The following is a 140874-nucleotide window of genomic DNA, read 5'->3' as shown; positions in this document are numbered from 1 at the left end:
TGGCATATGCTCTCTCTTCGAACGCCCCCTCGGCCCTCCTCTATCAAGTTCTTATTTATCAGTTTCTTTCTTTTGCCTACTTTTATCCTTCTTGCATGATTGTTTGTATGTTCTTTTTGTTCACTTTTTGAGGGTTTGTGTCTTTGGTTGGGTGGATTAGTGCTGTTGCTAAGTGGTGCTTCCAGTAATCTCTCATGAATTAAGATTAACTGTATATGGTGATTGCATCATCACATTGATTTTTTTGTAAATTTTTTCACCTGTTTGCGCTGAATATCTTTAATTACTAAGTTAAACAGATGATCCTTTTGTCCTCAGTGCTATATGGATTTATGTGAACTATGTGGTCATCTATTCCAAGGAAGTACTTTTCACGGATAATTGGCCTTGCTGTATGATTTTCTATGATCTATGTCTTCTTCTAATCTGGGAAACTGCTGTTTAGTACGAAATGTTAAAATGATTGATCTTATGGTTTTTCTTATTTACTTTCTAATGGTTGCTTTTATAAAATATATGCTCCACATCGCATTTCCAAACCCTTTGTAATCTGAGATCCGTGATCTTATGCTTCGTCCTGCGTGGTTTTATCTTTTACTAAAGACTTCAATTCCATGGGTATTTGTGGTTTGCTTTTTATGTCAAGGTCTTGAATGTTTATGTTTTAAGCAAAATGATTAATTTTATTTACTTCTTGTGCTCATTAAGGATGCTGCGAATTTTGTGGTTAAGAAACCCAACTTGAAGCTTCGGGATCGTGAGCTTAGGCTAAGTCATGCCAAACCAAATGACACTTCTTCAAAGAGGAAGAACTCTTTACAACCAGACACTAATAGCTTATCCGCTAAGAAATCTGCTGTTGGTTCCAGAACTCCGGATGATGCTAATAAGGTGAAAGCCAAGGCAAACTTGTCATACCAGGGCTTGCGAGCTAGCAAGTCTGGTACCCAGAAGAAGGTTCATACAAGGATTACGTTGCCTGCAAAATCAAAATCTCAACCTGCCATGGAGCAGAAGTCTGGGCACAAGAAAAGGCCAGCAGTAGCTGCTAGAAAGGAAAAAGCCCTTCAGGCTGCTAATGCTTCAAAACTAGCTGGAACAAAGCGAAAGCTTGGTAATCGAACCCCTGATAATGCTGGACAAAAGAAGAAAGCAAGAAAATCCAGGTAGGATCTGGATGGTATAAGGTGTTCTGCTTGGGCCATAGTTGAGGAGAAAATGGTTTAATTCCACATGAAGTTGGAGCTGCATTTCATTTGCCTACTCATCCTCCATATCTCACGCAGTGTAAGGAACTGTGAATTTGGATTTAGTTAAGGATTTAAACTGAATGGATTCCTAAATTCCTTTGATTTCCAATTCACATTTTCAAATCTCTTGTTTGGTGATATAACATTGTGTTTGGTTTGATGCATTTGAATATAGGAATTTCAAATCTTTAATAGTATTTTTTTTAATATGTTTGGATAATTTCATATTAGAAAGGATTTTAAATCCTTAAATTTTATATTGAAATATGGTTTGTTGAATATTGATGAATTTTAATTTCTTTTTATATGTACTTGTTTGAAATTATTTCTTGGAATTCTTCTCCCAAATCTGAAGGCTTTTTATCCAAAAGGTAGCTGAAGGAATTTGTCCCAAGGATTTCAGACTAGCAGACTTTGAGTTGATTTTGAGTCTTCGAATAGTGATTCTTACTACATTTAATCTTCTTTTACCTATTTAGTCTATACAAAGTGATATCAAGAAATAACATTCTCATTGCCTATGCAGTATGTGAAAATATTAATACCTTTATAAATGTTTTTAATTTTTCATTTTGACAATATTAATTTTATAATATATTAAAGCTTAAGAGCAATGTACCGTTTGCGCCCTTTTTTTCTTAGTTTTAGGAAAGTGATCAACCTTCATGCGCTACAAGGACGTTATCCAAAATCAACCATCCACCTCCCCCTGCAAAGCTGTATAAAGAGATATCTACTAATTCTAAGGGTATCTTCTAGATGCATTTGATTGTAGGCTTCTTCAAACAAAATATTGTCTAAGCTATCAGAATCTATAAAGATCCAACTTACTTCATAATTGACTAGGGTGGCCAAAGAATTACTGTGAGGTACTGTCAATTCGATTTTTTGGGTGGATCCAAACTGGATGATTCGGGCATCTCCACATCTAATATTTCGTTTGACACGGCTTTCTGTATGTCCCATACTTGAGGCTTTCTTGCCCTATGCGAGCCTCCTCCCATAGGTCCCTTAGCGACCAGGCGAATCATCCATTTTTGAGGAGGATTGTGTGTATCCTTCCTAAGATTGTATGGACTCCTCCCGGGCCTTTTCCTTGCTCTACTCACGGTTTTCATAAGGGCCAGTGCCGTTTGCCCGCCAAGTATGGAGTTGTTCGCATCTTCGTTGGGCGCTTATGTTTGAATTCTCATTCGATTCGTGTGGCTGGCTTGAGCACTTAGCGAAGAGCTTCTCCAAAGAGGACTTTGAGAGTATCATCACCATCTGTTGGCCTATTTGTTGGAATAGAAACCGCAGTCTCATGGAACGAATCTTTCTTCCGGCAGGTGAGTTTTCTTTCCTTCGTGCTTAATTACCTCCTCACGTTCCGTTTGGTCTTTGCGACATCAACCAAGATTGCACCAAAGGTTTCCCCTGTTCGCTGCTCTCCGCCTGGGGACGGCGAAATTAAGTTAATTACGATGGTGCCATGTTCACCACTTCCTCAGAGATTGGGGGTCGCATTATTGCACGACTCAGTTGGAGCGTGCATGTGGTGGAAATCTATTCGCAAGAGATGGGTGCCTGAGCCAGAAATGGTAGAGGCTTTTGCTGCTAGGGAGACTGTTCTCCTTGCTCAACGGTTCGGGTGGATGAGGATAGTCCTCAAAGGGGATTGTGCCAATATCCATCTCAAATTGTCTTCGCCCCAGACTGATTGTTCTACTACTGGCGCTGTCACGCGTGATATCAAATGTTTAGTTTTCTGATTTCGACTGTTGCACCTTTTCGCTTGTTCCCAGAACTGCTAACAAAGTTGCCCACTGTTTGGCCAGGAAAGCAACTAGTTCTGTGTTAGAGGGTCCTTGTTTTCCCCCTCTATTGGCGGACACTTGTTTCTGGTTTTGATCAATGAAATAGTTCAACTTTCCTCTCAAATAAAAAATAAAAAATAACAATAATAATATTTTATTGTCTATTAAATTTTGTAAACAATGGCTCAAAAATAATTTTCCTACCAAAGACATGCGGATATATGAAAGTAAACACTTGATAGAACATATAAGACTAATCATACAAGATTCTTTTATTATTCATTTAATAAAATACAATTCTACTATTTATTTAATACGATTCTCAAAGTAAACGAGACCTAAATTTACAAAAATTAGATATCGGGTATTATTGGATTCTATTGAATTTGTACCCGGCCCAGGCTCCAATATTTTTATTTCAATGACTCTCTGAATATTACTCACCCACTTACCAAAAACCTACGACGATATTTGTCACGCCTTACCCTTGAAGGGAGTGAATACGATCAACTTCACACATGAAGTATGCAAAATGTCAATTGAAGCAGGCGGCGACGTGTCGAGAACACGTGCCTTCAATGATTAGTCATTGCATATGGGGTCACGTGCAACTCGTGGTTCCGCCAATGGCGGGGAATTTTTGTGGTACCTAATTCACTCCTTTCCACCTCTTCTTTTCATTCTTCAATTTCTTCAAACTCTTCTGATTTCGAAACCCCTTTACTTTGATATATAAGTTTATATAAAAATATTAATATAAAATATTTATTTTATTGTATGGGCATCAGTATAGAATTAAAATTCTGTATTAATTACTGTTATACCTGAATAACTAATATCACTGTGGAAGGTGGTATAAAATTAGTCTCAATGATGCACCAAATGTAAATTACCATTGTACCCTCAAATTTGACTGAAAAATAATAATATAATGATAATAACAAGAATAAGAATAAAAAAATAAAAATATTTTGTTGTCTATTAAATTTTATAAACAAGGGCTCAAAGGTAATTATTCTACTAAAAGCATGTGGATACATCAAAGTAAACACTTGATAGAATTTATCATGTCTCGATAATACATATAAGTAAACATCTGACTAATTATACATGGCTTTCTTATAATTCATTTATTAAAGGATAATCTTATCATTCATTTAGTATGATCCTCGAAGTAAAGGGGGCTGAAATGTATGTAGAAAATTGTGTAATCCTATACAACGTTTTATATTTAATTTCTGTTAATTTATTCATTAATCGTGCAATTATCAATCATAGAGTTTCTCTCCAAAATTATTAATAATTTTTAGGGTAAATTATACTAACACCCCTAGAGATTAAATTTAATTATACAAACACCCGGATTCCATTTGAAAAATATCGAGTATATTCATTGAGGTCATAGCTGTAATTACAGGTGCATCATCTATTCAATGGCGAAACTCTACATGAACACCCCCTGAGTACATTGCACTAACACCTGTCGGAGGTGTACCTATAATTTTACAAAAAATATGGGGTGTTTGTGTTATTATGCTTAATCTCAGGAGTGTTCATGTAATTTACCTTAATTTTTAAATAAATGAATCTTTTTAAAAAAAATTCAAAAAATAATTGCATCTCTTCACTTATTAATTAAAATTTAGGTACAAAACATTTAAAATAATTAATTATTAATATTTCATCATAACCATATGGTCTCTACTCTTAACACATTTTGTCAGTTAGTTGTATGATTGTGGATGAGTAGCTGTTTTTGTCCCACATTATGGTATATAATATTTGTAGTTCAAAAGTTGCTTTTGGGGATCTTTTTATTAGTGGGTAAGGCATTGCTTCTCTTTTTCTCACAAGAAATCAACAAAACTTCTCTCACTTCTACCTTCAAAATGAGATTAAAAAACATTTAAAAATTTATACAATTGTGCCCAACACTTTATAATAATTTTAAGTCATAATTATACTCTTTAATTTAGTGTAATTATACGTAAATTCTCTATAATTTAGGGAATTATATCTAGTATTCCTGAATTATGAGGTTTGCTTTTATTTAATAAATAAGTTTCGCATTGGTCAAAATTTACTTAGTTTGCTGATATTAACAAAAAAAAATATGAATGAAAATTGATATTTGCCCTCAATTGACTTATTGCTGACTTATGGCGGGTCAAACAATTTTTTTGGACTAAACTATCTTTATAACAATGAAGATAAACCTCCTCACAAGCATTAACGTGTGAGGGTAATTTGGTTACAAAACTATTTATTTAACATGCAATAAGTCAATCGCGGGTAAATATAGATTTTTTTTTTGTTGTTAATATCAGAAAATTTGGTGAATTTTAATTAACGGAGAGACTTATTTGTTAGCCAGAAGCAAACCTCAGAGTACTAGGTGTAATTTTTCAAACAACATAGAGTCTATATGTAATTACACCAAATCTTATGAGATGAGAGTGTAATTATCCCTAATTTTAAAATAGGCCAAAATCTGCAAATTATTTTATTCAGGCCATATATCGATTTGGCCCCGATCAGACTCAAATTTAGAGGTATGTATGGACTCAAGAGAACTACCTGATTGTCCTCAAAACGATAATTCATGTTAGAATCATACAACCCGATATATCTATATATACTGCCCATACGTTCGAAGTACAAATTTTGACACTCCATACTTCCGTACGCCCTCTAGCTCTTTTTTTCCTAGTATCTTGCTAATTTAAGTATTTGAATACTATAATCGAAGTATGCTCGATATTCGAATGATTTCTTATTTTGTAAGACACATTACAAGATTACCGACCTCGTTAAGCATGTGTATTCAGACCTTTTCATATTCAACTTAGACTCGAAATAAATTGTCTAAATTCGAACACGCATCATATCTTATAAAAAATTTTACTTAAACAAGAAAAACATTGTAGTTCAGTCTCATAATATCTTATAACAACTTATCAAATTAATTTGTTATTGAATGTTTTTTACACCCCACATGCTCTATAAATTCATGAATATTTAACTATTACTATTAGTTAGTGCAATGAGTTATTTCATAAAATAAATTACAAAATTATAGCAGATGCTAATAGAAATAAATAAATTTAGGCCCTATTTTAAATAAAAACTACAAATTTCCCCCCATAATAATTATTATTATGGGAAAAGATTTCTCTAGAAAATAAAATAAATAAAATAAAGGGCATGCAGTATAATTCATTCAATTTTTAATTAAAAAAATAAAAAAAAGAAGACTGTGATTTTCTAATCCTGTTAGCAGTCAGCTTCTTTTTTAAAAAATTATATATAACGTTTAAGGCTTGTGTTGTTTATTTTTTTCATATAGATAATTTTTTTGTTTATTAATATTCTTAAAGGAATAAAATACAATTAAAATATTAAATAAAGTTTAATTGAAATAAATAAATTAAACAAAGGAATAATTACACCGACCTTCCCTAAAATTTGATGTAATTACATATAGACCCCATGTGATTTGAAAAATGACATCTACTATTTGCGACGGTTGTTTCCGTGCAACAAATAGATTAATTAGTTAGTCGAAATTCACGGGACTTATTCATATTAGCAAAAAAATATTTATTTTCGATTGACTTACTACCGACTTATTGCAAGACAGACAAATATTTTTTGTGAAAAACTTTCTCACATATGTTAGTACGTGTCAAGACGTATAATAATAATTTATTTGAAAAAAATTTATTTGACATACAATAAATTAATAATAATAAAAAAATTAATTTATTTTAATTTTATAATATCAGTAAATAAAAATATTTATTTATTAAATAAAAATAAATATAAAAAATACTAAACGTAATTTTTTAAATTGTATAAAATTTATATAATTAGATTGATGGGAAGAGTCCCATAATAAGTCCAAAAATGAAAGGAGACGTGATTATTTACTGTCCTCAACTTGTTTGGATTTTATGAGGGAATGAAGGAATATTCTGAACGTCTTCCTTATAAAGACAATCGACCTCACATTTACCCTAATCTGAAAATTGAAGACAGGGAGAGAGAGAGAGAGAGAGGAGTGCCCCCAAAGCAAAGGAGGAGCAGAAATCTTCTCAACTCTCGTTCCTCTGACTCTGATTCTGATTCTAGTATTCTTTTGGAAGACTGCATTGAATTGATATTCACAGGATTTGATATTTTGTATGATTTATACGTATTGTTTTTATGAATTGGCTGCAACCCTGATCAGGAAGGGAGGCCAACGATTTGGGATAACCCAGATAAGAAAAATTGGAGACTCGTAATTTTGTTTTGATTGATTGTTGAGAGGATGGACGCGGACGCCGGGAATGGGAGTGTAGTACATGGAGGATTGGAGAATAAGGTGAAACCAGGGAAGTTTCCGTTGACCGTGTGGGAGGTGACGGTGGCGAGCGGCGTCGTATTGGGGTTTGTGTTGGGGTTGGTGGGGCTGTACCTGACGATGCCTGCATCTGATTACAGCTTCCTCAAGCTTCCCCGTTCGCTACAAGATCTTCAAATCCTCAGGTGCTTTATTATTCTTCTAATTGTTACTGCTGCTAACATTACTACTTTTTGTTTGAATTAATTCTCATGGTATTCTTTTGATCATCATTGTTAAAAGTTATTCTCTTCTCATCATTATGCGCCTATGAGGTATTTGTATCTGGTTGTTATTGTGGTAAGACCGGATGTTGAGATCTGGGACAACGCTAGAAATCTAGGACAATACTGTATTTGTGGAATCGGATTTTTTCTGCTGGAAGAAAGTATAATTTTAAGGATGCTGATAGCATTGGTTCTGGGAATGCTGAACATTTTACCCTAAGTTTGGGTAGAAAGAGATGGATGTGAAAGAAGGATTTGAGGAAGAGTTTCAAATGTCTCAATATTAACAGTATTGAAAATTCATCATAGTACTTAGAAGGCAGCTCAAACTAGATGTTCATTACTTTGAATTGAAAAATGAACTTACCAAATAATCTTCATAGATTTGTTATTATGTGTTTGAAATTTTAAGCCTATAATCAATCAATTCACACACAATCAAGTGCTTGTTTTAATCTATATTTTGAACAATGGTTGATCTTGGACTCCACATGATACATTCATAAGAGGGCAGGTTATGGGAGATGTGATAATTATTGCCATTTGAATCATGAAAATGAGGAGAGCAGGGCTTCATCTATTTCTTTCTGTGATTACGAGTACTTCTGGCAAATAGCAGAGATAGGATCGAAAGGAACTAAGAAATCTGTTTTCAGTGGGTGTTAAGATGCTCCTTTCCCCATCTCATGAGCAACTTCGTGACTCAACCTGAAGGCTTGAGCTTGGATTGGGTCGGTAGAGCTAGTGAACAAGTTGGAAAATTTTAATTTGATATTTATTTCTTGGTATGAGGCAGGTGACATGTATCTTTGATGAAAAGTTAAGATCTTAATTGCCTGGATTTGCAATAACTTGGGCCAGTAAATTAATGTACATTTTAGGTGAATCTAGTAAATGCACCTTGATGTATGTCAGGTGTAGGCAATCAACTATATATTTACTGAAGACTACCTGTTTTTGGATTGAAAAAAGTGGGAAGCTGTGCTGAAGATATACTGGCTTCCTCATAACTGTTGGGATTGCAGTGATCAAATTCTTAAGCTATTGTTGGCTTTTCACCTTGAGAAATTTACATGGTTTCCTCAGGTTTATAATACCGATGAGTGGAAACAAATAAAACTTTCAACAAAATTGAACAATTTGTCTTCAAACTAAATGGAGAAGAGCTTAAAACTTATGCCAGACCAATTTTATTTCTGAAAGGAATAATGAAAATAATGGAATTTAATGTATACTAAAATGATTGAGGCCTAGTCTAGGTCAAAGGGATCCTAAACTCAGCTTTCTTATATTAACTCAAAAAGTATGAAACTTGGCGCAAAAAACACTCGTAACATATGAGCATGGACAGTTTCATCAAGGAGAATTTCTTCTTTAAGCGAGGGATTTTCATACTTGTGATCATGTATCTTATGGTATAACTCTTAGCTTGTTTTGCATGCCAGAAACTTCGTTCTTTGGCATACTTCTCTGGCATTTTTCACATTAATGCGGTCTCGAGTATAATGTCAATCATTTAGTTGTTTCTGATTTGGGCATTGGGTTTATGAAAAACTCAACAATCTTTTGCTTTGTTTCTGAAGTCCTGAAGCAGGAGAGCTTTGAGTAAAATCTAAAGATTGTCTGGAAAATAAAATAAGGCCAGAAATGTTTAAGGAAGATGAATATCAATATTTGGGGAAAGGATACAGCTTCCAAATCTTGCGAAATCTGAAGTAAAACATAGTCTCTCTAAGGTCTTCCAACTCTTGTAGAAGTGGATGTAGTCACACCATTGAAGTATTCCAAACCTACAAAATAACTGAATTTATTGACTTATTTAGATTGAAAGAGATTACAGAATTAAATAAACCCATCCTTACTGGGAAAGTAACTAGGAAATGTTGGGATTTCTACAGCCAACATTTGACTTATGTAATTAATTCAGTACCAGTTCCTCACAAGAAAAGGACTCTAAGATAATCCAACTCTCTAACGCAAGTACACATTATTTTGCAATTATAAAATTTCCTCAATACCCTTCGACCGAAGTTTTAAAACAAAACAGACGTAAAAGCTAAACCATTTATCTAGTCAGGAAGATCATCATGAAACATGTATTTTCCCCAGTATAATTCCATTATATGATTAACTTTGATCTTGTATTCCCCATTTCACATCCCTTCTAGATGTTGTTCTTTGTTTCCCTGCGCACGACCTTCTAGTCTTTTGACCTGTTTTGTCTATATCCGGCGACCATGTTTTCTTTGTTTTTCGTTTAAGGTTAAATTCAGTTTGTCCCCTTGTACTATAAGGGTGGTATAAAAAACACCCCTTATATTTTAAACAACATTTATTATTTTATTAATTAATGAGGATATTTGTTCAATTTTGGTTGAATTTTCAAAACTAGGGGTGTCTTTGAAGGTTTTAAAAGTAGAAAGAGGTTTTTGATACCACCTCTATAGTACAAGGGGGCAAAACGAATTTAACCTTTCATTTATTTGTGTTGACTTTCTAATTGACTGCTAGTATTTGTTATTCTGCATAAATCATATAGATTAAGATTGATATTACCACTTGTCTGCATCATACTTAATCAATTTTGCTTGTGTTTTAAAGGGATAACCTGGAGAGCTATACAAGTGACTACACTGTACAGGTTCTTGTCGGATACTGTCTGGTCTACATTTTTATGCAGACTTTTATGATTCCTGGAACGGTTTTTATGTCCTTGCTCGCTGGAGCCCTTTTCGGGGTCTTCAAAGGTGTAGCTCTTGTTGTATTTACAGCTACTGCAGGTGCATCTTCCTGTTTTTTCTTATCCAAAGTAATTGGTCGACCACTTGTCTTCTCTCTGTGGCCTGACAAGTTGGTTTTCTTCCAGGCCCAGGTGATTATCATCTCTTATGAGTTCTGTTGTTTTTTCACCTTCTTATTGTTAAAATAGTTTTTCCCTTTTGCAGGTAGCCAAAAGACGTGAACGTCTGCTAAACTACATGCTTTTCTTGAGGGTGACTCCAACACTGCCAAATACATTTATAAATGTTGCATCACCAATTGTTGATGTTCCATACCATACTTTCTTCCTGGCAACCTTCATTGGCCTCATTCCTGCTGCTTTTGTTACTGTCAGGGTATCAATTCTCTAACTCTACTTTTTTTTCTCCACGTACTTAGTTAATGTCTATTGTTACATGTAAAAGAGCTGTAACTTGAATGTCCGAGACATTCTGGTGCCAGGACTTTTCTTTCTTTGGATGGTGGTGTAAAATGATTGGTTTGTCTCAAAAGGAATGGAGATTTTGGAGTGTTCTTGACAATATCTTGGGGCATCTTCAATCAAAATGTTTGACCTTGAGATTCTTGATCTGAAACAACCACAGGATACATAATTATTCCTCCCTTTGGCATATTGGGATCAAGTTCAAAGACCAAATTTGGACATTTTGTTGGTGATTGATATTTGAAAATAGCTTAAAAGTGTAATGTAAGAAGAGATACCTTATTGATAGTAACTGTAATAATGAGCAAATACTCAAAAAGCAGAAATGATCATCCGACATTATTTTCTAAGAGATGAATCCAGATCTAGTGGCAGTGCCTATCCTACTAACTCTGTGGTCTTTTGTAGGCTGGAATAGCTCTTGGTGAGTTGCAGTCAGTTGGTGATCTCTATGACTTCCAGTCTATAGCAACTATGTTTCTCATAGGTGTTGTATCTGTTACTCCCACGTTGATGAGCAGCAAGAGCAAATCGTGATACTCAAATCGGCTCCAATGCACTGTAATATACCATCTCTCTCCTTCCAGTCAATTCGTTGGTTCTCATCTCAGTATAGATTAGCATCTCTTGATGCCTATTACAGCGTAGTTGAAAGCTTTGGATGCTTTAGCATGAGAGATGTCTGAGCATCTGCATTATTGTGTATAGTATCTACTGCGGTGTGATTTAAATTGTTAATACAGTCTATTATTGTTTAAATATGGTATAATTTAGGATAGGATTAATTCAAACTCGTATTTGAATCTATATTCCAGAATGCAATCAGCAAAATTACTTTGTTTGTTACATGATTCATGTTAGTGGCATGTGAACATTTTCTAAAGCCAACTCTAAAAAGTTATGCTAAGAACCAAGGAGAAGAGCAGTTGTATCAGTCTGAGTACTTGAATTCTTGGACGAAGATTTTTAAAGTTGGTGAACAAAGTATATTGTTCTAGGTAGGGTGTGAAGAGAAGGGGTTAAGGCGAGATTCAGAAGAGAGTGTTGGCAAATTGGCAAAGCATTTCTACGAAGATTGCTCAGTGATTGTTGTTCTTTTTGAAATGTGGGTTCCTGTGACAGGATTAAGTAGTTTGAGAGGCCCGGACAGAAGTATGTAAGATTGAGTAAACACATGAAGTGGGAGTAATTTTGACATTAAACTCTTGGTCCTATTTGTTTGCTTGGGAATGGTATTTGTTTTGGGAGTGTAATTATCAGGTATCATATATGTTCGTCTGGTTATATAGTTTCAAAAAGGGGAAAGGAAACAAAAATCCTAAAAATTGGGAATATGCATACAAGATTGATATTATGATGGGATTTTATTTTCATTTCCTTCAGAATATGCCAATAGCACTATTTTTCGAAATTATTATAAATATATATTTGTTAACAAAATACATATAAATACTTGTTACCAATATATATTTCCATAAATTAACAAAAATATATATTATTATAAATATATGTTATATTTGTATATAGATGTGTATTTAAATAAGAATGCCAATTTATGTAGATGGGATATTTTTATAATATATATATATATATATAAATGCAATTTACTCTCCCCTGTGATAAGGAAAATATGCACCCTGTGAAGGAATTATTTAACAAATATCCCTTTATGTTTTTGGAGATGAACCAAAACACCCTCATGGCCAGCTTCGCGGTACGCACATTCTTTTTGTATTTGAGCATGATTTTTAACTAATAAAAATTATATGTTAAATATATTAAGATATATATATATATATATAAATATGTGATTCAATAATATTGTTCTTTTTCATCTTTTTCTCCGCCTTTGCTAGACTGCCAAGGCCCCCCTCTCCCTAACCTAGTGTCGCAAGGTTCGCAGCCACCTTGTTCCCGTCCCTCCTACGCCCATTTCCCTACCCTTTCCTCTCTCTATCACGCCCCCACCTTGACCCCCTTCAAAGCTGTTGCCCTCTCTCCCTCCCATATCTGTCCCCGTCCCCATATTGCCGCCCTTCCCCTTTCCCTTCCCCTCAGCCATGTCGTCGCGGCATCGCCCCTTTCCCTTCCGCCCCAGTCGTACCCACCTCCCTCCCTCTCTCTCTCTCTATATATATATATATATATACACACACACATACACTAGTTGGTTGTGGTATGTACACAAAAAAATTATAATAGTTAAATATCATTTACTAAAAATTTTTATTGTAGGAAAATGATAATATGAAAATGATTATGATAAAAAAATAAATAATTTTGAAAAAAAATATTTGAAGTAGGAGAAAGAGAAAAAAAATACTAAAAATAAACAACTACTTTAAAAAATAATTTTTACTACTTGTAGGAAGCAGAGGAAATATGGAAGTTAGTGGGTAGAGGGGAAAAAAAAGCAGATTCAAAATAAGAGACACCAAAAGCTACCATTTCTTAATATATAGTAATTATATTATAAATATATGTATATATATGTTCTCGTATATATAATATTTATAATTGCAATTGTGTATTTATGAAAATCTAAACCATTTGATTCGAATTAAATAAAATCTATACCGTCGATTTATTAGTTAAATTTGAATTTTAGATTGAGATCAAGATCCAAGGAAATAAATTCAAATAAGACCCTAATTGTTATTTTAAATTTTAAATAAAAAATAAAAAAAAGTGCGTGTTATTTACCAAAGCGTCATGTTTTTTTTGCTTCATCTGTAAAAATATAGGGGTGTAATTTACTGGATTTTTTTTTTCTCATTTCTCTTATCATAATGGATAAATTACATTTAATCGTATAAATATATTTTTTCTATTCCTTTGTCATACGTAGTATATCAAACAATTTTTTTAAGGATTTTGATTAACTTTCCTATTAAATACCTTGTTCTATCGAACATCTGTAATGAAATAAGATTCAAGCAAACAAATTCATGGAATTTTATTACTAGTACCATATTTCATTCTCCGCAAACAAACATGGTCTTATTATGGTTTGAACTTTCTTTGGTTTACTAGCTGCAAGCAATTGAAAAACGTGTTTTGGAAGAACCCTTACAATGGTTGGTTTTATGTCTGGGCATTTCTTGAGATAAGATAAACATATCAAATATTTATTTTTGTATTTTTTATACTTTATCTGTGTGTTTTTTTATTTTTCAACTTTCTATATAAATTATATATATAAAATAAAAGAAACATAATTTGACAATGAACAATGCTTTTTGTCTCCCATAAATACAACACTATATATATACATATTTATGTATAACAATATATATAAAAAAAATATGATTTGATAATGAACAATGATTTTTGTTTCTCAAATTTCAGCATCAAACCTGCACCACTTATTTTAATATATTTTAAATTATTTCAAAACACAAATGCTAACATACCATCTATCTCCAATACACACGTATTCATTTTTATTTTTCTCTCTTTATCTCCAATACACACGTATCCATTTTTATTTTTCTCTCTTTATCTCCAAAACACCAAAACAAGACACTCAAAATACAAATTCAAACACTATGCTTACGTTTAGTTGGAGATTAATTAGATATTGAAAAATAAAGCAAATTACCCTATATCTATACCATTGAAAGAGGGTAATTTGTTTTATTTTTTAAAACACAGAAAACTAATTTGCTGATTTTTCTTAATAGAGGGGTATTTGCTCAATTTATATACTATAGGAGTAAATTGCATTTAACCCTTTTAAATTATACAAAACCTTCCAACAAACTAGAAGAGAGAGATTACTTCTTTTTATTCAAATTATTAAAATGTTAATTTTGATACAAACCACTTAATGTTTCTCACCATTTCTTTTAAAAGATAAATTACATATATATCTTAAGAGGTTAGTTTTAATTACACAAACACGCCAAGCACTTTAAAAATATGTAGTAATTACAAATTTAGTTTCGGATAAAATTTTATAGGTATACTTCTTAAGGTAAATTACATCGATACTATTTTAAAATTATAATTGCTATAATTATTACACCTCATACTTGGGACAAAATTTTAGAAGCATACTCCTTAAGGTAAATTACATTGACACTCCTCAAAGGGGTATACGAGTGATTTTAAAAAAGATAGGAATTGTTTGTGTAATTACACTTAGCCTAAAACATTGTGAGAGAATTGCATTCTTAGTACCATATTATATGACACTTTGAATGGTAGTACGACACTTTTTTAGTTGACAAAAAATGATATCATATAAATGGGGTTGTTTGCACATTAGATAATTTTGTTAATTTTTTACCGAAATATCAATGTGCACTGCACGTTGTCATCAAGGATGTTGTCTTGATTTTGTTGAGACAATAAATCGTTATTACCAACTACGCAGTAGAGATAGATTGAGTAGAAATGAAATTTTTTTAAAAAAAAAAGCTAAGTAGAAAAGACATATTTTTTAACTTTAACATAATTTTTTTTTATCCATATGAATTTTCGTTCAACTTTCATTTGATGATTCTCATTTGAAGTGCACGTGGTAATTCCATTAAAACCTTAATGGAGGTATCCACTATGGAAACGGCTCACTTATATAATATCATTTTTTGTTAACTAAAAAAGTACGGTACTAACCAAGCAAATAGTCCTATAGAATGGTATAAAAAAAAAATTCTCACATATTTTGTACTACTCGGCAGTTCAAAATTAACAACCATCTGCTCCTCACGTGTTCTTTCCGTTACGAAGTTAAAGGCAGTATATACTATGCAGTTGAACCCCTTTATATGATACTAAACTTGCAATACTCCTACATTGTGGTACCAAAAATGTTATTCCCTCACTTTAGTAGAATACTTGTTTGGTTTAAGTTCAAGCAAAGTAGATTTGCTTTTACAAAATGTTACTTGTTCATACTAGAGAAATTTGGCTACAAATTTATGTAGAGGTGTCAATGTAATTTAATCCAAGTGTATATTTGTAAAATTTTGCCTATAAATAGAGCGTGTGCATGTAATTGTAATTATAATATCAAAAGATGTACTTATAATTTTACGGGTTAATTACATTTTGCCATCTAGACTATGTATGACCTTTTTCACACCTTTGTATCTAAATTTTTTTTTGTGTCAACTTACCATCTCAACTTACGAAATTCTACACTTTGTCATTTATAACTATTTTCAATCAAGTTTTTTATTTAAAAAGCATCACATGTAGTGGACATGTGATTTTTAAGGGTTATGATGTGATACTTTTTACATTGCACAGCATGTGATGTTTTTCTTGTAGAAATCAAGAAAAAAGCGGTCATATATGACAAAGTGTAAATTTCATAAAGTTGAGATAGTAAGTTAATACAAAAAAAAAATTGATAGCAAAGTGTAAAATGGGCATAGTTCGAATGGCAAACGTAATTTACCCTATTTTTACAAAGGATGAGAATGTTTGCATAACTAAATTTGACTTCAAGAATGTTGATATAATTTACCTTATTTGTGTATATTAATGTTCTGAAACTCAAACCGTTCATCGAACCGAAAAATGAAGTGAGTTACGGGTCATTGGTTCGATTCAACCATTGGGTCAACTATGGTCGAACCAGTAACGTCATATTTATGTCATAAATAATTATTAATATTTTAAAAATAACTTTAAATAATAAATAATATTAATATACTTGACAACCTAGCCCCCTCTTCTTTTTTTTTTTTTTAATTTTATTCTTTTTCTTTGACATTACTAGTCCAGTAGAATATATAATATAATAAAATGAATTTGAAAAGAAACTAATAAATATCAAAATCAAATACAAGAAAAATTGACAACAAAATTTAAATATTAGAAGTCAAACTGAAAATTCTGCAAGGGAATTTTCAAATGCATTCCAATACTTCCTAAAAAATGAAATCAAATCATTCATGGGAAATTGGAAATAAAATACAAGAACTAAATGCAGACCCAATACAACAGAAATAGCAAAACTTAAATTCAATTTTCTACCTCTGTAAATTCATATATAAATGCTCCAACTTCCAATTTTCCAACCCTTCATACTATCTAGCATTTGCCCATCTTATATACAAAACATATTTTGAAGAAACTAAAGTAAATAAATCAAAATTAAAAAATGAGAGAGGTTGAATTGAATGCTTATATGAGAAGTGGAAAAGTTTGAGACTCGAGAGTTAGAGATGTGTTGGGTTTGTTGAAGAAAAATGTTTGAAAGATTTATAAATTTTTATTAAATTTGATATGATCTTAAGCAGACAACCAAGTTGCGGCCCACATGCGATCTCAAATGCCAAATTAAGGAGGCCCAATGGAGCAAGAGGCCCAGAGAAAGCACCAATAAGTCTTCCCTCAGCTAAAATTTAAGGAAGACAAAGTCCAGAAGGGGGAACGGTGACATGAGGGCTTGTGGGGCCTAATGCCACCCTTTCTTCCAAAAGGGCGTTTGCCAAATGGCAAAAACTACTCGAGCAAAAAGTGACGTGGATGACTACATGGCCAATCACCTAGAAAGAGCAAGTCCCCTACTTCGCTTGGATCCCTAACTAAGATTGGACTCCCACAAATCTTTCCAACTAATACCGAATTTCGAGGAGGCTTATCCACAATAACTGCCTCCCCGAACCCCTGGGGGACAAGACTCCTCACTCGTTAGGGGATTACAGCTATAAAAGCAGATTTAGTCCCCCACGTAAGTGATCTCTTTGACACACACACATATACACTAATTTTAATCACTCTCGTTATAGGTTATTATCTCAATCTTTGCATTTTTGTCTTTTAGCTTTATCATTTCAAAATTGTATTTGTCCGTCGGAGTGTTAAAATTTCTTTTGTAGGTCCCCATTTTCAGACTTATAAAAGAATTTAGCCCAAGAAAAGACTCAAGTCCATATATCATTTCATAACTTGCAGTTTTTGCACGCATCAAGTGGTGCCATACATGGGAACAAAGAAATAAGATGTGAGAATTAATGAAGGCTCCCAATAGCAACCTAAACAAACAAAAGGCTGTGGACATATTTGGGGATACTTAAGCCCTCACGTGGTGGTAGGCCCATCTCTGGCCCTTGTTGAAGAACTAGCGATTGCAGGGTCCTCTAGATCCTCCAAGCCCTTGGCAAATCCCCCGCGAAACAACACTTTGTAGAAGACCTCCTCAGCGAGTAGGGGTGCAAGATAAACAGAGTCGGCTTGCATTCAAGCTCGAGCTACCTTTTTTTTTTCATTTATAAATATTTTTATATATTTAAGTACATATTCAATATTATATCAAGTTTATATGCAAAATTTACTATATATTAGAATTATTAGTCAACATATCTCTTATTTTAATTATATATAATAATAAAATATGGTATTTTTATTAATATTGTCTAAAAACAAGCTTAAGCAACAATTTAGTAAGTTTTTATTTTTTTTGTATATAAATATTTAAATTCACCATAAATTAGAATTATTAGTTAATATCTATTTTAGTTTTAGATGATACTAAAATATGGTATTTTAGTCTATATTATCTGAAAACAAACTTAATCAATAATTTAGTATATTTTGATAATTTTTTTGTAAAATAAATATTTAATATAATGCATATGAACTTTATCGTTATAATTTTAATATCCACAACAAAAAAATGCTTTATTTAAAAATTTTCACCATATATTAGAACTGTTAGTCAATATATCATATTTTAGTTTTAGATGATTTTAGAATATGGTACTTTGGTTTATATATATTATCCAAAAACAAGCTTAATCAACAATTTAGTATGTTTTGATAATTTGTTTTGTAAATAAGTATTTAATATAATGCATATAAATTTTATCATTACAACTTCAAAACCATTACAACAAAATGCATTTATTCACTATAAATTAGAATTGTTAGTGAATGTATCATTTACAAGCTTAATGAACAATTCAATATATTTTGATAATTTTTTTGAAAATAAGTATTTAATATAATGCATATGAATTTTATCGGTATAATTTCATATCCACTACAACAAAATGCATTTATTTCAAAATTCACCATATATTAAAATTGTTAGTGAATATATCATACTTTAGTTTTTGATGATATTAAAATATGGTAGTTTGGTTTATACTATATAAAAATAAGTTTAATCAACAAATTAGTACGTTTTGATAATTTTTTTTGTAAATAAATATTTATTATAATGTATATCAATTTTACTATTATATTTAATATCCACTAACAAAATACATTTGTCATTAGTTATCTGAACGCTATGTTTAATAAGTATATTAGTTATCTCTATATTTATTAAATAAATTAATCAATCAAGTAACTTATTAAAATTAAAAAAAAATTTGTTGATATTAGCTTAAAAACTAAGCAGTGGTATGAAGCTTTGGTTATGTAACCATTATTCTCATCACTGGAGATCTATATTGCAAATTCAACAGGAGCACCAACTCTTTTGGTTTGATAATTTAAAGGTAAGAATTTTCGTAATTAAATTTTTAATTACGTTTTGAAATGTAAATATTGATTTTTATCTATTACTTATAATTTTTCTTTCTTTTTTTTTTTTTTATATATGTGAAATTTGTAGCTTACTTACTGGTGGGACTGCAATGACGAGTTATATGTCAAGGTCTTTAAGTAGCAGGTTGGTAGGTTCCTATGAAAGCGATTCGGGAACGTCCAAGCTCAATTGTCCCGACTACTATGGCTGGCAGCAGATTTGTCATCAGTTGCTAGAGTACTGGGCGAGACTAGACTTCAAGGCCTAATTAGCAAAGAATAAGGCTGACCGGACAGCCAATCCAGCCACAACAGTTATCGTTTATTGCGGGGTCGTCTTCCTTTGGAGCGCACAAGCGTAAGATGGTAAGTGATTTATATACGGTATTAATTTTATTTTATTTTTTCATTTACTAATCATTTTTTTAAGTTGGTCTTAGACAGGAGGGACAACTCGGTCGTCCTGTCAAGTAGATGGAGGTGTTTGAGAAGTGCCAGAAAAAGAAGGGGACGAGCAATGGCTCGACTCGATGGCAGTGGAGGTCGCGGTAAGTATATTAAATTTTTTTGTTGAATATAAATTAATTATTTTTATTTTACTAATCAACTAATATATTCGTCGGAGCTATTCCAAAGGATGATGGAGGAACAACAGACCCAACCACTGAATGATCAAGATCCTCCATCATCTTCTCAAGGCTCAGTGGTACCTGCAGAGCAACAATTGTGAATGTTGGGAGCGGGTGGTTGGGAGAGGGGTCGTGTATTCAGTCTCGACTCCAAGGCTCACTTACACAATTGTTGGGCCATCACAACCCAGCTCGTCCATTGCTCCATCACCCTCGCCACCACAATCACATGACCCCAACCTTGATGATTAGGTCACGATACTCGAGGTGATGATGGAGCATTGGGCAGCCACCTGGCCCAACCCTTCGCTTCCCCAATTGTCCGAGTCTCCAACTCAACCCCCAACACACGACGATGAGGCCAGAGGACGAGAAGGACGTTGCCGCGGGGAAACCGATTTAGATTAGCATTTCTTTTATATGTATGTATATTATAAATATAATTTTTAAATACTATTTTAATTTATTAATTATATTATTACTATTTTCTTGCTAAACTATATATTTTTTATATAGTATTTCACATTTAACAAATTCAACTAAATATTTATAATAAAAAATTCAATAAAATCTTATAAAAATGAATATTGTAATAAATTAAATGTAAATAAAAAATATTCTCAGTTTGTAACGACTTGTGTAGCGATTTTTGGAATAGATCTCACTAGCAAACAACAAAAAATCAATAACGAAGGCCATACCTAAATGAGTTACAAAACTTGTACGAAGCCGTTTAGATATGGTTACTAAACTAGAAACAAGAACTGGTACAGAGGCCATTACAAAAATAAAATCAATGTTCACAATCAACGTCACAAAGGCCGTTACACTATGTGTTAAAAATTCTATTATAAAAGGAGGTACAAATATCGTTGTAAACAAGGTCTAGCCATTACAAAGTAAGTTTAAAAGACCGTTCCATATTTAATATACTCTCTTAACTATATGTGTTACAATAACCTTTCCAACAATAAATCTACCAAAATCAAAGTAGGCCGTTCCAAACATAGTTCCAAGGTCATTTTCTGATTTCGGTCAATTATTATAACGATCTTCTGTGCCGTTACAAATTCCGGTACCAAGTTGGAATTACATAGGAAAGAACCGTTACAATTTTTTGTAACACCTGTTAAAGGAGCGAAAACCTGACCATTACAAAAGCCGTTCCAAATTTGGAAAAGCGGTTACAAAATTTAAGTTGGCTGTTACAAAAGGCGGTCCAATTAAATATTTTTTTCTTTGTAGTGATTTTAAAAAATATAGGAGGATAATTTATTATCTTTTTCTTCCATAGGTGGGTAACTTGCTTATTTAGGATATCACATGCAGGTAAATTGCATTTAACCCCTTGACAATATCGTGTAACTCACAATTATAATTTTAAGGGATGTAGTTCTAATTTAACAATCAGAAGAGAATATTTTTATAATTCGATCTAATCTCAAGGATGTCAGATAAATTTAGTCGTATTTTTTTTCTTAGTCTATTAAATTTAGAAAGTAATAAATTACAATAAAGTATTTATTTATTTTAGATGATTATAGGAAGGGGTACACTACAGCTTACGTTATTTGATCCATTGACCCATTTTCAAAAGTAGGAGATGGAATATTCCACTACCGCAATATCATTACCGTATTCCACGCTCCACGCGTGTCCGTGGATTCCACTCTCTCTCCCCAACTTTCCTCATTTCTGTCGCCTTTCGTTGTGATTTTCTTCTTTCGGCGTTCCCAAATTGGCTTTTGCTCTCTCCCAAACCAGAAACTGCTATCAGCAAAGCCAATTTATATATCTAGATCGGTTGTATACATACAATTGTTTATATGTATTGTCGCTGAAGAACCGAAATACATCGCCGTAGCTCTTGCTTATTGTCGATACAGGGGTGTGGCTTTTGTTACCGCTTCTTTTTGTTTTGGTTGGTGAGTGATCGATTTTCTTGTATTTATTCGTCCCACGTTGTTGAATCTCTGGACGGTTCAGGGTTTTGGTGGGATTCTCCGATCTTTGTGTTTGTAATTTTATTGTTAAATTTCCCATTTTTGCGGTGGATTTTATGACCATTTTGATGGCAAAGGTGGAATGAAGGAGGGTTCTATTTGTTTGTGGAATATGTTTTAGTGATTTGTTTTCTCTGTTCTTTTTTTGTTTTTTTTTTCTCTTTTGCCCGCGGCATCGGTTGCATGAATTTCTAGTAGTATTATATTGTTCTGTTCGTTGTTTTGCAATGTTTACCTTTAACATTAAAAACTTTTCCCTGTTCTAGATTACATCACTTATAAGATTGAGAAGATGATGAATATGGATTCCTTTCTCAAGGGGGTTCATTTTGATCTGTTACGTAAAAGATTTGTGGATGCTTTAGCGTGCATGCTTCCATCCTCCATTAATCTATGAAGTCGCTTTTCCCCCTGTTGTTGAGGTGTGGGGTTGGATTTAGTAAATGAACAGCTGCATTCTTGTGTTCTTATTATTTTCTAAATCCATGACATTATATGGTTGGGTACAACTTGCTAAACTAATTGACTGGAAGACATGGTTCTTGAATTTGACTTTCTAATTTGCAAGGTTAAGATGGTTTTGGTGATGTGTTGCAGAGAAGCCTAAGGGATACAATTATAGTGGGGAGGTTCTTCCCTCTATAAATGGGCTGTTTCCATTCTACTTCAAGAAGGAAGTTTCCTGGACATGAAGACCCCGTTCTACTTGCTTCACAAACTGCTTGTAAGTTGGTTCCCTTCCCCTTTTTGTAGATTAGTATACTTCTTTCTATTTATGTTCATGGATGTCTTTACCTTTTTAAAGTGGAAAGAAACTTTGTAGCTTAGGCATGTAGATGGCATAAATTACATTTTTATATCATTGTTGTTAAGGAAGTTGACAACTGTTGATAGAAAATGTGCAAGTGCAATTATGTTTAAGACTGGTAGGCATGACTAATAATGCTTAATCATTCAAGTCGAAACAACTTTTGGACACGTGTCTGCCGGAGCTTCTAAATTGTTTGGTTGGTCTATTATTCTAGCAGCCATGTATAGTTCTGCCGATAGAAATCTCATTTGGCATCTTATATTTTTTGGTTTATTTTGCTTCATCTATTCCTGCTCTAATATTGTATAGTTAATTTGTGTATTAAATACCTTGGTTCTTTAATTTCCTCCAGATAATCAGGTTTTCCGTTGTTTTTCCTTTTATTGGTCTGGACAAGCTGAAAAGTTATTGCTGTTCTTTTTTATTTTCTATCTCTTAAGTACTTGTGGTTCTGAATTACTGCATGTTCCCCACATGTTTTTTCTTTTCTATTATATTCTTACTGCATTTTCATTATACCTGCATCTCATTTGGAAAAGAATCTCCCTCACTATATTTTGCCTGAACTTCTGAGCACATCAATTTTTACCTTTTAGCATAAGATTTAGATTGACTCTTTAGGTTTGGCATCATTCTCTTGTGATCTGGGATTTCCGGATTTATTATTTTTCGAGGTGCTTATATTTTTCTTAACTACAACTAAAACTTTCATATGTCTGTCTTTTGCTTTTGCAGTTAGTGTGAGTGAGGTTGAAGCACTATTTGAGCTGTTTAAGAGCATTAGCAGTTCTGTCATTGATGATGGGCTTATTAACAAGGTAACTTCACCAGACTACTAACCAAGGGTATCTACATCCTCTTCATAACTCAATTCTCTCAATTTTCAGAATCAGATTATCTTGGATAGCTTTTCTACTGGTAACAAAACAATTGAATTAAATAACTCTAAAGTTATATACACAGAAAGTTTCTATCATACCAGTGAAAATGTATTTGTGCTGTAATCTTTATTAGCTATTCTTCATGACTAGTAATGTGTAAATTGTAACGATTCTGTTGAATACCAAGTAATCCTGTTTGTAATTGTTGTGGCATTATGATTTCTGCTTTGGGTTAAATGTTCCAAAACACTTTGCACCAAAACAATGATCTTGTGCCAAATTTCTTGTTTTGTTTTCTTTTATCAGCTTGGTTGGGATTTGCCAGCTATTAATGTGCAATATTTTTCTTCTAATCTCACGCTGTTACTTACAGTTGGAGAAATAATGCATAATTCATATAAACTATTCTGCCTAATGGATTTTTGTCCTGCAAAGACATGTAAATATCTACTATATAATTTTATTTTGTTTTTGAACTCTGTTCAATATGCAGGAAGAACTGCAATTGGCTTTGTTCAAGAACAGAAAGAAAGAGAACCTTTTCGCAAACCGGGTAGGTGGTGATCTTGGCTAATCATGCTATTTCAATATTAATTTGTTGGATTTATATGGAAACATGGATGCTCACCATTTTAGGCCCACGAGAGTCCCTTTAAAGAGGATGAGAAAAATGGAGTTTTATGGGTGCTTATGTTGGGAAGGAATGGACTTAAGAAAATAGCGTGATTATGATGATTAGTACTTAAAAAGCTGGAAAAGTTAGGAAAGAAGAAGAAAAGAGAAGCAGAGAAGAACAGAAATTACCAAATAACCCCTAGTTAATAAAATGGGTGAATTGCCCCTGGAATTGTTGAGAACACTAGATAGATCTCTAATTTATATTTTAGGTCTTCTTCCTTGCGTTTTTCTTGTAGCACTAAATTTTCAAGGCTGAAATCAACTGACTACAAACAATGAACTCTTTGAGAATTGTTTACTTCTCCATTTCACCAAGAATCTTGTGAAAGCTAGCAGATGAACTTGTTGGGTAAATCTAGTGGACAATCCTTTAAACTGAAATGTAAAAGACTGTCCAACAATTAAGGACGGCTTGAAAGAAGCTCCAAAAAAGAAAAGACGACGAATATTCTTATATGTGGAAAAAAGTTATGACATTGTAATTGCTGTAAAGCTGAAATACCTTAAAATCTCTATTGGCAGAAAGTTAATGGGGTCCCTCCATTTAGATTGCCAAAATAGCAATGTTAGCTCGAGAGAAGTTGCACCTTATATATAGAGTTGATGGAGGAACTAACCACAAAAAGTAGAATAAAGAAAAATCCTTCTTCCACTAGGACATTGATCTTTTCTTGATTTAGCACCTAATGTTAAAAAACTTTTGATTTTAGAAAAGAAATAAGATTATGAAGACTAACAGATTTATGGCAAATATATGTAACTTGCCCACTGCCAATTGATTGAGGTAGATCTCTAACAGATCTGTTCAGATCTTCTCCCATGTTTTTCTTTTTCTGGCTTAAAATTTTTAAAGGCTGATATCCATCATATTGCCTACTGTTGTCTTTTTATCTCAGTGTTCTCAGTGTAATATTATGAATCCTTACGTCGTGCAGATTTTTGATCTCTTTGATGTGAAGCAAAAAGGAGTAATTGATTTTGGTGATTTTGTTAGATCACTCACTGTTTTCCATCCAAATGCTCCACAAGAAGACAAAATCAATTGTACGATTAAGATATCTTGATATCTTCTACAAGTGCTTGTTCTATTATTTCTTTGTCTTTATTCATTCCAAAGCTACAATAGATAGATAGTACTAACCCTTGATTTTTGTGACTGAAGTTTCTTTTAAGCTATATGATTTGGACGGGACTGGATACATTGAAAGACACGAGGTAATTTATTCTTAATTTTTTATGTTTCTTTACATGCAATATTAAAACAATTTTAGGGATATTCGTGATGCTTTTCATTTAAGAGAATGCTAGCTGCATGGTAAAATGGGATCAAACAAGGAGATTAACTGGGGATATGAATCCATTTATCTCGTGTGATCCAGAGTCCTAGACTTTAGCTTGATTCTATCCTCCCTTATGTTCTCTTAATTTATCTGCTTTTCACTCGCTATGAGATGTTAGTTAAAGGGCCAAAATCTTTCACTAGGTGAAGTTAATTAATCTCAGATTTACATAATTGTTTATGTCTGATTTCCAAGAAACCCAGTGGTTCAGTATAGCAATCAGTTCTATTTTCTGGTCATGCATATATGCTCTTTACATTTCAAAGTATCTTTTGGACGCTGCCAAATTGATTATTGTTTTTTTCATGTTTCTGGTTATCTTAGATCACTCTCCTTATGCTATTTGTTTTACATAAATATCCTTTTCTGATAGACACATGTTCAATCTGGTTACCTTTGTTTCACCTAGTCCATTTGGAATGGAATGCTCCCAACAGACTTTGAGAAAATAAAATAAATTTGAAAAAATGGACTAGATTTCACTCTTTCCTATCTTGTTTAAAAATGTTGCTGGTAAATCATGGCTTTGTTGCATGAAATGCTATCTTACTCTCTCTCAACTTATCTCGCTTTGTTGAAACCCTTACACCAAGATTTAATCTGTGACACTGTGTTGCACTTCATGTCAGGAAAATGTATGAAGATACACTTCGATATCATAATTCATTCAATTAGTGAGATTTTTTATTAGATGGAGCATTTTTTATGTTGGACACTTTTACATGATATGGTTCGTCGTGGGTTAGTTAGAATTGATCGGACTACATTGCCCAGTAATTGAATAAAGAGGGGTTTCTATTTAATTAGGACATGCGTAAGGTGTTGTCTGTTTACCTCAGCCAACCCCTTTTTTACTATCTTCCGCTACATGTGTATTTTTGACCTTTTGTTCTCCTGTTCATAGTTCTTGTTAACAGGTGTTCATTTAAGAGGATTTGGAGAACTTCCTTTGAGGAACTTAATCCTTTTTATTGTGCTTGACAAGAAAGTTGCTTTGTAGTTAATGAGATCATGCTGATGAAAGTGGTGTTGATTTTATTATTTGGTTTTCATTGATACCAATTCGCAGATTCTTCATGATCTGTGATTTTCACAGGTAAAGCAAATGTTGATTGCACTTCTGTGTGAATCGGAGATGAAGCTGGCTGATGAAACGATTGAGATAATACTGGATAAGGTAAGTGAAAGTATATCTTTTAGGGTAAGTTCTGTGGGTGAGGTCCTTCATTCTGCTGAACTCTTTGTCTCGGCTTCATTGCTTAAATTTTATGGTAGAGGTAAGATATCATTAAAAATAACGGGTGATTTGTGAAGGAAATTTTTTACTGTAGGTCATCCTGAAGTTGTTATTTCACCTTTTAAACCTAGGTAGATGAGCTGCCCTATTTTCTTTTTTGCTCTTTTGCATTTGATGATTTTATCGCCTTGTGGCCTGATAAGGTTGGAAATCTGCTTCCAGAAATGATGGCTTCTTATTTTCTGGGTGTAGTTATTTTTGTCTTAACCGCAACTCATATTTCCCTATAATCTTTTTCTTTCATCTGGCGTTGCTAACTGTTGTGTTTGCTTCTACATTTTGTTGGTTCATTCTGGCAATATTTAGATTTGAAAACTCCATCTTTGACAGACATTCGTGGAAGCTGACATTAACCAGGATGGAAAAATAGACAAGTCTGAATGGCACAATTTTGTTACCCGAAATCCTTCATTGTTGAAGATAATGACACTACCATATTTGAGGTATTCAGGTGTTGCTGTCATGCAGAATATCTCTTTGCTATCTAGGCCAACAGTTGATGTGATTCTCGTGGTCATTGCAGGGATATAACTACAACATTTCCTAGCTTTGTTTTCAACTCAGAGGTTGATGAAATAGCTACATGAGCGAAAGATGTATCTTTACCTGTTTGTATTACATTGTAGTCTAGAGGAAGCTATGAGTTTACGTATTAGTGACAGCAAAATATTGGGACTCAAAAGAGAATTTTGCTCTCGATTGACATTCGAGGCAAAAATTACTGCATGGTGATTTTTGATGAGGCTGTAGCCGTGGCTGTGTGAAATTAGCACCTGCTCCGTGCGCCCTCCATTTGTAGCATATCTTCTAACAAGTGTATTTGGTAGTTGAGTCATTTGTTTGTCTTGATCTACCAAGAAGCACTCTTACATCAGTATTGCTAATTTTGTGATGGAGTGGTACAGATTTGAGAAGAAACTATTTTTGTAAAATGATATTAATGATGAATGGTATTGAATGGTCAGTTAAAAGGAAAGAAAGTTTGTTGAGGCTGTCAATTCATTTTATTGATTACAAAATACTACGTACAATTGTTTACACAGTTTCATTTATTTCAGTAAATTTGCAAGTGAGGATCAAAGTCTAAGAAAAGTTTATTATAATTCTGTGATTATTATTCATTAGCTTTTCTTTTGATAGTTTTATAGGATAATGTCTAGCACTTAGGGTGTGTTTTGATTGACGATTTTTAAATTTATAATAATAAATTATTTAAATCCAAAATTCTTCAATTATATTTATATTTTGCTGAATATCCATCGATCTAGATTTTTTGTTTCATATAGTGTTATATGGCATCCTTTGTCTAATCCTTCATTTATATCCAAAATCATCGATCAAAATGTAATAGATTTATGAGATATATGAGGTAAGAAAATTAAAATAATTATTTATATAATAGATACCGATTTATTTTATTTCTCTCATTTTTCTAAATAATATCTATACTTTATTATTAAAAGAGGCGAATTTTTTTGTATTCCACATTTTTTGATTTGTCATATTGTATTTTTAATATTTAATTTAATTCTTATATTTATTTATTTAACTTACTATTCTCCTACTATCAATTGATTGTTAATTCCTTTTATTCTTTTCATAGATATTTTTCCTTTTTATATTATTATTAATTTTTTATAAGTCTAATATTAATTTATATTTTGTATATTTTATTTAATAATAAATATATATAAAGTATTTTAGTTTAAATAATATTAGAAAATGACGCAAGTCGTCACAAATTACTTCTCTCAAGAAAAAATAAATGAAAAGAGAATCTGTATATTTCCAATCTATGTAAGAAAACTGTACATATTTCTCCCCGCCACTAAACCTTCCCGCCCATACGGCGCCGCCACCACCCCTCTCCTCCGCCGTCACTGACATTGATAATGGTACAGTTCCACGAGCACATAATTAGCGACCTCCTGGAGGACCCTAGCGGCGGCATCGTCGTCCTCTCTGCCGGCCTCGGCCTCCCCAAGCTCATATCCTCACTACTTCGCCTCCACGATCCTTCCCAGGGTTCAGTCCTCATCCTCAACGCCTCTCCTGCCCAGAAGAATTCCATCGACATCGATTCTCAGTTCTCTTCCATCACCGCGGACCTTCTTCTGCACAATCGCCTCTCCCTCTACACTTCCGGGGGAATATTTTTCATCACTGCTCGGATCCTGATAGTGGATTTGCTCACTCAACGCCTCCCCACGACCTCCGTCGCCGGAATTATCCTTCTTAATGCCCATTCTCTTTCGGATACTTCAACCGAGGCTTTTATTGTCCGGATTTTGCGGTCTTCAAACCGTTCTCTCTATGTTCGTGCCTTTTCTGACCGCCCCCACGCGATGGTATCTGGCTTTGCTAAAGCGGAACGGACCCTCAAGTGCCTTTTCCTCCGGAAACTCCATCTCTGGCCTAGATTTCAGGTAATAGCTATAGTTTAGCTTATTTCAAAAGTTTTTGGATAATTCAGTAACTGACATCATAAATCATACTTATTAACATTTTGAATATGCTTTTTTTGGTTTTGTGTGTGTGTGCGCGCGTGAATCAATTCTATTAACAAAGTATGGACATGAAGGTGGAATCGTCTACCACAATTTACCTAAGAAAATCCACAGGGAGCAAGTCTAGAAACTCCTTGAAACAGCCTACTAGGACTGGAAGATGAATATGGGTAGATTCCATGCTCTATCCAACCACCAATTAGTCGTGCTTTGTGGAATTTTCACCAATGACACAAATCTACATTTTACAGCACTGACAATGACATTTTATAAGAGATGCAAAATTGATATAGGAAGTGCAATTTAGGCACAACGTTCTTAAAGTCTTTGCCATTAGTTTGTACAATCAGCTGCAAATTTGCTTTTGGTCTCCTCCTTGCGAAGACATGTTGCGGTTGCTCAACAAAGAGGACCATTCTCTAGAGGTATGTGGGCAAGAAAGATGATTATGAGACTCACAGTAATCTCTAGAAAACACACAAGACATTTATGAGATAAGTTGAAATTCCACAAACTTGTCTGATTTTGTAAGTCTCTCTAAGATTGCGTTCGACAATATAAATGAGTGCCTTCTGATTGATTTTGGTAACAACACAACATCATGCCACTCACTAGGTTGGACCTCCAAAAAATTTTCTCATGCATATCTTGTATGGAGTTGTACATCCTCATGAACACGCCAAAGCATTCTGTCCTCTCTGAACTCTGAAGGCGAGTATTGTTGCCAGATGTTGACCATTGACAATTGAAGTGATAACGAGAGAAGCTCCATCTGTCCATTTACACGATTGCAATAAACTTCCCAACTTTGATGGATCTTAGAATGTAGAAGCCACATAGGGCTAAGTGGATGCCAAGTATCTCACCAAAAGAAAGTTGCTTACCTAAACCAACCACTATTTCGAAAAAATGATCTTCTCCCCCTTGAATGAGAAGTTTCAGCCATGTCAGCTAACATGTTGCAGATGGCTTGACAGTCTACAAGCTTCTACTTTAAGGAAGTTTGACTTAACACAACTACTCCGATAGATTTAGAATCTTGTGGCAGAATATGCAAGATATGCTTAGTGATGGCAGCTTTATTCCAATCATTAGTGAGCTCAACTCCTGTCCTCCTTTCTATTGGACAACAAACTTGCTCATATACAATTTTCTCAAATATTTTTCATCTTGGAACCATACCAAATGAAGATTCCAAGGAGTTAATCTATCTCCTGAGGGGATTTCATAGGAAAGAAAAATATGCTTGTCGAATAGACTTGAAGGGAGAAGAGAACAATTTCACTAACTGTGCTCTGCCTGTATACTACAAACAAATACTTGTTCAGGAGTTTACTCTGGATGTAAGCTTATCCACCGACGCCTTGCACTCGGATGCAGGTAAGGAGAGGAATTCCTATACATCTTACTACTGGTAACTTTGAATGCCAACTTTTAGAGAAATTTGCACCTCCACCTTAATACCTAAAAATAACACTTCAGATATCAGCATTTTTGTCCCAGGGCCAGATGAATCGGCAAAATGTTGGAGAAAACTTTAAGGTTTCCATAGATTTGCTCTGCAAAGCTGACATATTACATCTCCAATGCAAATCAACCTTGTGCTCTAAAAGACTTCCATGGCACATAGGGTTTCCTTGTGTCAAGCCCCTGTTGCTAGTGAAAGATTGCATTAAGCTCCCTATTAATAGAAACAGAAAACTTGTACATAAAGAAGCAGGCTTCGATAAATTCGGTAAATTTTAAGTTTCACTAGTGTATGTAAAAGAATTGTCTTATTAATTAATTCAAACGAAACATGTGCACATCATGTAATTTTCTTGACCAAAGTGTGGTGCATACTCTGGAGCATGATGTCCTTGAAATGCTTTCTCATTGCTCTGTGTTTTGCACTTGTCATATACTAATGTCTTAAGAACTTCAAAAGTTACTTTATTAATTGATTTATTTATTTATTTTTTTTTTTTTGGTGAATTTAGGTGTATGTGTCCCAGGATTTGGAAAGAGACCCCCCTGAGGTTATAGACATTAGGGTCCCGATGTCAACTTACATGATTGGGATTCAGAAAGCAGTGATCGAGGTGATGGATGCATGTCTGAAAGAGATGAGGAAGACCAACAAGGTAGATGTGGAGGATTTGACCGTGGAGAATGGTTTGTTCAAGTCATTTGATGAGATTGTGAGGAGGCAATTGGATCCCATATGGCATACATTAGGGAAGAGGACAAAGCAGCTTGTTTCAGATTTGAAGACATTGCGCAAGTTGTTGGATTATCTTGCCAGGTATTGTGGGACTATTCCCAATTTTTGAGATTTTAATCAGCATTTTAAGGTTCTAAGAAGTTTAAAAAAGTTTGAATAATATGGAATCAAGCTGTTTTAGAGGTCGCGAATCTTTGTAGCTTCATGACAGTATACATCTGTTTGTTGTTAAGTTGCACAATTAGTTAAATTGATTGTAAATAGTACTTTTGGTGGAATCTAAAGCATGCAGGTCAAAAATGGCTTTACAAGAATGTTTTGGCATAGTGTCGAGAGCTATTTCATATCCTTAATAATCAAGTGCTTCCAAGTTTTTTAGCAGAAGTTAAGAGGGTCAAAACAGCGAGATTTATGTCTATTAATTCTCCATTTGTAAATTTTGTAGGAAAGTGAAGTTCTATACATTCGAACATGATTAGTCAAACTGAGGGTCTTTTACTACTGATGAAGCTTTCTTAGGAAGGGATATGAACCTGGATGAAGAAATTACTACCTCACACACTGCACATGATGGGCAATGTTTTTCTCAACTTCACAAAGTGCATAAAAGCCTTGATTTCCCTTCTGAAATAACAGTTAGGAAAAACAATGGGGATTCTCTTGTCGTTCAATGTGCAATTGCTCTTACTGTAGTAATAGTCAGTAAAGGGGGTTGACCGGGATCAGTTTGTGAGACAACCTATATGTCAAGCACAAATTTATCTCAACTTTGATGGTTTTTGAAGCCAGTTATACCAAATTCTATCAGACTCTATCCTCCAGAACTACTGAATGCATGTTTAGAATGTTCTGGTTTCTAGGTTCCGTTTTTATTTTGATGCAATGTGATTTTCCATGATTGACATGGTTCTAAATAATTCTTGGATTGCTTATTGAACTTGTTATAGTGTGATCTTAGTAACTGATATACAAAAAGACACAAGCTTTGTTCACTCATAAATTCTAGGGCGAATGACATGTCCCCGGCCCAAATATTGGGCTCTTTGGCATAACACGAAAATTGTGGCTTATCCCCCCAAAATCTAATTAAGTGGAGCACATCAGCCGCTGGAATTTGCTTTTAGCAAGAAACAGTTCCCAGTGGCCATCAAACGTGTAGCATGTGCAATGTATGAGGTCATGTTTGTCATCCCCTCCTCATTTCCGCCTACTAATCCAGTTGGACTCGCGTGATGGAATAAAGAACCAAAAAAAAAAAACGGCAAAAGACGTCAACATAAAGGTCCACTAAACAAAACATATTTTCTTCTCTTTCCCCCAAATTAGGGTAAATCTGAGGCTTCTATTTTTCTCCACACTTCAAATTCACGATTCCCAACTTAACCCCATGGGCTGCAAATTAGGTCTGGAAATTAAGAGATGAGAATGTGTACTCTCTCCTGTTGCTTGAGCTCCAGCCTAGGGTAAGTCAAAATTATTAGCATTTTGCAATGAAATTTAGATTGCCTAGTTAATGTTTGTGGTTCCAAAATTTCTGTATTTGTATGCAGTCAAGTATCCCAAGTGTATATATATTTGTGTGCTAGTGTTTGTCAATGATACATGTGTTTATGGTCCTAAACTTTCATGTGTAACAAAGTTGGAATTTTGGATGAGAAGATGCATTTTGCTTTTATCCTCATATTATAGATGCAAGTGGTCCCATTTGTTGGTCTTTGTGACATCGAAGGCAAGGTCACACCCGATTGTGTAGATGATTTTGCTGCCATAAGCCACTTACTCCCGATTGCTACTAGAATAAGGTGTGATCACACCTTAATGTCACATAACAATCTGGGGTAACTAATGCTCACATATAGAATGCTACTTGCAAGGGGGACTTTTTATAGAATGCTACTTGCAAGGGGGACTTTTTATAGAATGCTACTTGCAAGGGGGACTTTTTATAGAATGCTACATCCAGTCGTACACATATATACACACGCTTGGGACTACTTGCATGCAAAATCCCCCACCCCGGAAAAGGGAGAATTTTATGGGACTGCAAGCATAAAGTAGATAATCTAAATGTAATTGAGGAATGATTACATTGAGTTACCCTATGCTGGAGCTCCTAGGAAAATTGACTTGGGATGACAAACCTGAAGATTTAACCAGTCTGACTTGGGAAAAAAGAAGAAGGTATGTTTTGTTTAGTGGACCCTTCTATTGACTTTCTTTTTCCTTTTTTCTCTTGTTGCCCCATCACATGATTTTTGGGGTGACATGCCATTTACCCTAAATTCTGAGATTAACGTCACATTCTCTTTTAGTGTGGTGTAGGTTTACTGTGTACATATAACATGCTGACAGTAAGATAACATGACATGCTTGTGTATTGCTATTCCCTGTTAGATGTTGTAAGTCCACGGTCTAGTCATTTGTTTTTCTATACCTGTACACATGCTTCTGAGTTTACAGATTTTTATGTTTTGATAGGTACGATGCAGTGACTTACCTGAAGTATCTGGACTCGCTTAGAGCCTCTGAGAGTTTTCGATCTGTTTGGATCTTTGCTGAGTCTAGTTACAAGATTTTTGAGTATGCAAAGAAGCGGGTTTATCATTTTAGTAGGTCGGATAGTGGGAAGTCAATTGGATTGTGTACGACTGCATCCATTAAGAAGAGAAAACTATGTGAAAGGAACAAAGATGAAGATGGTAAATTCTGTTTTTGTTTAGTATTTTTCTTTTTACAGTGAATGTCTTTGTTTTAGGTTCAATTCGTAGTTTTCAGATTATACTATTTAAAATTACTTGACATTTTGGATCAAAATGTTTAGGATGGTTTGTGCTGTCGTTCCTGCTTGTGTAAATAGGGGCTTGAAGTCTGCAGTGATTGATTCATTAATTATATGCTGCACACTGTTCTAGAACTGAATGAATATACAAGCAGCATTTCAAGCTGATTTTATCTGCTTGATTTTTCATTTTAAGCTTATTTTCTCTCAATGAAATCTGTAGATTCTTCAGAAAGGGCAAACAGTGGGGTAGTTCTGGAGGAAATCTTGGAGGAACCACCAAAGTGGAAGGTGTTGCGTGTGAGTGAGTGAGTTCTTTTCATCTTTTGAATCCCCAAATTCCTGTTGGTTGGTGAAAAGCTTTATGCAGAAATTTATTCTCAAGCCCGTGGCCATTCTTTATCATACTTGTTGAAATTAATTCTGTACGAAATTCTTAATATAGTTGTTAATGGTTGAAATTCAAATCAGACTCCTAATATATTTTACTGGAGAGGACTAAGTTTATGAGGTTTATTGAAGCATGCCATTCTATCACAATGTATCCACGTATCACTATAATTGGTTAATTCATTTCAGGAGATTCTTGTAGAGATAGAAGAGGAAAGACAGAAGCAAGCAATGGCTGGTGAAGAACTAGTAGTTGGAGATGAAGGGGATCAACATGGGATTATTCTTGTTGCATGTAAGGATGAACGATCTTGCATGCAGCTTCAAGATTGCATTACCAAAGGCCAGGATAAGGTTCTTAATACAGTTTATCATCATTTTCTCTCATCTCTTTCCCCATCCCCACTTCTTCCCTTCCGGCCTTACGGGCCATTATGTTATCTGGTAAATAATAGGGTCTGCTTGGAGTTATCCATTAAATTGGTGAATGTTAAGTCTACAAACTCCCATAAGGTCAAGTCTCTTGACAAAAGTTTCTCATATATATCCAAGATGTGTGTAGCTCAACTGCTCAACTTGGTTGCAAGTTTCAGTTTCTCTTCTCTGACGTGCCTTCTGTCAAAGTAACAGGGTCCAGAAGCTAGGGTAGAGAAAATTCCATCTCCACCAGTCCACCTGTTCTGTACGATTACTTGTGATTTTCTGTTCACTTCTTAGTCGCTTGTAGGGGTTATCTTGTCAGCTACACTTTTAGTTGTACTTTTGCATGCCCTAAGGATCTGAAACAACTAATGCCATGTTTTGTTCTGTTTTGGGCTGGTTTAATACCAACCCAAGCATGAACTGTTTGGGAGAAATCAGTCCAAACCACCCCCCACCCCCAAAAAAGGGGAAAATATAAGAAATTTCAGGCCTCTTAAAAGACAATACCAAACATTAATCACATTCTCCAATACAGATTTGGAAACCTTGCAAAACTCAGAACTCATTTTTCGAGACCTTACAAAACCTACCTAAAAACAATTCCATGCAAAGCATATATTATTATCCTTTGGGTTGGTTTCTTTCATATACATCAGTATTCAATTTTAATTATGTTGGTTTTTTTCTGTAACATGACATACCCTTATCTTTTGTTTTTTTGTGAAGGTCATGAGAGAGGAATGGGAAAAGTATTTGCTAAGTAAAGTGGAGCTGCAGGCTTTGCCAAAATATAAGAAAAAGAAACCAAAAGCAACTAAAGGTTTTGGAATTCTTGATGGAGTAATTCCCTCTGTTTCTGGACAAAAAGCTGAACTTAGTAGCATAAGCCAGCAAGAAAATGATGCACTGCTCGCTGCAGCATATGAAGTAAGTAAACAAGCAAAAAGGGATACTGATGTCAAAGATGGTGGGACCAGTGAAGATCATGGTAAAGTAAGGAAAAGTGAAAGAATGAAGAAAAAGACAATCATTGGTAAAATTGATCCCCAATCTGAAACTAGTATTCAATCTGAGGCTCTGTCTACAGAACATGAAGACAAAATACATGACCATAATGTGTCAAGTCCTGGTCATCTTCGTGGCAATGCACCTGAACTCCAAAAGCATGACCAAGGACCAGAAATTACCAGCCAGCTCCCGTCCGTGCATTTCCATGCCCTGGAGAGTAATCAGAGTATACTTGATGCTTTACAGCCATCTGTCATAATTGTTTACCACCCTGATGTGGCTTTTGTAAGAGAAATTGAAGTTTACAAATCTGAAAATCCCTCCAAGAGATTGAAAGTTTACTTTCTATTCTATGAAGATTCTACTGAGGTTCGGAAATTTGAGGCAAGTATACGTAGAGAAAATGGAGCATTTGAGTCCCTGATTAGGCAGAAATCCTTGATGATGATCCCAGTTAATCAGGTTTGCTATTATACACCTTAATTTGCTATCAGAATTTGGTTAATTTAGTGAATGTCGTATCATATTTCTTGCTTTGTGTCCTGTTGCAAAGCGTTTGCTCTACTGTCAGGTTCCAAGCATTGTTCCTTATTTCTTTTACCTTCCAATTTTTTTATGGTGAGGATAAAGTCCCTCGTGTCCAAACAGAAATTTAGGATAGAGTTCACGTTTCTCCTAGACATTGTATTGAGAAAACGATTCTAAACACTCACATCATTAGCTTCAAAAATTAAGACAAATGCTATGGAATTTATTTTTGGATTGGGGGGAATTTATTTGCTATTTAGCTTTTAAGTCAGCTTTGTTGTCATATCAGTTACTGATGGTTATATTCATTTTACAACAATTATTATAATTTTACCAAGAAGTAATTACTTACCTGCAATTTCATGGGGTTGCTTGATTAACATTCAGGACGAGCAGCTTCTTAGTGTTAGTTCTTCACTAGAGCCACAATCAATCGCTGCCCAAAACTTGGTAACCAGAAAAGCTGGTGGAAAGAAGGAAGCAGAAAAGGAAATGCAGGTAGGTGATATTGAAACCTTTATGCTGAATAATCATCTGTCTACAAAGTTGTTTCTAAAGGTCAGGGTTTCAGAGTTCAAATCTATATTAAAATTAGGATAACTTGGAAGTTTATTCCCTATTTGGTTCCCACATTTTCTTGGCATTTGGCAAATGGAGTTTGTGGTTGCTGAAAATTTGGTTACTGCCGTATATAGAGAAGCAAGAACCCATCAAATTCTCGAAGAAAGTTTCCATATTACCTGAAAGACCTATTTCCATTCTCACTTTTTTACTACATTCCGAGGGCAAGATTATGTTGCACCATGTAAACACATATACTTGATGGTTTTTGCATTTTGATTTTCATCCTTACTAATCAGGAAAGATGAGTTTCATTCAGTCACCAATACTCATTTGGTTGTTGGGGATTTATATTTCTTGCCTTTTCCATACAAATTTTGTGAAGGTTCTCCATGTTCACTGTTTACCTAGAAAAAGATTATTTATCAACTCCTCCTTAGATCTTTCTTGCCTGCCACCAGAAGGGTCATATTTCACCAGTAAAATATGTTTTAAATTGATTTATGTTTATGACTAAGTTCTCTCGTAATATGATATTACTTTATTTTGGAAAGACCCATCAGTAACAGTTATAGTTTGTTCTAGATTATAGTGGACATGAGGGAATTTATGAGCAGCCTCCCAAATGTGCTCCACCAGAAAGGCATGCGTATCATACCTGTGACGTTGGAAGTAGGAGACTATATACTATCTCCGTTGATGTGTGTTGAACGTAAGAGCATTCAAGATCTTTTTGGTAGTTTTTCATCTGGTCGATTATATCACCAGGTGGAGATGATGTCGCGCTATTATCGGATACCTGTTCTCCTGATCGAGTTTTCCCAAGATAAAAGTTTTTCATTTCAGGTCCATAATATTTTATGATTTGCTTTTGTGAATTGGTAATTTTTAACTTTGTTTAACAGATGAGTGGTTTGTCTGTGCAGTCTGCTAGTGAGATTGGTGATGATGTCACTCCAAATAACATTATATCCAAGTTGTCGCTGCTTGCTCTCCATTTTCCTCGACTGCGTATTGTCTGGTCTCGTAGTTTGCATGCTACGGCTGAAATATTTGCTACACTTAAAGCAAACCAGGATGAACCAGATGAGGCCAAGGCAATTAGAGTTGGTGTCCCCTCAGAGGATGGCGTTATTGAAAATGATGTCAGGTAATATCATTGCGTTCATTGTCATGGATGGTTCTTTTATTAATGTTTGAGGCTATGTTCAACAAGCACCTAAATTGTTGAGTTCTAACTTCTATTATCCAAACAAGGGAATGTAATGAAAATCCTAATGTCATTTGCATGGAATTTCATTGGAATCTACTGTATTTTCATTGTCAAAGATTTGTTTTTTTGGGGTTAATGACATTTAGATCCCTCCGAAAATGTGAAATTCTTCCCCCAAAGTAGTTTTGAAATTACACTTCCTCCCTCTCAAAAAGTTTAAACAAATGACCCTCTTCAGCTAGGATTTGGATGACGTTAGCAAAAAAAGATTTACATAGATTTTCAATTTTGCCCCTCATTTATCATTTTTTTTTGTATATTTTTGTATTTATAAAGGGATAAATATGATAGATATATGAAGTGAGGTTAACATCATTACATTTTTTAGTACAAAACTATTACACGAGAATGTTAAATGGGGGAAAAATAAAAAATTTATATATTTCTTTTTTGCTAACTTCAGCAATTTTCATCCAAATTCTAACGAAATGGTGTCACGTATAACTAATGAATTTCTAAAGGGAGGTGTCAATGGATTTTGGAACATTTGGAGGGAAAGTATAATTTTGCATTTTCGAAGGGGGTTCAAGTGTAATTTACCCTTTTCTTAAAGAAAGTAAAATTAGTTCAGTGTTTGTCACCCAAAAGTTGGGATATAATTTTTTTAACAATCAGCAAATATTTGATTTGCAGAGCTGAAAATTTCAATACGTCAGCTGTTGAGTTCCTTAGACGGCTACCAGGTGTTACAGATTCTAACTACAGGTCAATCATGGACGGGTGTAAAAGCTTGGCGGAACTTGCATTACTCTCAATGGAGAAGCTGGCAGAATTGATGGGTGGTCAGAAAGCTGCGAAAACCTTGAGGGATTTTCTTGATGCCAAGTATCCAACATTGCTTTAGAACTGATTCGAGTTTAAATGGCTAGTCATGAAACTTCATGTAATGCTTCTCTATGTTAAATTTATTAGATGTCTTCTGTTGTTGAGGGTGAATGGACACCTACGGGACCTTTCTCCCTGTGCTATTATCTATATTTATTTCCTCATTCATTCTTTATTGTAATCTGACATTGATTCTTCATTGTAATCTGAAAAGCTGCCTTGGGATTCCTAAGTTAAACATAGCATCCTGTGTATTTTATCCATAATTTCTACTGTCTTCTTTTGTGCATTTGTGGGGAAGATCGAAGGAAATTATTTGTTTGAACGAAGTGCCCCTCGGTTGCGTACTATGTGAATCCATGTTGAACTGTCATACTTGCTTTGCTAGAGTTATATGTAGCACTGTCCATTTATGTTTTCTGTCTTCCTTCTAAGAGATGCAAATTGCATTTCACTCGTGAAATTAAAAATTACAAGCAGATCCCAGAAATATTACAAGTGGAAAGGATTGGCTGCATTCAGATCCAGCAAATGTGCACTTTGCAGACATATTAAATAGGAACAAAGATTTCGACCATTTGTAGCCATAATCGAAGGCATTACAAGAAACGTTGAAGAAATGGGCAAAAGAGAGCACAACATGTGCTGGTCATGTCGTGATCTGTGACACGACGGATTGCAAATTCAAGATTTTGACTAAGAACTACACGGCAAGACTATGTTCTACAACATGATCATGTTTTGCAGGGGAAAGTTTAACAACGTAGATAGTCAAAGAAATGCTCGTGTGTTCAATGTCGATGGCCGTGTTTTTGTCCCAAAAGCATGCTCCCACTCAAATTCTTCACCTATCCTAAGTTTACAAGCTTCCCAGCTGTTTAATGCATGAATTAAGAGGTCTCAAAGGGAGAAAAATATTTTACATACATTCATATTACACAATTCATAGAGTTCAAAATCTTTTAGTAAGACGAGAAGGTCCTAGGAAGCATCAAGCTGGTTAAGGGGTAAAAGATATAGTCTTGATCCTTAGAGATAACTAAATAGGCTTCTCTTACTCCTTCCCCAAGAGGGATTCTGTCTCGTCAAATCATGTGTCAAAGAATCGGAGGAGGTATTTATAGAAAAGCTTGGACAATGCTTTAGGGTGCTTAAGAATATCGCAGAATTGTCCTAAAGTGGTGTTGACTATTTTGCCATGATCCTTTGGCTAAAATTACTATAGCTAGATCATCATCAGCCCCACCACCCTAGCTCCAACTTTTGACAATGCATCTGTCCTTGTGTTCTTCTCTCTTGGTATCTATTGTATCATACACTTATCAAATTTATTCATTAGCTCTTTTACCTTTTCCAGGTACTGTGTCATAGACCCATTTGCGATTCTCATACGACCCTTCAACTACATGGCTATCAATTGATAGTCAATATAAGCATCTAAGTGCCTTACCCTAGCACCGAATGCCATTTGTAGACCCAGGATCAGGGCCTCAAATTCTGCTTCGTTATTGGTTATGAGGAAAGCCAACTTTGTTGTGACGTCGATCTCGAGTCCTCCCTGTACTTGTGGTAATATCCTTGCGCCTTCGTTGCTTGAGTTCAAGGACCTGTTGACATGTAGTAATCATCCACGCTCCTTCTAATTTACTCATATGATTTTCATACATTGCAACAAAGCCCACAAATCACTAATCAACTAATAAAGTTGGATTAAGCATTTGATGACAATTATGAAACCAACTTCATAGAGTTCGATTTGAAATGTTCCAAGTCGAGAGCCCAAGAATGGGTATCGAGGGTTCTATTGGGACTTGCACTAGTATTGCGTCTATATGATGGATGTCGTGTTTCATAGGAGACAAACATATGATGTCTATGCAATTTTAGTGGGTGGTTGAGAAAGGTTATCAAACCGACTGAACTGAATCATGGGGATTAGTCTTATGGAAATCCGTGAGGCTTGATTGGTATGACTTGAACTTTTTCACTCCGATAGCATGAGGTTTAGTCCTCAAACTTAAGGATCCACGCAGTTTCATATATGAGACGGTTGTATCTAGGACTTGGTAAAAGATGATCATATTTTGATGTGGTTATTATAGATCTTGTCAGTACAGTCAAAACATGTATGAAGACTAGTGAGTTCCAAGAGATGATCCGTCGCCTATCATGAGATGATAGCGATCTCTTGTGCATTCTGATGTGTGTTGTGCATTATGGAGTCTGTGACCATAATGGGTGATCAAATAGGAAAGTGTTTTTCTATGTTGATCAAGTGGAGAAACATAATCAGAATATTAAGCATAGATGTTTACTCCAGAATGAGAAACGATGACCAATTCCATGCTCTATACTAAGATTGGGAGATAGCCAATGGAAGGACCGTATCTGTATGGCACTCAGTAGCCATGAACCGTTGCTAGACGACCACTTCTGGTGAGGGTGCTCTCCGATTAAGTGTTGATCGAAAATGATTAATTAAATATGATATAATTAATCTAATGCAAAAATATTTATCAATTAAATTGTGTATTAATACAAACCCAAGTCTAGTTGAGGGTGAACTTACAGATTCACGCAGAACACCATTCAAGAGAGTAATAAAATTAATTATGAATTAATTCTAGAAGAAATAGATTAATTTAAAGAGTTTAAATTTTTTTCGAGAGATTAAATGACGTGACCATTTAAATGGGAGAACCCATGTGATGGGAAGCCCAAGATCCAATTAAATTTGGGTTAGGTTTAATAAATTTGATGAGATCAATGTTAATTGAACTGAATGAATTAATTAATAGGATCAATTAATTAGAGTTTTGACTTGATAATTTAATGAAATTAAATAAATCGAGTTAGACTTAATTATTTGATGAATTAATTAATTGGGCTATGGGCTATGATTTATTTGATAAGATCAAATAAGTTCTATTTGGGCTTTTAAGAATTAATTGGATTAATTCTATGAAGGCCGAGTCTATGGGTTTAATTTATTTTTGAACTACCCACAATATAATAAATATATATATATATATATAATATATGTAGCCCTGCTTGAATATATATTTATATGTGATATACATATATATATGAGGTTGTGAGGACGAGGGTTTTGACCTCTCTCTTCTCCCACTCTTTTCGCTCTATTCTTGTTCTTTTTAAACTAGTTTCAAGTTAGAGTAATGTCCTGTTAAATTTGCTATACTAAGTTAATAATATAATAAAATATCTTATACTACATACACTTTACTTCTAGCAAGGTTTGATGTAGACCACCTTGTGGTGTAATGTATGTTCTATGTAGAGGAGATCTCATTGGTCTTTGTGTGAGCATATGGTTGGAAGAGAAATGTTTGAAAAAAGTCTTCAAATCGAAAAGATAAAATTTCGTGATTGCATTTCCATCACTCTGTATTACAATAGCCATTTGTTTTATTTCAAATTTGTTTTATGCTTGTAGAGTGCCAAATACCTGAGATTAAAAAACTAGTTTCCTTTTGATTTAAAATTTAAACATATTTATTTTCATACTTCTATTAAGTTCTTGTCAGGTCCCCGGCCATACTGATTGTTTCATCTTGAAGCAGATCAGGTCTGACAACCTAACCTGAAGGTGAAAAGTGCAGATCCTCGCGCACATGAGCATTTTTTCTTTTGGAAAGGGGTGTTTATGCCTTTTGATAAATATCCTTGATATACCCCTGTGACATTTCAACAATTATTTTCTTTTTGTTAATTATTAATTATAATGAAGTAAGATTATAGAAGAATCATGCTATATAGTAGCACACTTTGCCATGCATGTCATGCTATTCGCATTCTCTATGCATATAAACTCCTACGGTCCTACCAACCTAATTTATTTTCCAACTTTTGTACATACATACATATATATATATATATTGTAAAGTGGATATAAGAAATAATCTAATCAACTATTATAATGATTTGGAGTACAAAACTCCTTAATAAATTACAAACCAGATTATTATAGAAATAATGAATGAATAACAATGAAAAGAAAAAGAAACAAACACTGTAAATATATCGGCTCAAAATTAGCCAGATCCGAACAAGAGCGAACACGGTCACAAAATAGTACCATACCCAACACCAACAGACGATAACGCCACAAAGCCTGAAATCCGACCACAACTCCTATCATTCAAATCTATATTCCACTCAATCACAAAGACCCAACTCAAAATGTTTCACAAAGAAAGAAGAATGCTCAAGAGGTATTTCTCACTTTCAACCATGTGTATAGAAGGGAAAGAGAACCCCTATCAACTTGGCAAAGGAAGGCTACCATATTTGCCGGTGAAATATAAGGAAGAGATCTCATGGAGATTACAGAGAGAAGAGAAACAGTTGGCACAGTGAAAAAGAGAAAAGAGAGAATGAGAGATAGAGTTAGTTTAGGGTTAGAATATAAGTGTGTGAAGATGGGTCAGTTTAGGGTCGGATCGTGGGCTTCCAAGTGGGCCATTTAATAAAGTCATTTGGGCCACTATTATAACACGCTCCACCTTGAACCAAGACCTTTATTTAAAGGAACAAGGTCCGGAGTTGTTGGATCTAGCATTCTCATCACAGCCTTCGGGCCCGCTCCAGTGTACTTGCAAGAAACTTGTATCTTACCTGCAGCAGTGTTAGTCAGGAGCCCGATGTAAAATCTTTAAACAGTTAGCAAATTTCTCAACAGGCAAACACTTAGTACCCATATCAGCTAGGTTTTCCTCAATTTTAATCTTTTCTAATTTTATAACATCTTTTCCAACAATGTCATGTATGAAATGGTACCTAACATCGATGTGTTTAGTCCTATCATGAAAAAAAGGATTTTTGCAAAATTGTATCGAGGATGACTGTCAGAAAAAACCGTAAGTTTATTTTTGAGAAAATCAATTTCTTTAACCAAACCTTCTAACCAAATTGCCTCTTTAATGACTTCAGTCGTAGCAATATATTCGGCCTCAATTGTAGATAAAGCAACAATATGTTATAGTTGTGATTTTCAACTTATGCATGAGCCACACAAAGTGAAGATGTAAGAAGTGTGGATTTTCTACTATCTTTTTTGTTTGCATAATTAGAATCAACATACCCAACAAGTTGGATATAATCAGAGAATTTAGAGAAAGTTATACCAATATCAACAGAACTACGAAGGTATCTAAGGAGCCATTTTAGGGCCTCCCAATGTGGAGGGGGCCAAGGTTAGACATATACCTGCTGAGACAACTAATGACATAGGCAACCTCGTATTTTCAGAAACCCGACGTCCTCAGGGGATCGGCCAAGTGGGAGTTTAGGGGGATTTACCGCGGAATAAGATAACAGTAATATTGACAGTATAAAGTAAAATTGCAGAATTTAAGAGGAGGGGTTTCGAAAGGATTACCACTACCAGGAGCCGGATTTCAGAGGCGAGGTTACAGAAATAACCTAATCAACTATTACAATAATTTGGAGTACGAAACTCCTTAATAGATTACAAACCAAATTATTACAGAAATAATGAATGAATAACAATGGAAAAAAAAAAAGAAACAAACGCTGTAAATAAATTGGCTCAGAATCAGCCAGATCCGAACAAGAGGAAACACAGTCACAAAACAGTAAACCCAACACCGACCCACGGTAACGCCACAAAGCCTGAAATCCGACAACAACTCCGATCACTCATATTTATGTTCCACTCGGTGACAAAGACCTAACTTAAAATGTTTCACAAAGAAAGAAGAATGCTCAAGAGGTATTTCTCACTTTCAATTGTGTGTATAGAAGGGGAAGAGAACCCCTATAAATAGGGCCAAGAAGAACAACAGAGAAGGAAGGCCATGGTGAAATGAGATTACAGAGAGAAGAGAAACAGTCGGCACAGTGAAGAAGAGAAAAGAGAGAATGAGAGATAGAGTTAGGTTAAGGTTAGAATATAAGTGAGTGAAGATGGATCGATTTAGGGTCGAGTTGTGGGCTGCCAACTGGGTCGGGTCGTGGACTTCCAAATGAACCATTAAATAAAGTCATTTGGGCCACAAAAATTATAACATATATATATATTAAGAGACGGAGATATATATAGATTGGATTGATTCGCGGATACCCTCACTTTATTTATAATCACAAAACAACTCCCAAATATTCGATTTTCAAATAATGGGGACTTGAGGAGGCAGTTGATATGGGAAGAAAGAAAGTCAAATCATAAGTTTAAAAAAATTACATTAAACTTGCCATCTTAAATGACGTTATTGGAAGCTTGAAAGAGGAGAGGACCATAGAAGACATTAATGAAAGCCAAGGAAAATTACATCTCCAACCCTCCATGGACCTGCTATTTTTAGCACAATACGATGGAACAAAGGTCAAGAACTTAAAGAACCACAACTTACCTTTTATATGCAAATAATATATATACTTCTTCTCATTTTCTGATAATTCTTTCTTTCTTTTTTTAATAGACCAAAGAAAAGACCTTCAAACCTATGATGTAGAACAATTAATATCGAACTCGGGAACTGGATTCTGGAAACCAAAAACTTTATAATGAAAAATACAACAGAAAAGACCCTCCAACCTGAAACAAATTGCAACGGGATTTGATGAAAATCATTCGGCCCTGGAGTCAACAAGATAAACTCAAATGCAAACTTCAAGTTCCATAAAAAAATTAAGGGATTATTACACTGTTTTGACTCAAGTTTGATGTAATTATATATAAATATAAAAAATTAGATCTAATATCCTTGATGTTTGTTTCCATCAACAAATCGAATTCTCTATTAGACAAATGTCACTGAATTTGTTGATATTTGGAAAAAGAAATGAATAAAAATCATATTTATTCCACAATTAACTTATGATTGACTAACCAAACTACCCCTATAAAGATAAAAATATACTTCACATGCATTAATGTGTAAAGTGTATAAGAATAATTTAATTAGAAAGAGATTTTATTTAACCAATAATATATCGATTGAGGACAAATATGAATTTTCATTCAATCTTTTGATAATACAGTAAATTTTGAGCAATGCATGAATCTATTTATTAAACGTAAATAAACATCAAACAAACTAAATGTAATTTTTTAAATTATATAAGATCTATATGTAATTCCACCAAAATTCAAGGGACCTCGATGTAATTATCTTACCAAGTGCAAACTTCAAATTCGATGAAAAAATTAGCTGAGCACTCTCAGACCGCACCGCGGAATGCCCGTGCCACTATGTGAACACACTTTTTAACATGATCCAGACAAACATTTGCCAGTGGATTTCCAATCACATTTTCATTTTGGCGGAGAATCCAAGATCCGGACATGGCTTAAAATAAGAAAGTAGACATCCGTATGTGTGCTCCAGTTCAAATAAGCAAGCAGATCCAACCACATCTATGTCAAATAGAAACTAGCATACCAGTGTGAGTACATAGTAAAACTACAAATACTGCAGATGGTCTTTCGTGAAGAAAACATGATATAATATCTTGGCATCCTTGCTAGATCACAATGCTAAGCCCCTTCTGCCAGGGTTCCCTTCGATGTGCTGATATACAGTACTGCATTTAGAAAAACAAATGAAGTAATAAATTTGAATTCAGACATCACCGAAGCAGTAATATGTCAGATTCTAGGTTTGTCGTCTAACTATTTTTTACCATTATTTCCACGAATAAAGGCATCCCCATATTTGTTCTTCAACTGGCCATTGACGTACTCCTCTGTTTGTTCCATGGCAATATTCATATATCCATCCAGACATGCAAGAATACCTGTAAAAGAAAGTACATACTTTTAGGCTTACTTCAAGTGGGGATGCAGCAATAATCAGCATGAAATTGACTCAACATTTTGCAATTTACTTGAACCTTGCCAAGTTCCCTAAAGAGCAGTGGAAACTGACTGCCTGATTTTGCAATTTACTTTGAACATTGGCAACTTCCTTATTCATTGACTAGAATATCTGATCCACCTTAGTTATCTGAGCAATTCGTGGAAGAATGATCATATCACATTCAGAGTTTCATGGACTGAAATCGCACTTTAAATGTTAATCAAGAACCTCATGATTAATAACTAGGACCTGATAAGTCAAACACCTCAGTTTGAGGGCATGGGATTAACATCACAACATACAAGGACATGTTAGATTCCACTTGTTTATATATAAACAACATTCTTTCCATTTTCTACTATTTGAAAATGACCAGCCGATTTGTTTTACCATATTTTTCGCAGAAATATCACTTATGTTTATTTGTATCATTTCCATTATAAATCTCAATAACATTTTGACTCCAACTCTATAAAAGAAGTTTGCTAAGTAACCAGGCACACTTTGTCTTTCCAAACATAGTTAAAAAAGTATCATTCTTGGAAATGCAGGTTTTTTCAAGCATGAATATGTAAACCTAACACATCTCCATCGCACTAAATCACATTTTCATTTGTTAATGAAAACCAAGTAAAACTATATAAACTCTGAAATGCTGGGTTTTGGAAATAGCTGCTGAAAGTAAAACAGTTTGTTGGTATCTGACTAGAAAAGAAGTCAGAGTATTGTTAACACTATAACCAGGCTACCACCAAAGAATTTATTAGACATCATAGTGATATACCAATACACACAGAAGCAATGTTAAACTAGACATTATGTAAGGTGATGATTAAATCATCCTCTGTTACTAAATCAAAGTGCATGATATTCAATCACATCAAATTATCTACACAGCAGATGAGAACTCACACACACACACACACACGCACAGAGAGTGAGGAGAAGGAACAAGTATTGTGATATCTTCAGGAGAATAATGTAAAGGGCTTCTTCATATGCTCATCTTTTAAATTTAGGCAAAAGAAAGTAAAACTGCTGAAAAAACAGTTTTGCATGCTTCCAGTAGGGTACTTGGAGGGAACTTCATACAAGCTCTATATCATATCTGTATCACATATTCAGACAACATTTTCTACCCAAAATTACGCCTAACCATCTCCAAAGATGAGTTCAAAACCTGAACTAGGTCACATCCAGTTAACCCCAGCAGCGTCTGAAAGTAGTCCTCTACACTGGATTCACTTGGTTCTTTAGTTTCAAAATGACCTTTTATCGTTGTCTGCAAGATATGACTCTTATTCATATTAACCAGAGTCCATTTTCCTAGTCAAATGCAAGACAATGGTTATTTCGCTTAAGGCAAACCTTTTTATTAAGTAACATTATTCAAAGGCACCAAAGGGGCCAGATCCCAAGACCATATTAACGAAAATGTACATTAAAGTTTAAACCACTTACTCCCTGGAAAGTTCAGAACATAATCAGCTCCAGAACAATCCAAAGCATATTTTCCTTGTACCACCAGAAACAACTTCCTCACCATTACCAACTAACCTTAAGACTGATCCTACCACCATACACCAATAGTCCCATGCTCTCTTTCCATGAATCGTGGCAACTGTCCTCTATTCACCCACTTATTTGAACAAACAACTCTACAATGACCGTATCGATTGAAAACTTACATGCAGTTAAGGCATCACTGCTCTAACTTTGGGTGGTTTGGCAATTTCATTACTGTCGACTCTTTGCAAGAGATCCCCGTCAGATTTGAAGTCTTTGCTGACACAGGGTAATTGGGTTTTGTTAGATAAGTTTCACTCTTCTCATAAATGGCAATAGTATGCACATGAATCACTACGAGCCAAGCCACTTAACATCTCAAACACCAGAATAGATGTTAGCATATATACAACAGAATTTGTTGCTAAATCTTCACTAAATAAAACCATTTTTTGTAAAAATTAATCAAAACAAGAAAATGACAAAAGTTACAGGTATAGTAGGTATAAAACAAAAGTGAACTGCACTAGAGATCTGCCATCTCAACAGGAGTAGAGACTGACATGCCAACATTCACCAGGGTGTGCCAAAATTTCAATAAAGTAACAGAAGATATGAATAAGAAGCACTATATAACATAGAATAGGAAAAAGAGAGGCAAAAAGCGTGAATGCAAGTGACCTCTATAGTCAACCCCCGAATTCAATTTGACTACTACAGGTCGACCACGTATTGATTTGAGAAAATCAGCAGGTGTTTTCGTGGTTGACGGTTTCTCTGCTGCTCCACTCATTATTCGAGTTAATTATCCAACTGCTTCCGAATTTAAATTGAAAAAACAAGAAACAATTAGCACAAACTCGCCAAAACATTGAATGATCAAAGTATCTGATACAGTTTCAACAAAATAAATAAATAAATAAACTCGCTGTATACAGAGGATTCACCTGAGTCAAGTAGACAAGACAAACTTCCCGGAAGCGGGCGGCGAAGCGACGAGGGAGGGGGCGGCGGGGACGGGAATTTGGGAACAAGAAAATTGGGGCCGTTCGACAGTTTGGGAGAAAATGATTTAGGGTTTGTGAATTTCGACTTCTCAACTTCCAATTTTCAAAGAGCCAACATAACAACACTAACTATAAGAATGCAACTGTAAGTTAGGTCCTCATTGACTAAATTGCATTTTTGGTCCCACAAAGAAGGGCCGGTGTCCATTTTGGTCCAATCATTTATGAAAATTCATTTTTTGTTTCAAAACATTAAGAAAAGTTGTAAATTTGGTCCAATTAGCAACTTTCTATTAATTTCTAACGAAAAGTTGCAATAGCCGTTAGTTTGTCAACTAACTCAATTTTTTGATCTTATTGCAGGTGGGGTGATGAATTGGAGAGAAATCTAGTGCCAAAATGAGACCCAGCTCTCCTTTTTTTGTAATTTTTTTATTTTTGTGTTTCTTTATAATAATTTTTAATGTAAGAAAATAGGAATATCTCGACCTGTTTTTCTTATATAAAATGTTGTGATTTTGTGCCTGAAATAAAAGTGCAGAAAAAGAATATGTATGATTTTCAATATCATCCACAAAACATAGCAACATAATCAATATACAAAGCAACATGCCCATTTTTATATTTTTTCATAACAATTTCTAATGTAAGGAAACAAGAATATCTCAGCATACTTTTTTCTTATAATAAAAATATTGAATGAAAGTGCAGAAAATATAAACTGATACAAAAAAAGAGTATGTGTGATTTTCAATATTATCTACAAAACAGAGCAACATGCTCAATACACAAAGCAATAGGCCCATTTTTATATTTTTTTTCACAACAATTTGTAATGATAGGAAATAGGCAAATTTCAACCTGTTTGTCTTAGAATAAAATGTTGTGATATTGTACCTGAAATGAAAGTGCAGAAAACATAGATTGGTCCAAAATAAGAGTATCCATGATTTTCAATATTATCAACAAAATAGAGCAAAATGCTCAATTCACAAAGCAACATGCTTTACATTTTATTGTATTTTCCATGTTTTGTGTATTGAGCATTTTGCTCTGTTTTGTCAATAATATTGGAAAGTATAGATACTCTTTTTTTCCACTAATCTATCTTTTCTGCACTTTAATTTCAGATACAACATCACAATATTTTATTATAAGAAAAACATGTTGAAATATTCCTATTTTTCTATATTATAAATTATTATAAAAAAAATATAAAAATAAAGAAAGTACAAACAAGGGAGAGAGGGGACTCATTTTTCTTCAATTCATCAATCCATGTACAGCAAAGCCAAAAAAATGAGTCAAAATTTGGATTGTTATAGACAAGAAAGAGGAATAAGAAAACTTTAATCGTCTATCCCTTTTGTGCATTGATTGAACCAAAAACAAGTTGACAAATTAACGGCAATTTGCAACATTTCGTTAAAAGTTAATGAAAAATTGTTAATGGGATCAACTTTATAATTTTTCTTAATGTTTCAGGATCAATAAATTATGGGACCAAAAAGGACATCGACTCTTCTTTATGTGACTAAATATACAATTTAGCGCGTCCTTTTTCTTTTTGAGGTCAAGTTTTCATCAATTCATTTATAAAACGAAATACATTTATAAAACGAAATACATTTATAGATAATTTAAAATTTGTAATATTAAAATATATTTTTAATACTAGCATGTGCCAAGGCACGGGAGGAAAAAAAATACATTTATAAATAATTAAAAATTTGAAATATAAAAGTAAAGTAACAGCAAATAATCTAAAAATAAAATTAAAGTATTTATTAACTAATTATTTAAAATAATAAGTCAATTTTTTGAATAAAAAAATCCGCGCTTTAAAATAAATAACGAATATGTGCTTCAAAATAAAAACAAATAAGATAATAATTACTAAGAAAATATAAAATTGGTTTTATTTCATTATATGGAAAAATAATTAAAATTCAAAAAAGGCTACCATAAAGTAAATATGCGCTTTAAGAATAAATAAATTAAAATTATAGATAATTTAAACTTTAAAATAGAATGAGTATATAAATAGATTTTACAGCTTTGTAATCACGAAGTGATTCTGCCTAAAATGATTAGATTTTTTTACATAAAAACTGATAATTATAAAGAAAAATTATTATATTATCAATATATATCTATATATATTAATCTATATTTTTTCTTATATCTAATTATATCTATATACATAATATTCAAATATTTTAGTTAATTATGTATCAAATATTACGTAATCATATAAGTTATATTATTTTATACGAAAGATTATATATTATAGGGTAAATTACAATGATATCTCCTGAGTTTTGGCATAATTACGAATATTTGCTCGTCTGAAAAATAGCAACTACCCCCTAATGTTTGATGAAATTATGTAATCTTTGATGGAGGTATGAAATTGTTAACTATGCTCTTACTGTATTTTATTAAAAAAATATAAAAAAAAAATCAGACAGAGTGGATGAAAAAATTTAAAAAAATATTAAAATAATTATGCATTTAGTCTATAGAAAAAATAGAAAATTTTAAATATAAATAAAATTATAAATTTTAATCTACAAGGGGATTTTGATCCGTTCATCACAAAAAAATGAAAATATAATCGAGACTAACGGAGTGGACAATTGTTAGATGACCGTTAAAATTAGGAGGTATTGTGTAATTTTCAAAACAATGAGAATGTATTCGTAATTATGCCAAATCTCAGGAGAAGTCGTTGTAATTTACCCTATATTATATTATGGCGACATATAAAATTTTATGGCTATATTATAATTTCGTATGATTAGATATAATGAAAAATAATTGAATTATATTATTGATATTTCGAATCAAAGAAATTTTTATTCGTCAGATATATAGATAAGTGCTAATATGTATATAGATATATAAACTTGTTAAATTCTATCGACAGAATAGAGCTTATTGAGGCGATCTACATCTGCGCATACGTGGCCCTGTATGAATAGCTTCAATAATTTTATTATATATATTATATATGTATATAGTTTTACCACAATTTTGATTTCATACTGCACATTATAAATTGATATTATATTTTACACACTATAAATTATGATACCCATGAGTTAAGATTTAGCTATACAAATACTCACTACTTTAAAAGATTATAAGTAAGCTCCTTAATGTTGTAATTGTAATTTATATTGACAAGAGGCAAAAGCTTATGCAAACACCTCTCAGGAAAATTACATGGACATCCTCTCATGTGTGTACTTACAAGAGTTTATTTATTTAATTTTGTCTAAGTTAATGGAGATACATTGTTTTGTTTGTTATTAAAGATGAAATCATTATGCTGGTTTGTTTCAGGTCTATATGGGTGAAATGACAATTCTACCCTCAAGCAAGCCAATTGATTGATTGATTGATTTGAAATGGGTTTTGCAGCAAGAGCTGGAAAAGTGAGTTCTTTCTTTCTCCAGAAAGGTAAAGATGATGTTATGTCAACAGTGCGACCCATATTGCTATCCAACATGAATACACAGACAAACATTTTCCAGCAGAAACAACTGCTGTTGTAGGGTCCAAGTAATTTCTATATTTCAAACGGAATTCCCGCATATGGAATGGACCATCATATTCATATCTAGTGCACCCAATTGAATCACAGTTCAAATTGAAACAAACAAATTCAATCGCATTTGAGAGTGAATATTCCTCCAAGATAGCATATGATATGAGTCAGTTTATAAATACATGAATAACCAACCTTATAGAAGAAGAATACCAGCCGCATATACATCAAATACACCTCATCCAAATGGAAAAGAATCCAAACTTTGAAAATATATAGGTCAATATAAATGCACAGTTTCCCCAGTATCCATTTCGATGTGATACAAACATGGGTGGCATGACATTGTTTGATGGCTACAGATCATCGTGCTGATAGAATTTTATCTGTCAAAACCTTACTTTGGTTAACATGGATGCCACCAGTACTGTGCCAACCAAAATTTTCATCCAACCAAAAGCCAGATAATTTGTAACCTCGATGAAATCTGATTGAGCACTCCTCAATCAGAACTCCATAGTAATTTCCGGGCTGGAGCTGGAGGAGCTAACCCTGGTATATCTCGAATATCTTTGTTATTTGGGTTCACTATCTGAAAATTTTAATTAGATCAGTATCTCAGAAAAAACTCAGTCAGTAATGAACTAGTAATCTGAGCAAGGAAAAGAAATCAATTCCCTTTGCCAAACATTTCCTGACAATTAAGACAAGTAAAAGAATTCAAGAAAATAGAACCGATCATTATGAACTATGTGATAATGCAATGTCAATCAGTCCCAAAGTCTAATATCATCACATAGAAGAAAATAACAATGATCTGCTAGGCTCACTGATCCAGTTGTTTGTCAGATTTCACTAGCCGTAGTACATACAATTGGGAACACCCTACTTTTACATTAAAGCTGAAATAGCACTGCGAGGAGCAGCAGCTTCTCATGCGTTGCAGGCTAGGTAGTCTAAGACTGAAAATGGCATATCTCGAGAAGCAAGGAGAATATTTTGTAGTTTGTACCCAAAGTCATAGTAGCTGTTTGCAAACATAAGTTGAATATGATAAAATGTCGTAAAACGTAATTCCTACAAAGCAATCAACCTGAAGGCCTTGAACTACATTCAAATGGTGTTTTTAGTGTTAGAGGTGGTGGGATATTGGCCTAAAACATAGGCAACCAGTTCTACGTTTCAGTGCTGAGAGCTAAAACAAATCAGTTGATAAGTATTGCTCTAGCGTATACCATGGCAACTATTCAGTGATGTAATGATTGTCCAGATTTCACACCCACAAAAACAAAGAGACCACATCTCTCTCCTTAATCTTCAATTTGATTTCATATTACCCAAGCTCCTCCTTCTGCATTTCTATCTCCACATTTTTTTCCATAATTATTCAGCCTCATTACTGCTGCCTTTACACAGGATTTCAGATTTTCCAAGTTTTCTCAAATACATGGAGGTTAGCTTCGGACATGTGCCTCGTTATTGCTAGACGATGGCTCAAAACTTAAACAGAAGTCACAGTCTTCTTATACTAATAAATTTCATACTCAATGAAACCATATATGACATGAAGAAACTGCAAAAAAGGCTCAACTTAATATACACCAGATAAAAGTATGGAAGCCTTAAAGTTTACATTTTGTTTGCAAGAGAACATAATCAGGACCACCTGAATTTGTTTGTTAGTAGAATGAGTTAAAGTTGGATGACCGTATACTGTTGACTACGCCTACAGGTGATTCCAAAGAGTATGTTTCTGCTATAGCATATGTTGCCTATTGTAAGAACAGCAATTAAATCAGAAACTAAATAACAAATTGAAAAGCACTGGAACATCTGACCTTTACTATAATGATAGCTATGACACCCATCACTATAAGGAAAAGAAGGGCCATGATGCACCGATCAGTTGCAACCTAATTAAGAAACCACAGTAAGCGAACATGTATAATGACAAGAACTACATATACAAGAGGAGAAGGATGTTTGTTATAGATATTGACCTGCCTACCGATTTCCTTGACAAGCTGTGAGGCCCTCTTGAGCGAAAAATGGATGGAATCCAGCTCGTTAACGATTCTACTCATTTGTTCAGTCTGAAAATACATGAATATGGGAAAATTATTGTCATCTCAGATCTAAGAAATTTCTGGGCAGCTTTAGCCTCTTCTGGTCCAAAACACACACCTGAGCTTTGAGAGCTGCGGCAGTCTCTGTTCCAACATCAATGGTGTCAAGGACAACCTATCACACAGAGAGCATTCATGGATTATTTTTTAGACTCCCAAGAAACAACACCTAACATAAGTTAAACAATAAGAAAATGGAATAGAGAATTTGCCTTCAGGTAATATTATTATCGCAGAAAATTTACGATCGCACAAAGAGACGTGACAGATTGTCCTAGGTAACTTTAATCTTTGTATGCATCAAAATATACAGACCTTTTTTGCTCTGTCAATTGCTTGATCAGTCTCGTCCATCATCCGATTTCCATGATCCATTAGCTGCTGATTTGACATATCTGCAATATCACATATGCCCCAAATGTTTGAGTGAAACAGAATCAACAAAGCACGTTGAATATTGTAGCACAACTGTCAAGTTTCTCCAGATTTTAAATATAAGGATTCAAATCAAGTTCATAACAGGGTCCATGCTACCATTCAATAGCATAAACCAGAAGAGAATGGGATTCTGCTTACAGTTCTAAATGACAGCTTTAGTTGGAGATAAGGTTAGCTCCTTGGATCTCATGCAAGTTGTAGTGAAAATAGAGGGGAATGGAAGTAGAACTTCAACAAGAAACAATCCAGAAGGAATTGAAGAAGTCGGAAAGATAGTGACAGATATTTTGTTTCACCACCTAGCTGAGAAGTTGGAAATCCGATTTAATGTAAACATGGATCGAATGTTAAGAGTAAGATTCTTTCACTCTTTTTGGTGCAGCCTTCCAAAATCAACTAACCATAATTATTTCTCTTCCTTACCTTTGACCACTTCAAAATTACAGCAGAAGACTTTTAGTCAGCATAAAAGCTTCATACATGTCAGAGACTACCTCTTTTACCTTGACAGAGTTAGGTCAGCAGCATGGGATGCTTTTATTGAAGTAAATCACGATAGACAGGCTTTAAGTGAGTAAGTCATTCTAGCTCTAGTTTGACTTCCAACTGTTCTCAGATGCACTGATTATGATCTATTCAACTTTTCTGCTCCTTCTTGGAGCCATCCTCATTTAGCTAGCACGAATTAGTACAAGGACAGGAGCAAATGCAAATCATCACAATTCCCTTTTCATAAACCAATTCTAGGCATATTAGAGACCTCTTAAAACTACCATATATTGCCAATCAACATTAAACATGAAAGTATTACAAATCTTCTTTCTTTAGATGAAAGTTGCTTACTCGAAGCAAGCAGCACATTCTCTTCTGCAAATCCTTCACCTGGACCCTCAAAGACATCCACTCGTTTGTTTTGACTTGCATACCTACAGCATAACCAAGGAAGTTCGTAATTTCCAAGCCATGAAGAATCATGACTTAATAAGTCAGGTATTGACTTCAAGATAGCTAGCTGACGTTGCTTATCTTGCATCCTTATTTCGAATAATCAAATATGCGTTAGGCAAGATGATAACATTGCATTTGAAAGTTCTGTATGTAGTTGATAGCTGAATATAGAAGAAACATTTGACATATCATGACCAGGTTTATTATGTATGCATTGGCATATCATGTGGATATGATATTATCAATTCACGTGCCAAGCCTTGATCCTTTCAGCTGGGTTGTGCAGATGCCAGATGTCTAGGAAATGAACTAGTCTAAGTATTGATATATTTTTCAATTCATCTGGTATCTTGATTCATTGACTTTGCTTCATCTCAACAAATTGGAGGTGGAGTGTGGTTGTGAAAATTCTAAAACTAGATCGAGCCCTATGTCATATATAGATTAACAAACAACACCATTTCATGAACACTTAACTAGAAGAAAAGAAGAGAGATCGATTTCGTTCTTATTGATAATATTGCCACCAAGCATATGGTATGTCTTGAAGTTGATTGCACAACTCCTTTCACCTTGCTCCTTCAATCACCCATCTCTAGGGTTATTCGACAAAGGCCTAAACCTTTCTTATTTACAATAAATTGACTTCTTCCCCCAGCTTTTTCATTAATACTTTCTATAATGTCTAGCATGCCAACAGGGCCCATTGAATTTAAACTCCCTCAATCATAATCCCCAATCCTATTCTCAATATTGACTCCCTCATCTAACTTGCCTATATACCCAATTCTGATTGCTCACAATAGTGATTTTAGAATATTTTCCAATAATATTTCTCCAAGACCAGTAAGTTTCACCAATGACACATTACATAAAAGCAGCTTTCTATTTTATCCTAACCAAGCTTAATCCTAGGCATAATTGATCCTAACTTTCAGTAAACCCATTAGTACAATACATTTTATGATTTCTAACCTCCACCATTCTCCAGAGGCTCAAATTACACTCTGCATAATCTTACTCTTAATTATTATGAGTACTTGTTTTGAGAATAATCTCTAAAAATTAACTCTAGACTTGTTCCCCTCCTAGTCTCATCCAAAAAAAATAACATTAAGAAAAAGCATGTATCGTGATAATTTCATACATAATGTTGTTTGTCAAACATCAATAACTAAAATATATACAAACTTAAGACGAAGCTTTCGAGGTAATATTGGAGTAACAGGCAACTCCAGAGACTCCCCACCCTTTATGTTCTAAGCCACCAGTAGCAAGAATAGGATGCTCCAAAAACAACCTAAAAGAAAGTTCCACCATGCACCTTACCACACCCACACGTCCTCATAAACCCACCAGCAAGACTCTCTACATTGCTCTAGCCGAGTTATGCACGACCACTTGCTAACCATCTTATGTTTGCTTTGTGATTTACAAGTTCCTACCACCTGGAGTTTTCTGTATGAACTTTTTCTGCAAGAGTATGAACCAGATCTGCCTTTCATCATTCTTAGGCTTCTTCCAGTCACCAAATCACAAGGCCTTTCCAGCACATTAACAGTCAAGACCAAAAAAAATGTGCCTACTTTTCTAGAAATAATTATAGTGAAATTTGTCATTTACTGATTCACAAGTTAAATTTCACCCAGACATGAAAGCTCACTAAAACTAAAAGAAAATTAAGAAAGGATGAGCGAAATCTACCATTTACGTTGTAAATAGCAATTATATGTTAAAATTTTTTATAAACTAAAAAGGATTTTGAGACGTTTCTAAAATCTGCAATTCATTCAGACTTTTATGATTCATGTATGACTTTGTGTTTCCTGGAGCATCTTGTAGCCTTTCAGGTGTTAAAACTGAAGTGATATAAGCTCAGACCCGAAGTTCGTTTTATGAAGCTTGACTAAAACCCTAGTTATTGTCTTTGCTCAACCTTTCACAAAGGATAAGAATCTTTATGGTGTTGCATAATCTGAATATACTTTAAATCTTCATAAGGAGCTTACTTTACAAGTCCAAAGCCTAAAAATTTGAATCTCAAATTTAATTATCTTGATAATAGTAAAAACCATTCATCCAGTCGTAGTGAAAAGACTGAGGAACAAAGGATTAACAGCTTCTGAAACAAATTGCTAATCCAAAATATGACACTAAATATCATAGAATAATAACCTTACGCTAATTTAAATTTTTATGTAAAGAGAAGCTAGTGATGCAAAAGGTGGTTTAGGAAAGCAGTCGTGCAGATGATTATTTGAAGCTTTAGCCAACTAAATCTATAATACCTTACCCATTTTGCAGCTGAATTTCCCCTTCTCCCTTGTGTAACAGTTTTGAGTTTGATGTTTAATGAAATATAATAATATCATAACAAAGTTGATGTGCTTTCTTGTCATATGGTCTACTAAGTTTTCAACCAATCTTTGATCAAAGTTCTCATTAATCGTCCCCATAGTCATTTATCATAAAAACAATCGTTTTGAACAGAATAATTTCAGGTATCAGGCTCAGTTTGGCAATCACTTATTAAATTCTTATGAGCTAACAGCATTGATCAGTCAGTTGCTAAATAAATCTCAAATGAATTCATTTAAGTTAGCATTCTTAAAGTACATCCAAATTAACTTTTGCTAGTACCTCTTAATAGTAGCTCAGGCAGTCACAGTGGAATAATAATTATTAGTGTTTCAGAATTGGTTTAATGCAATTCGTTCTTGACCTGGCCTCAGCAGAAGCATGTTTAATCTAAAATAATTTACTCCTAACATGCTCTATGTGGAGTCCATTGTCGCAAACTATATTCTGGTGGTTATTCCAGCCAAACTTATACCAACGAAAATAAGTGTAAAGATTCTCCAATATGCAGCATCATGCAAATGCATAAAAATGAGAGGCCCCCAATGACCGCAGGTTGGTATTTTGGTTAATCGAGCTTAACTTGTAACTGCTATGGCTGCTCTCTCATATTTAATCAACACCAGCTGACATCAATCACCTAACTCTTTTATCATGAAAAGAAATAATGCCGGTAAAATTAGCACATATAACCTAAAAAGAAATTGCCTTTCAAGTAATCGGAATTGGAAAGACAACACACATGCACATGAATTAACTACTGCTAAAATTGGAAATATAGGTCTTGAAAGGTACAAGAATTAGGATAAGTTCACTTACTGCAGGTGCACTTACATGCAGTTTGTTTGAAGGTTTCAGACAGATAATTTCACTTAGTACAAACACAAATAAATAGGGCATAGAAACATTAAATAGTCAAGGGCAAATGAACAAATACACTGATGCAGTAAATTATAACAACCAATCAAATATAGCATACAAGATGCTCCATCATCCAATTAGAGACAAAGGGACTTACTGCTTTTTGAGAGCAACATAGGAGTTCAACTCTTTGATCTGCGCAAGAAGGCAGCGAAATGTAAGAAAACCTAACAGAAAGAAAGTAGGTCGTTTGTAGCACCTAAGATGAGCAGTGAATTGCATCAAGTAGAGCTGACCATTGATTGCTTCTTCTCATTGAGCATCTTGCTTGTATCAGGGTCATTTTTGTAGTCTGTCTCCTTTAACTCTCGGTCAAACTCTTTAATAAGCCTGCAGAGAAAGAAGTGCTTTTCATACCTCACACATTTGAAATTTATGGTTCCATATATGAGTGTGTGCATGTGCAAACATGTGTCTGCATGCATGGGGATTGTTTTGACAGAGAAAGAGAGAAACAAAACATTGTCTGTTGAATCAAATGAGGTTGCTACAAGAAATTAATAGTCAGTCTTCTCTACAAGCTGAAAAATAACCTAATGGATCCCTCCGCAGTTTTGTATCTTTTATCTTTAGGAACAATAGTTTTCAGTTTGCTAACCTGAATCAAGATGTGCAATGCATCGTCCTTTGAGAGTTCAATGCTTCTTTAAACTAGATATGCAAATCTAGATGCAAAGTTGTTACACGTTAATACAGAAAACAACTTTTCTTGTTACCTCTCCTGCAATTTTCTTGGATTTAATAAATACTGGGAGTTCGAGCAAAAAAGAAGAAGTTATACAGAATTCCAAACATAAGAGAGTCCGAAACCTAATATCAAAGCTATGATTGAGATAGTTCTTTGTGGCGGTTTAGGAAACTGGCTTTGAAGATGAGAGTGTTCTAAAAGTTAATTGGGAAGTTTTGGAACATAATATTCTTGAATTAGTGGGATCACATCAAAACTTTTTATGATTGGAATATGCAACTATTATATATACATATAATATATATATATATAATTGGTTTAATAACAGTACTTCAGTAGCAACTATTAGAATTTTTTTTAAAAGTTTCTTGAAAGGAGGTCAGCAAAGGGGAATATGTTTTCTCTGTTCTGTTTATGGAAAAGAAAAAAGCCAAATAAAAAATGGCTCTGAACATAATTCAAGCTTTCCATGACGAATGTATCTCATTTCAGTGTTATTACCAGGTCAACTTACACCACTGTCATTTGATACCTCAAAGGCTCAAAAGCATGACATCCCATCTGTAAAGAGTCATTATATACAAAACGAATTCAATGATGTCGCATTTAACAAATGGCTCAAAAAAACTCTTACTCAAACCATGAGATTCCAAGATCATTCCAGTTGAACCATTTTGCATTCTCACCAAGCTCTAATTTGTCTTAAGTTCAGCATAAAAGGAAGAAATTCTTTCAACAATCCAAATATTTAGTTCTAGAGATTTTTAACATCCATGATAAGGGTTAGGTCTTTTTCCGATATTTCTCTACTTTCATGTACAAATTTTCCACCATTCTAGCAAATATAGTGGGCATTACATACATTAAAATGGTAGGAGTTGTGAGTTGGTGGTGATTCTTTAAGGTTTTCACTAAGTCCTAATGAAAGTAATTACCACTCCCTTCAGAATGCCACATCTGACATTGGTTCGGTCAAGTCAAAGTTGATTGTCCCTATTTTATTGATTATAGATGTAAACCTTGTCGAATATTTATGATACTGCAGGAGACAATATTCTAGACTTTGCTTCTGGTATCCCTTGGAAAAAATGTCGAATGTATCTAATTGGGCAAAATGATGATATATAAAGAAGAATAATTTAATTCTAAAGAGCATTCAGTTTTAACATTTATCAACCTTTCTAATCTGATGTACAAAAATCACCAAGTGTTACCATGCAAGCAGTTCAAGATCTAATTCAAACACACACTGATATCTTCACAAAACAGGCCTGAACAGCGTCTCAGTCCGAAAAGACAACAAACAAAAATCCAATGACCAAATCAAATACCTCTTACATTCACGCATCTTGTCAGTCAGCTCCTCCAGCTGCCTGCTCTGCCTATTGGGTTCCTTGATTTTCTCCAACTTTTGGAATCCATTCCTTCATTATCAATCGAGGACATAATCAATACATCAAACGCTAAAACACACAAATCTCCAATTCATTACCTTTGGCTGAAAAATCTTTCGCGCATTGGTATGCAACACACACACACAGGTGTATCTATATATATATATATATATATATATATATGTCGATACACACAACACAACGTCACGCATACATTCACATTGTCGCCTCGTCGAAAACTAAAACGACAAAGAACCAAAAACCCAGAAAAACAAAAAGACTCACGAAAGCGCTCGAAAGATATCCGAAATCTGGCCCTCGATCTCCGCCAGCTCCTCGCTCGCCATTCCTCCAGAGAGTCAAAAATCCAAATACGATTCAAAGATCTTCAAAAAACTCTCTTCTCACAAATTATCACCGGAATAGATTAAACCGAAATCTTTTTCATTCCGATTGGAAAAACGTCAAGAGGAATCAATCAACCGCAGCAACAGCGGCAGAATTGCGGACGGAAGCAATGTGGGTCTGGTGGTGGATGGATCTGGTTGAGTTCTTGACCGAGAGACGCCTCTGGGGTGGGCTGTGCTATGAGCTGGCGCTCTCGTGATTTACAAACATTTCAATCATTGTTTAAATTTCTTCCTCACATCAAAAATAAAAAAAATGCTAACAAATCACATACTAATTTTGTACCATCTCTTGGTCTCAAGTTTTTGACGTGTGTTTGGGCATTGGGGCTAAGGAAGGGACATCATGTAAAGCGACATGCATACCAATTATTTGTCGGAAAAATTACGTTGACGGTCCTTTAAATTATGTTAAATTATACAAATATTTTTCATATTTTATAAAATTATAGTTACGCTCTTTTAGATGTGTTAGTGTAATATTTTTTAAAAAGTATTTGTGTAAATCTTGTATTTGAATAAGAAAAGTTGTAATTACAATTATAACATTGGGGAGTATAACTGTAATTTTGTCAAAAATAGGGGAATTTTGTGTATTTTGATCTAATATTAGGAAATGTCAATATAATTTATTCTTGTTTGTTCGGGGCTGACCTTCAATATTCCAATATTAAAAACTCTAATTTAAATTGATATAGAGTTTTGTAAGAAAGTTTAAAATTAAATTTCTTACATACTTTTATGTTATTTTATTTTGAAATAGTAATTAGGGGATAATTGTATTATAATTATGATATTAAATTAGAGTTGGTTCTGGAACAAAAAAGGTTTTTTGGATTAATTACATTAAAAAATGCATTCAAAAATATGAAATTATGTTTTTTTTTTAAAATAACTTTTATAATTCACACGCCCTCCGATAATATTTCATTTAAAACCGTATCCTTCACTTAGATACTTGGATAAAAAAATATTGAAATCGGTGTAAATTTTTAATTTTACACCCCATTTAATATTCAATATTTTTTTAAATACTCCGCCTAGTATCATAGGATTGGAACATTGAAGAAAATATTTCTCAATCGCACTGTGGAAAAGAACAATCGTAGTGATATTTGAGACAAGATGATAATAAATTCGTGCAGATTATTTTTTTGCTGTCGTACATAGTTTCTCCCGTTGACGTATTCCACATACTAAAAATTATATTAAATCCTTAAATAAGTGACAAAGATCTCAAATGGGCTTAAACATCGAGCTATTATTGTCAGGTGCAACCTTCCCTGTGCGCTAGCGTTGGTAGTATCATAATTAGCTATTTCAAATACCTCTTTAGACATGAAGATAAATTTTGTTTTATTTTAAAAAATACAGAAAGATAAATTGCTATTATTCTTTTATAAAATGATAATTTACTCACAATATCACAGGGAAATAAATTACATTAAATCCTTAAATAAGTGACAAAGATCTCAAAATGGGCTTAAACATCGAGCTACAAATGTTAGGCGCAACCTCCCCTATGCGGTAACGTTGGTAGTATTATAATTAGCTATTTCACATCCTGACAAGCTTCCATGGTGATAAACTCCAGCAAGACTCTATCATTTCAAAATTTGAGGAAAAAAAAATTGATAAAAATTTGATGAAAACATCCCAAAAATTTGAAGCTTATTGAATTCTCTCTTCTACATAGTTAAAAAATTTGAAATGAATGCAACTCTTAAAAAATATAGGGAGGTAAAATCATTTTATCGTTAAAAAAACAAAGAGGTAAAACTGCTATTATTTTATTATTGGGGATAATTTGCTCATTTGTAATATCACTGAACAGACACAACTCTTATTGACATTAACAAATTTGACATGAATGTGTAACTCTTTTTTTATTTCCTTTATGGATTTAAAAATGGTGACCTGCTATCATATTAGTGGCATATTATTGATAAAAGAGTTTAGATTATTTACTTTTTAAGGACAGTGATATTTAGTCTTTATTATAGCATGTTCAGTTATTAATTCCAAAAGATGTACCCTATCATTATTTTATTCATGAAATAAAATATGATTTTAAATATGAGTAATGACATGGTTTTCAACTTTTCAGTTTGAATTAGTTTTTTTTTTTTTTTTTAATTTCCTATCGAGTTGTCTTTTTGTATGAGGTTGTAAGGAAGTAACAAATTTAATAATACAAAAATAAATTATATGCTTCAATACATCATAATTTGGGTGAAATTATGCGTTCAGGAACTGCGTACCATTGTGACTAATTATTGCAAAAAAAAGAGGATAAAAATTTGAAACAATAAGAAAAAGTAAAAATATTCAATGAAATGTTGGGTTTAACATATAATTATTAAATTAAGTATTTAGCTGGTAATTTTAGCTGTAAAATGTAAAATGATTTTATATAGGTAATTACTTTCATGTAGATTAAAAGGGTATTTTAATAAAATTATATTAAAACACATAAAAAAAATCTTGGTGATTTATTAATAATGCAGATATAGATTGTGCTTTATTAATATATGAAATTATAAATTAATTACAGCTCTGCACCTTATAAGAAAATCTACAAAAGAAAATCAAAAGTATCAGACGGATGCAAAACGTCTCAATAGGTTGGTTTTAAAATGCATTATCTATCTCTACTTTATTATTAAGTAATTGCACATTTTTCGTGTCCCACTTAATTTTGGTCTGTCGTTTATTTTTAAAATTTTAATTTAATTAATTATTTTCAACTCTCTTTATTTTTTTGATTTTTCATAACTACATTTTAGTTAAAAAAATTCTCATGCATTTTTGGTATCTCTAATATTATTTATTATCTTTGTTTGTGAATATTTTTTATAATCAAAATATTTATATTAATTTATTATCTTAATATATATTTTTAGGTACTTTTTTTTTATCTACAAAAACTAATAATACAATTTACAGAAACATTTTATTTTATTTTATTTTTAAAAATTATGCTATGCTTTGTTATTAAGTGATAGCACTCTTTACGTGTCTCACTTAATTTCCGTACATCACATATTTTTGAAATTTTAAATTAATTAATTGTTTCCAACTCCCTTCATTTCTATGATTTTTCATAATTACCTTTCGGTAAAAAAAAAATCTCATGCATTTTTGATATCTCTAATATTATTTAATATCTTTGTTTGTCAATATACTTTTATAAATAAAAAATATCTATATTAATCCATTATCTCAATATATATTTTTAAATACTTTTTTACTCTACAAAAATTAATAATACAATTTATATAAATATTTTATTATAATTTTTTTTTTAAAAAATTATGCACATACATATATAAAATGTGCTACAACTACGAGCCATTCTTCAAAATAAATCTCTATCTCTCTTCCATATATATTTGTCAGAATTGAGAGGGTAAGTTATAATTTCGTGTGCGGTTGCAGTTTATCTCTTAGAATTGGAATTCAGACACGAGCAAGAATTGCAGCAAAGAAATTAGAGTATGTAGCGTTTGATCCTTTCATCACCTCAAGTAATTTGAGATAATGGCTTGATTTAAGAAGCCTCAAGCTTGTTTCTTCACTTAATTGATAATTGGTCATTTTTTTGACATCATGGTTAATGGTTTTCAAGGATTTTCGACAAAATAATTTTCATATTGAAATCATGAATAAGGATGTTATTGAATATTTGTGCCTTACAACATACAAGACTGGCAAGAAGCAAGTTTTAGAAAGAATGCAAACAACACACCTGATTATATGGCACGGTGATAAACTCCATTGAAACATACAATATTACTAACCCGAGTTAGTTGATCAAAATATTTCTTTTTGTGTGTGTGACATGATAGACTTGGCCACCCAGTAAAATAATGATGTAATGATCATTGAAAAGATTCAATGGACACTCACTAAAGAACTTGAAATTTTTTGTTGAAAGTTATTTTACAAGTTCGATTTGTTTTCTTAGAAATCTAAATACAAAACTGCCCATGACAAAATTGAATCTAGAATCTCCGATATTTCTTAAACGAATTCAAGGAGACATGCAGGCCAATGACACCATCATGTCGACCATTTAACTTTATGGTATTGATTGATGCATTAACACGTTAGTCATATGTAAGATTTTATGTTCACAGAATGTTGCACTTGCAATACTTCTAACTCACATTACTAATTTTTGAGCTCATTTTTTTGATTATCCCATTAAAAATATCAAGTCATATGATGCAGAATAATTTACTTCTAAATCCTTAAAAAATTATTGTTAATCAATTGGATAACTGTGGACCATCTAGTTTCTCATATATACACTCAAAGCGGTCTACCAAAGTCGTAAATTAATAGTAACAAGATAGCTAAACCCTTATTGATGACGTCAAGATTGCCCTCATCGACACATGGACATGTAATTTTGAATGCAACAACTTTAATCCAACTTATATCGAGCTAACCCTTATTGATGATGTCAAGATTGCCCTCATCGACACATGGACATGTAATTTTGAATGCAACAACTTTAATCCAACTTATATCGACTGCTTATCACAAACTTTCCACATTACAATTTATCTTTGAGAGAAAACTATATATTTTTATTTAGATATTTGATTGTGTGGTATAATCCCGATACCTCCTCTTTAAAGAACTAAAATAGGGTCAGGAAGGAGATTGATCATATTAAGTCATTGATTGTAAAAATTATTTATATGTATATATATACATGGTATATTACATTTTGTCATCCGAACTATATCCGTTGTTACACTTTGCCATCAAAACTTTTTTAATATCAACTTACCATCTCAACTTTGCGAAATTTGCACTTTGCCATATAAGACCATTTTTTTTATTGATTTTTCTGTCGAAAAACATCACATTTTATATATATTTGCAAAAATCACATCACATTACCCTTAAATATTACATGTACACGGTATGTGATGTTTTTTTTACAAAATACTTGATTGAAAAACAGTTATAAATGGCGAAGTGCAAAATTTCGTAAAGTTGAAATAGTAAGTTGACACAAAAGATTTAGATGCCAAAGTATAAAAAAAAAGTCATAGTTTGGATGGAATATATATATATATATATATATATATATGAATATGAAAAGATCAAGATTTAAACCAGAACAATGATAAAACCATTTCCAAATAAAAATAATATACATGTCTGCGTCATTTTCAGCTAGTGAAATTTTTTCTATGTATTACAAATAATTACATTTAAGATGATTTCTTTTCCCTACCCAAGTTTGGGCCATCTAACATTGAGCCAAATTACGTTAACCAAATATAAAAGAAACTTTCTGTAAATTTAATGAAAGATAAAAATTTGCAGAAATTAATACACTACCGGTTAAGTGTCGACATTGTTGACTTCTATTTATACATCAAATTGTTGGCTTGGGCTGGAGAAAATGTCTCAGGAAAATGCAAGAATACGCACTTAAACCAAAGTAAAAATAATAGATACAAGAAGGAAATAGGATATAAGAGAAGAACTGTATGCATTATCAAGAGAGAATATAAAGGCACCATCCAAATGACATATATGTAATTGCTTGATGTTAAGCATATTCGAATTACAAACCTACCAAGCAATTTTATCTGGGCTTTAAAAAACATATTCAACTGAAAGTTTAACTCTAGAAGAGAGTCAAAATAGCTTATATGCTTAATAAAAGAAGTTCAATTCAAGTACGTACCATTGCAGTAGCAGCGGCAGCATCATGGCTTATGGACTTTGAAACCAAATACTCGGGGAACATAGCTCTGAGAAGTCTTCTGTGGCTTTAGGTGTGCATACGTCATCAGAAACAGGTGGGGAAATGTAGTGCCGAAATAGGCACCATCGATGCCTTTATCCAGTCAAAGAAACAACCGAAGAATAGAAAATTCACGAAAGCATAGAAGTCAGAGTATGAAGCAAATTGAGTTCAGCATATTAAATAGAAATTTTGAAGTTGCAGGGATGGCAAGGAGTCTTTGATTCAAATATTAAGTTAGAAAACTATGAACAAGGCTATTACTAGCTGAGTTACACTCGGACTCAAACAAAATGACAAACAATCGATGCTGGTGCTAGATTCAATAAGCCCTATGTCCGTTTTTAGCGTGTTTATTAGCAACAAGCAAAACTGATACATGATAGAGGCAAGGTTTCCACACTTCAAGAACTGCCTGCCCGCTTATTTCTACTTCCAGATTCTTGGGTCTGCTTCACAGACCAAGACACAAGGAGAGAAGAAGCTCTTCTTTTCTTTTCTGTTTTGAAGGGAAAGAAGAAAATAAAATGTAATCAACATAGATTGAAACACAGCCAACCAAATTGATAGAAAATGGTTGTAAATTTTATCAGTTAATAAAAGACAATAGTTTCCATCCACACTGATATTGGCTCTCGCAGGCACAATTTCTCTCAGAGGACAAAGAAAGTACAAATGGAGAGAGCTAATAGTAAATTCACGGAAATCAAACAGCATCCAAACAATATACTCTATTATTTTATACTTATGTAAAGGATACTGTCCTGGAACCTGGATCGAGGAGTGTAGATATCTTCACACTTGGGACAGTATATTTTCACTGTGCCTTGACGCGGAATGTCCGATTCACCAACAGGGAGGCAAGGTTGTCCACAGCAGTAAACCCTTGGACATCTTCCAAACTCCGCATTCTTGTACTTCTCCAGCTGTAAGAGGCCAGGTGTGACAATTTGAACAGCACGATGAAATCAACAACAGTATGACTATGGTTTTTTATCTTACCATTGCAGCCAGTCCTTTAGTTGTTAATATGTAGCGGACATGTATCAGACCATACAGCATCTCAGCAGCGGATTCTACTAATTCATTCTGTTCCTCTGTAAATGAATCACCTACAAACTTCAGCTATTACAATCAACCCTAATAAAGTACAAAGATACATTTGATGACACAATCACAAAAGATGTATCAGGACATGAATTTCAACTAATAAAAGATGCCTCTCTCTACAGGATGGACCTTAACTTATATGTTAACAGAGCTCTCCGCTGTATCAATAAAGTTTAGCTTGGTCAAAATTATACCATGGCTCTAAATAATAAATAAAATAAAATTTTACAACTTGCAAGGTTTGGCCAGCACCAGCATGTTTTTCCACTTTCAGGCATGTGTTATAGGGCACTGACTAGCCTTTGTGTGAAATGAATAATCATGTTTGGTTGTGCTTTTGTTTTACGAAATCCTTCTTAAAATTAAGCCTAATCTAGTTCTTGACGGAGAAAAGGAATAAAGATTTCCCCATAGATAGGGGTCACAAATTCAACCATTGTGACTTTATGAATCAAGAGCAGGGAAAGAAACTGGTCCCCTCTCCTCCTCCACCATGTTCTTCTTTTTCTTTGTTTCTTCTCTCCCCATTGCCACCATTGCCCCTTTATCTTCCTCCCACTGCTACACTGCCTTTTCTTCTTGTCCCTTCCTCTTTCCTTCTACTGCAATTCCTTTTTTATCTTCTTCCCCTCCCATGCCCCATTTCTTCTAGTCCTCCTTTCACTCCCAGCTGTGATGAGGAGATGAAACACAAAATACTATTTCCAGGACAATCAGATCCATCATTGCTGCACTCCACCATCCCAAAACCATCTCCAATGAACAAACATACCACCAACATCACCCAATCAAGAGGATGACGATGGTGAAAAGGATAGGAAGAAAGGATGACAGTGGACAGAAAGACATGTATTAAAAGAATGACAAACTAAAATACAAAATACTTTTAGCTGTCAGATCGGAATAGATTATCTTGATAACATTATTTTGTGCACACATATAGTAGATGAAATTTTCAAAAACAACAGTAATAATTCATTAAGGAGATGAACATACCAAGTGAAGATTCAACATCCAGGATTAAATCCAGCGCATAGTCATAATATGGTATTTGACCGCTCAATCCACACAAATTGAAATCATCCTGGATGTAGTCATCATCAACCTCGCAAAAAAACTCGTTCCCACGCAGATTGCAAAACCATGAAATCCAACATGTGTCGTCGTCATCGGACCCACTAACATCTGACTCCTCGGTGTCTGTTTCCGATTCCTCTGCTATCCACATATATAAATAATTCAGAAATAACATTAAGAAACTAATAATCTAGGTCCAGGAAACACGATGAGCATAAACAAAGCACAAGACGTCCAACATATCCCTATTTTCACTTATCCATGCAGAAATGAAATAGAAGATACATGTTCACATACACTAGTAATACTTTAGGGAGACAAAAGTTAATCCTTCCCCCAAGTGCAAGAAAGTAGTGTGAATGACGTGCATATGGGGCTATGATTACTGAACTAGCCAATATAAGCGTTTTCATGTTAAGGCCACATGCCTGACTTACTGATCCCCAAAAATAAAAATAAAAATAGAAACATTACTGTATCAGGAGCTTAGCACTCAAGATCAACAGCCAACACATGAACCTCATTACCGCTAACAATATACAACAATTAAATAAATTCCACCTATAGAACGATTTTACAAAAATCTGTTTTCCCATCTTTCTCTTGGCTCAATGTCAATCCATGGTTTTGGACAACAAATAAACAACCACATGCTCCAACAAATTTCAAGTGTATTAAGCCATGAAACAAGGGAAATGCCTTCCATTTCATAGAGTCAGCAAATGATCAAACATACTCCTTTGCATGACTGCTATACACAGCCTCTCCAGCTACAAACGAGACTTTGTACTTCAAAGGAAGATGGACTCATAAAAATCCTCATATTACTAATTCTGAGGACAAGCTATCCCTGGTGAGTCATCGCTGGTTTACAAATAGACAAAAATAGATTGAGATATTCGGAATAGTGCCCTTTCTTCCCCTATGTCTATGTGAACAGAGAAAAAGAAAACGAAGATTTACATCGATGAGACAAATGCACAAAAGGCTAAGCTATGTTATCCTTATTTAGTGTGAGGATATAACGTTCACCTATATAAAATTACATAAGTTGATAACAGTGGAAATCTCTCCAAAATCAATTCGTATAGATATCACAAGAATCACTTAGATATTATTGTGATTTTATAATTATTTGGAGAATCAATTCATGATTTTCAACATCATAAACAAACCAATCCAAAGCCTCTACACATGTGTTTCAATTTGCTCGTATCTTGTCTTTTCTCTTCTGCCTAAAGACATCAAGCTAATAAAAGATAAAATTGACCAAGAAAACAAGCATTAGAGTTGGTCTAAAATTGCAAACAGTACATTTTCATAACTGAAAACGCACTGCACCAGAAACATTGAACAAAATTTTTATAACAGAGGAAACAATAATAGAAGAAAACATGTAAAAGAATCATATATTTTAACTTATTACTCTGCTGACATAAGAGTTTTAATCAATGAAATATGCATTATTTTTCCTCTTATAAATACAAAAAGGAAAAATCAGGAAATAGAAGGCATAAACCAAGAGAGGAGAGGACAACATCTTCCTTTAGAAGATTGTTTTCCTCCTCGTGAGACTGATTAGAGGGAAGCATGGACCATTGTCAAAGATGATGGAGAATGAGCCCACAACTGCAATGAGAACAAAAGGGAAGAAACACCAAAGATAGCAAAAAATAATCTCATTCCTTTAATTTAATCTAATTCCCTTCGGACAACAAGGCAGTAATCAAGTGGCATCAGCCTCCTGCGACTCTCTTTCAAAGAGAAAAGTCACATATACAGCTGAGGAATTAAAAATTAATGGTTCATAGTCCATCAAGAAAGATAGATATATGAATAAGAAACAAAAGAGAAGTGAAAAAAACAAAGACAACAAACTGATGCAGAGTTATTAAAACACATAGACATTAAATAATGTAAAATACAAGCAAATAAAAAGCAAAAAATGGGGATGGGTGAAATTTTCTCTTATTCTGTTGTGCTGATTTCTGAAAATATCTATCTGATGGCAGGTTCCTGTCATACACTCATTTCCCTTTTGTCTATTTAAACGTGAATGACTCTGGAACTCATTTGGAATTAAGTATATGTACAGTATGTATCAATGAATCCAAAGTGACAATTCGAACCAGCAATAAGAGGAACTATGAACACAAAGACTATTCCGTGTGTGCCATCTTATCTAGACCAATACAAACCGATTTGCCTCATCAAACTTCCTCTTGAACAAGAGTGTACCAAGGTCTAAGGAAAGACTGTAACAGATAACCTGAGTTACTTATCATTAAGAGACCAAAAGTGTTTCCTGTCCAGTGTTTGTTTAGCTATCTAAATATATGACCTGCATCTGAGATAATGCGCTCTTATTGCAATATATTTAGCATGTAAAGAAAGCACTTCGTAGTTTGTTCACAACCATCAAACCAAAATATTTCATAATATACGGTGTGCATTTGTCCATCCAAAAGAAGCCTCTGTGTGCACTAAGAAAATTTACAAATTGCAAGCTCGACCCAAGTGGAAATCCTGAGTCCTAAGGCCTGAAGTCCAACAGAGAGGAAAAAGATCAGAGGGAAGATCCAAGCAGAAACAATTTGGAGACCTGTGACCTCGACGCAGACTTGAGACTTCTGAAACTCAAGAAGAACACAAGTCTAGGCTGAAAATTGAAGGTCAGACAGCCACAACTGGACAGCTGATTTTGAGGGGCATTTGTTAATCAGCCAAAAATGGGCAAGGCCAAATATCCCATATTGGATAGGAAAGACAAAATTACATAGCATAAATCAATGGGGAGTCCATAAATCATAGACCCTTAAGCTTTTGCACAAAGAAAGGTGAGACCAGCTAAACCCATTTTGGGAGAATAAGCCCACTTCTACAAGGAAGCCCATTCTAAAGATTTGCTTAAGCTCTCTCCCATTTCAAATAGATCAACTCATCCCGGCAACATATACATGTATGTTGGTGGGGGGAGGGAGGTTCATTGCATTAATATATTCGGAATTTTGTTACTTTTGAAAAAATGAGTTAATATATAAACCAAGTAAAGTTAATACCCAATCCGAATTCAAGTTCTTGTACAACTAAAGGAAAATTATCAATTTGTTATATTTGCATGTAATACACATACCTTTAGATCATACAAACTTACCAACCCATACACACTCTTCAGGCACACACACTCACACGGACATACTTGTATCCTACCCATACCAGCATACCCAGTATTTGTTTCATATATCATATTGCTGTAGCTATATCCACATCCGTACATCATAACCTCCCTTTCACAAGTGCTGACAAGTAGCCTCCCTTTCATAAGACAATTAGTTTCTGTATAAAAAAGCCTTCACTAAAATATATGATGTGAATGACTAAGATCCTTGTCCAATATTTTATCACGAATCAGTTAGATAATGACGCATTAAACTCCTGCCTAAAGCTCCATGCTAATTAATAACAAGAGTTCAAGCACTGACTGGTGTATTGTTTTTGTCTTCTTATCTATACTTATGCATCACAGTTTCATCAATTATTAGTGACCCTTAGCATAGAACTTCTACTTCGTACACTCCACTTTCTAGCCACCTAGTTCTGAAAGCACCCGAGTCTAGATCTTTTTCTCTCATATGTCCAGCTTATCCACTCATTTCTTATCAACAAAGCAGCAATTTTATGTTTCATACTCCAGTCCAAAACCACACATCAAATCCAACAAAGCACAATATAGAATCAAGAAATTTATGGTATACCCATTAGGTTCTCAAAGGATCCTAAATAGCAAATAGGAAACAAAAGGAGATATTTAGGAAAAGCTCCTATCAGAGTTTTATCGGAAACAAGAAAAAGATGGAGAATCAGCTGGCAAAAAAACCAAGGCAGAAATTAAATTCATACATGACTATCATTTCTGTTAATTTAGAAAATATCTAAAACTTCATCATTTTTCTCTTATTTGTATGACTAATGAAAAAGAAAAGTGAATTAGTCTCTCCTCTTTTCTTTTACATTGTGCTTTCCCCATTCAGTACAGCACCCAAATGAAGCTTCAGAAGTTGACTTAATCTAAAAGCCGATTGTAGGCCCACAAAATCTTGCAACTGTCAATCAAAGGACATTATTACAACAAGCTTTCGCCTAAGTTTTTTGTTCCTTTCCAGTTATGCAGAAGATGAAAAGGTGGCTACACACTTGGTCTTCCTTCCCACGCTCACGTACCCCCATATTTCACATTTCCCAGCTAAATAAAAGGATAGGCGCAGCTCCATACTCCAGAACTTCTAGTAAAGATAACTACACGTGGCCACATTGTGCTGGAATCAGGGCCATTCTAGATCATAGTTTGGTCCAAAAGACCTACCACCCTATTACAACTTCTTGTCAAATTTCAACAATCCGGAGGTCAACAACACTTGGTAGAATTGTTATGAGCTCAGCAGATATACCCTAACTTCGGCCCTTGAGCACAAGGAATACTTCAAGAGGGTATAAGTTAGAAAACATACTAGGAAAGAACACATTTATTTGTTGACTGCAAGGATAGACACACTTCTATTAGTAGTTCACAACTTCATTAGTCCGGTAGCAACTTTAGTGATACATATCTGGCCAATTGGTTGGGTTGTTACAATTAGATACAACTAATTCAATCCATGTCAACACCTTCAATTCCAGCGACTGAATCAAATAAAAGACTTCTCAAGTCATGAAATTGGTATTCACGTTTTTGCTACAAATGTTGTTTCTTCCTCTAGTTCTCTCTCCTAAATGTAAAGTGTAAACACTTATAATTTACCTCCAAAATTGATTCTTCAACCTAAACCCTCTAGTAATTCTTGATTTTCTCTTCCGCAGCTAAAAAGAGTCATAACATACCAGTTACTCAAACACTTACAACCCAATTGCTAAACACTTTCACTTATCCAACATTTATCATAACCAGTACACCTCATAGAATTACCAATTCAAAGCCAAGTGAATTAATTCTGGAACCAGATAGCGCGAGCTCACATTGTATATGTTTAAAAGCTGAAAGGGAGTTAACGCACCATCAGAACACTTGCTGATATTATGAGGGTTAGGGACGGAAGGGAAAGCGTCCTTGGATTTGAAGGGATGGGCATCCTTGTCTAGAGTTTCCTGAATTCTCTTCAGATTCGACACGTGTCCCATCTCCCCTTTGCTCCACCTCGTTCTTCCTCCTCTTTCTCTGCAAATAATAACAACAATTCAATGCGTACATATACGTATATCAGTTGTGAGAAATTCGAATTTTACCCTGAAAAACTGATCTGAGAAAGAGTGGCAATAGCTGCAATTAGGGCTTTTGGTGGGGATGAAGAGGAGAGAAGGTTATCCCATTCTTTCTCGGTTCTCTCTCTCGTTTTTGTGCTTCACTTTTGTGTCTGTATATGTGTATATAGTAATGTACTGCGCTTAAATAATTATAACTACAGTTATTATTAACTGTGCATGGCATGAAAAGATATCTTTTTTAATTAAAAATAATCTTATATTCACTATCACCTAAAATAAAATTTAATTTTAATAATAAAATATCAAATAATAATTTTAAAATTATCACTAAAAATAAATATTTAGCGACAAGTTTTGATCTTTTACATAAAGTTGGAGACAATTCAACTGCAATACAATATAATATTGTCACTGTATATAGTGACAACAATTATGTTGCCATTGTATATGCATCACTAATCCTTGCTAATAATATTTTTATAAATAATAATTACCATTATAACTATAAATTTTATTATTGTGGTAAATAAAAATTATTGTAACTAAAAATATAATAAGTGACAATATTAAAATCATTAATTCTTTTTAAAGACTAATTATTTTCCTTTTTTCTTTTTTAGTGTGTTGGATGTGGATTAAGTTTTATTTAAATTAACTAATTAGATACTAATTTTGTTTACCTTGTCTTTTTACAATTAGAATTTTAAATTAATATTTGTGTTAGTCATTATATAAGAGTTGCGTAAAAATCTATCTTAATTTTCTGTAACGTTAATATGTAAGAAGTTCATTTTGATTTTTTAGTAATCATACATAATAAATAAAATAATTATAAGTTGAAGATGGCTCTTCAAAACTCTCTCTCTTCTCTTATACACACTGCATATACTAGAATCCATGCAAACTCAATGAATGATCCTAACGCTAATGATGATACAGGTGTCACGATCATCAGACAGGCGGAGGAGGAAGCAGATGGTACAGATGGGGGAGGGATTAGGCTTGCGTGAGAAGGTGCTCGCGACATTCAACTTTACAGAGTTTGTGTCGTTGGTTTCGTATGTCCTTAACAATGCCGATGTTGATACTATTACGATGCTTAATAGTCTAAAGATACAGATGGAGGCAAAATTTGGAATGGGTAAGGGGGATAGATAGTAGAGTATGTTGGGGTTAGTGCCTGCCCTAGCATTGGTTTACACTGTGTGTAAAGGCTTAGCAAAACCCAATGTTGCTATGGATTCTGGATTCTTGAAACATGTTAGCTAATGTATCTCTGAGTTCCTGCTAGAGCTCGAAGGCACTGCCCGATGTTGCTCACGTCGAATAGGAAGGACGAAGAGGAAGTTATACTAGTTGTTGCCCTCTTCTCAACAATCAGTGCACGTGGCAAACCCTATAGTGCAAAACCCTATCGATAAGTTTCATGAAGGTAGCCAAGAGGATGTGCCTGAGTGTTCTAGGACAAAGGAAACTTCAGGACTAGAACTGTTTAGTGGTTATATAAAACTTTAAGCCAGAACGACTAGAGTATGCTCTAACAATATGATTTCCGAAGCTTTTCATAAATCCTTGAGGAAGACTCTCTACTTTGAGCTGCCTGAGATGCAAAATGGTGAAGCGATAGTAAGGGCAACTGTGGTAATGGTGGATGAGGGATCAAGGAGGTGGTTTTTTACGATAGTGGGCTATTTCTTAAGTAAAAGATCTTATTTTCATCATCTGAATACCTATGCTCGATCAACATGGTCTGCTGTAAAGGAAATTGTAGATACTGCGAATGGATTTTATTTCTTTCCATTCAAAACTAAGGCTGCTATGGAGGAGGTCATAGAAAGGGGACCTTAACTATTTCAAGGTTAATCTACTACAACGGCGGGAACCTGGGATGACATTGAGGAAACATCAAGATACTCAATGTCTTGTGTTTGAATTAAGCATCTCCCAGTTGAGTACTGGATGGAGGATGGCTTTAGTATGGTGCATAGTGGAGTTGGCAGACTATATACACTAATGCAATCACTAGGATATGTACCAGGTTAGACTGTGCCCATGTTTGAGTGATGCTTGATTACACATTTATTCTTCAAAAACACATTATCATTATTAATTCATCATTGAGTAGTGGGCGAGATATGTTGATAAAGGTTGACATAGACTATGAATGGCTGCCACAATGCTATGTTGGCTGCAAGTTTTTGGGCCATATTCTAGACAATTGTCCACTTAAGAAGCAATTTGCATTTAAATTGCCTGCAGTTTATGTTCAAAAGAAAAGGTCAACTTCCATTGACTTGGATGATGAGGTGGGTATTGAGGTAGTGGCCACTAATGACACCGCTGACATAGAGCTGAAAGCTAAAAATAACAAAGACCAACAGTTCAAAACTGTGGGCTCTTCTTCTTTGAACTTGCGACAACCTGCTCACTATTATTCTGGAGGAAATGGTAAAGAAATAGAATTTTTCAACAAATTTGACTCTCTGGAGTAGAGTGCAACTTACATTGATGATGTTGATGAAGTTATTGGTGCGGTGGAGGAGGATTTCTCAATTTCGGGCCATACATAATGCAACTTGCTAGGGTCTTGTCCATGATTGCAACTAGAGTTTGGAATGTGAGGGGCCTCAATCGCAACAATCGTTAGCTTGCGGTTGACGGACTGGTGCTAGAAAAGTGCAATTTATGAACCTTGTAGAAATGAGAGTGGCGCAGGGAAATGTCCCCCGTGTCCAGGTTAGTGCATTGCCCTCGTGGAATTGGTTTATTTCTAATTGTCAGGGTCCAAATACTCGTATCTAGGTTTCTTCGAACAATGTGGAGGTGGGAGTGGAAATTTTAGGGGTTCACAGTCAATTCATTCACTACAAGGGGGAGAATCATAGATTACGTACCAACTATTTGATGATAGTTGTCTATGGGAACAATGAAGTAGGAACGAGAAGGGAACTTTGGACTAATCTTATTCAACTATCTGAGGTGTTAGGGATCATCCATGGCTATTATTGGGGGACTTCGACACGGTTGTGGATGAAAGTGAGATTTGTTGAACTCATGATTTAAATAAAGTAGCCATGGAGTAATTCCAAACTTGTTTTTGAAGTTGGATTTGTAAATTTTCCCATAACTGGGATGTAATTTACTTGTACAAATTGTAGTGATGTTGATAAGAGGCTATGGAAAAGATTAAATAGGATTTGGATTGGATGGATACTTGGTTGCTATTATATTAGCAATCATCAACGTACCTTTAACCATCCTCCTCTACTGCTCTCAGGGAGTGAGGTACAGAGGGAGCTTGCTATGTTTAAGTTTGATAACTTCTTAGCTAAATAGGTTGGTTTCCTACACTTCGTTACTAGCTTTTGCAAGTACAATATTTTTGGGACATGTATGTACTCCATCACCAGGAAATTGAAGATGATAAAACCAATGTTTCTTGCGCAAAGGAAGGTCAAGGGTGACCATACACTCAATGTACAATTAGTTGCAGAATTTTTTGCTCAGTCCCAAAAACTTGTATACATGTCAGGCATGTATAGATATTGATGAGTCCAGAGAAATTCTGCATGGTGGCATTTGCTAGAGTTGTGGATTTAGGAAACAACATGCTGCAGCAGAGAGCAATATTGCAATGACTTAAAGTAGGAGATCAATGATACAAGGTTTTCTTTTGGAAAATAAAAGCACGAAAGGCAATATAGAAGGTGTTTCAAATACACTGTGCATGAGGCTGTGCTTATTGAACAGAGTGAAATGGTGGATGTGTTTGTTGGTTATTTTCAATGGTTGCTCAGTGGTACCAAAAGAAAACTTTCCATTAAGTTGGAATATTTGAGACCTTGGGCCAAACATTTGAATACTCGAGGAAACAGATAGGTTTACACAACCTATCCTAGCTACTGAAAGTAAGGAGGCTATTTTCAGCATTCAAGAGGATAGATCCCCAAGGTCTAATGAATTTTCTCGGGTTTTTTCAAAGGGGCATGGTCAGTGATCGACAAAGTTGCGACAGCTATCCAAGAATTTTTTTCAATTTGGTAACCTTTTAAAACAGGCTAATGCCACTCTGCTCACCTTGGTTCCTAAGGTACAATTGCTTAATGTGGTGAGAGATTTTAGACCCATAGTTTATTGTAATGTGTTGTACAAAGCCATTACCAAAATATTGGTTAAGAGAATGCAACCATTGATTGAGGAAATGGTAAACCCTAGACAGAGTGTTTTTATGCCAGGTAGGAATAACATATAACATTCTATTACCTCAAGAACTGCTCTTTGGTTACAATCAAAGGATACTTCTAGAAAAATATGAAGTCAAGGTATATAAGGAAGGTTTATGATTCACTAGAGTGGAATTTCTTACTTGCAGCACTTAGGATGTTTTAGTTTCCTCAGGTGTTTGTTGGTTGGATTGATGAGTGTATTCTACCGGTAGATTTTTATTTTCTGAGGATAGGTTTACACAACCTCTATCCCCTTATCCTTTTGTGTTAGTCATGGAAACCCTACATTTGATGCCGAAGGCTCGAGTACAACGAAAGCAGAACATTGAGTTTCACTGGAGATGTAAGAAGTTGACACTTCTTGACTTATGTTTTTCTAATGACTTATTGTTGTTTTGCAAGGCTAAAATGTTCAATCTGTCAGAGGCTTTAAAGAGGTACTGGATCAGTTTGCAACTGTTTTACATCTACATGCCAATTCAGCAAAAAACCAGGTGCTTTTCACTAAGGCTGCTGAATACAATTAGGTATACTGGAGTGTCTTAGTTTTCAATAAGGTCAACTTCCAATTAAATATCTAGGGTTGCCCCTGGTTTCATCAAGACTTACAATGAGGGGTTGTCCTCCTCCTCTATTGAAGATTGATAGTAAAGTAGTAAGTTGGAGTCATATGAACCTCTCTTTTACTGATAGGACTCAACTGTTGAAATCAGTTCTGAGCTTTTTACATGGTTATTGTGGATCAATATTTATTTTGCCTAAAAGGAGTTATAAAAGCCATTGCAAGTAAATTTAGAAGATTTTTATAGTAGAACAATGCAGAAAGAGGGTATGCCAAGGTAGCTTGGGAACAAGTCTGCATACCCAAATAGAAATGAGGCTTTGAGATCAACAATATACATATAATTAATATGGTGTTTATGTTGAGGCATTCATGAGAGATTCTGCAGAAAAATGATTTATCCATCTAGGTGACTTGGATACTCCAGTACCGACTGAAAAAACACACAATTTGGACCATTTCTGGCAACACTGGCACGTGGAGTTGAAAGAAGATTGTAAGGCTATGCGTCCAATTGCTAGAAAGAGAGCAGTACAAAGTGGGGTTAGGGCAACAATTCAGACTTTGGTTGGGCCTTTAGCATATAGATGGTCCTTTTTTTATAAGTATTTGAAGGACCACAAGTTATTGGACCTCGTATAAGGGCTAAATAGGCCTGTGTGATTTATAGAGGGAGATGGAGCTGGTCTGCGCCAACAAACCTGAAGTGGTTGATATTATGGCACACCTCCCCACTGTTCACGTGGTAGTGGCACTATTAAATGACGCAATACAACAGGTACATTCAACACTAAGGATGCAATGTTGTTGTTCTAGCCTTAGGGTAGTAAAGTTGCTTGGCATGGCCTATTTACAAGAAGGTTTAAGATGCCCCACAAAACTTCATCCTTCGGTTAGCTATTCTTGAATGGCTATCAACCTTTGGCAAGCCGTGGTGGACACAACAAGACCAGAGGTGTGTTCTCTAATCATCTCATGTCAAAACACACATGCACTTATTCTTTCAATGCTCCTACTCTAAAAGATGCTTGGAAGTTCTTTGTTGGAAAATTGGCTTGAAGTAGCTAGGTTTGCAATGAACTGTTGGCATTGAACGAGTTAGTAAGAAGCGGAGGGGAAAACACTTGGTGAATGAGGCTGCATGGGCAACACTAGCATCTTGTATATATCATTCATGGAATGAAAGGAACAAGAAGAGGTTTCAGAATGGCACAAACTTGTAGTGGCATTTCATATATATAAGTACTCTATTTATACATATATATGTATATATATATAAAGGGTTAAATATAATTTATCCTCTGTGTTATGTGAAATAAGTAAATATTCCATGTAAAAAAAATAATTAGCAAATTACCTGCTTGTGTTTTAAACTTGAAGCAAAATACCCCTATCCATAGTTTACATAGAGGATAATTTATTTTAAAATATATTAATAATTTTTTTAAATAAAAAAATATTTATAATTACGTTAAATTCAGATTTAAAGATGTTAGTACAAAACTCAACGTTCACTATGGGACAAGTCCAGCAGAGCAAAAAGAAGGAAATGATAATGATACCAATAGATGAGCGAGTCTGAAGTAAGCCACAAATAAAGCCGTAACCAATTTCTACGGCTGAAAATCGCCTAACACATTTCAACTATGCTCTGAGAACTCTCTGCAGCCTCTTTACTTTTCCCCACCTCGCTGCACCCCAATTTCCGATAATGTCGATGGCCATTTTCTCCCCAAAAATTCCATCTCTTACCCCTTCTCCTTCACAGTCGCATGGCAAAACCCATGTCAGTTTTAAGCTTTATCTACCTCTCAGACCCACGAGAAAGCTCCGGTTTGATTTGCTGGTGAGCTCTGATAATGGCTCTGGTGTGGCGGCTACTATCCCGGATGAGACCCCTGTGAGTTCTGAGGAGACTGTGGGTTCAAATGGGTCGCCTCCGCCGCCACTGACGGCGAAGGATCCAGTGGCGGAGCCGGTGAAGTTGGTCGGAGGTGAGAGCAGCTTTGAGGACCCGCGATGGGTTGGAGGGACATGGGACTTGAAGCAGTTTGCTAAAGATGGGAAGACTGACTGGGACGCCGTCATTGATGCTGGTGACTCACTCGCCGTATACACATACATACATAAATTGAATTTGAATATTCATACAATTGTTACCCATTTTGCTTAAATTGAACTAGCTATTTGTTTGAGTGAAACTGTTGTAGGATTAGGGACGAATGGGAATTTTTTGAGTGTTGACGTAGTGTAGATATTTCGGCTCACATGTGGGAGCAATTTAGGAACTCAAAATGCGGATGAAATCTTGAATTTACATGTAAAATTTGAGATAGTTTAATTCTTTTTGGCCCAGGAGTTCAGGCCCAATGGGAGCATTGCCTCAACAAGTTGTTTAACTAGTGTTTGGACATGAGTGTTCTCTTTCTAATTAGGATCATCCATCTGAACATTTGTGAGAATCTATGGGTTAATGCCAGAATGCATTTGAATTTTATAATCTTTGGCAAACTTGCACTTATCAGAATATTTCAATCTTAACTTGCACATGAATCATCTAACAGGTACATTTAGAGGTATATGATCTCTTGCTGTATATAGTGGTGGATTGGATCTGTGTTTCACCTAATTATGTGTTGTAGATGAACTTGCTGAATATAGATGTGGCTGGATCACTCTTACATATTGAAAACTTATGGTGCTTGGTAATTGTAGTATCTTTATAAGGTTTGCTGTTTTCCCTTTATTTAGTTCTGATGTTGCTTTCCGTTTGTTCCTGAAAGCACTCGTTTCTGCTTCTGGTTTTTCGCCTGGTTTATAACTGTTTTGGGTTGATTGTTTGCAGAAGTGAAGAGGAGAAAGTGGATGGAAGACAATCCACAATCATCGAGTAACGAAAACCCTGTTGTTTTTGACACCTCAATTATTCCTTGGTGGGCATGGATGAAGAGGTTTCATCTTCCTGAAGCTGAACTGCTCAACGGTTTGCACATTTCTCTTCTCCATTTTTCTGCAAATCTTGGCCGGGTTGATCCGCTGATGGTGTCACATTAATACTTTTTGCAGGCCGTGCTGCGATGATAGGCTTCTTCATGGCTTATTTTGTGGACAGCTTGACTGGGGTAGGTCTTGTGGATCAAATGAGCAACTTCTTCTGCAAAACACTGTTATTTGTAGCTGTAGCCGGTGTCCTTCTCATAAGAAAGAATGAAGACATAGAAACAATTAAGAAATTACTGGAAGAGACGACGTTTTATGACAAGCAGTGGCAAGCAACCTGGCAGGATGAGACACCAAGCAGTCCAGGAAAGTAGTAAGCAAATGCGGCATCTAGTCCTCCTCCCCTCCTCTGATTTTGTTGTAATCCTTCACTAATTCTCTGATGATGCCTATATATGCAATATTATTCCCCCATTTTAAGAAGGCTGCAACGTGTAGTTACTGCTTTATTCCTGAATCTCAGAATCTGTATCCTTGTGAGGGCTGCTTTTGTAATCCGTTTCTATCATTTATATGACTATGTTTAGCCCTGTGGTAATCCTTGTTACACTATTTGGCATGAGTTTCTTGTTCTTGAATCACTGAACAGAATGTTCTATATCATCAAAATATAGGAAGGGAAGCATTCTTATCTGTCCACATCTATGTCCTCATATATTTTTCACGCGTTAATGCATGTGAAGAGGTATATCTTCACTGTTATAAGGGTAGTTTAGTTCGAAAAAATTGTTTGACCTGCAATAAGTCAATGATCAATCAATAAAGGATAAATATTGCTTTCGATTCATTTTTTTTTGTTAATATCAGCAAATTCAATAAATGGTGACTAGTAGAGAGACTTATTTGTTAGACGGAAGCATTAGATGTAATTTTTAAAATCACATGGGGTCTAAGTGTAACTGCACCAAACTTCGAGGAAAAGGAGTGTAATTATCCTAAAAAAGAAATTAAGAAAATGAAGAAATTGATACAAGTTACATAATAGTTGCTCCGCGTCCAACGGATGTAAGAGAAAACAACCGAGAAGATCAAACATGATACTGGGAATTAAGAGCTTCTTCTTCTGAAATTGCAGAAAATACTTAATTACTTCATAGGCTGTGATAATCACCAGCACTTAATTTGAGAAAAGAAGTGTTAGGTGGTCAATTGACAAAAGGGCCAAAGCTGATGAGACAAAATAAGAAAAAGATAGAGCAGCGGCCTGCCTGCCTGCATACCTGTTGTAATCTTCTTGATTTGGATGTCTTTCTCTTTCTTTCTTTATATTACAGTAAAATATTTAATATCTTGATCTAAAGTTTCTTGATTTGGACTTCTAACCAATGAGAGAGAGATCACATTTCGATCCTTACAATGCAAAAAAACCGTTATTACTTTTGTTGATTAAAAGGGCTCCAAAGAAAGCTCCTCCACAACATCATCAGATCGATCAAGTTTCCTCGATCGGACTCCCTTTCCCCCCTCTGCCTCTGCAACATGGTTAGTATTATCTCCCTCACTCATGATCAGTTTTAGTTCTTGACATGCACTCGGGTATGATACCCGTCAAGTTTTTGGCTTTCCTCGTAGAGAATCACATGCTGTCCAGAAAAGACTGTGTTGGTGGCAGTTTATGCAGAGACGCCGCGGAAGAGCTTGCCCTTATTCCAGGACGCATTGCAAAGAAACAGAATATTAGAGACAAGAAGGTGACTCACCATATCAAAATCACTTTTATATGTTTTAAATGATAAAAACCTTTTATGTGTTCTCTATAATTTTAATAGCGAAAAGATATTTTCATAAATATTGTCATGATTAGAAATACTTGGGAAAATTATAATTTTAGACGTTTAATTTAGGGGGTGACAATTTTAATCGTGAACGACTTTATAGGAAAATTATAGTTTTTTTCAAAATTACACCTCAGATTTGTCAAAATAAATTTCTACATAACTAAAATTATCATCCTTCTACTTATAGGATTAAAATTACAATTTTCCTACAACAGTTAGTAACAGAAAAATTATATATAAAATTATCATTATAGGTCATTAATGAGATATGTATAATCATAATGTGAGACGACAAATATAATTATATTATATTTTTGTTATCACCCACGTAGCAGTGATTAAATTATAATAAAAATTCTATATATAATTCTTGTCATTAATAATTATATTATAATAAAATGAAAAATTATTATTATTTAATATCTCGATCACTAATATTATCTTTTTGTTATAGCGACAAACAAAACTGTCGTCACCACTGTTATCATCATTTCCACTCCGACGACATTGCCAAAAGAGACGGCGGAGGGAAAGGGTACAATAGGAGAGCTCAGCTTCTTGAGTACGCAAGAGATCTTCGAGCATCTGCACGTCGACCGCCGGCCTCTTCATCATCACTACCCTCACACTCAACCTCTCAGACCAAACGAGTCCCAGCAGTTCAGGTGAACTTAAGAAGTTGTACCTTATAAACATTATTACTTCCCTTTTGTTGAATGAATGTAGAAGGGGAAAAAAATGGGCCTGGGACGGATCCAATCCAAATAATTGAGTTAGGTCACAGAGACTCATAGGTTTTGAGTTGGGTTGGGCGTTAGGTAGTAATTAGTTATTCGGGTCCTTTTTGGACTTGGGTCTGGATAAGGTCTTACTCTATTTATTGACAGACCTAATTTGATTTGGGATAAGCTAATAGTAACTCAGCGGTATGCAAATATAGAATTTTATTCAATTTTTTAATTAATATCAACAAAAATTTCATAAATTTTGACTAACGGATAGATCTATTTATTGGAGGAAAACAAACGTCGTCAGGGGCATTTATGTAATTTTTTCAAATCACATAGAATGCATGTGCAATTACACCAAACCTTAGAAGAAAATAACATAACTATCCCTTCACAAAAAAGTCGTTGATTACCTCGTGTTTCAGGAATTCTATTAGGGTGTTGCTGTCGCTATAATAAAAAAGACTTTTAGCTACTACGTATATATCGTAGCCAAAGTCCAAAATTCGTAGTGAAAACCTTTTCACTACGAATTCGCTGCGAATTTTGGTGGTAGAGAATACAAGCATAACAAATGCTTTGTTAGGGACAAAATTCGTAACAAAAGGGTATTTGTTACAAAAAATTCACTTGTTATTTTAAATATTATTATTTTTTATTTATAATTTTAATTTATATTAATAATTGAAAGTATTCTCCAATTATCAATACATCTAAAATTTAAATTACCTAGAACAAATATTACATAAAAAACCAAATGAATATCATAAGATAAGTTGGGCATATACAACTAATATTTGTACCAAGACTGAATAATGAATAAATAGTCAACCAATACAACAGTAGCACATATTACATGATTCTGTAACTGACTCCATGCTCTAAATATTACATAATTTCTTAGTCACTAACCAATCAAAAAAGTCAAAGTCGCAAACTAAAACCCATGGTAGACCAAAAGTAGTTTCTGTTACGGATCTCCATGACCTGCAATATAACACCATCAGATACAGAGAAGGTAACTTTTGCCCAAATGAAGGACTTTGAATGTACTAATTCAGATGGGCTTCCTATTTCTATAGATGCTGACTCATGGATAAAAGATTCACATGTGATGTCTTTTACATCGATCTTAGGGTTTTCATATGCAAGATTTAACCGTAATATCTGAAATGTAGCTATGTTTCGGCAGATGATTAGTGCGGATACGCCTTCAAAACGTGCAAATTCTCAAGCTTGTTTGGGAAAATGGGAGCGCCTAATTCCAAACTTCATTTTATTAAAGATAGGCCTCAACAGCAGCAAGCACAAGGGAAACAAGAAGCACAAGAACAACAGCAGTGTATCTACAACCACAAACAACATGAAAGCTGTAGCAAAAAGCATCCTGCAGGTAAAGTTGTAGAGTTTAAATTTAGGGAGGTAAATTGCTTCATTTTGAAAAATACAGAGTGGTAAATTGCTGCATTTTTAAAAGTACAGAAATATAAATTGCTATTTTTTTTTTCCATAAAAAAATAATTTACTCATTTGCAATATCACAATGAGTTTACTTGTATTTTTTTCGTTTAAACTTGAATGACAAGTTCTCAAAGTCTGAAGCAGAGCTTCTAACTTGAAAACGGGCTGGTTGTGTATCTATTTTAATTAGCAGGGGCAGAAAAAGGGAAGCTGCTTCTCAAAACTGTTCATAAATGTGGGTAGGAAGAGATTCGATTTACATAAATGAAGGTGATCAAGTTGTCTCTCGTCGCAAGCACCATCAGCAACCGTTCTATTTATTTATTGTATGAGGGCGGAGTGCATATATGCACATTTTTATAAGGAAAAATGCAGTGAGAAATGAGTAAAACAATTCCTCTAAAAAAAAATAAATTATTTCATGTATATTGAGAAATGAAGCAAATTATCTCTCAATCTAAATTATTAGTAGGTGGTGATTTGCTTCATTTTTTGAAAATACAGTGAAGTAATTTGCTCATTTTTTTTTCACCTATTCTTATTGGAAGGTTCTTCAATATGTTCTGCTTCAGCAATGACAATTTTGTTGAGTTTGTTAAATGTGAAATATTATATAAATTATCTTGCCAGAAAATTGTGTTTGGCGAAATTAAATAAAAATAATAAAAATTTAAATTATGCAGACGACAAAAAGTGTGCTTAAATGGCTAGTATCAAGATCGGCCTAATGAACTGCTAACAAAAACAGCAATAGGAACTCTGACCACATGGTTTTTACTGCCTCTCAACACCACCTCCCCAAATGTGTAAGCATTTGTTCTCTGAGTTGCTTCCAGGAGAAGTGTAATGAATCTTGATGCATTCACACTGATCTTAAACGCCGCCGGCATTACCCTAACCCTCACGCCGAGAGGCTCTCTCACCATTACTGTGTACTTCTCATCGGCATCGGCTACATTAGTTACTCTTCTAATCACCTTCCTCGACCCAACCAAGTTTGAAACCGTCACACTTGCTGTGTTCAAATCCGAACACCATTCGTTTCTCTTGGCCGGGCATCCGACTCCCACGGCCCGTCTTATGGACATGTCGTCGACGCCTGGAACTGCGCACAGGAACTGTAAGTAGTTCTCGAAATAGGCGTCGAAGACGAGGCCTGGATCGATGGCCCGAGAAGGGTTGACGGAACCTGCCCCGAAATCGAATGGGGTGGCGGGAGATAACCTGTTCTTGTGTTGGGCTAGAATGGGGGCGCCCGAATGGTCGATCACGTCGGCCGTCGTCATCATTGCTGAAGTGATTGCTGCTGGACTCCAGTGCCGGTGTTTTTGCTTTATCAGAGCAGCAATGCCGGCAATGTGTGGAGTGGCCATGCTTGTTCCCGACAGTAATGCAAAACTTTGTCCTGAATCCAGTTGCAAGTGTCTGGTTTGTCAAAATCTTTAGAAATAATCAATCATCCCTACAAATTAAAACATGCATGGATTGAATGAACAGGAATTTCGTGTGCTTTCTTGATTGTTATTTATAGGGTGTTTGGCTAAGCTTACAAATTTTTCAAAATATGCTATCATATGTTTGAGAATTTACCCGAAAATTTAATGAATTTCCAAATGAAGGTTGGAGCTTATAAAATCCAATTTAACTTAGTTGTGAAGAAACTTTTAAGTTCATCTCGCTTAATTTATTGCAATTTTCATCCTCAAATTATATTTGTTTTGTATTTTAGTCTTGCGAATTTTTAATTTTCGTAACCTTAAGACACATCCAGTTGGAGAATTTAAAATGGGCTGGTGGTCTTCTACCAATATGTACAGGGCACATGAGACTTTCTAGCCAATTTTAAAATTGTTGACGAAATGTGTTCTAAATTCACAAAAGTTAAAAATATGTAGGTCTGTTTTACAACCCTAATAATATAAATGACTTAAATACAAAACATAGATAACTCTAGGGCAAAATTTACAAGTAAACCAAAAAAAAAAAAAAAAAAAAAGAAAACATACAGAGTTCCTAATTTGTTCATTGGATTTTTAATAAATTTGTTCAAATTTTATCATATTACATACAAAATTGACACTACTAAACATCTTATTACAAGAATTTTTATTATTTATTTTATCCAAACACTTCATAAATATATTTTTAAACAAAGTCGGCTATCTAGTATGCTCTAAGATATGCTTAGCCAAACACCCTCTAATTAGTACTTTAAGGATCTGATATGTGGCCTTTGCTTTCCTTCCTTTTCCTATGATATCCTTAAGATGATCATATATATCTAAATTAATCAAAGAATTTGAACACATTACCATCAACTTTTCAGGAAACGAAGAGCATTAATTAACTCATGCATATATGTTCACCTTTGATGTATACATCTCCTTCACTATTGGGACTCCAGGCAGCCCATATTGAGGAGCCTGGGGCCATGATATTAGGCTTTAGCACATCTGCAGCTTCTAATATTGCATTGTTCACGTCGGGACCTCTCGACGAATATGATGCCACAACTGGTGCCCGTCCAGCATAAGTCGCCCTCCTGCCGTCTTGAATCCTTGCTCTTGCTCTAAAGAATAGGGCTTCTCCACTTCGGCTCCTGATCGTATTAGAATTATAGTATTCCCACAAAGCCTGCGCGGCAAGATCATGAGCATGGTTAACTTGCAAGTTTAACTAATGCAATATCAGCTTATTCATCACATACGTACCGATGAAGATTCCATATTGTTTAGAATGATTCCAGGGACTTGTAAGGTCACTGTGGCGCCCTTAATCTGCTCAGAACCAACGTCGGGATCCATGGTCAGGATGAAACCGGCAGCACCAATCTTTTGTGCAGTCGCTGCAACGTTTGATATACTTGCGGCCTCAGATTCAAAGTCGAAGGTATACGTGCAGATGATTAGCTTTCCACGTGCATTAGCACGTATGAAGGGATCTGCATTCTGGCAGGTTTCCATGAGGCCTGTGGTGAAGTTCTTTCGACAAACATCGGCTGCAGCTGCAATTGGGAAATACACTCCTCCAAAAGTTGGAGCTGCGAGAGACATAATTCACAAATTTGTTTTCTCACCAACTGTTTAAATGAGACTAAATGAAGCACTCTTGTGATGCGATCCAACTTACGTGCAAGACCGGTTCCTAGCAAGCGTTGCCCGTTCCCCAGAGCGAGAGAGTTATTGTACTTCCTATCGGTTATAGAGGCTGCAACGCTGGTGATCCAGGGACTAAACGAAAGGATGGAACTAGACGACGGTCCACCGTTTCCTACAGCTTGAACAACCAGCACCCCAGCTTTTGTTGCAAAGAGAAGTTCCAGTTCTAGAATATTGAGGAATGCACAAGGCCCTGAAGGCACTTTTCCTGGCCCTATTGAAAGACTTAGTACATCGACACCGTCTTCTACTGCCTTAAGAAAATTGAACAGTTAACCATATGAGCAAAGAAGATAACATTTGGCTAGTAAACACCACCAAGCCAAAAACTTATTGGAAAAAAAGAAGGGCAACGTGAACCCCTGATGTAGGAGACGGCGGCTGTGTTGCGCCTTTCTTTGTTTATGAAGGTTTTGTGCCTATAAGTTGTATGTTTCATGGACAAAATAATGCAATTAACTCACCTGATCTACTGCAGCCACGACGTCAGACATGTAACCTCCGAAAGAATAAAGCGCTTTATACGCAGCAATCCTGCATAAGCACCAAATATTCTAACTGACCGACGAGATCACTACCGATGACCATGTAAGAATGCAGAATTTATTACCTAGCTCCTGGTGCCATGCCACTGGCATAGCCATAGTTGAAGTTGTTGGCTATGACTGGAATATGGTGGTTTCCTGCTGCTGTTGAGGCTGTATGACTGTTAAATTCAATGCATCAACACCCCTCAATTACACTTTTCTCTTAAATTGACAATTCATGTGTTCAAAATTTCAAAGGCTGTACTTCATATTAGCTTGTGGATAGTCTAAATATAAAATATTTGACACTGAAATTTTATAGCATCATAATAGGGTTTTGCATTTTGTATTCCTGTCAAAATAGCACAAAACTTTCCTGAACCAAAAAGAAACAAGAAAAAAGCAAAAGAAAAAAACAGTGCAAACTAAACTTTTAAAAAAGAAACTCATAATTGGCCTTTCATGATTTCTAAATTCAATGGAATTTTTTACGCTTGTTAGTGTTTCCAAAGGGGACTTGTTGCATTTTACACTACAAAAAAATGGCTCCTTAGTAATGGAAAAAAAAATAGCGTCCAGCTAATTAGTAAATAAAATTCTCATTACTAATTTATATTATTTAACTCAAAAAATTTACTTGCTAATGGATTTAACAACGAATTGTTTAAAATATATTAAATAGTGTAGATTAGCAACAAAAGTTTCACTTGCTAATTAGCTATTTTAGCATCAATTTTTTTTATAGCTATTTTCTTGTAGTATTACGGGTGATGCGCCTATATGTTTATTATGAGCCACTTGCCTTCCATGACCATCAGCGTCGAACGGTGAAGCATAGTCGCGCGTAGTATTAAACTCCCCTGCAGCAACTGCTGCTCTTGCAAAGTACTGTGCACCAACTATCTTGCCGTTGCATGCCGATGCTGAAAATTGCTCCCCCATAGCACATGTTCCCTTGAACTTGCTACCTTGTGTAAATACAGGACGCCCTGTTGATGTTTGAGTCGCAAAGCTGGGATGGAAAGGGTTGATTCCTGTGTCTACTAGGCCTATCACAATGCCCTCGCCGGCAGCCGTAGATCCGCCTAAGGCTGGCCAAGCACCACTACTAATCCCTAAGAAGTCAGGTGTGTGTGTTGTGTGTTTCTCCATTTTTACATCTTCTTGGACAGACCTAACTCTCCCTGCACGTCGAAGCACATCAATCACCTAGACAAATGTCCGCACGTATAGTTGTCAGTAATTGGGACCACAATTTTCAACTTGAAGTTATTTAAGATTAGGGAGTGTTTGTAAAAGCTTACACTATGTTCGGTTTTGATTCAAAGATGGGCCAAAATATAGAGTATGTTTGGTTAATTTTGTAAGTTTTGAATATATTTTTGATTATCTTAAAATAGTTTTAATTACTTTTTTTAAAAAATATAATTAATTAAAAAATAATATTTATTTTAAATCACTTACAACTAAATAAATTATATATATTTATATATATATATATAAATATATATAAAATAGACGTGATTTGACAATGAACAGTACTTTTTGTCTCCCTACTACCCAACATCAAACATATCATACTTATTTTATATTATCTCAAAAAACAAATCCAAACATCCACACTATCTCTAATTTATTTTTATTTATCTTTGTTTTTCTCTCTCTATCTCCACAAAATACCCCAAAACAAGTTAAAAAAAAAACCAAACATTATGTTAAGCTTTTTGAGAAGACATTTTTTGTGAAAAAAAATTGGAAATTTTAGCAGAATAAAAAATGGGTAGTCTTAGGTGACAAAAAGTCAAAAGCAACGAGAAGCTAAATTGAGTAGTGTTTAGGAAAAAAACACTTCTAAAACAAGTTCAATTGATTAAACAGCATTCTGTTTCCATGAGTTGAAAAGGTATTATATTTGTTTAATATTTGTATTTGTCTTTTGATTATAATAATTATTTTTTCTAAAAAAATAAATTTTATTTAAATTAGTAAATTGAGTAAATTATCCTCATATGATATTATAAATACAATTCACCTCCATGTGATATTATAAATGAATAAATTATCCTCATATAAAAAAATAAATTCTATTTTCATCATAGAATGATTATTCGATCTTTTTCTTCTTTGTATCATATCATAATTCAATCAAAATTTATCGAGTTACTCGAATCTGGAACTTCAATGAAATCGAAACAATTTGCTCATTAGTAATATATATCTAAAAGGGGTTGCATGCATTTTTTTCCTTAATATTTGTCGCAGATCCATTAATATGCATACCTCCTCACCATTGGCATAAATTGCAAAGCCATTCAGCAAGTGAGTATAGCTATACAACTTAACGTAGGAGCCTTCTTCCAGTACCGATTTTAGGAAAACGTCGTGCTCTTGTGTCATTCTCTCTTTGTACATTGCAATATCCTCACCACCCCTACACGATTGGACATAAAACGGGGAAAACGATCAGACAAAGAACCAGGGAAGCTGCCATTAAGGTTGTAAAAACATCAAGATTGGTAGGGTTTTTATATAAACCTTAGTGACGACATCATGACAAGGGGCTCATCCTCCATCAGAACCATGAAGACCTTGGCTTCTTGATTGGCTGAGGATGTCCGTGGGATGCTGATGAACCAAACAAGGAGAGTGATGGTGAAAATGGACATTGCCATGGACATTATAGGATGCAGAGGAAACAACAGTACTGATACGAATTCGAAATGAACTTTGTTAATATAATGAGTGCCAAGTCCTTAAGTGAGCACAAGATTTGTGTTCCAAAACTACTGTAATTCATGCAGTTGGGGTGTTGCTTTTAGGCAAACAATAGCCATTGAAGCAAGTCATGAAAGCATGCATGCTTTGGCATGACACTGCGTGGGAAGAGTCTTGCTATGTACTGCACTAAATTAGTGAAGAGGTGATTTGATTTTGAGAATTTTACTTGTTAAAAAGTTGACTTGAAATTTGCTTCTTAGGGAGTTGCTCGAGCACAAATTAAAGTTTTTACAAGTTTCCACTAGAAGAATGGAGCATGAGGGAAAATTGTACTTTTAGTGTATTGAGTATATGGGGTGGTAATTTGGATCCGATGATATCAATTTTGGTAATTCGATTCTTTAATTTTTAAAAAAAATGATAATTTGAGTAGAATTTTGGTAGAAAACTTTCAAATTAATGTTACATGCACAATACAAGCACAATACAAGCACTTTTTGAACCAATTTATGAATATTCAACTAGAATTATCCTCGTATTGTCATTTTTTCTAATTGAAGGACCAAATTATAAAAATTGGTTTCAATAGGATCATAATTACCAACCCCTATACTTATAAAACTAAAATCGCATTTGTTTTCAAATTTTATGGGATAAATACTAATTAAAAGTTCAAAGAAATTGACTAATAATTGAATTTCAAATTAAAGTTCATATCAAAATTGGATTTTGTAAATATCTAAAATGGATAAATTCCGAATGAAGAACGGAATTATTTCGTTACTTGATTGGCTAATTGGACCACGACATGTGCAAATATATATATATATATATATGATTTACTAAAAAAGGAAAAATAATACTTTTTTCGTCCTTTAATTTTACCCCCTCTTAGTTTTAGTTTTATAAGCATGTCTTTTGTTTATTTAGTCTTGTAAGTTACAAAAATGACGAAAAATAGTTCCCAGTCATTGAAATTTTAATTTTTTACCAGAAAGATGACATAGCAGCTGAGTTGGACAATTTTGGGGGGGATTTTAATCTTACGTGGCTTTGGATATGAGTTGGAAGACATTTTGACATGTTTTAAGAGGATAAAAACTAATAAGTTTTAAATTATATTATATGTATAATTATATTATATAAAAATTATATAAATTATTTTTTAAGAAAAATAACTACTCCACCTCGCTATGGAACAATCTATGAGAACTAATTAGGATTGCATCACCATCTGAGATGACTCAAGATTTGAGAGAGGATGAGCCTAAACATGCCCTTAGAGTGTAGGGCTTTAGACCTATCGCGTCAAATTCAAGCACCGATTGAATGAGGCCATCACCAGACTTTGATAAAACGGCAACAATTGGGTCACAGAAAGTGCAAACTCTTGATGATTCAAGTCAATCCAACACCTCTAAGTTAATACTAACGAGTTAATATCTTCTTCTTTTTCTGCTTGGCAGGTATACCAGCAAATGTGACAAAAATTATTTTCCCACAAATGATGAACCCAAGCAAGACCATCATCGAAACATCCAAAAAGTACAATAGAGTTTGGATGTTAGAGGGGTCCAAACGCGAAAATGTCCGATAATGGTATGATTTCGGAGCCTTGGTTTCAGTTCATACTATGTCACCAAGTTTTTCGAAAATTTCAAAGCTTCTAGAATGGATTAGTGGGGCAGTAGACGACTCTTAGCAAAAAAAAAAAAAAAAAAAAAAAACCCACTTGAAAAGAGGAGATATTCTAGAATTAAAATTCATATCAACAGCTCCAAAAACAACAGTGAATGGATCTCATCCAGCCTTCCATTGCATCAAGCTGCAGAGATTAGATACGATAGCTTTCAACAAAATTAAAGTTGCCTCAAGAAAAACTCTCCTGGTATCAGCTATTAGTGAAGATGATATCTCTACCATAAGAGTTTGGAGATTATGGGTCTGCCTCACTGAGATGGACAAGGTCAAGTATCCATTCAAAATTTTCTCAAATAAAGTGAACTGAATCGTTTCTGTTAAACTCCATGATAGGAAAGAGTATTGAGTTCGCAAAAAACTTATTTGAAAAGAAGAGAGTGTTAAATTTGGAAAAATAAGCTACTAGCAATTGAAGCAATAAGGATGAAGACATGCAACATTCTGCATGTCGGGCAATGGCATAACCATGTATGCCTTTGTTGTTAGAAACAAGAAACACCCCTGTTTGAGACAAATTCGGATCACCCAAAAGAAACCGAACCAAATCAGGACAAAGGTAAAATAAAGAATTTTTACAGAACGAGGTAAGAATTGGAGAATGTAAAAGTTCAAGAATGAGACTGTCGGCAGAAAACAACAAAAGCCAACAGTCAGCAAAGCATGAAACCAGCTAGCAATCACATAGCCGACAAGCCATCATGACTACCAACTGGAAAAGACAACGTGATGATGAACATAATGAAGTCATCTAAAAAAGAGTTTGAAGTCCGCGGACGGTTATAAATAAGGAAACAACGAAGTAGAGGGGGATTATCAGAAAACTCTTTCAACTCTTCAAAGCATAATATTTCAAGTATAGTTGAGTCTTTGTATTTTTTTCAAATTTGTTAGTTTATGGGGGTTTCCCTAACAAATTAAGTCCTCTATCATATGAGAGACTAAATAGTTGTCTCCTCCAATGGAGGATATAATATCTATATAATATTCATATATTTCTTCAAATAAAGAAAATATTTCTATTCCACTTGTTTATCCCAAAGTATTATTAAGTCTCTATTTTGAAGCACCTTCTACACCCTAAGGTAGGAAACGAAGTAGGGTTGTGTTGTTTTGTTGCTGAAGGAGCTAAAAGTCTGTGAACCATTAGCTACGGTTGTGTGGTTAGAAGAAGTACGTAAAACTAAGGAGTTGGAATATCCAAGAGCAAGGCGGTCAAACCATGGTATGAATTATGGGGACTTAATTTTATTTGGGAAGCATGATAGGCCAAATTAGGGCATGTGTATGGACTATATTGAGTTTCTTTATAGAAGGGCAAAATGGTCACTAATTTGGCTGAAGGACCAAAACCTAGCAGATTTGAAAGATACATGACCAAATTGGGAAGGCACAAAATTAGAGGACCAAATCAGAAAAACCCTAAGGATACGGGACTAAAATTTTCTTTAAAGCCGTATTTGAAATTTTGTAAATTGGGCGAAGGATCAGTATGCCTATAAAATCATAAATTCAAAATGACAAATGAGGTATGTTCCACTTATATATGAAGGGTTTGGGGAGAGATACTATAATGTGACAGCTCATGGTGTGGCACCAGTGACAAAGTACTGTGATGATTTGCCCACACCGGTTCCTGCAAACTCCTATGAACCTAACCCAACAACGTACTAGAGTGATTACCAGCAGATGAAATTGATACCAAAGAATGATTTATGATGCTAGCCCATAATTTTTCTAGTCCCATGTCGAGCTTGAGCACCAGGCTGCTAACTCCTTTTCCACAAATGCTTGTGAGGCTAGCCTTAGTTCGTACTACAGTGGGGGAGTCTACGACTATGATATATCCAAAATTGGATCGATTTTCTAATGCAGTGCAGACGACCGATCAACAATGTCAATGGTTGTGGTGAATCCCAATTGTCGGCAGTTGCCCAACTAGTGAACATCAAGATTGAGTACAACCTGCTGCACAAATGCTACGATGAGGTGTCCCAATGGGCTAGTGACCTATTATCCCATGATCACACCTTTCCACCCGATTACTACGACACGGAAAGATGATAAGGGACTTGGGTTTACTAGTGACAACATTAATATGGACTGTGAATGACCTCCTCGCTTATAGGATAGTATCTGGATGGAGTACTGCTTGTATTATAGGGTGTCCTATTTATATAGATGACATAGGAGCGTTCTATTTGCAGCATGGAAAAAAGGCATGCTACTTTAAATGTCATAGGTAGTTTCTCCCTTATGAACATTCTTACCAGAAAAACAAAAAATCTTCAGTCAAAATTTGTAGGAGATGAGAATTGGAAGGATGAGATTGATAGGAGAAGAAATCCATTGTCATGTGGAACAATATAGTACTACGATTGAAGATCCATTGAGACACCTACTAAGGTACAATGTCGAGTATAAGTGGACGAAGAAATACATCTTCTAGAATCTTTCATAATTGGGGGATGCACTGGATACAACACAACCTTATTGCCATGCATATGAGAATTAAGTGTTTGACAACATTTTCAACACCATTATGGACATCAAGAGAAAAATAAAGGATAATCTGAATGCATGAAAGAATTTGAATAACATATGTAATTTCCTAGAGGTTGAGGTGGGTGAACACAGACTGAACGCCATGTCGAAAGTCGCATATACCCTGACCAAGGACCAGAAGACGAGGATATATGATTGGGTGAGATATTTAAGGTTTTCTTGATGGATATGCTCTAGCTTTGCCAGATGCATTGACACGATCAAGTTAAGGCTGGTCTACAAGTCCTTAGCTTGATTAAATCATGGATATGTCTTTTAAGACCACACACATGAAAGCATACCATCTTCAAGATTACAATTATGAACCTTGCTCGATTAATTTGGTAGATCATTACCAAATCCACAGTGTCTTTGTTGATGCTCCAACAAATAACATAGAGAAAACTATGTATTGAGAGAGTATTTAGGGACAACTTGTGTGTAGTGAGCAATTCACTTTCACATTGCATTTAGGGGTAAATTGTGTATTGTGATCAATTCACTTTCATTTGTGTTCTTTGATCACAATAATGTCATTTATTTATAAGTCTACTCAACTCTATTTCAAGATGAGTTCTTATCCCAATATGAATTATGGAGACTATAAACTCTATCTATATAGGGTCAATCTTAGAGGAGTCCTATTATATTTGGGATACTATAAACTGTATTGTATATGATTTCACTACAATAAAGATGGGATTTGGGGGGGGGGGTTAGGAATGGTGTTTTTTTACTTCGAAACGATCAGCAGAACACATAACTTATTTGGAGCAGACTTTGGAAAGGATTTGGAATGATTGAAAATCCATCCTTACAGTCGGCATTATAAAAATTTAGGATGGTAACTGTACCAATCGTAGTAAGTTGTTCCTAATGTTGTTTTAATCCCAAAAAAAAATTAATTTAAGAATTGGAACGGTTAGTGACGATTTTTTTGGAATTGATAATTTAGTTTTGTCGCTGAAATTTTAGAACGGGATTTGTAATACTCTTGCTTTAATTTCGGAAGCATTTTTTTTTAATTGGGATTAAATTTGGAACTGTTATTTGCAACGGGTTAGTGAATTAGGAACACGTTTGTAGAACTATTTTAGTAATAACATTAAGAACAATTTATGTAATTTGGAACATATATTTGATACTGATTAGGAATTGTATTTGGAACGATTATCCATTAATTTGGAATGGTTCATCCAGTTAAGGAACACTTATTTGAGACAACCTTTATAACAGTTTTTGGATCGGGTCCTGATAAAATTTGTAATATTTTCTTTAGTATTACTAAAATGGTTCCTAATTTTTTAATTTTATAATTTTTTATAATTTATTAATATATTTAATAAATTTGAATAGATAAATAAATTTATACATTTTAATGATTTCATATATAATTATAATTTTATCTATATATTTAATTAATTGAATAAATATAAAATAATGAAATTTAATAAATATTATGAAAAATAAATAATTAAAAAATATATTATATTAATATGAAAGAGTATTTAGTTACAAAAATGAAAAAGAAATGTAAAACCTAATCTAAACGCTCCTCGTTAGCGTCTTGGTTCTCGGCAGGGGGATTTGTCGGAGGTGGTGTTCACCTCATCATATCCATCATGTTGGCCATCATTGTCTCGAGCCTGCTGATGCGGTCCTCCATGCCCGGGTTTAGCGGTAGAGGTGGCAGTGGTAGTGTGAATGTGCAGCTGGAAACGTGGGCCTCAGAACCAAGGCCGAATACTCAGTCCTTATTCTTGCCCTCGACTACAGTCAGCCACATCTATTGCTCCGTCATTGCCACCGAAGCCTCGGGCTCGACGGGGGCACTGAGGTCGTCGGCTGTGGGCTGGGGCTGATAATCTTCCAGCATTTTTTGGAACGTCTCCTGTAAAACAAACAAAATTATCAGTAATTTTATTGAATGAAGTATTAATTATTAAAAAAATAATATTAATAATATTTTATTAAATGAAGAATTTAGCTACCGTCACCTCCGTCGCCCTCAGCCCGCTCTAACCCCCATCCTCTTTCTTTTTGTAGCAGCACTCGAATAATTCCATTTGTTTCGCAATTGTCCGAGCTCTATCTCCTATAAAAGGGGATCCAATGCATTTTAAAATTTACTTGGCTCTATAAAACGGAAAAAATACTATCGACTTGTGATTTAGCCTGTGTTTGAATGTGTTTGGTCGCTTCTCAAAAAAATAATTTTTGCCACATCTTTTATCAATTTTTTGCAAAATCAATATATGTTTGAAATTGATTTAATAGTTGAATAAATATGAAATTTTAGATGAAAGTAGAATTTGGTATTATTTTATATTATTATATTTAAAAATTAATAATTTAAAGTTGGTGAAATTAAATTAATATTGTAATTGAGTTCATGAAAATTGTATTCTTTTGAATAGGTTTGGAGTAAGTGTGAGCTCTTTATAGTGTGGGGAAAGGGTTCATATGCAATGGCCACTGTAAAATGATCCTCTAATTGGTCTTGACAACTAAGTAGAAAATGCAGAAGGGCTTCACTCTCATTCAGACGGTGGCCACTGCAGGTGTCTTCTCCGCTGTCTCCTTCTGGTGATTCATTTTTTTCCCGCTCTTCACATTTTCCCCAATCTGTCATGAATTTGTTTCTGTACCATCTTTATGTTTTATATTAATATTTGATCTGCTTTTTTATGCCAGGTATGGATTCATGTTTGGCAGAGAGTCGGCGCGCAAGGAGCTTAATGATTTGATTGAAAACCTCCGCCGCTCCAGTTCTGATGCCACTTCCACTGCGCCACCGCCTCCGGAGCAGTCCTAAGATGGGTATTGATTTCTACTTACTCGTTTGAGAAATGGAGTACAGTTTTTAGTGCAAACAATAGTGCATTTGTAGTTCTGTGTAGCTTTTGAGTGTGGATATCAGTCCTGGTGAGCCTGAATGCTACATTGTTACAGGGTTTTGCTTATGAGAACTCACATCTCAGTATTACTTTTGGATTTGAATAAACATTTCGCATGAGGTTTGGCTTCCCGTGCTAGGACTTTGTTTTATTTGACGGTAATTTGGGCGACAAGCATAATAAGCAGTGATTAATGTAATTGGAAGCGGGTACACTGGAGGTTTTGCTAAGCACAAATTTGGGAATCAATTCTTCCAAAATCAATTTTATAAGAATTCTTCTTTTAGAATAAATTCCACAGAGAATAAAGTGATGTATGTATGAGTTCAAGTTGTAGAAGTTGCATGCTTTTCTGTTGTCATGGAGAATGTTGCAAATACAAACCATTTATGCAAGGCTATACTCGATAGTATGGGCCTTGTGCATAAAATAAATTCAGTTGGACATGATTTAATCTTCGTGGTAACTTATCACCTATGCTCGTCATGCTAGTGCACAGTAATTTTATATTTAAAAGATGCAGTTAGGAAGCCATGTCAACATTAATTGCATGGAAGATTAAAATTAGTCTTGTAAGCCTCTTAACACCTCATTCACGGTTTTAATTCTTCTGCTGCCTTTAATGGCTATTTTATTACCAGGAGTCAGTTCAGACGAGCTGCTTGGATATTTCTAGAGAAGGCAATAGATGGTTCTAAAATTTTAGGTGACAGATTCTGAGGCATGCATCCTAAGTGCCTCGATATGTTAAATCGGTTTCTAGGTGTGAAATTCTCCTCTTTCTTTCATAGAGATTTGACAAATTATAGAATCTCTGCATGTAGCACATGTATGGATGCGGCTGAAAGTAGTTCGATTGGAAGAAAGCATCAGCAGTCATACAGCCATGAGCATCAGACTCAAAAGTTATGAATTGATTACCTGAACTACTCCATCACATCTATGCACTTATGGCCCAAAATATTCATATTCATATGGATATTCTTATATAGTTTTTCTAGGAACAATACTGATATAGATGATTTGATCATGTAATCAATGCTAGATGAAATGAAATAGAATAATTTATAGAATCACTAATTTATGCTAACTATAAAATGGTATGCTTGCATCCAATTCATGGATATTGCACCTCTTTTTGAATCTCTCTCATTCCCACTATTATTTTATTGATCTTGATTGGGAAAATGCTTCTTCAGTAGTACATTGACAGCCAGTCTAATTGGCTCTTCATGCACTATTCTAAATAAAAGCAATCTATTTCTTCTATATGTCGTCTTTATAAACAAGGGAAGGACATACGTTGCTATTAAAATCCAATTCACCCTCAATTCCACTATTTTAGGGGAAATTAAGTATAATACATGAGTTAGGATTTGCCTTGTTCATTGTCTCACTCCAATACATCTTTCCTTGCCGCTGAACAAAAATAGAGGCATGTAGCCCTTTGTTGAACCAGACTCCTAACCTTTCCTTCCAAACGAAACAATCCCTGAGTACCATCTTTGCATAAAGCATCCATAACCTAAACATAAAAAAACATGATTTTTAATTTACTCTTTCATGTATAAACCATAGAATGTTTTCCTTGTTGCATGAATATTCCTAGTTTTTTTATTTGTTTGTCTGTTTCAGGTTGCTGTTTGATATCTATCTTTGTGATAGTCACCTTAAGTCGTATTTTCTGGTTCTTCAGTATAAATGACTTCATTTTGTTTGTTTCTCTTTTATGTTGTAAAATTTGCCCTATTTCATTATCTCGTATCTGGGAAAGCTCTGCAACAGCATATCTTGCAGTTTCTGTCTATAGTCTTGTTCTGTACGTTGCAGTAGTTTAGCACATGTTTATAGGTAATCTCTGAGGCTTGAACTCTGCTTTCTGATGAAGTTTCTATAATTAGTTGGTTGTCATAGTTATCATCAGGCAACCAAAGTTTAGACAATTGATTTGTACTAGGTGACCATAAGTTACTTGGCTATATAATTCATAGGATTTATATTGTTAAAAAGAACTATAACTCAGATGTTCTTATATTCATGTTCAGAGTTAGTCATGTGAAGGAAGTTAATCAGTAACCAGGATTTGGTTGAAATTTGAAACCCAACTGTACTGATTCATGGTGTCATCTAGTCTTGTTTTTGGGCTTGAATGAGATGAGTCATATTGGGCTTGGATGAGATGAGTCATATTGGGCTTGGATGAGATGAGTCATATAGGTAATATTAGAGACATAGACAAATGCTGTTGTACTAGGAGATAATGAATAAGGACATCAAGATTTAGTTTATTACATGCCAAAGATAAATAATGACGATATCAAATTGATTAACATAGGATGAACGTGTTGAAATTTGTCTTGATGGTAAAATATATAATTTCTAGTGGTGTTGGTTCAGGAGCATGAATTTCTAACATGACATGGCATATGAAACCATCGAACTATACTTGGTGCCCTGGCACTCCAAACATTGGTAGGTAGCAAGAATATTTTGAAAATCTGCTAAAGCACTTCCAGAACATTCATCAATTAGATTTCCAAATCAACAATGATATTAAGCTTCAGCATTCAATTACATAAGTGCTACATGTGATGAAAACAGAGAAGCTGCTAATTAGACTATATGCTGAGACTTAAAAAATGTAACTGCTTAAGGCCCCTATGCTTCTAACAGTTTCCTATATAATCATGTTTTGAACGGAGCAATAAAGAAACTAAAGATGTCAAACAGTTTCAGATCCCAAGACCTAAAACCTGCATTGAGAATTTCCTCAGCTTGTAAAATGTTTTCAAAACTATATTCTTGTTTCTTTATGAGTTTGCACAGGTTTGTCTTATTCTATTTGGAGATTTTACTACTAAATGTTGACTAAATAATTCAGATAAACTGTTATATATCATTTGCAGGTGTCAAGGACAGGCCACATCAAGTGAACTAGGAGAAGTAGGGCTGGTTGATTTGTTGTTGGATATAAGTTAGATTCTGCTGCTGAAGGTACTCAAGACTTGGTCCAAAGCTTCAGCTGTAATGATCAAGCATGCATTTCATATTTTGCTGATGTACTGTTGGCTACAATTATCAAATGCATGTTGTTTAACTACAGTGAAGTGGAGAAAAATGTGGGTGGTGGAAACATTAACATGTTGTGTCTTTCTGGAGATCAGTGGATACACCCAAATATCTGAGGACTGCAGTACAGGCCTTCTTATGACCTTTGCCGCATAATGTGTTATAGCATTTTCTCTCTCTATTTTTCTTGTTTGTGTGAGGATACATTTCTTGGGAGGAGGGATTTAATTGAAATTTCACTTTCTGGTGGAGTTAAATTATATTGAGATTGTAATATTTTCATTTAGAAGAACGTTACTAGGCCATTTTAAAATTTTCATAGGTACTAGTTTTCCTCAAATTTGTCCCTTGATGTGATAATAGGCTGCAACACAGTCGAACTGGATTATATAAGTCTAGTCTCATTTTAAGAAAATCATGGGTCTCACTTAAAGTTTACTTGATGTATGTGTTGCGGACACCTCTGGACCCGCTTGTAGATGCCACCACTCCAATTTTTATCATTCAATCTACATAATAAAATTTGCGGAAGAGGAAAGGAAAAGGAAATGTGGAACATAACATGACTTATTGAATGCTGGTAACAGTATTATGAAGGAAAATTATTTCTGCCTGTTGCTATTCTGGAAGGAACCATTAGTTCAGAGTCGATCAACTGCTGGTGTCACAAGTGAATTCAGAGCATGGTAAAAGCTATGTTCTGATTAACAATAGATATGCGTAAATCAAATCCCTGAAAGATCTATTAACCCTATCATACTTTTACACAAGCGCACTGGACTCATTATACAAGATAGATGAATACCCAAAACCAATATATATTGCTTCTTTTGTGCCCCATTGAATCCAAGATTTTTCTCCTTTTATTTCTTGGCTAAGTTTCTTGGTTTTTGGTTATTGCCAAAGCAGTTCATTTGAAGATAAATATACGATTATAAACATATCCATATATATGTATAGGCATCACTTTTACCTGGAATAACATTAAATACAATCCTCAGGATTAGGAGATGTTTCTTTGTGTCTTTGGCCAAGATAAGTTATCTCTCTATTTTTGGTTTTTGGTTATTGGTATTTGGTTATTGCCAAAGCAGTTCATTTGAAGATAAATATACGGTTATAAACATATCCATATATATGTATAGGCATCACTTTTACCTGGAATAACATTAAATACAATCCTCAGGATTAGGAGATGTTTCTTTGTGTCTTTGGCCAAGATAAGTTGTCTCTCTATTTTTGCCAATGGTTCTAGCATAGATCTTGTCATTGTAAAATACAGAATCCTGTCACCTGGTATGAGCTTTGTTATCCCCTTATATTAATAGCTAATGCTTGACCAATTTGCTTCTGGTTGTGAGTTTTTTTCTGATACTGCCTTAGTATACAGTTTTATATGTGTATTCGTCCTCTTAGAAGACATATGAATGCAATACCAAAGATCACGACTATATGTATAATATTAAATCAATTTCATTTTTGACAGTCTGTAGACGTCAAGTTTACAGCGTTCATTATATTTTAACAAATAGGAGAAAAAATAATATAAAAGTTTTGTACAGGAACTCCACTAATTCCTTCGAACAAGATATGAATTAATATCTATTTAACTGACTTTTTTGGATACCTCAGGTAGTTCCCTCAAGCTCTAACTCCTTTAGCAGATTTATGAATTATCTGTATCCAGTCTCCTGTCAGGAAAGTTACGTTGTCAGCCTTTGGCTAGAGCAAGGTGACTCAGTAAATCTGTTGCAATATATACTTCTGAGTGTCTTTAACTTCTTCCTCTCCTTCATTTTTTTTTTCCGATAAAGCTCTCCTTCATATTTTTCTGACTGACTACATTCGACCACTTAACTTTGCACTGGTTTACATGTACAATTAGACAAGGGCAGCTTCACATGTCTTCCTCACATTATTTTGTTTGATAAATCCGACATACAGGTCTGTCCCAATCCTGTCGCTGTCTGGAAGTCTTGTGTTTTGACCACCTTCAGACATACTTCTTACAAATTCAACAAAATTTCTCCAGTTATCTGCTTCAAACAACCTCTTATTCATTCTTAAATAAGTAAATGCATTCAGTCCATTTCCTGATCCCGACCTACTTGTTGCCAAAACTTGCGAGAATGCTCCTCCATCATACCTCTCTAGTGCATTTTCTCCAGCAAGTTCTGCTCCAGCAGTTTTAGTTGCCAACTTAACTTGCCGAACTAGACCTTCTGGTGAGCAGTTAGCTTCACCTGGTTGTTCTCCATCCCTCATCTCCATACATGTAAAATTGAATACAACACCATGTTTACTGAACATTCTTGCTATTGCTAGGTAACCATCTCGATGCCTAGTATTATAGTACCCTGCTGTTAGTTCTGCTGCATGGGATCTTGTTTTGTAATGCCAATGAATTCCTGCCACTTTTCCAGATAGTTTGGCTCCAGTTCCTTGAAATATTCTTTCTGCTGTTGTGAGAATTTTTTCTCCATGATCAATTAGCTTTTCAGAATACCATTTTAAAAAGAACTGTCCATATTCACCATTCCATGTACCATCCCTCCCAAAAAATCCAGTGTTTTCTGGGAACTGGTTGTATTGACCGGCATCGTGGGGACCTCCTCGTCCCCAGTCATCCTTTCCAATTGCCTTTGCTGCTGCTTCCAGTGAAGCTCTCATATACTGTGTGTCAGTTGGAACATGCAGTGAGCAGAGACATAGCAAGACGAATCCATTTCATGCATTTAGCTTTTGTGGGAATTACCTTGTCGTAGCACTGGAATTCCCCTATTCCAGGAAATCTCCAGGTGCCGTTGCTTTCTGGATAGGATGGATATCTTAGTTCTCCGCAAGGTCCCATCCCCACTTGGATCTCCTGCATTAAACAAGAAAAATTAGGATCTAAAAGGTGAAAGCTATTCTCTATTCAATTTGCAGCCAGATGATGAAGTGGGTACATTGAGGCCCTCAACAAGCAATATTTAAAGCATGGTCATAAACTAGGATGGTCAACAATTTGGATTCATTAGATTTTAGCTTAATGTATCAAGGGATATTTGTAAGCGAGTATTCATTAGTCTGTTAACCAGGTTTCTTCTTATTTCTTCCTCCAAGCAAAAGCTATACAGTTCAATAATGAAGAGGTCTCACATGTTAGATGTCTAAAATGTAAGCTTAGTCCATTTTTAGATCTTTTCTGATGCATTCTGCAATTTCTTGTCCTATATCACATTTCACAGCTAGCTAAAAGATCATCAATTCAATTTCGTTGAACTTGAACTTTCAGTTTCATTTACAGATGTCTGTGCATTTCTTCCACCAAAATTTTCTTCTTTTGGATGTATAGAATCTTTATGCCCTTCAATAATTTGCTGCTTCAGCTATGAGAAACAATTGGATCTCATGATGAAGAAAGAAATAGAAGGTAAACAAAAATTTCCTCCTTTCTTTCTTGTTTTCTTAATATCTCTTCTCTTATTGTTGTTAGCTCTCTTTTGCATATGTTACCATAAGAACTAATAAACATTTGTTTGTAATTTCTGCAAACAATAGAATATAACGTACAAAGGTCACGTTTAATAAAAGATAAGGGCTTATGTGCCTTACCACTACAACATCCCCCAGGTAGTCTTTGAATCTCTCTCTAAAACTCCTCATATAGTCAGAATAAACCTGGATTGGCGTTCTACCTCTAAGAACAGGTAGTGAGTCGCAACCCAATGATATGTACTCAGGGTTGCGCCGACCTGACCTATCTGTATAGACAAGGTCAGGATTTTTGCTAATCTCTTCAAGCACCCATGGTGGTAGGGGAATACTGCAAAATAGAAGGCCAGATATTTGTATTATCTGCAACTTAATTACAAAACTGGGTGAACGGGAAACTGATTTTTTAATTGTAAAAGTGGTATCTGTTGCAGCCTTTTTCAATAATACAATATGACATGACTAAAAGCGAGAACAACTGAAAAATATTGACCAAATTGAAAAGTTGAAAGTTGGAAACATCTGAAACCAGTCTAGTAGATCTTATACTTGCACTTGGAGGAACTCTAAAATGTTTTAACTGGTAATCTAGTTGGAGGAATTAGCATCTGGTGCGTAATCTTAATTTGTTCAATTTGTAATTTACTGTAAAGCTTGCAGTCAAAGATCTCGGAAGAAGACTAGATGTTTGATTTTATGCATGACAAGTAAAAGTTCTAGATCCAGTTTCTTGTCCAGATCAACTAATGGCCATTGCTTGGTATATGCACTGGTAAGGTGATCCGAAGCAGTTTTTGGGGTACTGTTAAAGAGGAAAAGAAGTAATTTGCAATAATATCCAAAATACCTGCAAGAGTCTCCAACATTTCCTCCACATTGATGAAAAGACATGACAACTTGAAGCTTCAAGCCGAGCTTTTCAACCATCTTTATGAGCTCAGCATAGCCTTCCCAGTTGTATTTCAAAGGTCCATCTTTCTCTACTAGTCCCCACCATGCGTCAACCATAACTCCTTCAACTCCAGCACTCTTTAAGGCCACCAAGCTAGCCAACATGGCTCGTGGTTTGTTCAAACTCCCCCCTATAGATATTGTGTCAAGTGGTAGCATCACAAACACAGGTACCCTCAAATTATTATGGCTCTGAGGGCCTGCCAATCCATGAAGTTTCTCTCTCCGCTCGTTTTTCCTCCCTTCTGCAAGTAAGGAGGCTCTTTCTGGCCATGCAGTTTGAGCTTCTTGTGTGGAATTCTTTGAACGCAGCTGGCATGATGGTTTGATTTGGGCGAAGCCAACTATGCTAGAGAAATCATCAGGCGTTTTAAAACTTCTATTATCTTTTAGATTGATAAATGAAGTTGAAGAACGAAGTGTTAAAGCCATTTTTTCCTTGAGAAACAAAAGGATGTAGGAAAGGATGAGGTTGGCTGGTGTTTATTTATGGAGATAACATACTCTTTGGGTTCATTAAGAAGACAATTTTGGTGGGCTCTGGTTTGGAATGGAAAAAGTGCAAAAGATCAAACAAGTTGCTTTACCTTTTCAAAGTCTTTCTTTAAACGCGCGTACACTTTTTCCACCTTAAACTGCAAAAATCGTAGAGAAAAGGAATCTTCTATGAATTTCAATATTTTCAAATTTTAACTATTAAATGAGGATTCCAAGTGTTTTTTAGGTTGCGGTGAAAGCATTTAATGGTATCAGTTGTTACATAAATGGTCCTGCTGCATTATGCCCTCCTGGGAACTAGTATTGCAAGTTTAAAGGGTGTCAATAGTTTAAAATAAGTGCTCATCGGTTTTTTGTTGAAAATAGGTTGAAATTTTGGTTTACAGCTTATGATTTTGACTACTTAAATTAAGTTCATGCCAACAACTAAGTTTCTGTCCACCAATTTTTACAGCTTATTGTCAAATTGTACATATTAAACTTTTTTCCCAGATACTCCAGTTCCAGCTTTTTTCTATTTTTCAGTTATGTTTTCAAACACTTTCATCTTTCATCAGAACCAAATTTACAACTTTGTGTACAACTTCCCACCACAAAAGTTGAAGCTATTACAAACACCCTCTTAGTAGTTCTATTTGAGATAACTGTTTTTTGCTTATGTAACTGAACAGATCCTTGATGTGGTAACAATTGTTGCATGGTTACAGTACTATGCATTTGTCACATAAACTTGTCATGCATATAATGATGATGCATCACTGTTGAGATCTTATCGCTAATGTGCTTTCTTCTTTGATTAGCTTAGGGTGTCGCAACACCTTTGTTGTTGATTTCTACATCATATACTTACTAATGTTAAGAAGGAAAGACATGATGCAACCGTGTTGGAGCGTCAAATTAGACAAATCTGGAAAAAGTATTATCAGTTGAGCATTTTTCTTTTCATTTATAATATTGCATATACTGTGCTGTTACAATACTTATCCTCAAATGATAACAGATCTTGGAGAAAGATAACTAGGAACATATCCACTCCTTGGTTTCTTAAGTTTGGGGGGTGGGGTGGGGTGGGGTGGGTTGGGGTGGGTTGGGGTGGGGAATTATGTTTGCACATGCTCTAAACAGTAATAGTCTCATAGTTCACATAATTGGTCTTATTGATCTCTTCCACTTCAAATGAATGAAAAAAGTAATTGAAATTAAATTGTTAAGTAGGTGGAGTCTCAGCCATATCCCTGTGATAATCAATGGGTGGCTTTCTTTTGCTGTGACTCAGCCAACCCCACTTGCTTTTCATTGGTCTTTGTTGAGGAAGACACTGCATATGTGTGGACGAAAAATAATTCCTGCTGCTTCAAATTTCATTGCTTTTTATTTGGTGTTAGGATAAGAATGAATGGAGGGTCTTCCTGAAACTACAACTTGTGGTTGTAATGAAGTCTATGCTTGCATTTTCTTCAAGTTTATTTCTTTTACATGCATGCAGTTGTCATTAAAGATAACTACTCTATTGAGCATTGATGTATGTGGTTAGGATTGCATGTGCCCTCGATGATGTCATTAATGGTTCTAATTGAACTGCATAGGCCCTTGTGGTTCTCCAGTAACATTTTTATGGAATGTGTAGACTCAATAAGCACACAAACACGATATATTTGGATATGGCACTTGCACTTTCTTGGTCGATATCTCTTTCCTTTTCTTTGCAGACGTGGTCGATTAGACAACTTATCCTTTGTAGTAGTTGAACCCTCCTTGTGCATTCTATATGGTTAACATTCTAGGCTGGAAATGTATCATAGCTGAGAACGCATATCTGCATGTGAAACTGAAAGAAAACAACAATTACTTGGTTTCTTCTCAGCTTGGTAGCAGATGTTAGATTGGACAACGGACAAACGATGCTTGTTAGGCTCTCTGTTGTCTTTTATTTTACGTTTGTTAAAACCTTAAACTTTTGCCCAAGTTTGAACAAGATGAAGATTGTGATTATAAGTGCCAAACAATGTGGATCATGTGCACCCAGTCTCTTAGTTATACAAACGGAGCAGAAAAACAACAAAAACTCACAGCTGCTCAACGTTGATAGTTTGGGTTGGATAATTTCTAGTCTTGGAAGTTAGTAATGCTGTACTCATGTCCACCAACATATGCATTTGTGGTGAGAATTGCCTGTTATCTTCAATATTCTTCCTAACTTGATTCCGAAATTCTATTCTAAATTTGCTTCAGCTCCGTCCAAAACCATTTATAATCCCAGTGGATTATCTATGTATGTATTTTATAGAAGTGTGAATAATTTGTAATGTTTTATGTTATAGGGAATTTGATACAATTTTATAATTATATTTTAATTTGTATGCCACAAATCATAAAAGACTAAGATAAGAATTGAATATGTATTTTAAAGGAGGTATATATCAAAGTAAGAAAAACGTTAAAAAATCTTCATCTCATGTACAAAATGAAAGATGATACAATGCATTTTCAACCAATTACGCGAAAGAAAGTATTCATAATGGCAACAACACTTCGCAATTGTTGCAGTATGAGAATGCTACAATGGAGCTTTTAGATGCATTAAGGAAAGTTACAGATGAAATACAACTAGATTTAAATTTTAAACATTAGCAAACAATAACAGAATCATATTTTATTAAGTTGCCATATATAGTTATATTTGTAATGTTGTAGAATTATTATTTTATAATATTGAAGGGACCATATATTTATATAAAGGTCTTTCAGACAATTATTATATTATTTATTTATCGAAATTATTAATTTAGACCTTGGGTTCAAGTCGAAATCAAGAAAAAATATTTTAAACAAGTTATTAATTTATAAAGGTTCTACTGTATGTATATCGACGGATTGCCACTGAAAAGGTGACATATGGAACTTCCATCCCATAAATAGTTCCACTCCACTGATTCTTAGTTGTAGAAATTTGAGGATCTTCATATTATATTGGCCAGAAGCCTGTCTAACCTAATGCCCACTTTTTGGTTCTCTTATAATTTAATTTCTTTATATATCACGCCCCTTGAGCTCAGATTTAATCATAAAAATACCTCTATTATTTAACAAAATATAATTACATCCCTGTCAAGAACATATGTAAAATAATGAAACTATTGAAATAACATTTGTCCAGTTGGCTTTATTTTTCAGCATATGTATGATATGGGAGGGTGTTAATGTTAGTTTTAGAAAAGATGAGTATTTGAGTAACATTATCAGTCTTACTACTTTAGAATACCTTATTATATTAAACACAAACATTTATCATGATTAGTAAATAATTTAGTCTGATCTTAGTTGTTGCTTCTATTTTGAAAATTGTTTGTAAAATGATCAAATATCATTCCTTATAAATAGGTATATCAAACTGAGTAATAAATATGTAAAAAGATAATCAAAAGACAAGGATTTACGTGTTTTAGATGTATAGCGATTTTTTTAGTCAATTCAATAGTTGGAATTTTAAAAATTTTAGCTCAAATACAGCCCGACAATGATCACACCCGTACTTAGCGGTCTAATGGTGTTGGAGGGGTTTGGTGGGGGTTTTTAGTTTTTAATGTATTGATATTTTTATAAATCATAGTCATCTCACTTATAAAATTATGTAAATCTTAGATCTCTTCGAAATACATGACACATATAGTACCAGTCATAAGTATTTTAAAATCACAAGTAAAAATTTACATACAAAGTAAATTTAACAACATCTAATACAATGGCTAATTCTTTAGTAGAGAAAAAAAAAAACAAAAATGTGTTTTTACTTTTTTAATATGACGTTAATTTAAATATCATATATTTATCTAACTGATATGACAAATTGAATAATTCATTAGCAAATTATATTTTTCATAATTAATGGTATTTCCATTATAGAATGATTGAATTAATACGGAGAGTTTTATGATTAGACTATGTTTACGATTACTAAACGACATAATTGCTTCTAATATATGAAATCTAGAAATTAGTCGAGGTTTAAAGGAGATGGTGTAGCATGTATTAATAGAATAGCCCCCAATGAATGAAGGCTGAAAGAGTTCAGGTTCAAGAAGATAATGTAGCATGATCCAGGCTCTCCATTATTGCAACAATGAATGATCAACTTTTTTTGACTAATATAAGGAAAAAGAAGAGGGGGAAAAAACAAGAGAAATAGAGATAAGCGAGCTTGATCTAATTACAAAAAATAAAATTTGATCTAACTGCAAAAGATTAAGTTAATATAGTGATTTTGTTCAACACTTGTTACGTGGTTCTGTTGTATGATCTATGTTCACAAGGCAAATGTCCACTTATGCTATTTTCTTTTAGTTTGAGGTAACAATGTTCACCAATTTTTACAGGATTAGACCAATCTAATAATAAAAAATAGAGAAATCAGGTAACAATATTCACCAATTTATATAGGTGGATCAGACCAGTCAATAATGAAAAATGGAGAAAAAATACCAAAATCAAATTACATAAATATAACAAGAATTACTTAGATATTATTATAATTTTATAATTATTTAAAAAATCAATTCTTGATTCTCAACCATATAGTTTAAATTTTTAATAAAGAATCTATTTAGTGAGAATGACGGAGCATAAGTTAATAGTTCATTTCAATATTTCATCAAGCAAAAAATTTAAGAACTGATGATATCAAAATCTTAAAAACGATTGAATTAGCTGTTGTAAATGGCATTTGATATGTTGATTTGAACAATAATTTAATCTAATCTGTTGGATGATAATTAGAAGGTTAATTCATAGATTAGATTGTGTTGGTATACCACGTTGAGAAAATGAAGTAATTGACATGAGCTTTAATAAGAATATAATTAGATAGGGTTATAAGAGTAAACAATATTCTTGACTTGTCTTGCATTGGAAGTTTTATGAAAAAACATTCTCTTTATATTAAGTTCAAAGTTTAAAAATTGATGTTTGAAGTTTTATTGAAAATTAGACTGAATTTGTGGAAACCCTACACACGTATTGTTGTTGCCCACCTTTCCCAACTCGGCGCAAGTGCGGGAGTTGGGATGAATGTTTCAATGTATATGTATTTGTAATTATTTTTGTAATTTAGCTAGCGCTGTTGGAGATCTATATAAAGAGGCTCATCTGAACCACATTAAAAAAATCTTCATTTTTTAAAATCTACGTCCTCTTCCACTGTGTTTTCCTCAATTGATTGGTGACAGAGCGTTTATCGAGGTGAATTTTGATATAGTACAAAGATAGAATTTTGAACCGTCTTACCCTGAAAAAAATAACGTAGAAATCCATGCACATTAAGAAACAGGACGTCTAATTTTTCCAAAATAAGCAGAAACGATTCTGATTCGATTGTTATAACCATAGTTCTTATAATAAAACTCTAACCTAACTAAGTCATTGTTTACAGTTTACGTAGAACAACATATCTAAACTGTTTGTGTTTTGTTCCAATCTATTAATTTGTAAATTGGTTTAATAGAACTAATATTATCATCTTTATAAAACTGAAATATTACTTTATCAAATTGTGATTTACGTGATTTCATAACTGATCATTGTTTCCAACAATAGCATCCATAAAAAATTTCAATATGCAAAGAGCTTAACAAGAAATAACGATATATAGTTGTTTTATGTTTTTTTGTTCCCCAATTTCACAACTGGTCCATAGATACAAAAAAATAACAGTGACAGAATAAATTTTAAATTTAAAAAAAAATAAAAAACACAAATAGGCATAGGACAATTTTATCTTCAACAGCTGTTGGCAAATGGGGTTGGCGGGAAATTAGTTGCAAACTTGGAATAACAGCTATCACATGATATTGCAAATATCTAGCAGATATTTTTAGATTCTTTTGAAAGATTTTTTGTCCATAAAAAGCCTCAAAGATCCATTGATATTTTAGGTTAATATTAGTGCCTTCTGCATCTGTCTTTTTCACTGCTACTTCCTCAAGCAGAAACAACCCTGCAATCTCCTGTACACAAATGCCCACTTCATCATCATCTGTTATGCTTTGCTTTCAATCATTTCTCCAACCAATCCCATTTCCCCCCCACACCCCCCAAGTTTGGGGGGTTGGGGAGGTGATTGGTGGTGTATGGTTTGAACATGAAGCAACTACAGAATCCTTAAATCAGCTAAGCGTATATGTACCCTATGTATTGCAAGTTTGTGTTGGCTGCAGAATTTCTACAACCGAAAAAAGAAGAGAAATTCTATGCTACTTGCTTGGGTATTGAACAAGTAGCTACATAAGCTGTTGTATGCGTTCCTGAGAATATATTAAATGAGGTACTGAAATTACAACATATATATATATATATATATATATAATCTAATAATACACAACTTCGAACATGTGAAAAGGTTCAATAGAGTAAATATCACCACATATGATTCAATAACACACAACTCCGCATGGATCATATTAGTACCTGATAGTCATAAAACAACTTTAATAAATGTCATGTATTTAGTTATTCTCCATACTTATTCGCCCGAACCATTTGGAACTATCAGAAGATCTCATAATACATGAACTCAACAATCTTCCAACAGGATAAACAACATGCATACCATCTGATGCTTTGAGGTTTTCATATATCTGGGCTCATACTTCGATATCAGTATCTGGAGATTGTAGATGACAATATTTGCATTTAAAGTTAGTCTGCCACTGGAAAAGCAGATCCAATTTTGTTGCCGAGACGATAGCACTTGATATTTACAAGGTAGGGACCAAGCTCAACATGGTTGTCTTCCCCTCCCAAGTAGAAGCAGAGAGTATAAATTGCAATTTCAAACTCAGGGCTCACTCCAATCAATGTGCTTGAGACAGATTTCAGAACACCATTCCATTCAAACTGAATAGTAAGTAACTGTGTCTCTGAATCGGGCTGCAAGAGTAAGAGAAAATTGAATTCAAAAGCCCACATGAGTACTAAAGTTGGTATCCTCAGTTTAACACCTCATTTGCAGAAAAAAGAAAGAAGAATTGGAGCCTTGGATGATACTAGACATAAAGTACATGGAATAGATACAGTTCATTTCGGAGATTGAAATATTACTGGCTAGCTACTGGATAAAGATAACATTTCAACTACTAATTACAGGAACATTTCAAAGCAGTACCAGACAGTCACCTGGAATGCATCGAGTCTAGAAACCGAGCAACGCAAAACACAACAGAACAGAGCTTCTCCAAAGAACAAAAGGAATAAAAAATGTTGAATTTAAATTTTCAGACAAGTTCAACTCTTATGAGGATGCAAATAGGTCTCTATACTAATGCATGAAAGTGAGAATATTTCAAATTGATTTATATCGACTGGTTTTCCATTTTATAGTAAAGAACTACCCAGTATAAAATCTGAAAAGTATTAATTCGTTACAGGTTATTTTAGAAAAAAGCCACAATTCTTTCCAAATAGGTTGAAGATTGTACAAGTAGAAGTCAAAACCTCGAGTGAATCATGCAGTATGCATAGGAAAAGCAAAATAAAATTTTCCTTCATATTTGTCTCAAGTAGAATGCTAAGCAAATAAATTACTTGTCTAAAGTTGAATGCACCAATCTTCGATATGGGATGCCCATAAATTGTGTCCCATTTCCAAAAATGACAATTTTCTTTACCAAGCACCTATCACTAACTTTTGAGGGAAGAAATGGTAAAGACAACCAAAACTTCCTCTTCTTCAACTCCGTACAAATTATAAGTGAGAGGCTCGCATTCTGATAGAGTAGGATAGAGGATGACTAGAACCCGAAATACCTCGAGAAGTTTTCTTCCATATGTGTGGCAGACACCAGATCAAAACAGTGTGCATAGGAAAAGCAATAGTATATTGTCCATCTTCATTAAGCACACAAATTCAATGCTTTTGGCAGTCCTTAACAAATTAGAATCAATATTACGACTACATTACTTCTCCAATTATGTTCTCCTGTCGAAAGCGCAAGAGCTAAAAGAAGGATCATGACGATGATGGCTCCATTGCAAAAGAAATACATCGTGTTAATTAAGGTTGTCAGGCTCTCTAGTAATGACATATGTAACAAAGCATATGAAGATTTAGACTTGGGGCTCATTTGACCTCTCATGTTTGATGTACCAAAGCCCTTTTTTCAGCAAACTCCTCCTTGCCTATAGATAACTAGTACTCCACATTTCATTAGCATTTTCAAGATTTAGTAGTTAATATACTTTATGATCGAACCGATGCTTTTATATAGGACTCTGTGTTCTGTCACTTGGTATTGCAAAGCCTCAAGTCTTTAGACAAGCTTCAAGCCTCTGCAAAGCCTCCAGTTTCTAGTCAGTCTTCAAGCTATCCTTGGTTATCTTAATTATTTTAAAAAAAAATTTGAACTTTTTCTTTTGTTAAAAATGATTTTGTGATATGTTAAGAAATTCATTTTGGGTATGTTCTTAAACTATATAATTCCAAAAATGTCCAATTGTTTTTCTCAATATTTTTCATATTTCAGATATTTCACATCTACAAGTACAGTTTTGATATACAAAGAATCGAGCAGGAGAAGGGAATCACTAGAGATAAACAAGCAACAGTATGACCATTTGATCAAACTAAACAAAGTTAACATGATGAATTTCATCTCTTTGCTTTCATAGCTTCCAATTTATATAACTTCATCAAATAGCAACTTTGTATTAACTAACAACAAAAGAATCACCTTATGCTTTACATGTCATATCAATACAATTTCCAAAAGGAAAATGAGTTTTTCTTTTAATCATAGCAACCACTACATAAAATGAAATATCCAATTTTCCAGCTCAAATATTGCATTAGAAGTGAAAACATCTCAGTTTCTCATTTAAACAGCCAACTAATCTTAATTATACTGTTATAAACTAATTTCAACAGTTGGCCTACTCTTAACAAGATCTTCATGTGTATCAGTATTTCACTTCAAGTACAGCAGACATGTAATTACCTAAAAATATATATACACACATGCTATCCATGCACATATATAGATAAAGAACATTATGCTGCTGTGCTTGATCATACATTGACTTAAAGGATTCATGAGAAACAGCAGATTTTGACTCAGTGAATCCACCACTCCCTCGTTCCAGACTGAATCCATGTGCAGCAATACAAAGCCAAATTATCTAATATGTTGACTTACTGACCTTCTGACAATATTCATATTACAAAATTTTAAAATCCTAAAATTTGTCATACGTCATATTATTTGAGTACTTTACGTGACTTGGTTAAATTGTAAATTGCTGCATTATAAAAAATTGAAGTATGTATCAAGAGGACACTAAATTGGAGATGGTTCCACCATATCCATGACCTACTTAAGCAAACAAATTTGGCAAGTGCAAGTGCAAGTAAAGTCACTAACCATATCACCACGCCTTCGAGGAAAAACATAGCCTTGATAGTCCACCCTCCCCTTTGCCTCTTCTAGATAGAACTGCAAAAAATGTACATGCCAGTAATTAATTGCTAAAAAGGGTCTGGGATTCCGCACATAACGCAACAGAAAATTAGAACAATGAGAAACCAAATGGAACTAGGAAATGTTGCATGCAATTTGCTCATTGATACTGGACTTATATTTGGTGTAAAGCGTGGATCAAACATTAATCTTTAACTTTAAATGGTGAAATGAAATAATTTTGGTTACAGCATTCATGCGTTACATGGGTTAATGTTAACAAAGTGTAACTCCGGGAATATAAAAATCAACTATTAACAGCAAATAGAAATTAATAGTCTTTCATGTCTTTTGCGGCAACAACAGAAACTTCTATATCCGACTCTTCAGAAACTAGGAAATCAGTGACATATTTCTCCACATTCACTACGCATTCAGGATACTCGTTGCAGAATAGGGATAACCTGAATAACAAAATTATGACTTCTACTTGCCAAACATTGATATTGTGCACGAATCTATAGAGTTCCAAATAAAAGCTTTAGCAGAGAAGACAACTTTCAGAGAAGAACCTGAATCCAGTTATGAAATCCTGACACTTCTTGCTCTCTCCGTTGTTTGATCTCTCCAACAAAAACATGTTCAAAAGCAGAAGAAGAGCTGGATGTACCACCTCGGCCATAAAGATCAAACCAGAGACTTGTCATCATTCTCTTGAAATCTTGATAACTCTCAGGTGCAATGCCCTTGGTCAATAGATACTTGTAAAGGTATTTAATTGGAGCAGTTCTACTGATCTCTTCTATAAATGCTTCTTGCTCTTGTCTCTCTTCAGCTGTTACAACTTCTTTATACCCTTCATGTGGATTATAATTATCTAGAAGAGAACAGAATCGTGAAAAGGTGGGCCTACTGAATATATCTTCACTCAACCAGGAAAATAGGCTCCCTTCAGCCATGTCCCCCTTCTGATAAACCTTCTTCCCTTCACCACAATCAATCTCATAATCTTTGCCAGGTACTAAGCGGTTCAAATCAAGCTCCCAGAGTTTGTTAAGAGCCTTTGACAAATCAGCCAGCTCTTCATCGGTTGGTTCTAGGTTAACACCATAATCAACGTCACTAGAGTACTCTTGCTCACGAAGAGGGCGTTTGTAACTGTTCCGCTGATCCATATGTACCTGGCCACCAAGCACTATAGATAGTTCATGAAATGGTAACACCTAAGCAAGGTTTGATTGATTCAGAAAGAATAAATAAAATGAAAGAAGCTATTCAAGATTATAGACCAGACAATCATGGGATATTGGAAAACTGGTCAAGTCGTTAAACATACAACTTATGGATAACCCAAAAAGTACGAAAGGCTAAAAAGCAAGCTAAATGTGAAGTTTAACAAAAATTAAAAGCACTAGAATTTAATTTAATCATATCACGAAGCATAACAAATCCTGTCACAAACAGTATGACATCATCGAATTTAACATATCTTAATAGTCATAGCATCCAACTTTATATTTTTCCTGAGATAACCTTCAGCTACCAGCCTACCGGTACAAGGAGATAGAAGTTGGAATGCTGGAAGCTATAGGAGCTGTGGCTTAATGAACAAGGATTTAGGTTCCTCAAAGAAGCAACTTGAGAATCACCTCAGTCCAGCTTCTCAACCAGAGGAGCTATCTACCATAAATTTACAACTTCCAGTACTCTGCTCCTAAGAAATACCTACTCAAAACTCTGGTTACTCAAACAACAGATATCCATCACGTTATTACTATAGTTTGTCTACATGCACATAATTTCCAGTGAAAATATAAGACCACCAAGAAATTATAGCAAGGAAACTTCAATAAAGTACAATGGTTCGACCACATAAGACAAAGTGAGTTCTAAATAGAGTTTAGGGAAATCAAATGATAACATCAGATGAAGTTCTACTGAGACCTTATGATGCTGCTTGGAAGGCTTCTTGTGGACAGTCTCCCAACCATCATTATTTGCGCCTCCATCCTGTATATGAGCCAAAACCAGAAAATTTAGAAAGAAAAACTTCAATACTTAGTAATATTGATAATGAAGCAATACAATCTCTTGGTTTCTGATGGTCCTGATAAAATCTTCTTTTTCACTAATTTCATTAACTCCATGCATTTGAGACATCAGTAAGCATACCAATTATTGGAAAATCACATCAAGAGAATCATGATTGGGAACTGAAAAATAAAGTCACTAATATTTCTATGTGAATTTTAGGTACTCTTTGGTGGCATCACTGCATCAAGAAATACTCATTCATCTGAAGGTCCAAAAAGTGCTTCACTTGGACAAGGAAATTTAAATCAGTAACTTTTAATTGGTTTCTTTTATTCTTTTCCCTTTTTTTTTTCCTCTATTCCTTTTAGGCTACAAACTAGAACAGATGAACAAGTATCACTATCAGAACCAACAACATCAGCAATAATAAAAACATTGACCTTCTGGGGTCTCATCGTCGGCCGAGACTCTCCTGATTCCCACTCATTTCTTCCATATCTCTCTTCCTGCTATACACAAACACACAAAGCATGCAAACAGCACTTGGCTGTAATGTCGCTACAAGTTTCTCCAAAGAATGAAAGGAATCACGAGACTTGAAGAAAACAAGGAAAATAACCTCTCCGCCGGGGCGACGTCTAGTGTCATAATCAGAGTTGGAACTGAACCGATCATGGTCTTCCGACCCCCCAGATACCACCTGCGCATTTATCAGCACACACTGTAATAGTACCCAGACACACTACACACAGGCAATTATGCAACAGATAACCAGAAAAAGAGGAAGTATCTTCGCTAACCTGAGACCAAGTCGATCTGGATCGTTCGTCCCGTGGCTGAGAGTCCCTTTCATCTCGATCATCACCACGTTCAGGATGACCCAATGCTAAATCGACGAGGTTCTTGACTAGCCCATCCATTGCAGATGCGAATTCAGTAAAACTGGAACGGGGGGATTGAGAAATGTGAAGTAGAGAAATGAGGAGATGTAGAGTGTATTTATGATCTGATGTGAAGTAGTTAAAGTGAGACAGTTGGCGTTGGCGGGGGAACGGAAAGCCACTTGCGTTTTTTATTAAGTTTTGGGGGTTTAAAGCGTTGTTGCCGACCAAAGACGTGGTTTGACTTTTCATTTACTCAAATTTGTTCTTCTTCGTCTTCTTTTTTTTTTAAAAAAAATTAATTTTTATACTGAATTTTTAAATTAGCATTTGGATTTACAAAAGAAAAATAAAATTTGAGTTTTGTTAGCGTGGGTTATTTATTTTTTATTTAATATTTATTTTATTTAATTTATGATGATATTTTCTTAGCTCCTTTAAGAGCATTCACATCTTGGATGTCAATCACATTGATGTTCATGCTAGAGAGTCGATCCGCACAAAACTTTCTATTGGGTAATTACGTAAGAAATGTGATGTAGGGGCTACATAATGGTCTCATTAACTTTCGTAAATACCCACAAACTACTTGATAACATCATTAATGACCACCGTCAATGCCTTTCTTTTTTTATTTGATTTGAATTCGGCTATATATGGGCTCATGGTAACCATTAGATTATTTCTAAATCAATGATTCATGTGAAATCTTACAGTTTAGGAATGTTTATAAATGCTATATCACTTTTCGGTAAGCAAACGAGGAAAAAAAAAGTTGAGTTTTATTGATTGTTGTATGGCAAGTTAGCTATGTGGTACAATAAAGCTGATTATGTTGAGATTAAATTGATTATATTCTATGCATGTTGCCTATTTATCTTGTTTGGACTATGCTTGATATACATATGTAGATAGGACTGGTTATTTACTTACTGAGTTGTAGGCTTATTCCTCTATTGATATTTTTTTTTTTTTAGGAATAGATCTTGAGGTAGTTGCTTGTCGAAAGTTAGGTCCAAACACTATATTCAGTCAGGTTAGGCTAGCACGCAGTTTTCTCCTCATTGTTAGTTAAAATGCAAATCACTTTTTGGTTGTATAAAGAAGACTTAAAAGTGTGAGAATTACTTGTAATGGATTACTTTGTGGTGTTTGATATGTGTATATATATATATATATATATATAATGTTGTGGGTTGATTATGCCTATTATGACATTGAGATTATATGTGCATATTGATTAGATGATTATGTGCATATTTATATATATAGATACATGGGCTACTTTAAGTATGATGTTTAGGGAAGATATAGCTGTAGTAACGATAGAAGGTGCTACAGTTGTTGCCTTTGCAGCTTTCCATAATGCAAATTTCAGTGCCTATCCTTTGAACCCAACAGTTTTAAAGTTGTTATGCAAGTGTCTAACACAAAATCTGTGTTCAATAGTGGGCATGACAACCTCTACTACAGGAATTAAAACTTTTTGTTTATCAGAAATTAGAGTATACTCATAATCTCTAACTATTTGAAAATCTCCTTTCAACAGCCTAAGGAACCACTCCCAGGTTTCTCTCATTTCACTAAAAATAATAGCATAAACCACAAGATACACATTGTTGCTAGGATCAACACTAACAACATTTAACAAAATTCCACCCTTAGGACCCTTCAAATGGCAGTCGTCCACCCCAATTAATGGTCTACAACTACTCATAAACCCATCCTTAAGTGCTTTTAAACAAATGTACAACCTTTTAAACTTTCTCTAATTATGTTGTCCACCATCAGTAGTTGACATATGATGTGTATGCACATACCGCACCTGCAAAAGGACCAAAACACCCTTCATTAAGGGCATTATAGCACACGATCAGGATCCGCGTGTTTTGTAGCAAACGGGTCGCACTTGACCCGACCCGGATCGCACAGTCTGACTGAAGACCCGGATGATGACAACCGTTCGATCAGAACACGCACCGATAAGATAAGGCCACGTGGCCCAATACTGGACGTACAACTGTGTTCTATAAATAGACCCCGACGCATTATAAATGAGGTAACTGTTACGCATTAATTGAGGCCGAATTCCTAGATCGCATATATTTCTCTCGATCAACCTAACTTGAGTGTCAGAGGGTTATTGTCGGGGACGTGCCCGACGAGCTCACGGTTCGTGTTTTATTCTCAGTGGACCCAAAATCTGGTTCGGAAGAGTTAATCCGTCTACAGTGAGATCGTCACTAGAGATCGAACAATTCGACCCGGATCAGTTGGCGCCGTCTGTGGGAACATCTGAGAATTCCTTAGCATAATGGAAGGTTCATCGAGGAGAAACGCCGGGGAAGAAGAAACACCAAGAAAAGGAACAGGAGCGACCATTCAACTAACTCCTGACGAGTTGCAGAAGATGATAGAGGAAGCTAGCCGGAAAGCAATCGTGGAATATGAAAGAAGAACCGCGACTCCACTGGTCAAAGAAACGGCGAGGAGGCAGTTATTCGAGAACGTGGAGCCGCTGAGAGAGTCGAGGGTGCAAGGCGAACATGAGCATCGCAGCAAACGACCAGCGTCATCCGACGCCGGCTCCAGCAGCCACAGTCATGCGAAGAGAAGGGAACCAGTAATTTCGCGTGCGGAAGTAGAGAGCGTAGGGAAACAGATAGAAAACCTCAACAGACAGATAGACGAACTCAAAAAGCGAGGTGAAATAGTTGCGCACAACAAAAACTCACCCTTCTGCAATGACATCCTGGTCCAAGTGGTAGAGCCAGGATTCCGAGTACCCGACTTGCCGAGGTATGATGGAACTAAGGATCCTTACGAGCATGTGGCGGCCTTCGACATGGTGATGAACTTATACGGACAGCCAGGACCGATCATGGCCAAATTGTTCGCGACCACATTGACAGGAAAAACACAAGAGTGGTTCACTAACTTGCCTCGGGGGAGCATTGATTCGCATGAACAAATGATCCAAAAGTTCTCCTTCCACTTTGCGAGTCGGAGGAAACAAAAGAGATCTGCCACCCACTTATTCACTATACGACAGAGAGAGGACGAAACACTGAAGAGCTTTGTGGGGAGGTTCAACAACGAAATGATAGAGATCCAGGATCTACGCATAGATATGATGGTCAGTATCCTGACTCATGGATTGAAGAAGGGTCAATTCGCGTCTGCATTCGCACGCGACCCGCCAGGAGATGCCGAGCAGCTTATGGCTCTAGCCCAAAAATATATCGATGAGAAGGAGATGAATGCGATGAAGGATTATGAGCGGAAGGAGCATGAGCAGATGTACAAAAGATCGAACGAGGCGAGAGAGGTCGGGGGAAGTAGGCAAAAGCAGGAAAAGCAAAGGAAACCCAAGTACATTCCCAAATACCATAACTACACCCCGCCGCCAATGTCACGGGAAAAGGCGTTGATGATGGTCGAGAATGCGGATGTTCTCAAATGACCGAGGCACACCAGGTATACCCCCTCCAAAAAATTCTCTAACAAATACTGCAGGTTTCACCGGGAGAGGGGGCATAACACGGAAGAATGCTTCCAATTAAAAGATGAAATTGAGAGATTAATGAGACAGGGGTACTTTAGAGACCGAGTCCCTCATAATTGCAAAGCGGGCAGGGAAGAGACCAGGAAGAGTAGGTCGAGAAGCCGAGATCGGAACCCGGGGCCCTCGAAGTCGACACATGCCCCAACCACCGGAAATAATGCGCCAACCAAAGGGGTAATCTACACGATCGCAGGGGGCTCTAGCCCAAACAGCTCGAACAGAGATAGGAAGAGGTACGCACGGACTATGAATTCAAGCCGAGGAAAAGAGTTCGTGCTGAAGGTGGAAGAAGAGGAAGCCATTTCCTTCAACAGCTCTGACAAACCAGAAGAGACTGGGGAGATGAACGACCCAATCGTCATCAGACTCGACATAGCGAATTTCACAGTTCATAAGGTCTTGGTAGATAGTGGGAGTTCTGCAGATATCATCTTCAAAAGTGTGATCGACAAAATGGGCTTAGAAAATCTTCGATTAGAGCCGGTCAGAACCCCGCTAGTCGGATTCGGTGGAAGCGAAGAGACGTCCTTAGGGATGATCGAGTTGCCAGTGTCCATAGGAGACGAACCCAAGCGGAGGACCACAATGGTGAAATTTTTGGTAGTAGACACACCATTTGCGTACAATGTGATATTGGGCAGGCCAGGACTGAATTCGTTCAGGGCGGTCATCTCCCCCTACCATATGAAGGTGAAATTCCCAACGGATCGCGGGGTCGGAGAGGTAGCATGCGACCAGAAAGAGGCTCGAAAATGTTACAATTTATCATTGAAGGGAGAACCCGAAGCAAAGAAGAGAAAGGTCAAGGAGAACGCTGAGCCACGGCCCTATGAGGCCGAACATCTAAAGCCCAGTGAGGATTACAAAGTCGTGCAGCTCACCCCCGATAAGCCGGACAAAACCACCAGGATAGGTGCGAGCATGAAGGAGAGGGAGATGGCGATGATCAAATATCTAAAGGAGAACATGGACGTGTTCGCATGGGGTCCGTTTGATTTCACGGGGATCGACCCGGAAGTGATCGTGCACAGACTAAACGTAGATCCAACAATGCGACCCGTGCGGCAAAAGAAGGGATCATTCGGGAGCGACAAAAACGAAATCATCCGAAAGGAAGTGGACAAGCTACTCAATGCCGGGTATGTAGCGGAAATTCAGTATACTGATTGGCTATCTAATGTAGTGCTTGTCCCCAAATCCTCCGGGAAATGGCGAATGTGTGTGGACTTTACAGATCTGAACAAGGCGTCCCAAAAGATCCCTACCCGTTGCCTCGGATCGATGTCATGGTGGATTCTACAGCAGGTTACGAGATGTTCTCGATGATGGATGCGTACCAAGGGTATCACCAGATCCACATGGCATAGGAAGATGGAGATAAGATTTCCTTCATCACGGAGAAAGGAATTTTTTGTTATAACATGATGTCTTTTGGTTTAAAGAATGTAGGAGCCACATACCAGCGCCTGGTTAATAAGATGTTCGGGAACCTGCTCGGAAAAACGATGGAAGTGTACGTGGATGACATGCTCGTAAAGAGCAAGAGGTCGCAGGATCACCTCGCGGATCTCGCCCAGGCATTTGCTATTATGAGATCATACGGGATGAAGCTCAATCCAAACAAATGCACATTCGGAGTAGGAGGAGGAAAGTTTTTAGGATATATGGTCAGCGAGCGTGGGATCGAAGCCAACTCGGAAAAAATTCAAGCCATCATGAATCTGCGATCACCGACCACGATCAAAGAGGTTCAGAAGTTAACGGGGAAAATCACCCCCTCGGCAGGTTTATTTCGCGATCAGCAGACAAAAGTCTCCCCTTTTTCAGGGTTTTGAGGAAGCCCAAAAACTTTGAATGGAATGAGGAGTGCGAGAAGGCCCTGCAAGAGTTGAAGGAATACCTGGCAACCCCCCTATTGGCAAACCCGAAAGAGGGTGAGGAACTGTTCCTTTACCTGGGTGTATCGGAGCATGCGGTCAGTTCGGTGCTAGTAAGAGAAGAGGGAGGCCAACAGAATCCCATCTATTATGTGAGTAAAATGCTCCAAGGAGCCGAGTTAAGATACACGGAGATGGAGAAGTTAGCGCTTGCGCTGGTGGTCACTGCTCGAAAGCTACGACCATACTTCCAATCGCATAGGGTGATCGTGCTAACGAATTACCCCCTGAAGCACGTAATGTCGCGACCCGAAGCGTCAGGTCGACTGATCAAGTGGACGGTAGAGTTGGGACAATATGACATAGAGTATCGACCTAGAACGGTCCAAAAAGCGCATATACTAGCGGACTTTGTGATAGAACTAGCAAGCGATCCCAACTTACCCATGGTCGTCGAGGAGCGAACCCCCAAATGGATGCTGCACGTAGATGAAGCCTCGAACGCCAACAGTGGAGGGGCAGGAGTATGGATACAGGGACCGAAGGGAGTTGAGATCGAGGTAGCTGTTCGTCTAGCCTTCCCCGTGACCAACAATGAAGCCGAATACGAAGCGCTCATACTGGGGCTAGAGCTCGCTTTCCAGGCGGGCGCCAAAGATTTGGAGGTGTTCACGGACTCTCAGCTAATCGCGCTGCAGATCGAAGGGACATATGAGACGAGGGAGAAAACGATGACATCTTACAAAGAGATCGCCCAGTAGTGGATGAGAAAATTTGACAGATGTTCGATTTTGCAGGTTCCTAGAGCAGAAAATGACAAGGCGGATGCCTTATCCAAATTTGGGGCCACCATGGATGGAATTGGAGATCGCAAGATTACTGCCCTGGTTCGAGGGCGACCGAGCATCGCAGGCGGGGCAGAGGTTCAGACGGTCGCAGAACTCGAATCATGGAAGGACGAGATTGCCAAATATCTTGAGGACGGCACCTTGCCTGTTGACCCCATCGCTGCAAAGAGAGTTAAATTTCGAGCCACCCGATTCACCATGTTGTCAAGACAGCTCTATAAACGAACAGTTGATGGACCCCTCCTGAAGTGCTTAGACGAGGATAGAGCCCTATATGTCATGCGAGAGATTCATGAAGGGAGCTGCGGTAACCACTCGGGAGCGAGGTCGTTGGCGCAGAAGATAATACGTCAAGGATTCTATTAGCCTACGATGGCAAAGGATTCCAAAGAGCTGGTGAAGAAATGTGAGAGCTGCCAAAAATATGCATCCCTGATACACCAACCTGCGACCCCGGTGGAACCAATCAAAATAGCCTGCCCATTTGACCAATGGGGGATCGACATCGTTGGACCTTTTCCCCCAGCACCAGCCCAGAAAAAGTTTATCATTGTGGCGGTGGAGTACTTCACCAAGTGGGTCGAAGCAGAAGCGGTCGCGAAGATATCCGAGAAAGAAGTCATCAACTTCATTTGGAAAAACATCATCTGCAGGTTTGGTCTACCTCGCATATTAATTTCTGACAATGGTACGCAATTCCAGGGAAAAAAAAATTACGGGATGGTGCAAGGAGCTTAAGATCGCACAACATTTCACAGTAGTTGCGAACCCGCAAGCCAATGGGCAAACAGAGGTGACTAACCGAACGATCCTCCATCATTTGAAAACACGACTAGAGAATAAAGGATCGTGGGTTGATGAACTACCAGGGGTCCTATGGGCTTATAGAACAACACCGCGAACCGCAACAGGGGAGACGCCATTCTGCTTAGTATATGGAACGGAAGCTATCATCCCAGCAGAGATCGGGGAAGAGTCCCAGAGGGTAGCGATGTACGATCCTGGGGTTAACCAGCATGAGCGAAGCTTTGATCTCACTTTGATCGAGGAAAAGAGAGACGCGGTGTACGCGAGGATTCTACACCACAAGGGATTGATGATGAGAAGCCAGGGTCGAAGAGTTCGACCGCGACAACTCCAGGTGGGGGATCTCGTGCTAAAAAAGATCGAAGTCTCAAAGCATGTAGGCAAACTAGAACCCCCGTGGGAGGGGCCGTTCAAAGTAGTGGAGATAAAAAAGAAAGGGACGTATAGGCTGCAGGACATGCAGGGACGGAATTTGCCACGCCCGTGGAACATCCAGAACTTAAAAAGGTTCTATGCTTAAACCTGAGAACTCAAACTGCTGTGGGATCGCACACCAAGGAGCCTGTGAAAGGCCATCAACTGCTGTGGGATTGCACACCAAGGAGCCTGTGAAAGGCCATCAACCGACGGGGACTCGCACACCAAGGAGCCTGTGAAAGGCCATCAACTACTGTGGGATCGCACACCAAGGAGCCTGCGAAAGGCCATCAACCGACGGATCGAGCAAGGAGCCTGTGAAAGGCCGTCAACAAAGACTTCTAGCAGATTACCAAATTGTATATTTTAAGGTTAGGAAGATTGTGTCTATGTTGAACATTGTTATTATTAAACATCTGTACCCACTGTAAATTCATTTAACTTGGTTTATAAAACTATGTACACCTTTTTTATCCCCTTTTATGCTCATCTGCATGTGTTCATCTTTTCTCTAATCGCAACTATGCAAATCTGCCGAAATAAAATACGAACTGAAAAAGACGCGTCCAACATGCGAACTGAAAAAGACGCATTCAAACAAAATGCGAACTGAAAAAGACGCGTCCAACATGCGAACTGAAAAAGACGCATTCAAACAAAACGCGAACTGAAAAAGACGCATTCAAACAAAACGCGAACTGAAAAAGACGCATCCAAAATGCGAACTGAAAAAGACGCATTCAAACAAAACGCGAGCTGAAAAAGACGCGTCCAAAATGCGAACTGAAAAAGACGCATTCAAACAAAACGCGAGCTGAAAAAGACGCGACTAATATGCGAACAGAAAAAGACGCATCCAAACAGAACGCGAACTGAAAAAGACGCGTCCAACATGCGGTCCGAAAAAGACGCATTCAAATAACATGCGATCTGAGAAAGACGCACTCGGGACAATAAGGCATGTCGAAAAAGGACGCGAAACAAATAAGAAAGAGGATGCAATACGCAACATTTCGGAGGTCAAAAACTCCTTGTATGCAAAGGCAAAATATTGTATGCAAAGGCATAATCCGGTTACAATGATCAGACGATCGAAATCAATTTGGCAAAGGACGTTCTCGTATACGGACGGAATGACCATACAGAAAAAAAAAAGGAAGCAAAGCACATCAAATTGAAAGAGCAATTTCATTAATGAATGAACATTTACAGGTTCGCTATGCCCCACGGATCAGTTCCCCTAAAATGTACAAGTTAGTGTTCCTGATATATCGAGGGGAAGAAGGGGTCATACAAAAAAGACCAAAAAATTCTGTCAAAAAGGAGGGAGGAGTTTAAGCAGCTTCGTCGTCATCTTTGCCCTCAGCCTCGGCTTCCATTTCCGCGCGTAAGACCATGAATTCGTCATCCTTCAATTCAGGGTCTGGAGGATAGGGTTGAAGATCGCCATCAAGAGTGATATCCAATCGGCTGCGATCAAAAGACTCTTGGAACCCGCCGAGTTTTTCGATTTGGTACTCGCAGGTCTTATAACCTCTAGCGAACGAGTCAGTGGATTTGAGTTCCAAGGCATTCGTAAAGGTATCCGTCTTTAGGAAATCGCGGACAGCAGCCATTCGAGACACAGCCAAGAGTTTTTGGTGCTCCTCCAGAGTAATACGACCAGACTGGCCTTCTTCAAAACCTCGTGTATGGCCCTCCACCAGTCCAGCCTCCCGGCCAGCATTGAATCCTTCTTTCTTGCCTTCAGCCAAGGCGACTTCCCTCTCAGATATGGCGATCTCCCTCTCCTTCCTGGCGACGTCGAGCTCGCCCGATAAGCGTTTGATCTGCTCAGCATAGGACAACAGTTCATCTGCATGCTTCAGCACCTGGTTGTCCAGATCCACCACCCGGGCTTGAAGTTCTTGCACCTTCTTATCGGACTTGATGTAGTTCTTGCGATAGGACGTGCACTTCAACGACAAGCTCCGGAGGAATGTTAAACCCTGCAAGACTCCGTTGTTACATGAGTTCGAATAGATAGGGGCAGCCCAAGGATAAAAATTTACCTGTAACATGGCGTGGGCCCCAAATTGCTCGATCCGAACAGGATTGGTCATTACCAGGGAACCTTGATCGCGAAGGGAGGTCAGCGAATTATACACGTCAAAAGGCTCTCCCTCCACTTCGGCAAAAAGCACCGTGCTAGAAGAGCCGTCCCACCTCGAAGGCTTCCCCTGGGGTGCGTCAGGCTGTGACTGAGAACCCGCTGCAAATCCCCGGGCCTCCTCCCAATGCAAAGCGAGCTGCTCAAGCTTCAAGAATCTGTCTCGCTCGTCTTCTTGGCTGGCCTTGTCCGCAGCTTCCCGAGCCATCCTGCTCAAACTCTTAGGCCGTGGGGATGGAGATTTTGGAGGATCGGAAGGACCCACCGACTCCTTCCCCTTCGAACCTTCCCCTTCCAAATGTTTCAGCGAAGACCGTTTCCTTTTTTTCGGCTTCTCCCAACCAGCCCGGTCCGGCTTCTCAGACTACCCCCCTTGGTCATCGCTGATAGTATCTAGATTCAACTCCAGGTCGCTGGAGTTATATCCGAGAAGAGGTAAGGAGGGAGTCCCTTCATTGTCGACAAGGATGGGCTGGCGGTCAGCGGGACCTGGCGACACACGGACTTGTGGCGGAATGGGCGCTGGAGGAAGATCCTTAGGGGGAAGAGGGCCCTTAGCAGTTTGATCCTTAGCAGAGGCGACTTGCTTCCCCTTGGCCTTCGCCTTATCCACTTTGTTCGCAACCGCCTGCATCCGTAAGGCATTGCGCGAACTCATGATAATGCTATCTGCAAAACGAACAGACACGTAAGCGTGGTCAAACAGGACGATCAGAGCAACGAGAGAAGAGAAAATCACCTAAGGACTCTTCAATGTGGAAGGACGCAGGAGAAAGCCCAGAAAGTTGTAAAACTTTCTCAGAGAGAAGCTTCTTGGGATCATACTTATAAGACGTTAGACTCCTTATTTGGTCACCCTCTAGCCCCCCTCCACTGGTTTTTGAAATGGGTTTATACTTGGTCCACTCGTTCTTAAAGGGCCAGACACCTCTAGGAGATCGAATGAAAATATAGCGATCTAACCAGACTCCTACATTCGATTTCAGGGCGCTCAGATACCCACACTCGGGCTTGGCCGAAAGGTAGAGGAAACCCCTATTCCCAGACCGTTTGAAAGTGGTGAAAGTATACAGACTCCAAAAATTGTCAAAATTGGGTTCAAAACCTACGAATTGCATTATTACAACAAAAAGGACGATATGGGTAATAGAATTTGGAGAAAGTTGCATAGGGCATAACCCCAACTTATTCAAAATCGCGGCCACAGGAGGAGCCAAGGGAAACCGTAGTCCGGCGTCAAGATGTTTGATAGAAAAAGCACTAAAACCCTCGGGGGGACGGTGCATGCGATCGAAGGTGGCAGGGATGATGATGCCGTAATCGGGCGGAATGTGGTATTTCTCTCTAATCCTAAGAACCGATGTCTTTACCTTACTAACCACGGCTTCCCAAGGGTTTTTGGCGAGCCTATCCTGGAACCTAGCAAGAACCGATGGGCCAGCTTGCTTATCAGCAAGCTTTGAAATGGGAAACTGCTTGTTTCTTTTCGGAGAAGTAGAGAAGGACCCGTGAGCAGACCCTGACACAGACTTAGATTCAGACCCAAACCCGGACCCAGACGCAGACTCAGAGGGAATGGCAGAGGATCCCGAACCAGGACGTGACTTAGAGTTCGAGTTAGAGCTGGAAGACATCGTACCTTAGAACAGGATGGCTCTGGAAGCTGCAGATCGAATTCGAACTTCGGGCTGTGAAGAGCGGTCGCAGAAAGTCAGTATGTGGGGCAGGCGAAACGTTTTGAATGCTTGAAGTATTTATAGGCAAAACACCCTCGGGATACGAGCCACAGAACAAACCGATGAGATGTCGACACGTATCTACCCCGGCGGTTCGACTTCCTCAAAGGCACGAGCGTGCACTTTGAGAAAGTGAGGGAGTAATGATGTGTATGCACATACCGCACCTGCAAAAGGACCAAAACACCCTTCATTAAGGGCATTATAGCCATTTCGCGATCAGGATCCGCGTGTTTTGTAGCAGGCGGGTCGCACTTGACCCGACCCGGATCGCACAGTCTGACTGAAGACCCGGATGATGACAACCGTTCGATCAGAACACGCACCGATAAGATAAGGCCACGTGGCCCAGTACTGGACGTACAACTGTGTTCTATAAATAGACCCCGACGCATCATAAATGAGGTAACTGTTACGCATTAATTGAGGTCGAATTCCTAGATCGCATATATTTCTCTCGATCAACCTAACTTGAGCGTCGGAAGGTTATTGTCGGGAACGTGCCCGACGAGCTCACGGTTCGTGTTTTATTCTCAGGGGACCCAAAATCTGGTTCGGAAGAGTTAATCCGTCTACAGTGAGATTGTCACTAGAGATCGAACAATTCGACCCGAATCAACATAATTACAGTAGGCCCCGGATTTGTTTTCTGTAGTTCCCTACATAATCGTAAAGTTGTTTGTACTGGTCATCTGGATTGCACGTTCTATCTTCTTCAGAGCCTTCCACTTTCTCCTATATGCTTGAGATTGACTGACATGGCATCTAATATCCCTGACAACATCACTTTAAACCCCGTGAAGTTCCTCTTTGGATCAGTTCTAAACTCTTGCTCGAATCTTTTTGACAACCAAGTAGAATTCACATTTTTGCAATTATAGACAGGGCCACAATTGTGTTTAAAATGATATTGTCTTATTTGAAAAGAAGATTCATCTTTCATTTTCAGAGCATGTACTCTCCTTTCACAACCTTTAGTTATACATTTTGCATAACATCTTAACTTATCATTTTTCACAATTTTGATATTTCTTTGTGTCATTATTGCATGAGATGAATAGACTCTTTGCACTCTTTTTGAGTCCAAAAATCATTCCTAATCCATAGTTTGGATTGAAGAAGTGGTTGGGATTCACTATCCTAGGCCATTATCTCCTTCATCACCACTGAAATTACCTCCAAGTGACTACAAATCATCTTCACTCTCTGCCAAGTCTACCTCACCATGATTAGAGCTACTATCATCACTTTCTTCATTGTATGTTATTGTCACATTAACACCATATCACCCTTCCACTCAACATCTGGATCAATATTATCCATGAACAATCCATCATCCTCCCCATGAATATGTTGTAGTCACTGTCAGAATCCTCATTTCCCTCAGCCAGATCAACCTCCACAACCCCTACCCTTTCATTTACCAAGTTAGTCTTTATGTCATCGATTCTAATATCTGGTCTCTATTATCTTCATGTCTTTCATTCACATCATTAGAAGATCCCATTTGATTACCTTATCACATTGATGAAATGCAATTCTCCATCCATATACAAGTTAACTTCTCTACTATATTGACTAGCCAAACAAAGAGACACCAACTCTTTATCCTCATTAATAAACTCAAATCGATTATCAACCATTTTGTAGTATCTTTTTAGCCCAACTGTTTTAGCCTCATTTGTTAACTTTTACAGATAGTCTCTAGATACAATATTTATATCAACATGATCAAACACAACTCCTCCCCCTATATATACTGCAAATGGCTCATAAACAAATTCACCCCATAGTGAATTCTAACAGTAACAACAGGATCAAGTTCATTTGAGAAAATAAAATTTCTACAGAAGCCAACACATAAAATAATATATAACAAATAACCAACAAATAATATTGTAGAACCCATATTTGCACCCAAACGGATTAAAGATAATTTTTGTCCCCTAATTTCAGGCCATTCTCATTTTAGTCCCTTAAGTTACTAGGGTTCCATTTTGGTCCTGTAAAACTGAAAAAATCACAATTTTGGTAGAAATTTAGTCGAAAAGTTGAGTCACTCGTCGAAAAAAGCCAAGCATTGTATTGCATAAGACCAAATCAAGTAATTTCGTGTGCTAAAATTGATATATGCAATTTCTTTCATCTATCCATAATAGTAATACATTTCTTAACCAAAGTAATATTCATAGTCAATCAAGACAAAAATATATAAAAAAAAAAATAAAAACAAACTACCAATGCTATTTTGGAGAAGAGCCAAGTTGATTTCCCTTAAAAGATTTGACCAAAAATGTAGTCATACATAACCAGTTTAACATGATGGTCATAAAAACTAAATTGCATAAAGCTTTGATCATATGCCTGCACCTTCAAGGTGTGAGTCAGCAAAGGAGTTTCAGAAGCCGAATTATTGAGCATCAGATGTTTGACCTGAAAGCTGTGGGTTATCAATAACCCTTTTAGGCTTCCAGTCAGATTCTTCCCGTGGCTGTCTCAAGGCAACAAAGTGAAGAGCGTCACTATGCACTTGGTAAATATGACACGCCCATGGGTAGGAGTCGGGTGCCGACCAAATCTTTTGCTGTTCAAACGTTGTTTCTTCACAAATAGATTCGGTAATGCAGTACACAGAATCGAGTTCTGGCTCAGAAAAACTTGGCACGGCAACACATCCAAGAGCGACATAACCCTGAGGCGCACGAGGATGCCAAATTGCTACGGGGCTTCTGTAGTCATCTAAACAATTTCGCCAGACCTGCACCAAGTAATAATTTGAATATAATCATCTTTTGATTGTGGCCAAGCCAATTGAAACCATAGAGTTCCAATGAGACCACATTGTTGAGTTTCTATACCGAATTTCTGCTTATCCTCCAATAATGACTGTTAAAAATCTCAATCATAAAATTTAAAGAATATTTTACCAGGTCATAACCCACTGGAAAGGCAAACATCTCAGATTTACGATATATAGCAGCAACATTAGGAGGATGGCTGCCAGAACGAGCTATGTCCCTGATTGAGACATACCTGTGAAGCAAAGACTTTTAATTAATATGGTTAATGATACTACTGATGGTTGCCAAATGAAAGGAGAAAAACAGTTTTTTCACAATAATATCAGGAGTATGATTCAAGATCATATCAAAAAAAAAAAAAAAAAAAAATGTGTACAAGAAGCAGATCTAGAACGTATAATTACGTAACAGGAGATTCAACCAACTTACGATGCAACAGAACTTTAGGTTACAGAATAATAGGTTTCTTTACGACTTAAGAAAGCTACCAACATACATGAAATCAAAACGATTCAAGACAGCACTGTAACAAGTTGCCAGTTACTAATGCAGAGATGCAAGTAGTTGAGAAGATGGCAAATGACCTGCCCAGGAAAATTTTCCATTGGCATTGGAATGAATCCAACAAATTTCACAGGGCGGTGGGCGATGCTTAGTAACATTATCAATAATTCTTCAACATCGAGGAGGATACATTAAAAAGTAACATTCAAGAACAGGGAGGAAATGCGACATGTATGCTACTGGCCGCCATCAGAACTCACCCATCGGGACAAACTGGCCGCCAGATGCTACAAATTTCATCACTGTTCAAACTCTAGCTGTACCAAAAAATGTTTAGAATAGAATATATATATATATATATCCAAAAACTAAACGCCCTCACCTGTTTTCGGCACAATGTGCACCGACCTTTTGATTCTTTATCGCTGCTCCAAATCCTTGCAAACTTAATACTGTGTTCTACAAGTCTCTGCTCATTGGAGACGGAACCTGAAGAAGAAATCGTTGTTGATGTGATAATGGCTCTGTGCTGCTTATGAGATTCTGTTGCATCAACTTCATTCAAAGAAGATACATGTCTTTGGCCTGAGGGAACCTGTGGAAACAACAAATTTACATGGCACGATATAGTGCTTTATCAAATCAAACAGTAATTTGTTGGGAACTACAGACCTGTTTCATATAGGTCTGGTGTGCTTTCCACATCTTACGCACAACTTAGCAGACTCTAACTGCTTGTGGCTGTCCTTCCTCTGATACTTGTTCTGTATTGCACTTTATCACTCGAACGAAGCTTTCACCTCTCCTAAAGCTTTTCAGATGGATAATTAAATGAGAAGGGCTATGGTAGCCAGCTTTGGCCAACTCCAGTGCCATCACTTCTTCCCATGGCACATCCCACGTTATCTTGCAGGGCTTCTTATCCATCTTATCAGGGGCCACACACTACCCCATACAAGAAAGAACGCATCTCAAAGTGAAATTAAAAACTATTATTCTAAGCAAAGGAGAGGATATGCTAAAGAATGAACAGAAATGCATCCAGCGATTACCTGCAGCAGCATGACTCGCCTATTAGTCACTTAAGACAATCCGGTGATAGGGTACAACAAAATGCTCTTCATAGCAATCTGACCAGGCAAATTTTGATGGCTCTTTGAATATTTCAGTACATCCAAAATTCCGACTTGCTTCTGCAAGGTAAAGTATCATCTGAAACAGAAATTGAGAGGTCAGATTGTTCCAATTCCATATTTTGAAAACTCTCAGTGCCAGATTCATCATAGAACAGCTTATGGAGGAGGAGGAGAAAGTTAATGTTGTCCAAATTAAACGCTAATCTTTTCTATTATGATAAGCTACATCAGAATTTCAACATCATCAGGACAGTCTCTTCATTAAGGAAAATACGAAATTAATTCATCTGTTTGCCTTGCAAGAGCAAGAAGGCATTTAAACTGATAGAGCACAAAGAAATTGCATTGTTTGGTCTGAAGGGTGCACCATTAGAAGCCTTACAAAATGTGACACACATGACCTAGTATTTATAAATGTCAAGCAATAAAAAATAGTAAAGTCATGAATGAATTTAATGAAACCATGACGAGATACCTGACCAAGTGCTTCTCTCTCCGAGTACTCTCGTAGTACATTGTAAGAATGAAATACCCGTGGGTTCTGTATTCGCTGGAAGTCTCTCTTGTTATTTAGAATCTCTAAGAACCTGGAGCAACTTGCACCGATTCCATCAACAGTCAACGAGAAAAAATCTAATGCTCCACTCATTGGCTGTACAAAAAATCCCAGGAAAGCTTGTCCAAGTCCATGGGCAAGGCCAAGAAGACCATTCTGCCTAGCACTCTCCACAGGTTTCCTCACGACTCCTGACACTCCAAAAGCAAAACCTTGCGCAAGAGCTTCAGTTCCTTGTACAATTCCATCACCAACACCAGTAATCCTCCGTGACCACACCTGCATCCATTTCTTAACATCAGTAAGAACTTAATCTCCTGTCAATTGAGAAAATACTGGGACAATGTTACCTGCTTTGAACGAAGCTGTAGAAATTGCCCATCAGTTGAGAGCTCAGCAAAACCTTTGCTAAGAGACGCCAAAGTGGAGCTTGTCATGCCAAGGACATCTACAGAAAAAATTAAATGCAACGGATTATGGATAAGATCTCTCCATATGCGGTTTCCAATGGCAGATATCACAGCACTCTTCCGCAGAAATCTGTCTCTGTGTGTCACTTTCCGAAGATGAACCTGAAACAAAGGAACATATTCTGATAAAAGGTTCCCTGAATCTGGCAATTAATTTATGCACTTTCTCGTGTATACTGCCAAAAAAAATGGTTTTAAAAAACCAACTCATGCTCTACCAACAATTACACATCAGAAACCATAATTTACAGTATAATAAATAAAAGCAATCCAATGAACGCAGAGGCTGTCGACACTTATAGGATCTAAAGATATTCCACAGGTAGTTAAATGATAAAGGACAGGATGCCAAACTGGACACCAGTATTCCCCGTCAACGTCCAGAAACATGCTTTGACATGTCAGAATAAATGCAGATCAAAAGTAATTGGACAATGGTTCCTGGATTCATACAAACAACAGTGTTTTTATCTCTCGACAAAGCTCATCCTCATGTATGCCTGTAGCATCAGTGGGGGATGATCCTTCCACTTCACAAGGAATCCCCGAGAGCATAATCGAGATAAACCAATCATTCCATCCTCTACAATGTCCTGCACAACATTTTTATGAAGGCGACCAAAGGGCACAGTCGTGGCACAGTACTGGAAGGAGCGGCCTCGAAGAGAGCCAGAATCTATAGCCATTGAAGGAGGTCCAAAAGCACCCTTGATGAAGGGTAAAATCTTCAACACTTAGAAATGGATCAATACCTAATCTCAAGGGAACAGTTCAAGCCAATAAGCACTAGCCCCAATTTTTTAGGACAGCTAAAATACCAATACCTGAGGTAGCACTCCCAGATGGATTTCATGATCATGATGAGGACCATTATATTCATCTACGTTAAACTATGCATGTACCTCAGCATTATAATCAACATTATGCATAACAATCTACAGGTTTGCTGGGGAAACAGTCTGAACAGTTTCTTGTGGTCCAGATAATTGTTCTTGGAATTGGAGAACACTGCTAAAGCTGAAATATGATGCTTGGAAACTGGTAAAGGCAGGAAGAAGCAGAGCAGAAGAATGAAACCTACTAACATAACGGATAATGTTCATTGTTTGTAAAATGTATTCGCTTGGCTCGGAAGCAGAAGCTAATTCGTAGCCCACCCAATTCGTTCTCAGGCCTCGAAGCAGAATTGGGAATATAGAATGATGAAAATTCCAATTCCTCCTCCCCACCATCCCTGATTTTTCCACCCACACGCGAAAAGGATACCTGCAGAGAAAATCATTCTACGGTTTGACTTCTTCCACAACATCTCCAAGCAACGCGATCGGCCTCGACTGCTGACACTGTCGTTATCGGCGAATCACAGCTCAAGATCGTCGAAAGCCGCCGTCTGTGAAAATTGGAGACTGCGACGACCAAGAAGGTGAGGAGGCCGATTGTTTCAGCCGCGTATAAAAGAAGTGGCCGGAGACTCGTCAAATACCTTTGACGTGTTAGAAGGATGACGTGTCCATGGTGAGTCAGCAATCACTATGACGTGTCGGTGGTAAGTCAGGAAGAGAGATGACATGTCGGCCGTGAGTCAGCAACATGGATGACGTGTCTTACGTGAGTCAGCAGTCGGGATGGCGTGTCCGTGGTGAGTCAGCGAGGGAACGACATGTACGTCGTGAGTCAGCAAGGACGACAATGTGTCAATTTTGAGTGAGCAAGGGGGATGACGTGGCCGTGGTGAGTCAGCCAGGACGATGACGAAAGATGGTGAGTCAGCACTTGGGATGACGTGTCATAGGTCAGTCAGCAAACGGGATAACGTGTCTACGACGAGTCAGCAACAGCGATAACGTGTCATTGGTGAGTCAGCAAAAGCGATGAAGTGGTCATGGTGAGTCAGCTGTCATGATTACGTGTCATGGTGAGTCAGCAGAATCGATGACCTGTCCAAGGTGAGTCAGCAGTACCATTGACGTGTCTATGGATGAGTCAGCAGACAGGGTGACGTGTACATATGAGTCAGCGAGCGCTATGACGTCTGACTGGTGAGTCAGCTGTAGCAATGACGTGGTCATGGTGATTCTGCAAAGGCGATGACGTGTTTGTGGTGAGTGACCAGACGGATGACGTTTCGGAGGTGAGTCAGCAATGACGATGACGTGCGCGGATGAGTCAGTGGAGGTGATTACGTGTCCGAGCTGAATCAGCAATGACGAAGACGTGTGTGCATGAGTCAGCAACTGGGATGACGTGTCAGCGACGAGTCAGCAATGGCGATGACGTGTATGCGTGAGTCAGCAGATTGATGACGTGTCCCTGTTGAGTCAGCAACGGCAATGAAGTGTATGGATGAGTCAACAGGAAAGATGACGTGTACCTGCTGAGTCAGCAACGACGATGACGTGTGCACTGTGAGTTAGCAACACCAATGACGTGTCCGTGTTGACTCAGCAACGGCGATGACGTG

General features: G+C 35.8%; 15 protein-coding genes across 33 annotated transcripts in view; 8 read left to right on the top strand and 7 right to left on the bottom strand.

Annotated features, from left to right (window-relative positions):
* The window catches only part of LOC105155992 (RNA-binding (RRM/RBD/RNP motifs) family protein), a 4969-nt gene extending 3527 nt beyond the window's left edge, over positions 1-1442 (top strand). The window contains exon 6 of the mRNA XM_011071999.3: positions 709-1442. Coding sequence (XP_011070301.1) covers positions 709-1170 — 462 coding nt within the window. The 3' untranslated portion in view covers positions 1171-1442. The remainder of the gene's footprint in view (positions 1-708) is intronic.
* Positions 1443-7049: 5607 nt separating this feature from the next.
* Positions 7050-11708, top strand: LOC105155991 (SNARE associated Golgi protein family). The gene is made up of 4 exons (XM_011071996.3): positions 7050-7576; positions 10259-10529; positions 10603-10773; positions 11271-11708. Exons 1-4 carry the CDS (start codon positions 7359-7361, stop codon positions 11397-11399), a joined length of 789 nt encoding a protein of 262 aa, XP_011070298.2. The 5' UTR covers positions 7050-7358; the 3' UTR covers positions 11400-11708.
* A 9926-nt stretch (positions 11709-21634) lies between these two features.
* LOC105155990 (calcineurin B-like protein 1) lies at positions 21635-27989 on the top strand. 3 transcript variants are annotated; one of them, XM_011071994.3, is made up of 9 exons: positions 21638-21906; positions 22553-22708; positions 23531-23613; positions 24170-24229; positions 25290-25398; positions 25517-25569; positions 26791-26871; positions 27322-27434; positions 27515-27989. In XM_011071994.3, the coding sequence occupies exons 2-9, from the start codon at positions 22630-22632 to the stop codon at positions 27576-27578; spliced, it is 642 nt and encodes a 213-aa protein (XP_011070296.1). In that variant the 5' UTR covers positions 21638-21906; positions 22553-22629; the 3' UTR covers positions 27579-27989. The 3 variants fall into 3 exon arrangements, with proteins under 3 accessions (XP_020547746.1, XP_011070296.1, XP_011070295.1); XM_011071993.3 differs by having other exon boundaries at positions 21639-21906; positions 22582-22708; XM_020692087.2 differs by lacking the exon at positions 24170-24229 and having other exon boundaries at positions 21635-21906; positions 22582-22708.
* A 773-nt stretch (positions 27990-28762) lies between these two features.
* UVH1 (Restriction endonuclease, type II-like superfamily protein) lies at positions 28763-39730 on the top strand. The gene is made up of 10 exons (XM_011071992.3): positions 28763-29417; positions 31478-31782; positions 34180-34400; positions 34704-34780; positions 35060-35224; positions 36020-36763; positions 37217-37327; positions 37976-38236; positions 38317-38540; positions 39297-39730. The coding sequence occupies exons 1-10, from the start codon at positions 28884-28886 to the stop codon at positions 39505-39507; spliced, it is 2853 nt and encodes a 950-aa protein (XP_011070294.2). The 5' UTR covers positions 28763-28883; the 3' UTR covers positions 39508-39730.
* A 7031-nt stretch (positions 39731-46761) lies between these two features.
* On the bottom strand, positions 46762-49966 carry LSM6B (Small nuclear ribonucleoprotein family protein). 2 transcript variants are annotated; one of them, XM_011071991.3, is made up of 4 exons: positions 49786-49966; positions 49520-49654; positions 47157-47270; positions 46762-47057 (listed from the first exon to the last, which is right to left on the bottom strand). In XM_011071991.3, the coding sequence occupies exons 2-4, from the start codon at positions 49629-49631 to the stop codon at positions 47011-47013; spliced, it is 273 nt and encodes a 90-aa protein (XP_011070293.1). In that variant the 5' UTR covers positions 49632-49654; positions 49786-49966; the 3' UTR covers positions 46762-47010. The 2 variants fall into 2 exon arrangements, with proteins under 2 accessions (XP_011070293.1, XP_011070291.1); XM_011071989.3 differs by having other exon boundaries at positions 49520-49651; positions 49786-49965.
* Positions 49967-53500: 3534 nt separating this feature from the next.
* On the bottom strand, positions 53501-62957 carry NPSN11 (Putative plant snare 11). The gene is made up of 11 exons (XM_011071988.3): positions 62557-62957; positions 62209-62301; positions 60426-60519; positions 60287-60324; positions 56806-56888; positions 55840-55919; positions 55583-55639; positions 55399-55491; positions 55237-55311; positions 53875-53990; positions 53501-53784 (listed from the first exon to the last, which is right to left on the bottom strand). Exons 1-10 carry the CDS (start codon positions 62616-62618, stop codon positions 53901-53903), a joined length of 765 nt encoding a protein of 254 aa, XP_011070290.1. The 5' UTR covers positions 62619-62957; the 3' UTR covers positions 53501-53784; positions 53875-53900.
* Positions 62958-68176: 5219 nt separating this feature from the next.
* LOC105155985 (casein kinase II subunit beta-1) lies at positions 68177-76078 on the bottom strand. Of its 3 annotated transcripts, none has more exons than XM_011071985.3 (6): positions 75919-76078; positions 75690-75850; positions 70558-70779; positions 69454-69563; positions 69212-69377; positions 68177-68544 (listed from the first exon to the last, which is right to left on the bottom strand). In XM_011071985.3, the coding sequence occupies exons 2-6, from the start codon at positions 75811-75813 to the stop codon at positions 68414-68416; spliced, it is 753 nt and encodes a 250-aa protein (XP_011070287.1). In that variant the 5' UTR covers positions 75814-75850; positions 75919-76078; the 3' UTR covers positions 68177-68413. The 3 variants fall into 3 exon arrangements, with proteins under 3 accessions (XP_011070287.1, XP_011070288.1, XP_020547773.1); XM_011071986.3 differs by having other exon boundaries at positions 69454-69548; XM_020692114.2 differs by having other exon boundaries at positions 70558-70776.
* Positions 76079-82258: 6180 nt separating this feature from the next.
* LOC105155984 (light-harvesting complex-like protein 3 isotype 2, chloroplastic) lies at positions 82259-84223 on the top strand. Its single transcript, XM_011071984.3, has 3 exons — positions 82259-82781; positions 83531-83668; positions 83752-84223. The coding sequence occupies exons 1-3, from the start codon at positions 82397-82399 to the stop codon at positions 83997-83999; spliced, it is 771 nt and encodes a 256-aa protein (XP_011070286.1). The 5' UTR covers positions 82259-82396; the 3' UTR covers positions 84000-84223.
* A 118-nt stretch (positions 84224-84341) lies between these two features.
* LOC105155983 (uncharacterized) lies at positions 84342-88273 on the top strand. Its single transcript, XM_011071983.3, has 5 exons — positions 84342-85167; positions 85258-85376; positions 85918-86128; positions 87384-87584; positions 87846-88273. The coding sequence occupies exons 1-5, from the start codon at positions 85165-85167 to the stop codon at positions 87918-87920; spliced, it is 609 nt and encodes a 202-aa protein (XP_011070285.1). The 5' UTR covers positions 84342-85164; the 3' UTR covers positions 87921-88273.
* Positions 88274-88301: 28 nt separating this feature from the next.
* Positions 88302-94015, bottom strand: LOC105155982 (subtilisin-like protease SBT2.5). Its single transcript, XM_011071982.3, has 9 exons — positions 93873-94015; positions 93618-93768; positions 92140-92546; positions 91421-91516; positions 91275-91344; positions 90782-91064; positions 90364-90692; positions 90019-90286; positions 88302-89057 (listed from the first exon to the last, which is right to left on the bottom strand). The coding sequence occupies exons 1-9, from the start codon at positions 94013-94015 to the stop codon at positions 88366-88368; spliced, it is 2439 nt and encodes an 812-aa protein (XP_011070284.2). The 3' UTR covers positions 88302-88365.
* Positions 94016-100720: 6705 nt separating this feature from the next.
* On the top strand, positions 100721-104555 carry LOC110011233 (Putative membrane lipoprotein). 2 transcript variants are annotated; one of them, XM_020699256.2, is made up of 3 exons: positions 100721-100883; positions 100992-101117; positions 101836-104085. In XM_020699256.2, the coding sequence occupies exons 1-2, from the start codon at positions 100816-100818 to the stop codon at positions 101110-101112; spliced, it is 189 nt and encodes a 62-aa protein (XP_020554915.1). In that variant the 5' UTR covers positions 100721-100815; the 3' UTR covers positions 101113-101117; positions 101836-104085. The 2 variants fall into 2 exon arrangements, with proteins under 2 accessions (XP_020554915.1, XP_088732475.1); XM_088876349.1 differs by lacking the exon at positions 101836-104085 and adding an exon at positions 104101-104555 and having other exon boundaries at positions 100726-100883.
* Positions 104556-105716: 1161 nt separating this feature from the next.
* CT-BMY (chloroplast beta-amylase) lies at positions 105717-109196 on the bottom strand. The gene is made up of 4 exons (XM_011071980.3): positions 108588-109196; positions 107861-108071; positions 107019-107129; positions 105717-106936 (listed from the first exon to the last, which is right to left on the bottom strand). Exons 1-4 carry the CDS (start codon positions 109121-109123, stop codon positions 106145-106147), a joined length of 1650 nt encoding a protein of 549 aa, XP_011070282.2. The 5' UTR covers positions 109124-109196; the 3' UTR covers positions 105717-106144.
* Positions 109197-115563: 6367 nt separating this feature from the next.
* Positions 115564-121715, bottom strand: LOC105155979 (uncharacterized). Of its 2 annotated transcripts, none has more exons than XM_020691898.2 (7): positions 121467-121715; positions 121286-121366; positions 121107-121175; positions 120577-120642; positions 119205-119813; positions 118597-118668; positions 115564-116110 (listed from the first exon to the last, which is right to left on the bottom strand). In XM_020691898.2, the coding sequence occupies exons 1-7, from the start codon at positions 121584-121586 to the stop codon at positions 115880-115882; spliced, it is 1248 nt and encodes a 415-aa protein (XP_020547557.1). In that variant the 5' UTR covers positions 121587-121715; the 3' UTR covers positions 115564-115879. The 2 variants fall into 2 exon arrangements, with proteins under 2 accessions (XP_020547557.1, XP_011070281.1); XM_011071979.3 differs by having other exon boundaries at positions 121107-121172; positions 121467-121714.
* Positions 121716-125130: 3415 nt separating this feature from the next.
* LOC148789232 (uncharacterized) lies at positions 125131-128203 on the top strand. The gene is made up of 4 exons (XM_088877928.1): positions 125131-126417; positions 126555-126868; positions 126940-127654; positions 127787-128203. Exons 1-4 carry the CDS (start codon positions 125131-125133, stop codon positions 128201-128203), a joined length of 2733 nt encoding a protein of 910 aa, XP_088734054.1.
* Positions 128204-135093: 6890 nt separating this feature from the next.
* Positions 135094-139878, bottom strand: LOC105155978 (uncharacterized). Of its 12 annotated transcripts, none has more exons than XM_088877712.1 (9): positions 139499-139878; positions 138294-138515; positions 137863-138222; positions 137304-137463; positions 136924-137196; positions 136634-136846; positions 136512-136568; positions 135874-135979; positions 135094-135704 (listed from the first exon to the last, which is right to left on the bottom strand). In XM_088877712.1, the coding sequence occupies exons 1-4, from the start codon at positions 139643-139645 to the stop codon at positions 137326-137328; spliced, it is 867 nt and encodes a 288-aa protein (XP_088733838.1). In that variant the 5' UTR covers positions 139646-139878; the 3' UTR covers positions 135094-135704; positions 135874-135979; positions 136512-136568; positions 136634-136846; positions 136924-137196; positions 137304-137325. The 12 variants fall into 12 exon arrangements, with proteins under 12 accessions (XP_088733838.1, XP_088733841.1, XP_088733842.1 ...); XM_088877715.1 differs by having other exon boundaries at positions 136512-136564; XM_088877716.1 differs by having other exon boundaries at positions 136512-136538.
* Between the last annotated feature and the right edge of the window lie 996 nt (positions 139879-140874).

The sequence above is a fragment of the Sesamum indicum genome, linkage group LG2 (genome assembly GCF_026168435.1).
Source record: "Sesamum indicum cultivar Baizhima isolate 11 linkage group LG2, ASM2616843v1, whole genome shotgun sequence".
Classification (NCBI taxonomy): domain Eukaryota; kingdom Viridiplantae; phylum Streptophyta; class Magnoliopsida; order Lamiales; family Pedaliaceae; genus Sesamum; species Sesamum indicum.
The sequence above is the reverse complement of the archived record's forward strand: the minus strand, read 5'-3'. Positions and strand labels throughout refer to the sequence as shown.

Bases quoted from the DNA above. Each gene is read 5' to 3' on its own strand.
- LOC105155984 (XM_011071984.3), top strand. From the start codon at position 82,397: ATGTCGATGGCCATTTTCTCCCCAAAAATTCCATCTCTTACCCCTTCT. The intron at 82,782-83,530 runs GTGACTCACTCG...GATTGTTTGCAG, and splicing joins GGACGCCGTCATTGATGCTG to AAGTGAAGAGGAGAAAGTGG. The intron at 83,669-83,751 runs GTTTGCACATTT...TACTTTTTGCAG, and splicing joins TGAAGCTGAACTGCTCAACG to GCCGTGCTGCGATGATAGGC.
- LOC105155978 (XM_088877709.1), bottom strand. From the start codon at position 139,645: ATGGTGGGGAGGAGGAATTGGAATTTTCATCATTCTATATTCCCAATT. The intron at 138,516-139,498 runs GTTAGTAGGTTT...CCTTTGTTTCAG, and splicing joins CAATGAACATTATCCGTTAT to GTTCATCTTCGGAAAGTGAC. The intron at 138,223-138,293 runs GTAACATTGTCC...AAATGGATGCAG, and splicing joins TACAGCTTCGTTCAAAGCAG to GTGTGGTCACGGAGGATTAC.
- LOC105155983 (XM_011071983.3), top strand. The intron at 86,129-87,383 runs GTGAACTTAAGA...ATGTTTCGGCAG, and splicing joins AACGAGTCCCAGCAGTTCAG to ATGATTAGTGCGGATACGCC. The intron at 87,585-87,845 runs GTAAAGTTGTAG...TTTAATTAGCAG, and splicing joins TAGCAAAAAGCATCCTGCAG to GGGCAGAAAAAGGGAAGCTG.
- LOC105155985 (XM_011071985.3), bottom strand. From the start codon at position 75,813: ATGGGACACGTGTCGAATCTGAAGAGAATTCAGGAAACTCTAGACAAG. The intron at 70,780-75,689 runs GTGCGTTAACTC...ATATGTGGATAG, and splicing joins TATCAGCAAGTGTTCTGATG to CAGAGGAATCGGAAACAGAC. The intron at 68,545-69,211 runs GTATCCTTTACA...GACTGGATAAAG, and splicing joins TCGATCCAGGTTCCAGGACA to GCATCGATGGTGCCTATTTC.
- CT-BMY (XM_011071980.3), bottom strand. From the start codon at position 109,123: ATGGCTTTAACACTTCGTTCTTCAACTTCATTTATCAATCTAAAAGAT. The intron at 108,072-108,587 runs GTATTTTGGATA...TCTATTTTGCAG, and splicing joins AATGTTGGAGACTCTTGCAG to TATTCCCCTACCACCATGGG. The intron at 106,937-107,018 runs GTAATTCCCACA...ACTGACACACAG, and splicing joins AATTCCAGTGCTACGACAAG to TATATGAGAGCTTCACTGGA.
- NPSN11 (XM_011071988.3), bottom strand. From the start codon at position 62,618: ATGGCGAGCGAGGAGCTGGCGGAGATCGAGGGCCAGATTTCGGATATC. The intron at 55,492-55,582 runs GTGTGTGTTTTG...ATGTATTTTCAG, and splicing joins CCGCAGCTCTCAAAGCTCAG to ACTGAACAAATGAGTAGAAT. The intron at 55,312-55,398 runs GTCAATATCTAT...TTTCTTAATTAG, and splicing joins TCAAGGAAATCGGTAGGCAG to GTTGCAACTGATCGGTGCAT.
- LOC105155982 (XM_011071982.3), bottom strand. From the start codon at position 94,015: ATGTCCATGGCAATGTCCATTTTCACCATCACTCTCCTTGTTTGGTTC. The intron at 91,517-92,139 runs GCAAGTGGCTCA...TGAATTTAACAG, and splicing joins GACGCTGATGGTCATGGAAG to TCATACAGCCTCAACAGCAG. The intron at 90,693-90,781 runs GTAAGTTGGATC...TGTCTCTCGCAG, and splicing joins GCTAGGAACCGGTCTTGCAC to CTCCAACTTTTGGAGGAGTG.
- LOC105155991 (XM_011071996.3), top strand. From the start codon at position 7,359: ATGGACGCGGACGCCGGGAATGGGAGTGTAGTACATGGAGGATTGGAG. The intron at 10,530-10,602 runs GTGATTATCATC...TCCCTTTTGCAG, and splicing joins TGGTTTTCTTCCAGGCCCAG to GTAGCCAAAAGACGTGAACG. The intron at 10,774-11,270 runs GTATCAATTCTC...GGTCTTTTGTAG, and splicing joins CTGCTTTTGTTACTGTCAGG to GCTGGAATAGCTCTTGGTGA.
- LOC110011233 (XM_088876349.1), top strand. From the start codon at position 100,816: ATGCAGAAGGGCTTCACTCTCATTCAGACGGTGGCCACTGCAGGTGTC. The intron at 100,884-100,991 runs GTGATTCATTTT...TTTTTATGCCAG, and splicing joins TTCTCCGCTGTCTCCTTCTG to GTATGGATTCATGTTTGGCA.
- LSM6B (XM_011071991.3), bottom strand. From the start codon at position 49,631: ATGAGTGGAGCAGCAGAGAAACCGTCAACCACGAAAACACCTGCTGAT. The intron at 47,271-49,519 runs GTCACTTGCATT...TTTCTTTTACAG, and splicing joins TTCGGGGGTTGACTATAGAG to GTATTCTTGCATGTCTGGAT. The intron at 47,058-47,156 runs GTAAAAAATAGT...TTCTAAATGCAG, and splicing joins CTTTATTCGTGGAAATAATG to TACTGTATATCAGCACATCG.
- LOC105155990 (XM_011071994.3), top strand. From the start codon at position 22,630: ATGGGCTGTTTCCATTCTACTTCAAGAAGGAAGTTTCCTGGACATGAA. The intron at 25,570-26,790 runs GTAATTTATTCT...TGATTTTCACAG, and splicing joins GATACATTGAAAGACACGAG to GTAAAGCAAATGTTGATTGC. The intron at 27,435-27,514 runs GTATTCAGGTGT...TGGTCATTGCAG, and splicing joins ATGACACTACCATATTTGAG to GGATATAACTACAACATTTC.
- LOC105155979 (XM_020691898.2), bottom strand. From the start codon at position 121,586: ATGGATGGGCTAGTCAAGAACCTCGTCGATTTAGCATTGGGTCATCCT. The intron at 121,367-121,466 runs GTTAGCGAAGAT...ATAAATGCGCAG, and splicing joins CCAGATCGACTTGGTCTCAG to GTGGTATCTGGGGGGTCGGA. The intron at 119,814-120,576 runs GTCTCAGTAGAA...CTTGGTGGCCAG, and splicing joins CTTCCAAGCAGCATCATAAG to GTACATATGGATCAGCGGAA.
- LOC148789232 (XM_088877928.1), top strand. From the start codon at position 125,131: ATGAGACAGGGGTACTTTAGAGACCGAGTCCCTCATAATTGCAAAGCG. The intron at 126,869-126,939 runs GTTAACGGGGAA...CCCCTTTTTCAG, and splicing joins ACGATCAAAGAGGTTCAGAA to GGTTTTGAGGAAGCCCAAAA. The intron at 127,655-127,786 runs GTGTTCACGGAC...TCGATTTTGCAG, and splicing joins CGGGCGCCAAAGATTTGGAG to GTTCCTAGAGCAGAAAATGA.
- UVH1 (XM_011071992.3), top strand. From the start codon at position 28,884: ATGGTACAGTTCCACGAGCACATAATTAGCGACCTCCTGGAGGACCCT. The intron at 29,418-31,477 runs GTAATAGCTATA...TGGTGAATTTAG, and splicing joins ATCTCTGGCCTAGATTTCAG to GTGTATGTGTCCCAGGATTT. The intron at 34,781-35,059 runs GTGAGTGAGTGA...AATTCATTTCAG, and splicing joins CAAAGTGGAAGGTGTTGCGT to GAGATTCTTGTAGAGATAGA.